Genomic DNA, 105,037 nt, shown 5'->3' with positions numbered 1-105,037 from the left:
AGTGATAGTTAAACACACTGTGCAAATTCAGAAGATGGGGCTGAACGTAATAACAGATTAATCCATACACGCAGGCAATATGGTCAGGAGCCATCGCCCTCCTGACCAGGGAGGTGTTCCCGGCGTTCAGTCGATAGCTGTTCCCCATTTGCAAGGTCTCCCCTCAGCCCTGGTCGATGCTGAGCTTTCCCTTAGTGGTCCTGACCCCCCCCCTTATTGGTCCTGACCCCCAAGTTCCAGCACCGCACGCTGCGCAGGGGCTTCTGTACCTGGGTCTCTTGCCCCTAATGACCCCTTCACCTGGAATGCTGTGCCCTGCCCCTCGATCCCACCTAGTCCGTAAAAACTAACACAGGCCTTTACGTGAAACCTTTCCAGATCATTCTTGCTCACAATCCTGTCACCCTGCTCCGAACTCACAATATCTCCCATCTCTATCACCCACCCGACAACTAACCATCCTGTCCGGGGACAGTTCACCTGTTGCTGACTCATTGGATTTTGTCTTTTCTCCTCACTAGATTTCAAGCTCCTCTGACATGCATTTCTGGGTGTTCTCCCAAACATCTTTGTAATACATTTTATGTAATACAGACGCATAAGTATTTTTGATCAGTGAACCCTCCTATCCCCTAGCCCTTCCCCTTCTAGTGCTATACCGGACACTTGCAGCCTCTTAATACATCCCTGAATCCCGTGGAAAGGTGCCCCCCATAAGTGTTCGGTGGAGAGGTACCTTGGGAGGCAATTCCTTTAAGTCACTTTTGGTATGGAAGGAGTTCTGGAGACAGTGGCACTGAATTCCAATGCTCAAAGTCATCATTACCCCGAAGATGTCCTAGAGCAGAATTAAGTGGGTCCCATCAGCTTTTTAATATTTAAAGTGTGCTTGTGTAAGGAAGAGTGGGGTAAGGTAAAATAGAAAAGAAAGCAATAGAAGATTCAGTGTGGGGTGTGTGCTTATTCTGGTAGTGTTGTGAGGTGGTTACTGAGCTATGGTCTTTCAGTTCAAACCTACCCTCTCCTGCTTTGTGTCGCTGGTGCTGGGACTGTACAAAGCACATTTCTCCCCTGTCGTCTGGCTACGGCGGGGCAGCCCTGGAGGAAGAGCAGGTGCTGGAGGAGAGGGAACGGGTTGCTCACTGCTGTCAGCATCACCCCAGCAATGGCCCTCTAGCCTGGTAGCAGTGTCTCCTGTTTCCAGGCTCTTATTACATGTCCAGAACCAGCCTCACCATGCCTCCTCTCCCCCCACCCCAGGCTTACCAGTATCAGCCAGGCAGCACCCCACTTGGGAAGTCTGGGCCCCAGCCCCTCGGCATCCATACTTGCAGCCACTGCATCCTTGCAGGGTTCTGATAATCCCAACCTCCTCTCCACTCTGATCTCCAGCCCCAAAGGTGGCAGCTGCTTTTTGCACTTAATACGTATGTTTTACTTCTGTGTTCCTTTTTCATTTTTTCAGTCCTCGAACATGGTTAGTCAGTTCCCTATGCTCAATTCTCTCTGTTGAAATCCTTACTCCAGCTTCATGTTTCCTGCCTAAAGAACACTGACAAATTTGGATTGTGAAGTAAAATATATTTCCTACTGTGAACGTCAGTCCAAAAGTTTCAAGAGACTCTACCTTAGTGGAGTGGGAGTTCTTAAATAAACAGGCAGAAGCCCTGCATGCCAAGGGGTCACTCCTAACAGGCAGAGGCACCTGCATTTCAGGTCTGCAAAGAGCAAAGACCCAGTTCTGCCACAGCAGGTGTCCACGTTGGACCCCAGGCCTAGCCCAGCCCCCAAAGCCTCACTGCCGTGAGCCTGCGGTGTTCTCCCAGAGTTTGGCCGGAACCCCAAGCTTCATCTGGAATCTGACCTCACTCAGAATGTGGAAACCCAGCTTTTTAATTTGCTATCCTTCCACCCCTTCTTGGCAAGTGGGAAGAAGCAAAAAGTTAATGATGAAAAAAGCAAAAGGTGATACCAGAGCCCTCATGAGATGAACTGGAATTTGCCAAGTAGAAGGAAAGGATTAAAAAGATAGGTTTGCAGGGTGGCAATTTGGGATCTCTGATGCTGCCTTTTCGTAAAGGTACTAGGAGGCTAATAAACAAGAGAAGGAAGTGAAGAACCATATTCCTATCTTTCTGCCTTACCCAGCCAAGATGAGGCTTCTGCTGTTTTATTTATAAACTATACTTCTGCTTCAGGGCTCCCATTAGAAGTGAAACTTTCTTTAAAGTCCAGAACTATTCTAGGCCAGCCTCACTTAATCGCATATTCCTAATGAAAAGAACTCCTCCACATTTTAGAGATTCATAATATTTCTATGTGTGCCAAAATAAACACAAAACCTCTTGGCAGTATCCTATGGGGATTCTCCTTGCTGGTGATTTTGTATTTCTTTATGCTAATTTAGAAGTATGAACAGAAAAGCCAGGATTCGGGGCTGTTGAGGAGATTTGTAACACCCTGGAGTGTTGTGGGTACGTAACTCAGTGAATGAACACATAGTCCCCTGTGAGAGCTGGAGTAATGGTATTTCGCTGAGTATCGCAGTAAGTCATCATGGAAACTCCACAAGATGCTAACAGGTTAGCAACGCTCCTTTCACGTACCTGTTGTAGGACCTTCCACTTAGTAGAGGGATATGTAACCAGATGTGTGTAACTCGAAAATGTTGGCAAAAGTTACCTCGTTTGTGACAAGCAGAATATCTTCTAGTGACTTGAAAAGCACGTCACCTTCTGATGCAGCCACCGAAGCATGTTATAATGTAGGTGGCGTGTCACAGAGGAAAAGCAGCTTGTGATCAGGTTTTCTATTCTTAGAAGGCAGTGTAGTGCCAAGCAGCCCCAGCCACAAAACTTTTCAAGTCTGAATGAAAAAAGGAGCTCGTGCAGCTGGGATCCCATGTCCCTTCCCATTATAAGAAGATACCAGCCACTCAGGAGGGACCCTCCCATAATCCCTTTGTCCCCGCTACTTTTCTGTGTCCTGTTCTACTTTGACTACAGAATGGAAAGTGATGGGATGGGGGGGGCGGTGAATTCCATTTCCTTTTTTCATTTCTTTTTTCTGCTACATTTTAGGTCTTCTTTGTGATTTATGGGCATAAGTGATACAAAATCATAAATACTGGCTGCATGCATCTTCCCAGAGGGTTACCTCTTCAAGCAAACTGTTCCTCACCCCGTACTCCTTGGTATCCTCTGCTGTGTTCACCACGCTGCCTGCCTCCCTGCTTTCTCAAACCTCACCTCGAATTTGACGTTTCCAGAAAACCCTGAGAGCTGTAATAAGGAATTCTTATACAACCTTATCTCTGACCCTTTTCCCCCCAGCTCGCCAGGAATGTTCTCACTGTCTGAAAGTGAAGTTACAGTGAAACGAAGAAGGACAGCATTAACCTGAGTTCTGTCACGTGTCTTCCTTCTCGATCTGTGCCAGGATTCATGCCTTCATGACAGACAAGCATTTCAGTTTCGTTTTGTTCTGTTTAACATTTGAAACACACATGAAAATTATAGAATTGCATAACAGCCACCACAATGAAAACACCTGGTCCCCACCACATCCTGATCTTGATTTGGATTATTTTTCAGATGCATGTTGTTCACTCTTACTATATACCTCTGAGTTATATAATATTGTTTTACATGTTTTCAAGCTTTATATAAATGCTATTATACTGCACTTTCTTGAAATTGCCTTTTTGTGTTCAGCATTGTGTTTCTGAGGTTGATCCATGTTTACAAATGTAAAGTTAGTCCATTCATTTTAATTGCTGTAACAATATAATACAGTTTGTCCATTTTCTATTGACGGATATTTAGGTTATTACTAACTTTAATGTCTTAGTGCATTCAGGCTGCTGTACCAAAAAACATAGACTGAATGGCTGATAGACAACAGAAACTCATTTCTCACAGTTCTGGGAGCTGGGAGCCAGTAGATTCAGTGTCAGATTGCTAGTCATGCACAGCTGGCTTCCTGCTGTGTGCCGACATGACAGAAGGGGAGAGGGGACTCTCGGGTCCCTTTTAGAAGAGCAATAATCCCATTCACAAGGGCTCCACCTTCATGACCTAATCTGCTCCCAAAGGCCCACCCCTAAATACATACCATTACATTGGTACACAGTTCGGTTCTTGGTCACTTTATAAAAAGGATAGTCTTTCCTCCATTGTCCAATAAAATTTTTCTCACTTTTGGCTAAAACTTCATCAAAATGGCTTTCTCCATCCCTATTTCTACCAACATTCTGCCCAGGATTACTTGAGAAGATTGAGGCTTCCTCTCCAGCTCTCACCAGAATCAGCCCTAATGGTCTAGTCACAGCAATGTTGGCTTTTTACGTCAAAACTCTTCCAGCCTCTACCCATCACCCAGTTCCAAAGCCACTTGCACATTTTTAAGTATTTGTTACAGCAGCCCCTGACTCCTGGTACTTCACTAATACTAAAAATTGTACAGTGAACATTCTTGGATAGTACCTTGTGTGTGTGCACACAAGTTTTTATAGGGCTTATGCCAAGGAGTAGAATAGTAGATAAGAAAGCATGTTCATCTTCAACTTTCCCAGACCTTTCCAACTGTCTTCTAAAGCAGTTGTATCCACTTACCCTCACAAGTGCAAGCCTTCCTACTTACCTATCTTGGAATTATCCAGCATTTTTATTTTTGCTGGTCTGGTAAGTGTGGAAGTATGAAGGTGTACTGGGGTTTGAAATGGGTATCACTGGATGAGTGCTGTCAGTCAGGAATATGGGGCTGCAACCAAGGAAGCAGAGGAAGTCGAATATAAATTACACAATGTATTAGTTATCTATTGCTGTGTAACAAATTACCACGATCTCATGGGCTCGGGACAGCACACATTTATTGTCTCAGTTTCTGTGGGTCAGGAATCCAGGCTCAATTTAGCAGAGTTGTCAACTTCAGGGTGTCCTCCCAAGGCTGCAATCAGGATGTAGGCCAGGGCTAGAGTCTCATCTGGAAGCCTGACTGGGGAAAGACCCTCTTCCAGGCTCACATGGTTGTTGGCAGGATTCAGGTCTTTGCAGGGAGCTGAACTAGGGGCCTTAGTTCCTTGCTGGCTCTCGGCCAGCTCCTCTCTTCAGTTCTCTGCTATCTGAGCCTCTTCGTAGAGCAGCTCATAACGTGCCAACTTGCTTCATCAAAGCCAGCAAAGGTAAGATGTGCTAACAGAATGTAAGTCAGAATCTTTAGTGATCTGTTCATGGAAATGTCATTCTTTGCATATTCTGTTGATTAGAAGCAAGTCATACTTTCCCACCCATACTCAGGGGAAATGTGAATACTAAGAGGTGGGGACCATTACAGGTCATCTTAGGCTCCATTTGCCACAGGCAGGTATAGTAGTTAAGGATACTCATTAGCCTGCCATTACAGACCCAAATAATAGCGGGCTAAACAGGGCTAGACATTTATTTCTTTCATTTAGAAGTCTGGACAGGCAGTACAGAGCTGTTATGGCAGCTCCATAATCATCAGGGACCCATGCTCCTTCTGTCTCATTGATCTGCCATTCACGACACGCAGCTCTTACCTCATGGTACAAGATAGCTGCTCCTGCACTGGCCACTAGGCTGCATTCCAACCACTCAAATCCTTTGCACGTACTGTATAGCCAGAATAACTGGTCTAAAATGCAAAACTAATCATGTCACTCCTCTGGGTGAAAACTGGTCAGTTGCATGTCCAGCCTACAACAGAGTATCCCAAATATAATTTACCATTAAACCCTGTACTCAGTACAAACATCCATTTATATGCACACACACACACATCTATAACTGAAACATAAATTTCATGGAACAAAACTCGCCCTTGCTACATATCATACTCTCTGATACTACCTACTCTATTTCTTTGACTTTTAATTCACAAATGACTAAGGAATATGGGAAAACACTGGGCTACTGAATATAGTCCGGGGTACATATGATATATATAGTGGGGACTGGTGGTGCTTGCTTTTACTAGCTCTAGGCCCTCCGACCTCCTCGTGCTCCCTTACCTCTGTGCCTGTATACCTCCTTCCTTTGCCTGTCACCACCTTCCCCACCCCACTGTCCATCTACCTCCCAGCTCCTCTTGTCCTCCCAGAATCAGCTTACACGTCCCCTCTGGAACCCATTTCCTGGCCCCCAGTCCCCTTCCTGGTGCCTCCCACCAGCATAGCCTTTCTGCTTCCCCACTAAACAATCCGTTCCTTCAAAATGAGAACCATGTCCTCTTGGCTGTTTATCCCAGCTCTTGTATCGTGCTTGACATCAAGTCAAAGCTCAATACATGTTTCTTACATGAATAAAGAAAGGAATGAATGTCATAGAGAAAGAAGTTCCTGCCAACATTTATTGAAAATCTATTGAATGTAGAGTTATGGTGCTGGAAGAGTTATGAAAAAAAATAGTGGAACTTGACAGTGATAAATTTTTTTTAAAAAAGTATAAAATGACCTGTATTTATAAATAAGAAGTGTCTTTACAACAAAGTGCCATCAGATATCTCAGTGACAGTGCACTGAATGATGAAAGCGGGGTTGAAGGAAGTCGTTTCTTTGATCCCTTTCCTTAACTGATTCCTTATTTTCATCTCTTACGAGGGAAACCTCAGACATCTCTCTCCTAACCCGGGTCTACTTTCCAACAGCAAAACCCAGTGTTGAGTAAAAACAGAGCTGTTCAAGTGATTGTGATCAAATACCCACATGCCTAATTCAGGGCCCTCCAAATAGGCCCAGGGGCCCCCTCACACCTGTCAGAATGGCTATCATCAAAAGGAACACAAATAACAAATGTGGGCGAGGATGTGGAGAAAAGGGAGCCCTCGTGCACTGTTGGTGGGAAGGTAAATGGGTGCAGCCACTGTGGGAAACAGTATAGAGATTCCTCAAAAAACTAAGAACAGAACTACCATATGATCCAGCTAGTCCACTTCTGGGTAGTTATCCAAAGAAAAGGAAAACACTAATTACAAAAGACATCTGCACCCCCATGTTCCCTGCAGCATGATTCACAATTGCCTAGACATGGAAACAACCTAAGTGTCCATCAATGGATGAATGAATAAAGAAGATGTGAATACTACTCACCCATCAAAAGGAATGAAATCTTGCCATTCATGACAACATGGATGGACCCTGAAGATATTGTGCCCAGTGAATTAAGTCACACAGAGAAATCCAAATACTGCATGATTTCACTCACATGTGGAATCTAAAACAAAACAAAACAAAACAAAACAAAACAAAACAAAACAAAACAAAACAAAACAGGACCAGGGAGCCCAGATGAGGGAATATGACATGTTACAGGTTTTAAGTGGTGAAGGACACACAGCAGCTGCCTCAGATGCCATGGGGAGCCAGGAAATTCAGACACGCAGCTGGAAGGGACAGGTGAATCCAAAATGCGAATCCACTCCTTTGACCCTGGGAAACCCAGGCTGCTCTGGTCAGTTCTGCAATCCCAGCTGGTAAATGAATCAACCAGGCCAAAAATATATGCAGACTATGTTGGAAAGAATGAAATGTTGTGGGGTAACAACTTATACTTTTCAGATAGTTTTAAATCTCAAGGGCAAGAAAACAGCGTTATAAACAACCTGACCTCTCTCAAACCACTGCTTTTTCCCTCTGCGTAATAACAATAGCAGCAGCTTATATTTGTCCTGAGTTTTATAATCTACAAGAGACCATCCAGGATTTTAATTCATAATAGTACTACTTATTACAAGGGAAAAAAATCAGAAACCTGGATTCTAACATCAACACTGCTAGCTGCTTAGCTGTGTGAACTTGGACGTGTCATTCAGCCTTTCTGAGCTTCATTTCCTCACCTGTAAAAAAAAAAAATGTACATAATGCTACCTTCCCTGTGTGCCTCACAGGGTCCTTTTACGGGGTCAAAGCTGGGGGTTTTTGTAAAAGTGCTTTATAGCTGGGAGGGCAATACATGGGTGTCAGGTCTTAGCAAACTCTTCTAACAAAATGAGAGGAATACTTGTGATATAGTTTTTACTTCTACAGGGCCCTTCACTGCAGCTTTTTGATAATTCTCCAGCATCTTATTGCTTGTATAGCAGCCCTGTTGCTGCCCCCTCTACAGGTATACCAGCGGCTGGCCAGTGAAGCGGGAGGTTCTTTCTTCTAGTGACTTCAGAGAAGTGATCAGCATCACCTGGAGACCTTGAACTCTACAGATGTCTAGGCCCCACACTGTGGCCAATTAAATTTGTTTTTCATTTTTTAGTTTTATTAGGTAGAAATGTTAGTTTGACTGCACATATACAACATATTGCATATAAGTACATATATATAATATACTGCATGTATTTTTTAAAATTTACATATATGCACTATTCATTGTTTCTAAGAACAGTTAAGAGCTTTAGTTTTTTAAATTTACATAGTTATTAAAGGAACAAAGTCAACCACAAAATAAGAATCAACAGAACACAATAATTACAAAGGACAATCAAATGTGCTTGCATATATTCAAGAAATCAGTCATGTAAGTTATAAATAATATGTAGATCATTTGTGTCCTTTTTTTTTTAAGATTCCACATATGAGTGATATCATATGGCATTTCTCCTTCTCTTTATGGATTACTTCATTTAGAATGACAATCTCCATGTCCACCTATGTTGCTGCAAATGGCATTATTTTATTCTTTTTTATGGCTGAGTAGTATTCCATTGCACATATATACCACATCTTCTTTATCCAGTCATCTGTTGATGGACAGCCAATTACAATTTTAATCTGAGGGTAGGAAGGTCCTGGGTATCAGTATTCCCTGAAGTTCTCCAAGTGATTCTGCTTTGCAGCTAGGTTGGGACCCGCTGCTGTGTAGCCTGCGAGTCCATCTATCTGTTCCAGAGACGGAAGCACACAAGCTGTGGGTGTCTGCGGTCGCTTGGGAAAGAGATCCAGGACTTGGACCTTGGACCACAAAGATCCTAAAGTCCCACCATCGCACAGGTAGGCAACATGGGCCATGTGCATGTGGTGGGAAAGGTGCTGAACACACAGGAGACGCCTGAGCCATCAGGGCCCTGCACCTCGTCACTGCTCCTCTGCTAAGATCTGCTTCTCAAGAACATTCCACAGTAACTCCCCTATGTCACAGGGATCTGAAACTTGAACACATCTATTAAACAAGAAATCTCAGATAAGCACGTCTTCTACAAATGGCCAGCCCTATCATTTTTCCCACTGATAATAAGTAAATAATCGTGCATTATTTAATGTTAGCTTCTTCCATTCAATTCCAATGCACTTGCAAATTAACAAGTTCTATGTGTTTCATTTTAGGGTTAACCAAGTAAGCACAAATTTACTTTACAAATGTGATATATTTCATATCTGTTAAAAATATTTAGCTTTTGGTAAAAACATCGGTTTAGTTGTTTGGCTCAAATTTCTTAAAGAAATTTCCATTATTGGAAGAAAATATCCAGCAAAAATCCAGAGTATTACTGCAATTAGACCTTTGACTTTGTGTCTTCATCAGAGATGGATAACACTTCCTCATCTATTCACTTCTGAATTCCCTGCTCATTCCAGAAATGGAGAAACAAAATACGTCAAAGGATTTGATTTTGGGGGCATCCTTAGATCCAGGCACCAGATTTTTAGAAAGGGACATTCCCTTAAAGTGGTCCCGTTAGAAATTATCTTGGGATGACTTATATTGTCTCATAAGATCACTTCTCTCACAAGACTGGAAACAATTTGGTTGGAGTAAATCCCTGTTACAAGACCTGGAGATCTAAATCATGAAGAGGTTTATCTCTCATCTGAGCAGAGTTTATAGACCACAGCGATGGCCTGGAGACAAATGCTCGGGCCTCGGGGACCCCACAAAGGCAGTAATTAGGCAGCATTTTATTGTGAGGCAGTGAGGGTGCCTGGGATAGAGCAAGGCAACTCTCCAGGGCTTAGGAAGGAAATTGGCTTCCTGGAGAGCCAGTAGAAGTCTGGCAACCTAAAAACATGCAAAGAGCTTAGGACCCCCAAGGGAGAATTTCCAGCTACTGAAGTGGAAAAAGATTAAGCATTTGCTAAATCCAAAAAAGAGATTTTTTTTTTAATGAAAAACTCAGCAAAGTGCAGACTGTTGTAGGACATCCTAAAAAAATAATAATAATTAAGATCATACCTATCATACACAGAGTAATCAAATTAGAGACTTTATATATTCTTTACAATGACATAAGAAAAAGGATCTAAAAACAGACTGGACAGATAACGAACTGGTCCTTCTCCAGAGTTTGTCAGAACACAGCACCTTCATTATATAGATGGATCTCACCATCTCTCAGGCATAAACCTTGATGTGGTCTTCAAGATCTTTTCCTCTGGCCTCTAATTACATTTCTGCTTCTTATTCCTCAACATTGCTTACACTTCATAAGCTCCTTATATGAATGAGATGCAGTATACGGGCTGGGGTTAAACTACTGGGCATCAGGTCCAGCTGCCTGGCCCAAGCTCTCTGACCTTGGCAATGACTTCCCTTCTTTGTGCTTTGGTCTCCTTGGCTGTGTAATGGGGATAACAGCCTTAGTGGGTTGTCAGCAGAATTAAAGCAGTTGCTCTATGGAAAAGCACTTGGAAAAGTGTCCAACACATGGTAAGAACTCAATAAATATTTGCTATTATTATCACCACACTTTGTATTTCCTTAGCGCCTATAAAAATATTTCACATCTCTTTAAAATAAAAAAAAAGACACATAGTCTAACAAAGGATCGTTTTCAGATTCTTAGATGTGTTTGCATGGGAAGTCTCAACACACCATTGAATTACACATTTAGCGTGTTATTTTTCTTACTACATACAATCTTAAAGCCCAGGATGTATTCTACTGGGTGGTCCCTGATCTCAACCAGCTGATACTGCATTTAAGAAACAGAATATACACTCATGAAACATTCATTAAAAATCCAAAGCAGTTCATGATTGTGTATAAAGTAAGCAGTTCAGACCATAGTAGCTACAAAAATATGGAAGAGAAGGAATTTGGAGGGAATGAAGCCTTCACTATGCACATAAAGTACAGAGAATAGCATGTAGCCCCCACAGGAGGGACACCAGGGAAGTGAAGGCAAGTAAATGAAACCGGTGCATCTGGGACAGGTGATCTGTATTTGGACTTCAGTGAGACGGGTTGACAAGCTGCTCCAGGGGCAGGCTGCATGGCTGAGGGCTTCAAATGTCAGACTGCAGGGTTTGATTTTGCCCTGAGAATCCCTGAAGTTTTGTTAGTCGGAAGTGGCATAAACACAGTTATATGCAAGGCAGGTTCACGTGGAGAGAGACCAGAAGCCAGGAGAAAGTGGGATGGCTTTTAATAATAATTTAAATAGCAGGTGATGAGGTCTCGGACCAAGGTGGGGACATTGGGAACCAAAAGTAAGTGAGAGTCATGAAAAGCTAACAAAGATTTGTCCCCTCACTCCATTCTCACAGCCAGTGCTCTCTAGACTGTGTGTTCCCCAGGTTTCTGGGGTACCTGAGCTCTGGTGCTTCCTCTCCCTCTTCCTCGGTGCCCAGGACAGAGGCCCCCCCACACCCCCAAGAAATGATTCCAACGTCCTAGTGGGCCCTGTCACCCTTCTGTTGTATCTATGTTCCATATTCATAAGTCACATTTGTGTCTTGCTCTTTCTGAAGGTCACACAGCATTTCCCAATTGTGTAGGATTTTTAAAAACTATTTTTATTGGAATTGGTGAATAATTTAAAATTATTAAGTCATTAGTAAATTATGTAGTCGTTTCAAAGTTTAAAATAGTATACACTTGAGATGGATGCAGTTTCTTGTACCTAAATTATTCCTCAATAAAGCTGATGAGAAAAAAACAGGTCTGATAATGGGGGATACAGAGAGGTGACAATTAAAGCTTGAAGATGACATAAAAAAGCTTAATTTTAGTCACAGGGCATGAGAGCTCGTAGTTTAGAAGATTGTGTCCTTTGTTTTGTGTACGATAATATGTCTCACATTGTATCATGCGATCATCTTTTTACCCAAGATTAACAAAGTGGAATAACCAGAACAACCCACTTCTGTTTCTGTGAGTATCAGGGCCCGAACCTGCAGTCATCTGCTTCCACTTACCACCTCACTGGAGCAGACGCCCAGCCAGGCCATGGAGCGTAGTTTAAAGTTGTGATTAGTCTAGATAACCTCTTAAAACGCCTTTCAACTCAGCAAGTAATGTACGGCTTCGTGTTCTCTGTGCTGCATTTGATGAAGGTGGTGGCGTGCAGAGCGGCTCCACTCAGAGAGCTCTTGCTGGGCGTCAGCATCACCTGGGGGCTTGTGTGAGAGACAGGTTAGAAATGCAGACACTCCATCCCCACCGAACACCCTCCCAGTCAGTGGGGGCCGGGCCCCCAAATCCAGCGACTGTGTTTTACATCAGGAACAGGGAAGGCGCACACACATGCGTGAAAGCCATGGTCCACGCAGCGGGCGGGAAGCGGAAATATACTGAAGGGCCACGTGGCTAAAAAATAAAAAAATGTATGTTGTATAAAATGTTGTATAAATGTTGTATAAAAATATAGAGATTCATGTCATAGATACACATTTTATAGTTATATTAACATATGTGTATGTTTTATAGTTTATAGCTATATATTCTATAGAGATAGAATATTCCTCTATTTTTAAATTTTGGAACTTACTATTTCCAGTTGAATTTTTCACAACACTAATTCACCTTAAGTACTATCTTATGGCAATTTCCAGGAAGGGAAGGGAGAAGGGAAAGAGAGTGGGAAGAGTTCATATATTTTATATATTGTTTTAAGCACTGAGAAATAAATTCTTACCCTCTCCCTAATACTGCAATCACCTGGGGGAGTGAGAGTTCCTTTAGATTAAAAATGGTGTGAACAGGGGTGACTATAAATTGACATTCTTTTCTACATTTTTTAGAGCATACATCTTCCCAAAAGGCTTGGCTTCTTGAGTCTAGTCACAGTACACACTCTCATGTGCCACCCAAGGTGGGAGTCACAGTCGTCCTGCACGCTACATGACAAGCAGCCTGTGTTCCTCCAAAACCAACAGCCACCTCTCACAGTTTGCATATGCTCCGCCCTCCACAAGGGCGCCCAGCTCTGTCACAGCTCAGTGCCTTTGCTCATGACCTTTCTTCTGCCTGGAAGTCCCTCTGGCCAGTTGTCTACCAGGCCAAATCCTTCCCATCCATCGAGCCTTAGCTCAAATTCTCTGTCCTCTGGAAGCACTTCTAGAATTGCCCAGGCAGGTTTAGAGGCCTCTTCTCCTGGAGCTTCATACACACACACACGTGTGCACGCACACAGACACACGCACACACACACATCTTTATACACAAATCCCTTACAGCCATTACACCTCCTCTCATTGCATATACGACACTCAAATCCATCTCTCCATTGGACTAAGTCCCATGAGGACAGGAAAGACATCTCTCCTTTGCGTTCTCAGCAGCTGGCTTATTGCCCAGTAAAAAGAATTGTTTAATGAACTGAACAAATGAATGAACGAATGAATGAATTATATCTAAACAAAGTTCTACAGGAGCAAAGAAATGGGAGTTATAACCCCTGACTAGCCACACAGAGGAGATAGCATTGGGCCTGGATATCAAAGGGCCAATTTGATTTTACCTGGAAGAATAAAGAAGAAAAGAATTACAAACAGAAGAATCAGAGGACAAAGTCATGGTGGGGGGACAAGCCATGGTCTCAGAGAGCAACCAGCAGTCCAGGTGCAGGAGAAGATGGTGCGGAAGAGGAAGGAGGGCCCATCTGAGGGCCAGAATAATGTGCTCAGGAGTTTGGGACTCCCTCTGATGTGACGAAGATTCACGAAGGAATTCTGAACAGGGGGGAGATGCGACTGGACTGGAGAGTGTTTTCGGAGAATAATGCTAGAGACAAGGGAGTTACAGTAAGTAATAGCCTGACAGAGCAGAGCCACAGGGGAACAATGGAAATAAAAGGGATATGAGAAGAGTTTTGGACACAGGGTCAAGTTGACCAGTTGAACATGGGAAGTGTGGAGCGAGTGCAGTAGAAGTTGCCCTAAGCCTTCCCACCCGGCAGCTGAGTGGACGCCGCCCCTATCCCACAGCACCCACTGGCCCGTCTCATCTTCACCAGCAGATCACAGGCTCTGAGAGAACAAGGATCTTAGCATATTCTATCCCACAGCACCCACCAGCCCATCTCATCTTCACCAGCAGATCACAGGCTCTGAGAGAACAAGGATCTTAGCATATTCCTTGTGTCTCCTGCAGCTCCTAACACACAACCTCATCCAGAGGCACTTAGTCAGCATTTGTCAAGAGAATTAACGTTTCCTATAGTCTCCAAATACATAAAAAAGGAAATGAGCACAATACTCATCATGTCTCTTTTTCAAAGAGACTCTGAGTTTTTCTTAAATTTTCAGCATGTTTTTCAACCACATGGGAATTCACAACTGTATCAACCATAGTCTTCAACTTGTACACCCACCAAACTGACCCCGCGGGTCACAGCACAGTCCTCTGAGACAGTGTGGGTGGGGGTGCGACAGGCAAGTGGTTGGTGTTTTCACGTTTTTGGAGGGAGGGTGATGAGTTTCCGTCCTCTGAAAAAGGAATCCAAAACAATAAAAACAGGCTGAATGCCTTCCTCAAGTGGAAGAAAAGAAAGCAAACCCAGCTACAGGTAAATTGAAATCTTCAAATAGACCCATAATGCATCGCCGAGACAGTCTCACGATAATGGCTTTAGTTAGACTGGGGCCACAAATCTTTACACTTCTTCATTCGCCTGGCAGGACTAATGAGATTTTATGGCGGGCAAGCTGTTTATCCCTTGGGTGACATTGGCAAGAACAACTGTCGCTTTATCAATCAAGAGTTTTCTGCATTGCAGCTTCCTTCCCCACAAACGACTGCCTTACCTTAGATCACCACATTTACAACGTGTAAGAACCTCATTTCTTCACGTAAACGCTCCACCCATCCCCTTCTGTTACTTGCATTGAATCATTCCTTTATAGAGTCACATTACTTCATAAAAGTGGCTGGCAGAAGAAATGGATAGAAGCAAAAGAGAAGAAAAGAGTTTCAAAGGGATCTGTGAAGAGATGCAGGGCTGAGAGCCCCACGTGTACAACATTACGTGTGCCCAACAGGCCATTAGGAAGAGAGCGGCAGACAAGCTGCTGCTCCTGAGTACCATCGTTGCCAAACAGGCAGAGGAGGCTTCGCTCCCATCAGCAGGGTCTGGGAATAAGAGGGGGTGACTACCACTCCAATCTGGGACAAGGATTCAGCCCCTCTTTGGAGGTTTACATGTTGCCACAATAGGCTGCAATGTCTTTTTCCAGCACTGGTACACACGCACATATACAAACTCACATACTCGACACTTGCCATCACAGATGCCTATGATGAAATGTCTATTCTCCCTTGGTAACTAGGAAAGGGTCCCCAGTTCTCAGACCAAATTGGTTTGGAGAAATGATCCAGCAAAAGTCAATGAGTAGCTTCCAGTTCTGGGCAAGATGGAGTAGGCACCCTCACTCCACCCTGCTTCTCCCACCAAGGTGTCTCCTGGACAGAATGCAGGGAGCAGCAATCAGGATCAAGCAGGTTGACTGCGGAAGAAAACATGAATTCATGGTACTATCAACTGGCTGAAGATCTACCACTTTTCCCCTCTGGGATTCCCTGGAAGGGACTCAAGGCAGCCTGAAGCCCAGAAGTGGGCATTGGCATGGACAGGGAGAGCTCCAGCAGAAATCCTCTCGTTCAGCCTCAAGGTGTGAGAAAGGCATCTTCTGGCAGTGTCAGTGGCAGCACATAGGTTCCCAACCTCAGGAGTTTCCAGCATGAAATCTAAAACCCGTCCCCATACAGGCAGGGCAAGGAGAGACAGAAGGAAGAGGCAGACGACTCCAGATTGGTAGGTGGCACATGTAATAAGCAAGGGAACTTACATAAGAGGCTCATCTTGAGTGGCCGCAAGACAAATAGATCTCTGCGCCCACCCGCCAGAATCTTAAAAGATTATACAGAGGCCTTAACTGGGTTCAGTCACGTACACTATCCAGATGGTCTCAACAACAGCTTACTCTCTCAAGGCTATGTCCTTGGAACTGCTCCCACTGCAGGAATGGTGGGCAGAATGTATGTTCAGGGGAGGGGAGGAGAGGGGGTGCAGAGCCTCGGACTGCCCAGGTCCAGCTCATGGGTCAGTCGGAGGTCACATTCTCCCCATTACCTCCACCAACAAGCCTGGAAGATGCTGAGGAAGGGGAACTTCCTCTCCAGTTAAAGGAGGGGTGGTCCCAAGAACATGCTTTCTCCTTTCTCTGTGCCCCCACCACTTGGCCCTGGACATGGGGCAAAGTCATAGGAACTGCACAGAATAACAGTGTAAATAAAACCCCAGCTTTCTGGAGGGTCAACCAAAAAGGGGAAACCCCAGGAAACCGGAACAAACCAGGGAGATTATAGAGCGGAAGGAGTTTGGGAAAACAAACCCATGACATTATCTGCTGTTGTCTGCTAAATTTTTGGCTCACCCCCAAGCCATGCATGCTTGAATCTGATCAGAAAGGGCATAACAAAGACTAAGAACTGAACTTACAGATACATCAGCGTCTAGGTCCCAGCCTAACCATGAGATGGTGGACATTCAGGAGAAATCTGAAAGCACTAAAAAGACTGAAAATAGAACTGACAGTGGGACCACAACCCACAGAAACCTGGTCAGAACTTGCAGCCCGAGCCCAATTGCGTCTACTTAAGAAAAAAAAAAAATCAACAGGTTAAGAGCCCAGGCCAAGATGGCAGAGTAGAAGGACCTTGAACTCACCTTGTCTCACAAGCACACCAAAATCACAACTGCCGAACAACCATCAATAAAAAAGACTGGAACCTACCCCCAAAAAATCCGCTACAACTAAAATCGTAAAGAAGGAACCACGAGATGGTAGGAGGGGGGCACTCACAATATAATCAAATCCCCTGCCTCCCGGGTGAATGACCCACAAACTGGAGAATATACTGCAGCGGTTCTCCCACAGGAGTGAGAGTTCCAAGCTCCACATCAGGCTCCTCAGCCTGCAGGTCCAGTATCCAGAAGAGGAGCCCCCAGAGCATTTGGCTTTGAAGGCCAGCAGGGCTTAATTGCAAGAGCCCCACTGGACTGGAGGAAGCAGAGACTTAATCAATGAAAACTGTAATTTGAAAAAATACATGCACCCCAATGTTCATAGCAGCACTATTTACAATAGCCAGGACATGGAAGACATTTATGTCCATTGACAGATGAATGAATAAAGAAGATGTGCCCCCCCCCACACACACAATGGAAAACTACTCGGCCATAAAAAAGAACAAAATAATGCCATTTGCAGCAACACGGATGGACCTAGAGATTATCATACTAAGTGAAGTAAATCAGACAGAAAGACAAATATCATATGATATCACTTATATGTGGAATCTGAAAAAAATGATACAAACAAGGTTATTTACAAAACAGAAATAGACTCATAGACATAGAAAACAAACTATGGTTACCAAAAGGGAAAGGGTGGAGGATAAATTAGGATTTGGGGATTAATATATATACATTACTATATATAAAATAGCCAGCCTACAAAGACCTACTATATAGCACAGAGAACTATACTATCTTATAATAACCTATAATGGAAAGAGAATCTGAAAAAGAATGAATAGATAGATAGATAGATAGATAGATAACCTGAATCACTTTGCTGTACACCAGAAAATAACACAACGTTGTAAATTGACTATACTTCAATTAAAAAAATAAAAATAAAAAAACAATCTCAGCAAACCCCGAACAGAATAAACCCAAGAAACCCATGCCCAGGCACATCACAATTAAACTGCTAAAAACTGCTAAGTAAATAAATAAACGATCATGAAAGCAATCAGAGAAAAACAGCACATTATGTTGGAACAATTAAACAACTGAAATTCTCATCCAAAACAAGTGGAGGAGAGAAGGCAGTTGAACAAGTATTTACCTGCGCAAAGAAAAAATTGTCATCTCAGAATTCCATATTATAAGAAAATATCCTTCAGGAATGAAGGTGAAATCAAAACTTTCTCAGGTGAATGAGAAATAAGAGAATTTTTCAGAAGCAGACTTGCTCTAGAAGAATTGCTAAAGAAAGGTCTTCAGACAAAATCACCCTGTGTGAAAGAAGCCAGACTCAAAAGGTGATGTCCCGTAATGGTTTCATTTATTTGGCACTCTCAAAACGACAAAACTCTGGTGATAGGGGATGATCAGCGGTTGCGAGGTGGCAGGGGTGGGATCAGGCTGTGAGTAAAATGGGATGGAATAGCATGAGAGAGTTTTGGAGGGGTGAGGCTGTAGCATCCTGATTGTGATGGTGGCTGTAAGAATCTCTATATGCAGTAAAACGCACAGAATTCTACAGACACGCACATACGAAGCCAGTAGTGCTACAGGTTAATTATTTAAAAAAAGAAGTCAACAAACAGAGGCGTTACTCCCTAAGAACCTTCTGGTCTTTGAATAATACTTGAGGCTTCACCACCTTCCTTGGACACCTGCTGACGAGGGCAATCAAGGAGGCCACGGCCATGGCTGACGCCAGGCTGTTTCTGCTGCCCTTGAGTGTAGCCCATAGCTGAACTTACCCTCCCCACCTGCCGGCAACCAGTTCAGGGAAAGAGTGTATCACGTGCTTGAACTGGACAATGAATAGGAAGTCAGAAGTCATTATGTGTGACAGCCCCGTAGTTCTACGGAAGTGGTAAAGCTGACCGCCCCTCACCCCTGCCCCCAAACAAGACTCATGAGTATCAGGATTTAGGATCTATATGTCCCCTCCTCGTTGGAGCACCAGCCTGTGGGGGCTCCTTCTTAGCTGCTGCACCCCCGGAAGTGCAGCAGACACCCACCCTCCCCCGCCCCCGCCCTGCAGGCCCTAGAGCCCCTCCCCTACTCTGCTGCTCCAACAACACATAAGGTGTTTCTCTTATAACAGATACCCTTTTGGTCAAAGTAATGCTCTACCTTTTGGGTTAGATGGTTGGTATTAATATTTTTGCCTTTGGCAGACCCACTGGGGGAAGAGGGAATCTGCACGTCTGCAGGGGAAGGACTGAGATCAAAGCAAGGCCTTGGGCACGTGCTGGTGCCGCGGCTCTGCAGGGCTGAAAAGTTGTGTTTCTGTGACTCTCTCCCCCTAAGGCAGGAATTGTGCTTTACTCGAGTTTGTGTCTCCAGAGATGCACACAGTGACAGACAGACGCGCTCACATAAACGTGGGTTGCAAGCTAGGGATGGATGCTTACGTGACCGAATAAACGAACTGCTCGGCTGATACCGGCAAAGTCCTGCAAACACATCAGGTGACTGTGCTCCCCCAACCCTGTCTCTTGCCACCGACTGGAGGTGATGGGAGGTGGTGATCCAGTGGCCTAGAAGGGACGAGGGTCCAATAGAGAGATTCCATCCAGCAAGGGCAAAGTAGGACAATCGGGCCACAGCAGGTAACCCACCATTCTGCCCCAGGGACTGGCATGAGCAGTCTCTCTCTGTGTCGAGCAGAAGGAAGGAAATAAGCAGAAAACGGTCAGTGAGTGAGATGGACTAGGTCAGTGTGCAAACCAAACTATCCTCTAAAGCATTTTCTGTTCCCTGGATGCACCTTCAAAGTACGGCCTGTCTTCAAATATGGTTAAGAGGGAATCTGAGATACCAAAGTTCTCTCTTAGATCCTGCATCGCAAAGGAGAGAATCCAACTCAGCCTCGGCTGCCAAAGTCACTCATGCTGCCCAAGGGCAAGGGCCTCTCCTGCTTCTGCTGGGGGTTCACTGCTCCCCGGGAAGCCCTGAGGAGGGAGTGATCAGTTTACAAGTCAATTTACTCCTGGATGATTTTACCGCTGGATGCTACAGAGGCAGCGTGCTTCGTAAGCTCCCTAAAAGACCTGCTCATTTCACATCTGATGCGCTCCCCCTCCCTCCTCCTCACTGCCCTTTATCTGACGATGTGTGTGTGCGCGCGCACGTCCACGCATGCAGTTTGCTGGCCCTCCACCTCATTATGCCTGGAAAGCTATTTAAATGTGGTGTGCTTAGGGTCCTGCATAGAGGACACATTCTGTTCTACCACAGTGCAGACCACGCGGTGTTATTTTGTTCAGGCTGCCATAACAAAGTACTGCCTACTGGGGGGCTTAAACAACAGAAACGTTTCTCACAGTTCTGGAGACTAGAAGTCTGAGATCAAGGTGCAAGCGGGCTGGGGTCTGGTGAGACCTCTCTTCCTGGCTTGCAAATGGCTGGCTGCCCTTTCCCTGTGTCCTCACGTGGCCTCTCCTCTGTGAGCAGGAAGGGGAGTGCGGGGAGGGGGCTCTGGTGTCCCTTCCTCTTTTATAAGGACATCTATCCTATTGAATTAGGGCCTCACCCTTATGATCTCTTTTAACCTTACCCCCTTAAAGGTCCAAATTCCAAATACAGTCACATGGGGGTTAAGACTTCAATGTATGCATTTCGGGAGACCTAGTTTAGTCCGAAACAGCAGAACGCAAAGCCTGCTTGAGACATTAGATAATTACAAAGTGAGGAAGCTAAAAGTAAAGGTCACGCTGAAGGCAGAACGCCAGCTACTACCTGTGGAAACAAGGAACAGAGCTCACAGGCATAGGTTGTTTTATTTAGATTTTAAATAAGCTCTTCTTTCAGCTAACCTGTGAATGTCTTGTTTACTCACCCTTAGAGGCCATTGAGAAATACACGTCTTCTAACTTTCTCAGCACAAAAAGGGCAAGTTGGGTCGATATTTTCACACAGTACCACTTGTGAGGGGAGGCATGGCTTTAACGTTTAATGCAAAAAGGCAGATAATTCTTTAATGGCTCTGATTTCATCTTTCTGACCTTAATTGGAGAACTTTGCTTAAGAACTAATCATTTTGAGGCAATTAGGGAAATTGCGGTCTTAGAAAACATTAAAGGGTTATTTTCAATTCTGTTAGATATGATCACAATGTCCTGGTTAGGAGAGAAAATGGAGAAACAGAGAAGTACTTAGGGGAGAAAAAGAAGGAAGAGGAGGAGGAAAGAAAGAGGAAAACATGAAGCAAATACAGGAAAATATTGAGAAAGTGGGGGGAAGGGTACATGAGGCTCTTTATATGATGCATCTACTGCTGTGTAAATTTGAAAATTTTTATTAAGTGTTTTTTAAAATTATATCGGTGAACATTTACTGAACATCTAAAATGGGAGTTAAGTGGTTGCCTGCCATCAGGGGTAGATTCAAGCTTTGTGAGACTTGAAGTGCTTACAGTTTGAGAGCCCCCTTTAAGAAAAATCATGAATACAAAATTCCCTTGGACAGGCTTGTCCAGTGAGAGGTCCTGAAATTTGAGTTTCATCAGCTTCATGGTAAATCCACCTCTGTCTGCTATGGGTTTGCTTTGGCTGGCCCAATGATTTTTCCTCTTTAGTCTCCCCCACCCCATTTATTATGAACATTTCAAACAAATAAAAATTAGAGCGATTAAGACAATGATCTCTAGGTACCTGTCATACAATGATGTCAAGTCATCCACAGCCCTGTCCACCCTCTCCACACATACTGTGCTATTCTGAAGCAAATTGTTAGCATCATTTTATCCCTAAAATATTTTAGTATGCATCTCTAAAAGATAAGGACTCTTTCAGAAACACAACTGCCATATCATTACCTAAAAAATAATAATTCTGTAAACAAGTCAGTGTTCAAATTTCTTTCTCTGTCTCAAATTTTTTTTATAGTTTGTTTGAATTAGGAACCCCCCCCAAAAAAGTATATATTGCAACTGATTGATAAATCTCTTAGGCTACTGGTTTGCCCTCCAACTTTTTTTGTATTTTCCTTGCAATTTATTTGTTGAAGAAACTGACTCATTTTGTCCTATAGAGCTGCCCACAGTCCACATCTTCCTAACTGCACTCCTATGGTATCATTTAACATGTTCCCCTATCTCCTTTCTTTCCTGTAGTTTGTAGTTCCGTCTAGAAGCTAGATCAGATGCAAGTTTGATTTTTTGACAGGAATTCTCCCCAGGCAAGTACTTCTATCAGAAGGCACAAGACAAACTGTTTCTGTCAGGTTAGTAGGCATTGCTGGATCATTGCTGAGATCCTTTGTTTTCCCAAGTCTGTTTGGTTTGTATTTAAATGTGAGCTCCTACAACCCAGGGTGCCACTCCTCTTTACCCCAGGCAGGTTCACACTTCACAGTTTCCTTGGCTTGGCTCCCAAGGAGGCCCTGAGTCATTGGGAGGACTGGGGCTGCGCCTGTAGCAGACAAAGATAAACGAGGAGCAGAGCTCGCCCTAAAGGAGTTTATAGCCTGTTTGTCTGTTTGTCGTGAACACATGAAAGTGACAATAAAGAGGTGTCATAAAGTGGTAGACATTGTGCATGCAGTGTTCCCTCTGGGAGTACAGAGGAGACGGAGCCATTGGCTGGGACAGTCAGGCAAGGACTTTGAACCAAACGCTGGCTTCTCTGACTGGGACAGAGTATTGACTGATGTCCCAGGTACAAGTTCGCGTCCCCCCGGGCTTCCTGTTGTACCCGGTCCCTTCCATCCTTCTCCACTGTTTGTGGGGCCAAAAGGTTCCCAGCCAGGTTTCCGGCTCCCTCTCCATTACCTGTCACATGCCACCTTGTGGTACGACCACAAGTTACAGCTTATTTTCCAACCGTAAGGAAGGGGTAAGAGATGGGCCATTATCCGCTGCGGGAGATACAGGAAGAAGAACATTTGCTGCATGTCTACTCGGGCCAGGCAACGAGGGTCATCTCTGTTACGCATTATCTCAGTCACACCTCTCACAGCGCTGAGAGGTCAGCGTCCGGGACAAACGCTACTAGCTCCTTACCCAGTAGCCACGTTTGCCTTCTTTCTTTGTGGCAGAATCCCACTTCCATTCACAGCAGCAAAGTGCCTGCTAACGCGCGCTCACTCAGACACCCTGGCATCCGGGAGTGATCATGTGGGTGGATGCTGACCAGTGGGCTCTCGCTGGAAGTCGGCTGGGGATTTCTGGGACAGTCTGGGGGGCTTCCCTTTGTTCCTTTCCTTGCTTCACCTTCCTGCCTGGAATGGAGAGTTCAGTGGGAGGTCGCGCAGCCCTCCTGTGACTACAAGGAGACCTATGTGAAGACGAAAGCCTCACACTGAGGACCATGCAGCAGGAAGGAAAAAGCAACCCTCCCGATGTCACCAACCCTCCCTCAAATGCCTGCCTCAGGGATGCCTGAGAAGTGTGACAAGAGAAAGCGTTACTTGGTTAGACCACCGTAGTCAGCCTTCTCTACAATACAGCCCAAATGAAATTACTCTGACGGTTGTTATTATTATGCTAATTCTACTTATGTATTAAGATACTGGCATTCAGATCCATTAAGAAACTCAGCCCATCCACACAGCCAGAATAGGGCACAGCTGGTATTCAACACTTACACGCACACCCTGCTCCCCCTGCCCCGCCAAATGCACTAACTTTTTGCAATTCCAGGATACCTGGCACTGGGCAAGCCAGAGGCTCTCTCCCAGCATTTGAAAGCCAGGTGGTTAGGGCACTTTCCCTTCCCCTGGGGTCTCTGCCACTCCCCTCTCCAGTACTTGGCCATCGTGTTCTTCTGCCAGCCAGAGCCTAGGCTTCTGGCAACGAGGACATCGTCCTTTTTTCCCAGGCCAATCTTTCTGAAAATAGGCCAATGGCAGCTACTGGAAAAACCTTCTCCCCTCAAATGCCTCCTCTGCCTGGCTTTTCTACCACATTGCCCAAGTTCCACCACTGGAGCATATTCAGAACATCCCTATGAAAATAGAGCGATCTCACTCAGTAATTCCCTACAAGGTGTTCCACAAAAGCCTAGTCTCAAGGGACGTTACTATGTATTACTGGATTTGCTTAAGACTAAGATGCACAATCTCTCACATTTTAATGTCTCTGAAATCAGGACGCTTGTTATAATAGATGTACCTTATAATCATCATTGACCATTTTTCTCCTTAACAGTTCTGAAATCATAATGTATCTTACAGGCACAGGTGTCTTAGTTTTGGAATATGGCACTTGAAAATAAAAGGGTTCCATGATCAAATGAGTTTGGAGAACTTATTACTAACAAATAAACTAAATTAAATGAAAGTTTTTAATGCAGACCTTCTCAGAGCATTTAACATGCTAAAGTGCATCTCAAGAGATTTGCTCAAATCATTTCGCCATGGAATTCTTCTTTTTTTTTTTTTTTTGGAACACCTTACAGTACTCATGTTATATGGAACACAACTTTCAAAATACTGCATTAAGCCATTATATTCTGGATTAATTGTTCAGATTTGCCAACCAACTGTCCCTTGTAGGAAAATTCTAAGAAAGTTGGTCAGAAAATATGTAAACTGTGAAACTTGCAAGTCTAAAGCACGGCCGTTTAGTGGGAGGGTCAAAGCCCTCACAGAGGCACCGTTCACCTGAGTCAGTCACTAGAAAACATAGCAGATGCCTTTTGGGGGGAATATCGGAAAGTGAGGGGGTGCCACGATGCTAAATTTCATCTACTTGGCTCTTTATTGGCAGTCAAGCCTGCTTGCCCTCATCTGGCCCAAAGAGACAAGAGTGGGTTATAGTCACATCTCCTTAATGCCTGAGGACTGTGTCTGGTCCCCAGAACCTTAGGAGAGCATCCTTGGTCTCAGAGATACACAGAATCTCAATGTGGTCCCTGTATCACTGATATCCCAATGCTGTGATTCGGAAGACCCAAAATATATGTAATTCTGAGTACTTTTAAAATTCCCCAGGTAATTCCAACATGCAGACAAAATTGGGGGCCATAATTTTAAGGAAGGAACTGACTTGATTAGGCAGAGTTTTACCTGTGATAGCTGGTGAAAGGTGTATTTAGCTGTTGCAGGAATCTAAGCCCTAGGCAATCAAGGCAGAAAGGATGGTGGAAATAGAAAATGGGAGATGGAGACAAGAAATTACTTCAGAGAAAGAATCTGCAGGGAGGGGCTTAAAGATAACTCAAATTTTGAAAAGGTTGAAAGACTACTGTACCATGGAAAAGTACAGGGTGGTGACAAGAGGAGTGGGGAGGTCCTGGTTTTTGGAGAGAAGATAACTGTTTGAGTTTATATGTTGAGCTGTAGTTGTTAGAATGATATCTGAGTGGAAATGTCCAGCAGGCAGTTGGAGATGGGGACTGAGTCTTAGAAGGCAGATGATAAACTTTGAAGTCATTTGTACCCAGGCGATGTTTGAAGCCTTAGAAGTTTAAAGATAAGTCTTTTGCACAACGTGATACCGTTCAGGTTACCATGCATCTATAACTGCCGGGAGTCCATGCGAAAGACCTGAAGTTCAAGTTCTCTGCTGCCAACCAGCTATGTGGCCTTGCACAAGATCCTGTACCTTCCAAGCCTCAATTTCCCTAACTGAACAACAGGAACCGCCATACCAACCTCTCTGGGCTATTGTAAACATTAAAGGAGCAAATCCTCGTAAAGTGCCTGGCATAATGCCTGGTGCAAAGAATGACCCTGAGCCTCTCTAGGTCTCTCTGATTCCCCTTGTCCCACCTCATGCAACACCCACGCAGGCCATGACACACGGCCACTTCTCATCAGTGTCAAGAGTGAGTCCGGCAAGAACAAGCAATCAATTTGTATTCACCTCGATGGCATGTGAAGATCAAATCTTGGCAGACCAGTTTAATTTTCTTGGGTGGTTGATAGGCCATGTAGATAAGGGGTAAGTAAGAGATGTAATCTCTCTGTGCTGATGTATGACCTTAGATTCCATCGCCAATGACTTTTCATCAACAAGACAGAGAGAAAAAAGAGAGATTCTTTCCTTTCTTAGGTGCAGACACAGAGCTGCGTAATATCACCCGAAAGGGGGCTTATTGATGACTCAGCCCCAGCCTGGAAGCATCCTGGGTGATCTCACTCATGTCAGAGCTGGAGCCCATGCAGAACGTCTCTATCTTTACCCCGGTGATATAACTGAGAACTTCCTAATTAAGATCACAGATGACTCCAAGTTGTGAAGCATTAGTAAGAAGGTAGGAACAGAAGTCAAAATAGCATTAACTGAACAAAAAAAATAGCTCATAAAGAGGGTGGGCTTCAACAGGAACAAGTGTAACATTTTAAAAAAACCACCTATATAGACAAAAAGGAGGATATACATTGACTAATTCACTGGACCATCAGCTAGCTTCACCCAGCGCTGTAGCCAGGGAAGAAAGGAAGCCCAAGGATGGCTGGGGTGTCTTGGTGCTCCTGACTCATTTAACACGTAACAGGGAAGAAAGAAGGCAGAAGAAAGGGAAGGAGAGAAAGAGCGAGTGTGTGGAAGATTCTAGTAACTGAAATTCTAGTTCACTTACATAGTCAATAGATAATTTACTGAGCAAATAGTGAATGCCAGGCATGGCGTCCACTGGTGAGGATGTAGCGGTGAACAAGGCATTCAGAATCCCGCCCTTGTGGGTTCTTCTTCCTCCACCTGACTACCAAATGTTGAAGGGCTTGTTATCAGTCCTTACCCTTCTTCTCTTTCTATCCGCACACACTCCCTCGGCAATGTCATCTACTACCCAGGCTTTCCAAACCATCCAACTGCATCTGTCAAGAAGTCAGACTTCCATTCCAGACTTGGCTGACCAGTTGTCTACTCATCCTCTCAATGAATCACACACTTGGTCCATGCAAAGTGGACTGTTGAGTGTTCTTTCTCCCTGCCCACACTTTTCCCTCCCCAGTCTTCCCCAACTCCATACACGGCACCAAACAACCAAACAGAGGAGTTGTTCTTGGTTCCTGCATCCCACAACCTGTTGGTTCTAACTCTTTAGAATGAGAATTAGACCCCACAGCTGAATACAGCAAATCCTAATAATCTCACAGTCTAAAGATTACTGCAAACCACTGAGCAGACACCTCCCTCTTTCCTGCTCTGTACTCCCCCTCCCAGCCCCCAAAGATGGCTGCACCAGCCCTCCCAATGGTCAACCCAACAGCAAGACTAGGGAAGGAATGACGTGTTCAGGGTGTATTGCCCTAGGAGCAAGAACTACAGCGTTGATGGGATCAGGTTACTGCCTGCTCCCCGTGGGGAAAGTGAGGAGACTGATTCCGAGGTGATGGGAGGTTCTGAGACAGAAGTCAATAAACTTTCTCTGTGAAAGGCCAGATGATAAATACTGTAGGACTTGCTGGCCATAGAGGGTCAGCTCCATCACAACTACTCAAGAGGACCATTTTAACATAAAAGCAGCCACAGGAGTAACAAATGAGACATACATGAATAAGCAAGGCTGAGTTCTAATAAAGCTATTTATGAACACTAAAATTTGAATTTCACATGCATGTCATGAAATAGTATTCTTCTTTTAATTTTTTTTTTCAGCCACTTCAAAGGTTAAAAAATTCTTAGCTCACTGGCTATATAAAAACAGGCAATGGGCCAAATTTGGCTCCTGGTCCATAGTTTGCCAACCTTTAACCCAAAAGAGTCTTGCAGACACTGGGGAGACTGGTCCCAGTAGACACTTACTGAGCCGCAGGGCTTCCTGCCCATCCCCATCCTGGAGAGGAGTGGAGTGGGGAGTTTGTCCTCTGGAGGCTGAGGACACACAAGGCAAAAGGTCAGGGTCTTCTTAGCTGGGGTTCTGAAGGCAGGACCCTTGATGAAGCAGCCCTGGCCCCCGGAGGAAAAGGACTGGTTTGTTCTTGTAATGCTCTCAGAGGGAAAAAAACAACACTGTATTTTTAAAAACTGTGTTTCCTAAACTCCAGCTCTCTCTGCAGTAAATGTAAACTGTAGCAACATGGTTGCCAGTGATTTATGCAGGTGGGGAGCTTCTGCATGGATTTTTGCAATTTTAGAATTCCCACTATTGGTGGTGTAATTTTTAAAAAATGATTCAGTTGAAAGCAGGTTAAGCACTGACACCAGTTAACAGAATGTCTACTCTGGGATCCTTAAAACTCTGATCAACAACCATCTGTTTTGCAGGTTTTAAGGAGAGCCCAGCCCAGGGGCTTGAGCGGGGAGTGGGTAACCACTCTGAGTTTCCTCTTCTCCATAATTCCAGGGTACCAAAGGAGACAGATGCCCACAGGGAAGGGTGGTTAGAAAGAGTAGCTTTTCTTTCCTCTCCAACAACAGAAATGGTGAAGATTAACTCCCTAAATCCCTGTGTAACACTGAATACCCAGCAAAAGAGGTTTCCTTTGAAATTGCATCTGTCTGCATAAGAGGTCCACAGAGCCTGCATTTTAAAGCCGAAATAATGCTGGTTATTTGAGCTGCTGTTACTGCTGGAAGATTTTTGAAGAGGAAAAAGAAAAAAGGTTCTCAAGATGACAAGGAATTTGTCGGAAAGGACTTGGTACAAACCTGGTGCTGATTTTTTTCCCCCTACAAAAGGGGTGGGTAGAGTTGAGACACTGTCCCCGTCTTCCTAGCCTGCCGTCCCCCAGAAAGACAGACAATTTCAGGTCACAGGTTTCCCTGCATCAGGCGGCCACTGAGTCTCTCTACTGAGTGTCTGTAAGTCAGGACATTTTCTCTCCACCTCCTGAGTTTTCCCTGGTGCCAGAGACTCTGCAGATCCAAATGTGATTGGCAAACTGTGCTGACATCACAGAGAGCAAAATGCAGGGCTGCCCGTTCTTCCTGGGCTGATTTCAAACCACTGCTCCAACAAGAGCCAGCCCAGAGTTTCTGTCCCCCTAGATTAGACTGTCTAACTGATTTCCTTAAACAACACAGGGATAGGTATTATGTAAGATGTTCTGAGATCTTTTTTCTCGCCATCACCTTTTCAGGACCGATTTTACTCCTGCGGTAGGTACACGGCAGAAGGCTGGCGGGTTTGTGAGACTCTTTAATGCTGTGTCATCATCCATCAAAGTGTCCAGATAAATCACTTAACAGGGAGGCAGGAAAGACACAGCTCAGTTGGCCCTGTAACCATCCAGCTGAGAAAGTCTTCACCCCCTCACTCCCTTCTGTCTTGGACAGAATCGTGTGGTTTACATTTGCCAGAAATAGATGTGCAAATATTTTCTCTTGGCTGCACTTCCTTCTCTCTATTGTCGTATCAATAATTATGAAAAGACGAATACAGGAAAAGAGCAGCATCACTTTTTATCATCATCACCGCTCCCCCAGCACCTACCGCAGACCCGCCTCCAGGCCCAGAGGCCCCTTCCCCTCCCCCACCAACTGCACAAGTAGGCATTATTCATCCGCTTTTACAGCTCCGTAAACTAAACTGCAGGAAGTTAAATAACTTGTCTGGGCTCATACTTCTGGTATGAAGTGGAGCCTGGCTTCCAGCCGAGCTGTTGGCCTGCGAGCCCCGCGCTCTCCCCACCCTCGGCAGGGGCTCGGGCTGACCCAGCGTTTCCCGGGACTGTCCCTCCAGCACATTACTCTTCTCTCTACACGAACCTCCTGCCATCTCTTTCCAAGTGGTTACTTTTCATCGTGACCGCCCAACAATGACTTAGAGAAAAATTCCAAACCTGGGGTGTCCCTCCCTCTGACAACTGTTTTCAGTTTGTGTGCTTCCCACGAGGACTTACCGAGGATATTGCTCTAAATGCTAAAACTGTACATCCTTCTTTTGCTCTTAACATTATATCCTGACTCTATTCCCATGTTTCTGCATAATCATTGTAATTGCTAATTTAACAGCTGCATAATATTCCATCAAGTTGATATTCCCCAGTTTCTTAAACCAGTTCTCCGCTGAGTCGTTGATAAGGTTTCCCTACTATGAGTAATGTTACAATAAACTTCTTTCGACTGTATGCCCTTTTTCCTTTCAGTGGGATTTTTCTTTAGGCTAAACTCCCAAAAGTATAATTACCAGACCAAAGGGTTTGAATCTTTTACGTGGGCCCATCTCTCTTACACCCTGCACACATACACACGAGCCCCCACCTTCCTTCCTCAGCTTCCAAGCAGGATGCGGAGGGACAGGCTCCACTCAGGCTTCGTTTCCCTCACAGCAGCCTGGGCGCTGGGCTAGCGTGGCGCTCGCTCACTCAGAGCTGCTGCCAATTTCTGAACCCTTGTGTTGCCCATGCACATACCAGGCCAGAAAGATGAAAAATAATTACTCAGTGCTGGCAAGGGTCTGAAGAATTAGACACACTAGTAAGTTTCACTGAGTATAAAGCAGTAGACCTCTCTGCAAAACAATTTGGCTATACGCAGAAAAAGCTAAAAAAGTGTATTTTTAAAAAATTTAGAAATTTTAAAAAATGGCTTTAAGCCAATCATTCTACTTTAATAATTTAATCCTAAAGGGGGAAAGTCAAGGAGAGGTACAAATATTTACTTACAAACGTACGCATTATAGTATTTCTTATAAGAGCAAGAATAAACAAATTTATATCCAACAAAAAGAGTTAGCTTGAAAAATTGTAACATCTGTATAATGGAGTGCTATACAGCCATTTAAAATTATAATTGTAGACGACATTATATGTTAATGACATACACACAGGTTCATAATATGTTTAATGAAAAAACAAGTCACAAAATAGCACTTATTATACTACCTATTTGTGTGAAATACATAGAGAGACAGAAATAATCATAGAAGTGCTCCAGCTATTAATAGCATTTATATCTGCACAGTGGAATTATCAGTATTTAATGGTCTTGCTTTTTTTTTATACCACAGATATCATTGCTTTTGCAATAAGACATACACAATTAAACTTTATTTGTTAAAATTTATACCCATTTCTAAAGCCTACATGTGCATAGAATGCTTCCCATACTCTATGCAGGTGGGACAGGGACAGAAAGAACCCTCAGCCTCACCCTGTAGAGTCTACGTGTGCTTCCTGGTCCATACCTCCAACCAACCAGCCATAACACAGGTCTAACAGTGACAGCCAAGGAAGTGAGGATGCCTCCACCCCTATAATCGGGGACCTGGACATCTGTCTGTGCAGATGTAAGGAGGGACTCCCTGAGAGTAAGGGTAGCAGGGGATAAATACTGTCTCCCCTCTCTGTATTAATTATCTATCACTGCGTAACAAATTACCCCCAGACTCAGTAGCTTAAAACAACAGACATTTATGTTCTCTCATAGTTTCTGAGGACCAGGAATCTGGGAGTGATCTCACTGAGGGGTTCGGACTCAGGCCTCTCATGAGATTATAGTCAAGCCAGGACTGCAGTCATATGAAGGGTCAACTTCGGCTGGAGGACCCACTCCCCAGGGCACTCAACAGTTGTCAGTGACTTCAGTTCCTCACTAGCTGTTAGCTAGTGGCTTCAGTTCCCTGCCTCATGTACCTCTCCATACACTGTGTCCCTGTAACATGACAGCTGGCTTCCTGCACAAGTGATTCAAGAAAGAGAGAGGGAGAAAGCACTCAATGTGGAAGCTGTAGTGTCTTTTAACATCTAATTGTGGAAATAAACACCAATTGTATCCAATTGGTCACAAAGACCAACTCCCATACAGTGTGGGAGGGGCTGTGCAGGAGTGTGAACCCCAGGAGGCAGGGAGCATGAAGGGTCCTCCTGCAGGCTGCCTCCCACAGTCCCCAACCAAAGTGCTGCATCGCTGAAACCCCCTCAGCAAAAGAACGGGGGACCCAGGAACTTAAAGCCACCCAAAAGAAGTGGAGTTGGGGGACCACGGTTAAAAGTGAATCTACAAAAGCTCTAATAAGTCATTTTTACTTTGATTGAAATAAAACGGCAGACAATACAGTATATAAAGAGCTTATCAAGGACACATTAAATTAGAAGTAGTGGGTACTGCACAATTTCCATTTTATGATGCTTTGCTTACTAGAAACTTTTTCAGGTTTCCTTGCCAACAATTTTCAGAAGATTCTTATAATTGATTTTGGTTAGTTAGATGCAGATACTATGTACACCAAGAAGGCTTTTTCTGTCCAGCCCTTTGTGGAACACGAGTGCCTCTTCCATTGATCTGCTCTGAGTCTTGCTCAGGATATAATCCTAAAGGCACAACTTTAGCCAAATGTAGTTTACTAGTCAGGTACCTGGGGGTGAGAATGATTACAGTCCCTCAAGGCCTAGCGTCGGGTTATCACCCTCACCTACTTCATCCCAAAGTCAGAGCAGGAGGCCTCTCGATTCCCTGCGCTCCTGGGAAGGCTGTGCCCTTGGCCCGCACGGCTCCCCGCACCTGCCCTGAGTCTGCACCACATCAGCCTCTACTGCCAGGTCTTCCTCTTCACCTCCTTCACCTCCTAGCTTCCAACTCACTTTTTAAATTATTGCCAATAAGAATGACTGACAATCTCCTTATACTGTCCCCTGAATTCTGGAAGGCAATCAGAGGTATAAAGTGAAGTGAAAAGTGGAATTTTAGAAAGAATTAGTGTGGCTTTTATTGTTTTCTAGTGACTTGACTGTAAGATTGCTTTGTATCCTTGGGGCTTACAGCAGAGTATTTATGAGACTTGTTAATAAATAATGAATGAATGAATGAATGAAGAGTTAGAGAAGGTTAAAGTTAAGCCAACTACCCATGTTTGGCAAAATAAAAAGTTGACAACTCTGTGATGTCCTTCCAACCCCCACCCTATTAAAAATATATATATTCTGGCCTGTGAAATCATGCAGGCCTCACAGCTGAGGCCAATCATGCCATCATATTGTTTGTATTGTTAGTACCATGACTTTTCTCCTGCCTCTTGGGGTCAGAAGACAAAGTAATGCATATTGACTCTAAGATGACTTCGTTATCAGGATAGCATTAGGAGGCTTGAGCCAAGTAACAAGAGATAGAGAAGAATCTTGTGGATGAGACACAGGATGTATTCAGAAGTAGAAGAAGGGTTGTATTGTGGGGAAAGTTTACCTGCTTACAGATTTGACATAGATTAGGGTAGGTCCAAGGGGCCCAATAGTGGGCTCTCCTATCCTGGTAAATACGGTAACGTCTAGCTAGCCGCGTTTAAACACTGTATTGGTCAGGGCTCTGCCAATGGCCAAGTGACAAAAGCTGAACTCACACTAGCTTAGATTAGGGAGGCAGGGACTCAGAGGCAAGGATCTGAATTCCATCGGAATTCTTTCTCCTCATCCTTGTCTCTGCTTTTCTGTGTGTGAATTTCATTCTCTCCTCCTACAGAGAGCTTTCTTCACCAGCAGTGGACAAAGGAGCCCACCTCACTGGGTTCACAGTCAAATGACTCTGTGACCAGAGAAAGAAGGGTTCTTCCGCTAGGCCCAGCTCAGAATATCCTAGTTTGGGACTTTGTTGGGTGACAAGTCCATCTCTGCCCCAGTCACCAGAGCCAAGAGGCCAGCTGTGTTTCCTTAGACTCTGTAAGTTTCAATTTCCTCATCTGTGAAATAGGGATAACATTAACACCAACCACAAATGGTTGTTGTGAAGATTAAAATAATTTAAATGAGATAATGCATATAAAGTACTAAATTCCATGTGAGGCACATAATAAATGGTCAAAAAGTCTATTGTCTGTTTTGGTCTATTTATTATTAATGCTTTGTGATCTGCTCAGTATGGAGACCAAACCACAGTATCTGGTTCTCTCCTTGTTACCCAAATGGTACAACCTTCTGCTCTTGTCAATTCTCCCCTATTCCTATAGCCAGACTGGAGTCATGTTGCATAATGTACATAAGATACTATAAAATGTAGGAAGGTGTGAGAGGGTCAACAAAAGTCAAGGCTAGAATCATGCAAGTTAGGGCTAAAAAGAACTATTCGATGTGTCAGGCAATAAAACTTGCACCTTTACTTGACTAGATAGAGGCAGAAAATACAAATCAGTGCCTAAGCACATATTATCATGAAATGACGGCAGACTGGATCTGCAGGCTGACAAGCTAGTCTTGGCTATGGTTGATTCGCTCTAAGGCCTCTGTTTCCTCCTTCTGTGAAATGGGGATAATGATCTTCCCTGTCTACTCCCACACTGGGGTGTGGTGAGACTTAATGAGGCACTTTTGGTAAAACGCTTTGAGCTTAGCTAATGAAAGGCTCTGGGCAGTCACTCAACGCTGTAACACGGACCCTTCCCACTCACGTGCGTTTGGAGTAGAGGTTGGTTGGCACGACTTCAGAGAACTGCTAAGAAACACAGATACACTAAACAGTCTTCTTAAAAATGGAGAGTAAATCAAAACAGAAAGTTTGGCCCATTTGCAGCCTTGCCTTAGTGTGACCTCATGCCCAGTCGTGCTGACATCCCTCTTCTCGAGATCAACTGGGCTGACTACCTACCCGTGCCTCATTTTACCTTAACCCTTCTATTTACTCCTCAAGTCAAGCATCGTTTATTCCACTGAGGTGTCATCCTTTCTTCACCACAGATTGAGAGTTACAGTTAGACAATGTGAATTTTGGATGAAACTACCATTGTGTTAACAATATATGAGTTATAAATCACTTATATCTCAGTAAAACTGGGGGGAAACTCTCAATATTGAGGAAAGATAACCGTATGCTGTAGAGCTGCAAACTGAAAACCAGTTATTTTAATTGAAGTCTAGCTGATTTACAATATTGTTAGTTTCAGGTGCACAGCATGGTGATCCAGTATTTTTGCAGATTATATTCCACTATAGGTCATTACAAGATAATGGGTGTTAACTCCCTGTGCTATACAGTATATCCTTGTTGCTTATCTATTTTCTATATAGTAGTTTGTATCTATTAATGCCATACGCCTAATCTGTCCCTCCCCCTTCCCTCTCCTTTGGTAACCACTAGTTTGTTTTCTGTATCTATCTGTGAGTTTGTTTCTGCTTTGCATATACATTCATTTGTATTATTTTTTAGATTCCACAAGTGATATATAGTATTTATCTTTCTCTGACTTATTTCCCTAAGCATAATATTCTCTAGTTCCATTCATGTTGTTGCAAATGGTATTACTTCATTATTTTTATGGCTGAGTAATATTCCATTGTGTATATATACCAAATCTTAATATAATCATTTGCTGATGGACATTTGGTGGCTTCCGTGTCTTGGCTATTGTAAATAGTGCTGCTATGAACACTGGGGTGCATGTATCTTTTCAAATTAGTGTTTTAGAAAAACAGTTTTTCAATAATATACTGAAGTAACAATCAACCCATTAAAAAGTCATTAACCCAGTGGTAGGCCAGAGCCGGCTGATACTGGCTTGTGAGAACTGGCTTAAATTTTTAGGAATTTTTCCGAGCCAGTTGTTAAATATGGTTGTTTTTAAAACTAAACTATATAAGTTTACAATTTAAAAAATTACATTGAAATCAAAGCTAATACATTCTCAAAACTTACCACTTAATAGTAGTTTTACAATTATATATTCTCTTGGGGTTACTGATAGCTAGTGTTTCTGTCTATTGTATCTCTGTGGTGGAAACACTACATATTGCTGTGGTACTCTGCGTTTCTTCCCATCTGCAGGTTCAGTGATGTCCTTTTGGTAGCTTGAAACAGCCACAGTAGGAGAATTTACACCACACAAACTGCGCCGCTACAAATCAGGGCTCCCCCTGCCCCCAAGCGCCACTTGTCAAACATTCACCAACACACCTTGTCTAGACCCATAAGGACACGAGAACAGGAATGGGGACAACTGCAGACCAAAAATATCAACAATATTTTGTACACTGGGAAAACAAGTGAATGAGAGGTAATTAATTGAAAGGAGGAGATACAGCCCAAACCTGAGCCCACAGGGAGGGAAGCCTGGGAGAAGCAAAGCAGCTTGCACAGAACCTTAGAAAGAAACAGAAATCATTTCCCTTGGTGCAGAGCACGGGTGCAGGTGTGCTGGAAACAAATGGATCAAAAACTGATGCAAAGAGCTAGGAGACGGCCCACACCTGTGCAGCCAGGCCTGCCCCTGCCCAGCCCTGGGAGAAAAGGTTGAATCAGAGATCCCCAGAACAGCAGGCACAACTGGGAGCCGGCACGTGATCCACTATGAAATGGGATTAAATGACCGTCTGCACTTTGGACTGTAACACCCCACACTCTCCTCCCCGCTCTTGGCTCCCAGAATGCTGGCAGTGAGGCTTATACCCCACAGGCAGAAGATCAGATGACTCATCTCCAGGAAAGCTGACGAGTACAAGAGAAAAGACTTTCAGAGACTGACCTGGCAGGATCCCCCAGTGAACCACCCAGATCACAGCAGAATCACCAGCACGGAGCCCACTGGCCAATAGGTCTTGCTCAGGCACACATCACCTTTGTGTGAGCGGGAGATCACCAGACACTGGAGGAAAGCTGCTAATACACAGAAAAAGCATTTCCAAAGTCAAGTTCCATACCCAGACAAGCTATCAAGTGCAGCAGTAGAATAAAGACACTTACAAGGTTCCCAAACATTTACCTGCCATGAACCCTTTCTCAGGAATCTACTGGAGGATGTGCTCCAGCAAAACAAAAAATTACCCAAGAAAGGCCATGGGAGCTCCAGGAAATGGGATCCCACATAGGAGAGAAGGAGAGAGAATTCCCAGGATGACGCTGAAGGGAAGCTCTGAGAAGATCACTGCAGTGGGCCAAGAAGGAACCAGCCCCGAGTCTGCAGCAGGAAGACAGATCCAGGAAGATGTGCCCACAGGGAGGAAAACGTGACTGAGAGGTTACCAATGCGTTCATCACGTTGAGGAGAGTCGGGGGATGAATTACTCATAAACACCCCCCAAAACTACACAATTAAATGGACAAGGCAATTATTAACATGGATGGGGAGAGATACACAAGAATAGAAATGTAATTATAGTACACTGTGTACATAGTCAAAACAATGCAAATACTGATCAGTGATTTAATCAGAAATTGTGATGATCCCAAATGTGTAATACTCTAACATGCACAGATTTCTCCCATTTTAACATCTTGAAAATCAGACTGCATCTTGTAGCCAATGTGATAAGAAAGTATTGTTTCATAGTTTAACTGGGAGCACTTTGTTCTTTTGTAGTGACTCATAATACCGGTACATCTTAATGATGGGTGGCACGTGAGATGGGAAGAGAGAGGAGCTCTGTGGGGAAGTGAGGGAGAGGTGGGAACATCTGTGTCTGCGGGGGGGGGGGGGGGAGGGAAGCTAAACCTCATCTTTCACAGCAATAAGTCAGTAGATGACTTCTGAAATTAACAAAGATGCAGCTCTATAAACATGTTATTTAGAATGATTGCTGCAAATACCAGGAGCACAACTAAAATCATAGTGGTGGGCTCTGGGGAGCAGTAACTGGAGGTAAGAATGGGTGGGGCAGGAGGCACTGGGTTGTGATTGCTTTATAAACCTCATAAACACATGAATTTTTAAACTATATACATATATATGAAGTAAAAGTAGTATGTATAGAAATAATAATAAAATGCAGTGCTCTATTTCAAACCTCACCAGAAGAGAAGATTTCAGGTTGGGAGAGAGAAAAGGGAACCTTATGGTCTCCTCTTTCAGGACAAGGAGTCTCATCCGTCCCCGCCCGCCACCCGGGCTGGTTTCAGGAAGGGAGGCTCCTGGAGGAACGTACATCGCCTCACATGCCACATCTTGCCTCCCATCTCAGGAAACTCGGCTGCCTGATTTTTCACTCTCAGGAGACGAGACAGCCGGTCTTCGGGGAAAGTGGAAACCACAGCACATAGGACACATTTGTTCAAATGCTCGTGTTCCCCAGAGCCCTTGAGAATAAGAAAGGAAGCTGGCGGTTTGGCAGGTGTGGAGGCCCCTCCCCGCAGACATCTGCCAGTGGTTCTGGAAGCCCAGACCCCTCCTCTTTACAGGAAGAGCCCTAGATTCCTGATGAGATGAGGCGCCGTTCCGCCAGTGTGTTCCAGCTACACGTCATCCTGCAAGGAGAGGGTGAGAAAACCAGAGCGATTCCTCCTGGTAGAGCAGGAGCTGGCTGCTCCTGGGATGTCAGACCTACGCAAGAGGTCTGGCAGGCCAGGAGGCACCCTGCCGTTCCCCAGGACATCCGGCACTGCCTGACTCTGCACGGGGGGAGCAAACATCTGCAATTCTGCCAGTGAACTGGGCGAGGCCACATGGTGATGCTGGTAGAGTCTGGAATAAGCACTTAGGGGTTTCCAGGCGATGGGAGAGGCGATCAGGACCAGCATAGCAGCTCTTATCCCCAGCCCACCCAACACTCAGCTGCTGCGAACCGCCACAGTCACACCACGTGTTCATGTGGAAACACTTCACAGCTGCAGCTCAGAACCCTCCCCAGGGCTCCCCACACCTCCCACCATCCTGCAGCCAAAGGGGGAACACATGGCTCAGCAGGGGGCCTCCAGGAGCTGGCGCGGAGGCCCCGCCGGGACAGCTCTGATTGGCCGAGCTTGCTTGTTAAATATTTTAAATATCACTGTCTGCAACTAGATCTATCAGTGAGAGGCCCAGGAGCTGGCTCCCTGCAGAAAGCCCTCCACCTTCCTCTCTGCACCTCCTCTCGCCCTGGCCCCACGTCTGGCGGGTGAGAACGCCAGGGAGTGTCTTCTGTAGTAAAAATGTCTTTCTTTCTATGCAAGATGACAAGCCCTTTTCTCATTCCTGGGGGGCCTGATGCTCCAGACCCCCAGGAAATGCTCCTCTGGCCTCTTCCTTCTGCTTCCCTAACTGGTTTATCCTGATGAAATTAGGTTAAAATGGCCAGGGAGAGCGTCCTCAGAGGGGAAAATAGAGTTAGTAGAAGCGAATGTGCAGCCTCAGGGGCTGGTGCCAACTGGAGGAACAGCAGGGCCTGGGTGGTGTGCACAGCCCAGGGGCCTGCTGCTACCCGCAGGTGCTTGTCCTGGCTGCCAGGGCCTCTCTCCCCCCCAACCCCTGCTCTCAGCTGCCCCTCTCTGTTTCCAGCCTGCAGGCGCGGCCCCCCACCCCCAGCCTGCGGAAGGCAAGGTCACAGACCTGAGGGTTTCCTTAAGGATACTCCTGGCTCCTCTTACGCAGCTCTGGGGAGGGGCCTGCTCTTTCTCCAAAGTGGGAACTGTAAGGGCTCTCTCACCCTTGGGCGGAGCAGGCTGGGGTCTCCCAGCAGAGCCAGGGACAGGCCCCAGCGCTCCTGGCTCAGGGAGGGCCCTACCTGAGGGCACCCCACAAATGCCCTCATGGATGTGCACTCTGATCTGAAGACCAGTTCAGTCTGTCTCCTCTGTCTCTGTGTAAATGTTCTCAGTCTGCCAAAATTATAACACTTGGGACAATTTAGCAAATGGTCTTTTCGGTTTTGTTGTTGTTTTACTTGTTTGGCTTTTTGTTTGTTTTTCTGTGAAATCCAAGGCAGGCAGCAGAGTGGGCAGGGTCCACCCACCAAGGACTTAGGAGACCAGCGTAAATCCTGATCTCCCTGACCAAGACCTTCTCTTCCTGAAATGCCCGCCCCTAACGGTTGCGGTGAGCAGTAAATTTAACAGGCTCCATTTGTAAAATGCCTTAAAAAGTGTAAAGGAGCCATGTGAGTTTCAGGGATACTGGCTTTCTCTTCTCTTCCAGCAAACTCGTGAATGTGTGTAGGGAATACTCACGCGGTGAAGTCAGGGCAACACACAGCCTGCCTCTGCTTGCTCAGCCTGACTTCTCCCGGCCCACACCCCACCCGCCGTCCTCCCCTCCCTGGTACCCTGTGCCGCTCTGCTCCCACTGACTGCTCGGGACAGAGCCTCTCCTCTGCCACAGTGTATGGGCTTCAGTGTGTCAAGGATGCCCACGGTCCTGCTACAGCACTGCAGATTCAGGACCAGCTGGGGTGGGTGACCAGATAGCCAGAGTGATGTAGCTCTGGAATAGAGCAGCTGGTTCAAGGGGCCGTAGTATAAGTCTTCAGATGCATGCGTTGTAGGGAAAAGGTGAAGGCATTCTATACAGCTTTGAGAGGTAGAACCAAGCGGGCTTGGTGCTAGGATTTAAGAGGTCAGGGTTTTTTTTCCTAACTATCTTAACCATTTTAAAGCATGCAATTCAGTATTGCTAAGTACATTCACATTGATGTACAACAGATCTCTAGAACTTTTTCATCTTGCAAAACTGAAACTGAATATCCATTAAACATAAATTCCCACTCCCCCAAGCCCTTGGCAACCACTTTTCTACTTTATCTCTATGATGTTCACTATTTTACATACTTCATATGAGTGGAATCATATAATATCTGTTCTGTCATGACTGACCTATTTCACTTAGGAGAGTGTGCTGAAAGTTCAACTATACTGTAGCATGTGACAGGATTTTCTTCCTTTTTAAGGCTGCATAATATTTCATTGTATATACAGACCACACGTATCTATTCATCTTAGTTGCTTCCACCTGTTGGTTATTGTGCATAATGGATAAACATGGATGTGCAATTTATCTCTTCAAAAACCTGCTTTGAATTATTTTGGTATATGCCCAGTAGTGGGACTGCTGGATCATATGGTAGTTAAATTTTCAATGTTTTGAGGAATCTCCATACTGTTTCCCACAGTGGCTGCAATATTTTACATTCTCACCAACAGTGCACAAGAGTTCCAATTTGTCCACATCCTCACCAACACTTGTTATTTTCTTATCTTTTGATAGTGAGCATACTAGTGGATGTGAGGTGGTATCTCACTGCGGTTTTGAATTTGCATTTATCTGATATTAGTGATGTTGAGCATCTTTTCACATGTTTGTTGGCCATTTTTATATCATCTTTGGAGAACTTTCTATTCAAGTATTTGCCCATTTTTAAATCAGGTTATTTGTTCTTTGTTGTTTTTGTTGACTTGTAGAAGTTCCTTATATATTCTAGGTATTAATCCATTATTAGATACATGATTTGCAAATATTCCTTCCCATTCTGTGGGTTGCCTTAACACACTGTTGATTATTTCCTTTGATGAACAGAAGTTTTTAAGTTTAACATAATCCCATTTGTCTATTTTTGCTTTTGTTGCCTGAAGGCATTATCTTTAAAGAAGTTTTTAAAGTGATAATGTACAGGGTAGAAAAATTTCAAAAGAAAAAAAAGAAAAAATACACACACATATAAATATCTATATGTCTACCTATACATATATTCATAAACTAAAACAATTCGCATAAAATTTTCCCTTCCACCCAACACCCAATCTCACAGTTTCCTTTCCCAGAGGCAACCGCAGTTGCCAGTATCTTTCCAGAGAAAACCTAAACATATAGCCATGTGTATCCTTCCTTTCACTTACGTAAATGTCATATGTATTATTGAGCCAACCTCTTTTTCTCACTAGTCAACATAACCAGGGGCAGAAGAAGCAAGGTGAAGACTTTTCCCTGTCAGTGCAAAAGAATGGCTGAATTAACAGCAGCCTGATACTCCATAGAAGAGATATTCTATGATTTGTTTAATCAGCCCCCAGCCATTTGCTGCGATAAATATCTTCGCACACATGTCTTTAAGCCCATGGGGACTGTATCTATAGGAAAAAAATATTAAAAGTGGAAGCGCTGGTCAAAGGTCTGTGCATTTGAAACTTTGATAGATACAGCCACGTAGTGGGTAAATTTTATCCCAAATTAAGACAGAATTTTAGCAACCAAAACTGCCCAAAGTGGTGTGGACTACTATAGGAGCTATGAGGTGTTTTAAGGAAATCAAGACCAGGTTACAAATCAACGTGCCGAGAATGCCACTGGATATGTTCACACGTGGTAAGCTCATTGACCACAAAGTCCCTTCCAGCCCTGATACTGTAGCTTTCTGATAAAAGGAATATCCGGAGAGACTTCACATACTTTGGTCGAATATTGTTCAGTGATAAAGCAAGATGTCAGCTTGATTCTCGCTGAGAGGTCCGTGAAGGACGCCCGTTAATACGATGGGCCCTGGGGTGACGCAATGCTCTAAATTAAGGACATGCTGTGCTTGCACCACGTGGCCCTGGGCAGATGGTTAGAAAGGGTACCTGGAGGCCCGTCTGGTCCTCTCTGTCCATCGTCATTCACCTTGTGCACACCCCAGCTCCACATGTGGAAAAGTGCTCTGTAGCAGATGTGGCCAAACCAGGGGGGGGCTGTTTCTGTGAAGCCCCTGGTCAGGTCCTCAGCAGCAGGGCTATGACATGGTGTGTCGTAATCTGATGTGAGGAGTGTGCTCATTGCTCTTGCTAATTAAAGAACCCAGGCTTCCGGGGTTGGAAGGAAACTTCCATGCCTCGCACCAGCTCATTTAATTTCCAGCCGTTGATTTTTTTTTTTTGAAAGATCTTTCTTATATCTACTGAACTGAGCTGAAATCTGTTCCTCTTTAAAGTCTATATTGGTTTTAGCTCTTCCTTTTAGAGCCGTTACACACACAGTTCTCCCTCTCCCCACCAGCCCTTCAGACACCTGGGAATAGTCATCAGATGCCCACTCAGTCTTCTCCTCTTTGGGTTCAGTCTCCTCAATTCTTTACCCATTTCTTATGTGTCATAGTTTCCAGATGTTCATCACCTTAGTCACTCTTTTTGAACACCTCCCAGGCAGTCGAAGGCCTCTGAAAATGTGCTGCCCTGAACTGAGCCTTGTTTTTTGTGGTCCTTTTGACAGTGGAGTCTAAAACTGGCATGCCAGAGATCTCTTGCTTTGGCCTGTCAAACATGTCTTTCCACTTTTTTGGGTAAAAGCACCCTTATTTTCCATTAGGGAATTACTCTTTCCTTATTCTGAGAAGTTTTGAGGGCACTGCAGTAAAGGTTCTCCCTGCCCCCTCCTGCTAGGGAAGCAGGGGCACAGAGAACCCAGTCTAGGCTATCCAGACTCTGGGTCCTAGGGTTTTGAGCCTTGGAGAGAATGATGTGACAGAAGGAACTGGAGCAGGAAGGCTCTGATGGGGCAGGGGATTCACAGAGTCTGTCCACTCATTCCTGCTAAAGGCTCGTTCCTCTCCTTCCTGAGGCCTAGCTCTTCTGCATCCAACAACTGTTCCATACCTTCCCAGCAAAGCCCTTTTCCAATCAAGTGTGTCAGAGTCTGTCTCAATTGCTTACAACTAAAGAACTCTGACACCGTCAGATTTCCTTGTCCTGCCCCAATCCCAACAGGGGCTCGCTGTGGACCAGATCCACAAGTTATCATCTGTTTCTACTCACAACACTCTGACACCAGTGGGTGGTAGGGTTTTTCCCCACACCAACCAATTCTCCAACTTTCTGGGTGCCCTATAATTCAATTCCATTCTGACACTAACTCTTGAGTTAGCACAGAGCCCTCGGGCTCAGGGCTCAGGCCGACAAAACTGACCCCTCTTCAGAGGCCAACAGCCAGTCCCAGGGCCTCCTGATCAGCAAACAGTAAAGTCAAGGTTCCCACAACTCCCTCTTCAGATTCAATAACTTGCTAGAACAGCTCACAGAACTCAGGGAAACTCTTCACTTACTGGTACTAGTTTATTATGAAGGCTATTCTAACGGGTACAAGTGACCAGTCACATGGAAGAGATGCACAGGGCAAGGTATTAGAGATGGGCCTCTCCGGGTTCCTCTCCCCCACCAGGACCTCAGTGTGTTTACCAACACAGAAGCTCTCTGACCCTATCATTTAGGGGTTTTGATGGAACTTTCATTACTTGAGTATGACTGATCAAATCACTGGCTGCTGGTGATTAACTCAGTCTCCAGCCCCTCTCCCCTCCCTGGAGGTCCAACCTTCTAACCACAGAGCTGGTTCCTCTGGCAACCAGCCCCCAACCTGAAGCTCTCGTCTCTCTGACACCCATCCAAAATTCACTCTATAAGCATAAACTCAGGTTTGGTTGAAAGGGGCTTGTTATGCATAACAAAAGGTGATCCTATATGCCTGTCACTCTGGAAATTCCAAGGGTTCTGGAAGCTCTTGGTGCTAGGAATGGGGATGAAGAGCAAAAGCAGATTTCTCGTTACATCACAGGGTCACACAAGTACTGCCATTAAATCACGGCCCCCAGTTCTCTACCGGGAAGGTTGATTTGGGACAAAAACGCAGCCTTGGAGGGTCATGAGTCTCTCCATCAGAAGATTACTGCCTGCTGATTTGCTGTCTTACCATCAAGATCCATTCACATCCTTGGCAAAAATGTTCGGCAGCTAATTACAGCTGATGTGTATCGAATACTTACTTACTCTGGGCCACCCTTCAAGGCATGCAAATCAGTGTTAATGGAGGTTTCCTAAATGGCCAACAAGCGATGGACCTGAGCTTCAAACCCAAGTCTGAAAGCCCCAAAGCCAGGGATCCTCTTAGCATTGACAGCCCACAAGTGACCTGGGGAGAAGCGGCAGCTTCAACTGTTTTGGAAGAAAAGGCTGGGAGAAGTCCATGGTGCCTGCTTCACAAAGCAGAGGCCCATCTTCATCCACGTGTTCGTGAACAGAGAGGTACAGCTAGACGCTGAAGGCACTGAGTGCTGAGGTGAAGGCTTAAGGCATCGGATTTCCAGCGGGATGGAGAGCTGGGTGGGGAAGGGTCCTCCCACTTAGGCTTCGCTCAGCATCCAGAGCGCTGGACCACACACTGATGCACCCCACATGCATGTGACAGCATCTCACAGCACCCTCTTTCAATTCAGAGGTCCCAAGACACCCCCACTTCCTCAAGATGCCTCCTCACCCCACCTCCTCTCCTCAACTCCCTGTCTTGCTCCAACAGGGACAGCTCTTAGAACAGGGATTGACAACGTAAGAGCTCTGACATGTCCAAAGAAAAGACAAACACTGTGGGAAAACGTAAATTACATTAAGGTAAATTTAGATGTTGCTTTTACTGAAGATTTTTTTTTTCACCCAAATTTGGTAGTTTAAGATCCTAATTTTACAACCCTGGTCATTGAGAGAAACTGATCCCTATCACTTTAAACAGCCTCTTATAGTCACAGCATCTACAGAGCATTTCCTCTTCTTTTTCAACATATCACATTTCTTGGCAGAAAGCACCAGCAGAAAGCACCAAGATTTTTATAATGAGTATAAAATCAAAATTTCACACATTAGATTTTCTCTTGTGGACTATTTCTTCCTGTTAAATCTTGCCTTATTTTAACTTTATTTTAGTCGCTAACATAATTTAAAATTTGATTTCAGCGTTGGTCGTTCATCATTTAGGAATTTGTTGCCAAAGGGCATCTCCTCTTTGCTCTGAATTTAAAGTTCCTAAATGGAAAGCCTCTGCCTGTGTCACAGCTCAGGAGTCTGGCTGCCGTCAGGCAGTGGTCCCCCAGCTCAGATTCTCAGGGCAAACTCCGGAACAGCCTTTCCGCTTTCCTGGTCTCAGTTTCACTTGCTTCTAAGATACTCCGTTTTAAAATGTGTGCTGTGCTCTTGCTTCTGATGTAGAGATTGTGATTGCCCTTAGAAGCCAAGATCAAGTTCAAACTCAAAACACCACTCACTGCAGGAGCCACATGAATCCCTCACTCAACAACCCCATCAGGCCAGGGGGTCCCGGCGGCCTTTGCCACTTTCAGCTGAGTCGCTGGGACCCCCCAGCCTCCTCCTTTCCCCCTGGAAGTGCTTTTCCATCTCTGCTCAGTGACTAACTTCGTCATGAATGTGACCCAGTTTGTTTGGCAAGATGTGATTTTTTTTTTTTTTTAAACTCATGCTGCTTTTTCTGGTCACGACTCTCACAGGCATTTAGCGACTCCCTCTCAGCGTCCGTCTGGCCCTGCTGCTGGGCTGGATTGATGGCTTTCTCCCCAGCTGTTCCCTTCCAGCCTGCTCTCCTCTCCCAGGCAAATCCATATTCCTTTTGCTTTTCTGCAGCATTTCGAAATCTCCAGAGTATCCTTAAAATAGGATAGATAAACACTAATCTCCAAGGGAAGTAGCAAGGCAGAGTCCACAGATTTGTACCAGCTCAATAATCTGCTCAGAAGGCAGCTGGCTGGGGACGCAGGACAACGGTAGTCACCCGTGTGTAAGGCTTTTCATCATTTCCAAAGTACCCCGGACTCACGTGGTTTCATTTAACGCCCGCAATCGCCCTCAGCGCAGGTGTAAATGGCCCTTCCGTTTCACAGACCGGAAAGCAAGAGTCAAAGGGGTGAAGAACCGGTCCACATAGGGAGTAAGAGAGAGGGCCAGCAGCTGAATCTGCCCTTTGAAAAACCGTTGTATAATTTACATTCAATACAATACACAGGTCTTTGGCGCTGTTTGATGAATTTTGACAATCACCTAAAAAGATACAGAGCATTTCCATCACCAAGAAACTGAGCCCACCCCACCCACACAGGGCCCCTTCCCAGGGAGCCCCCACCACTGACCACCGCACCATGGATTAGTTTACCTGGAGCTGTCTTCTGACTCTGAGCTCCGTGTTCCACATTCCGTCTTTTCCTATGATACCACTCTGGGTCTCTGAAATGGAATCAACAGCACCCACCTGGCTGGAATCCATAGACAGGGGACTGTAGGAAGCCAGGCCATAGTCCCAGCTGAAAGAGTAGGTCTGCTGGTGGAGCGGACCTGGAGGCTTGCTACTCGAGGAGTGTAGGGAGCGTAATCCCCAAGCTGCACAAATGCCTTCCCTCTAAAGTCCGCTGTGCCCTCAGGCCTCAACAGTATTTCTACGTACAGAGGGTCACTGAAGGAAAGCTGTTATGAGGTTTTAAAAAGAGGGGTCATAATTCAGCTCTGAGATCAAAAACACCAGACTCCAGTCCACACTTCCAGAACCTCCCCACCCCCGGGAGCTGCCACCGCCATGTCTGGGGCCACCCGTGACAGGCGACACTGAATTTCTACGTGGGATTCGTGGACTTTTCATGACCATCATGCATGTGTAATCAACTGGGAGTTTTGCGACCAGAAGCCTCCATCTTAGGAGAAAAAAAGAAAAGAAAAACCCGAAAGAAGAAATAACAAAAGCCTGTTCGGTTACTTCCAAGGATATACGGTCAATGGAACTAGCCGCTGAGTCACTTCAGGTCGAATTCCTATCAGGCTTTCATTCATGAAGGGGTGCATAATACAATTAACCTTATCTGCTTATCTGTCCACAGTTTTATACTAAACTCCGTGTTCCCTGTAGCAGGTTAACTGGTTCCTGTTGGATCTTGTTTATACACAGTGGCCTGCTGGTAAACGTTTAACAGCTGATTCTCTGGGAGGGGAAAAAAGCCCTGATCTGTAGCATTTGCAGATTGCTGCCAGGCCCTGGCGGTGGGGTCAGGAGGCAGCCTGCGTGCCAGGGCTCCAGCACACTCCAGCGCACAATAACACCTTCAACTGATTTAACACACCATTTCCCCCATAAGCAGCACAGACAAGGGTAGCAGGGGGCGGCTGCTGCCTGGCGCACCAGCAATCTTGAGGGTGAGTGATCTGTGGGTGGCCCTGTCCCCTCCGCCTGCTCTCCCAGGCTCTCCCACAGCAGTTTTCTCTCTCCAGAAGACATATTGTACAGTCAAGAGTTTGCAGGGGATGCCTCTCCTGGGTTGGAATTTCCAAATAAACCTCCAAGTCTTTTTGAAGTGCAGAATAAACATAAGCCAGCACAAGATGAATTCCCACAAATCCTCAGTCCAGAGAATCTGAGTGACCAGCCTCTGCTTTTCATTCTTTGCCTGAATTAATAGCTAGTCTTTAAAAAGTTTTTAGAAAATCCTTAAACATCCAGCTTTCTTGTTTTGCTCCGTTCTTCTCTTTAGACGACCAGTTGCAGAAAAGCACAAGCAGGCACTCGTTTCCTGCTCTGGGATGAGCATCTGCAGGCGTGCAGAGAGGAAAGGGATACAGGAAGAGGCCTAAACAGGAGCCAGGAGCAAGTTCTAAGGTTAAAACCCGTATCAGGAGGCCCCTGCCTGCCATCATAGTCCTCATTTATAAAGCGGTAAGAGTAGGAGAGAAGGTTCCTGGACATTTGCAGGTTCATAAAATGATCTGCGTGGTGGAAAGACTGTTTTCCTTTTTCATAAACGCGTGGTAGGTCAGCCTCGCAGCCCGGCTCCTGCTCCCCAGCACTGACTGCACCCTGCGGTCTCTTAACCACTTTAATTAGCGCTCACTTCTTCCTCCCAGAACTTGACCTGATTCTGCATGACCTTTCCCAGTCTCTCCCCCACCACCTGCCCAGACTCGTCCCTGCTCTCTGCAGTGCACATTTCTTTTACAGGAGCATTGGCATCACGTTTCTAAGCCTTCTGATGACTTTATGTATTTCAAATAATTGTCTCAGCTTCCTATCTCTCCTGTTCAGCCCAGTCTCTTTCATGTCACATGGTCATTAAATTCTTCACATGGGCACTTTGCTGACTGTTACAGAGAGATTCAAAGATATCCAGGAAGAGGTCCCTGCCTTCAGTGACTCTGTAATCTCTGGAGAGGGGATGCTAATAATATCGAAAAAAAAAGAAATGACAGCTTTCTCCCAAATAGTTTCCCTCTATTACGTTAGGCCTCATAATAATCCTTGAAATAGATACTAATGTTATTTTCATTTTACATATGTAACAACTGCAGCTCAGAGAGGTTAAGTAACTTGCCGAAGTCACACAGCTGGTAAATAGTGAATGTAATTACTAGTTGGGTGTTCTAGCCCAAATGACTCCAAAACCTGAGCCCTTACCACCATGCCACATGGTCAGCAGCCAAATAACAGTAATATAAGGAGTAGGGTACTGATGGCAAAAATGAGGCAGGATTTAAGAGCTGGGTGATTTTAGAAGAAGAGATTTTAAAAACCGAAAGGGCGAGAAGAGACCCTTTTCTTTGGGAAGGAGAGGGCTCCCTGGCCTGGGAGGTACTCGGGCAGAGCCTGAAGCCCCTTGTGATGTTCTGGATGAGTGCCAGCACCTGGAAGAGGGCTCTGTCAGTCCTTCAGCTCTTGGGACGATGATTTTGGCAAGTGGCCTATAAGCTGAGCCTGGAAGGCAGGCTTCTTTGTTGGTGTGGATGGAGGGAAGAAGGCAATCAGGGAAGAAAGAATCCAGGGACCAAAGCTCCAGAGCCAGCACACACAGGAGCTGCCTCTCACTTCCACTGGAGTCCCCACAGGCCACAAAGCTCGTCCACTACCTAGGTCGGGACTACACATATAAACACTGTTGCTGTTTGACGTTAGAGAAGCAGTAAGTGTGATCATTTTAAACCAGTTATTCTCAAACCATGCTCCTAAATTATTCCATAAGCTAGACTCAGGAGTTCTACAGGTAAAATTAAATAATTGCAGTTATTACTGATTTCCAGCAGTGGTAGAAGCGTCCAAGTATCCCAAAAGCCCCTTGACCTCAATATATTCATTTCAAATTTGTCTCCTGAATTTTTTTTCAAACTTTGGCAACTTGCTATCCCTGATCTGCCAGTGAACAGTGATACAATAAAACAAATAAATGAACACAGCCAAAAACAATTAGCAGAAAAACACAGAAATAACCAATTAGGCTTGGTGGGACAGCCTGATTTTTCTTCATGGACAGCTGGTAGCAATTTCAGATTGCATACATATATTATAGAGTCATACTTTCCACCTGTAAAATTGTTCTTCGATCATTTAATACACAAAAATGCATCAACATTTCACGGTGTTCTACAAAGAGCACCATGGCTTCAGGTGCCCTCCTTTGCCTTCTTAATATGCCATGTGGCTGAGTGATGATTATATTATTACTGTACTTCAATGTGGATAAAAGTATAGGAATTCCAAGCGGTGGGACTGTACTGTTAGGCTAGTCAGGGGTATTGTGAAGGGCTGGTAGAAAATGGTTCAACTTAGGGATTCAAAATACAGGGAGGGTCCCAAGCCTTCTCTCCTGTATGCCATGTTTCCCCCATAGCAGGGACCCTCCACCCATGACAATGAATCAGAATCACTCCAGGGGGGTTTTCAAAATAGACCCATACTGCCACCTCACTCCCAAGCCTGCCTCTAGCCTCTGCTTGGGAGAATCTCAGAAGCCGGCAAGAGGAGGAGGGCCAAGCACAATGTGAAAAGGCCTCACAGGTGAGTCCCACCCCTTCACTTGCTTAGAACGTTTGCCTCGACCCCAGTGATCAGGGCCGTTAGTGGTGCTTCACCAGTGGTCTAAATGTGCCCGTCTGCAACAATCCCTTTGGCCAGCAGTGGGCGGTGACTCCGTCTCATCCCCAAGCCCACCCTTCTCCTCACCCCTGCGACAGAATCGGCATCAGGACACAATGTCCTGAGCCCAGAAAGAGGCCTGCTGCACCAGGCTGTCCTGAAAAGTCAGGTGGGCTGCAGCATCTCTGCCTACTGGAGCCTGGTCTGCAGCAGGGCCTTGAGCTACTGAGCAACGGATGTGCGGAGCTGAGCCACCCCGCCTCCCGCGGCCGACTCGGCGCGTCTGCTCCCAGCTGAGCCCAGCTCGCCTCTGAGGTTTCGACAATCCGCTACATGCTGATGGTATCAGTGCAGGCTCTGGAACCGCCTCCTGGACCTTCTTCCTAAACACCCATGAGGCACCTCAAACTCAAAATATTCAAGATGGACCTCACCACCCCCTGTTCTAACCCAGCTTCTCTCATAATTTCAAACTCAGTGGGTAGCACCGCCATCCACCTGACTGCCCAGGCTAGAAACCTGGGAGCCATCACTGAATCCTCATTCTCTCTCCCGTAAACTTGACCCATAACTGATCAAACATCAAGACATGCTCATTTTATTTTCCTGGCTTTCCTAGGATCACAGGCCTGCCCCAAGCCCTCAGCATCCCATCTGGATTCACTGCAACAGGTTTCCCAGGCTCAGCCTTTTCCCCTACAAACTGCATCCTCCCTAACACTGTCCGAGGAATCTACTCACAAAGCAGCTCATACATCCAACGACACCATCATTGCTGGACAGCCAATAAAGCCCAGGCTCTCCCATAAATTACACAAGCCCCGACCTCCGCACCTTTATCCCCTACCTCGCCTTGCCTAATATTTTGAGCCCCAACAGCACAAAACTGTTCCTCTCTTGCCTCCCTGTCACTTAAACATGCTACCACCTCCTTTTGCCTGAAGGCTGACACTTAACAGATATTTTCAGCCATCTTTGATCCACCTCCTCCCTCCCAGGGTTTCCCAAATTTCCCATGATCCCCGGGGCTTGCCTCTGGGTTACCCTCTCAATTTATATTGTCTGTTTATGTTTGTCTCTTCTAAGGAACGTGAGCTCCTGGAGGGCAGGGGCTATGCTTTCTACTACCTGTGAGCTGCCAGCCCTAGAGCAGTCACAGAGCAGGACTCCACGGAGGATGAACAGGGGAAGCAAGCTGCAACAGAGAAGCGCTGGCAGCTCCAGCCTTCTGCAAGGAAGGGCCAGAGCCGTGGCCACCCCCAAACCCGTACATGGTTTCTGTTTACTATAAAGGCATCTCCCCTGTTCTCTGAAACACGGGCCTGGGGGAGGGGAGGATGCACACGGCCTTCTCTCATTCTGCCCTGACTGTCCTCCTCGGTCTCTGCACGTGCATGTACAGGAGACATCGGCCAAGACCCAGCACCCCACCAAGCTCTGTTTCCCAGGACTGGAAGTCACCTAAGGTGCTCCGTCACCTCCCTAGATACACACACAGGTCAAGTGTCTCCTCCCTGCCCAGCCCTGCCCCCCACCATGACCTGAGGTGCCTACCACTCGCGTGGCCCAATTCAGCTGCCAGGAGACACCTTCCCATCCGCACACTGACTACAAACGACACCTACCAGGCTTCTGGTTGCCCTTATGGCCTTAGAGAAGAAACTGACCCTTTGAGAAGTAGACAGCACTGTTAGGCCCTTAAAGGACCACCCACGCCTCTTAGCATAGCATCAGAAAGGAGAGACATGGCTTCTGGCAGGGAAATCTGTTCTGTCCCCCCATTCTGATATTTCCTGGGTATTTACCAAGTGCATGGTACTCACCAACCATTTTACAAAAGGCAATTTAACGTAATAGGTGAAGACATGGGCTCCATGGATAGGCCCAGGTTCAAGACCCTGGCCTAGCACTTAATGGTTGTGTTACCTTGGGCAAGTTACTCTCTGTACCTTTCTGGGCCTCAACCTCCCATCTGTAAAATGGGGATGACAGCAGTACTACCCCCATCACAGGACTGCTCTGAGTAAGAAACGAGTTAATGAAAGAACAGTGCCTGGGATGTTGTGAGGGTGACACACAGCTGACGTGTGTGTCTCACCGGCTCCTCACAGTGACCTCACTTTACAGATGAAGAAAGGCTTAGAGGGTGGAGACACAACCCCAGCCAGGGCCCAGCTCCCCCTTCATCCTCAGCACCACAAGGGCTGTGCATGGCCCAGACCCCTCAGCCCTGAAGCCAGTCCTCCATTCCCAAGGGTTAAACTGCGTGTGACGTTGTGTGTCCTCGGACAAATACGGCTTATCTTTTCAGTAGGAAACACACTCTAAGCTAATTCAAAAGTAGGAAATGTCTCCAACCGAAAAACAGTTCTTTTTATGAAAACCAAAGCAAACACACACCCTGGCCAAATGACACCCGACCAAGCCACTCCACTAGCCAGAAAATGCTAGGGCGGCAGAACAAGGGCTTGGGGTCCCCAGTTCTGACTTGATGCCTTCAACAGGCACATCCATGACGCCCCAGGAACATCAGAGACCTGTGCACGCACAGACTGCGGCTGCAGGTGCGGAGCCGGGCCTCCAGCTGCCCAAGGTCGTCTGGCAGGAAGCACGTTGGCGGCCTGGCGGTTTCTGGGGCCACATGAGCTAACGGCCAGGTCCTACTTCTGCAATTACAGCCCCCGGGGAGCACCCCTTCTAGGACAAGGGAAAACTCGGGAAGGAAGAGTGTACTTGAGTGTAGCTTTTGTGGTGACCAACAGCACGGTAAACAGGAGCCTGCAGCCACTGATTAAGGAGGCTCTGGGCCTGCGCGTTCGGCTTTGAAAGATTATAAACACACTGGGCTTGTCAAGCACAGCCAGTTGGTTACAAATCGCGAGCCATCTTTCAGGTGTTGTCGCTTCCCACCTCTTGTTTTGACAGGGTGAGGAAACAGCTTTCAACCCGCCAGCTGTAGCATTCCAGGCACCCAGGGGCCAGAGACGCCCCGCCACCCGGGCTGCTCTGTGTGCTTCCAGGTCACAGGACATGCCGCTGGGATTCGACCTAAAACCTTCCTTCCCCTCCCTGCGTGCTTAGGCATCCACGTGAAGGCTTGGTTCTGACTGCTGTGGGTAGTTACTTCATTAACACTTCTTAGATCCCATTTTTGCACATACCACACAGAATAGAGATAAAGAATTGGCGGGCTGTTACTTTTAAAATGTGGTAGATGCATTTGTGTTTGAGGAGGCTTAAAGATACACTCAAGAATCCACTATTAGAAGTTGTTTTCTTTCAGGAAGAGAACATTATACCTGAAAGATATGTTTGAAGAAAATAACCATGTGGCAGCAATCCACAGTACGCTGGTGCGTTCGTAGCACAATCATGACACCCGCTAACTGGGGGTCTTTACGATTTCAGTCTTTGGTGTGAGATAAATACACACACACACTCTCACACACACACACACATCCCAACAGCAAGCATATTTGCTCTGCAGCTTAAAATCTCAGGCTCAACAATACAAAAGGCACTTGCATCATCTGTCCCAGACTCAGCCAGAGCCTACTTCTTTTGACATGAATTCCCTCACCTTTTGAAATTCACAACAGTAGATATTCCGTTTACCTGGGTTCTTTGTGATTAAACTCAACATTCATCTTAATGGGGTGAAAAATTCTCTTTCAAACTGAGAAAACAGCTTCCCTCCAAGTTGACCCAAATCTGAGAAAAGTGCAATTTGACTGTTGTTGTTTTCATTTCTTTTCCTTAAATGCATCAGCCAGAATTGTTCCTGTTCTTTAAGCCAGTTGGCTGAGCAATATCTGGTCAGAATCCCTTTACAACAGATTTCTTTCTTCTCACTGTATTATTCTTGAACAATTAAAATATTAAATATTTCATAACTTACGGGGTTTGCACTAGGCAGAGTGGCTAAGCCAGGGTTGCCTACGCTTCACGTAGCACTGCCCTTGCCTTAGCAATCCCTCCCACCACTCTGGTCCCTAGAAGGCTGTGTGAGTGAACAGCAAATCCATCACCTGCAGTGACGCCTACTGGGGTGGGGAGAGAAAAAGGCAAAGTCTCCTGCCCCTATTCTGCCCTTATTCACAGTCCCTACTAGTTATGGGATAGAATTTCATCAGAAAAGGTGGGACAATTAAATCAACTCTGGTTCCAAAGGTAACCCACAAGAAATCAGAGTATCCCATGATTTTTGCTGTTGTTGTGTTTAAAGAAAGTGTGGACTAAAGTGTAGACTAAAGCATGACCACTCACCCAGTCACGTGAGCCAGAACCCCGGAGTCACCCATGTCCTCGCTGCTCCGCGTTATGCCTACCTCAGCCAGTCCCTGCGTCCTGTGGACGGACCTCTTGTCAGCCTGGAATCCACTGTGGTCTTGGCTCCTCACCACTGCCTCTGGACTGGTGATCTCAGGGCTGCACTCCTGCCCTCCCCGGCCCTCCAGCCACAGCTGCAACAGTGAGGGTGCCACATGTAAATCCATCCAGCTCTCCTTCCTAGACGGCAGCCCGCTGCTGCCAAAACAGAGTCGCGACACCTCAGCGCAGCGTGCAAACTTGCAGGACCGTGCTTCGGCCGCCCCTCTTCGCCCCTGCGACCGCACACTCACTGTCCTGTGATTAGATGTGTATGTCCACCTCACCCCTTCAATGTGAGATCCTTGAGGGCAGGCACTGTCTCTTTCAGATCTGGGCCACCTGCACCTAACATGGGAAGGGCTCACCTGCTAAAGGAATGTATGCTCTGAAAAATAATTTGTACACCATGCCATATTCCAGACGGATTTGAGATAGCAAATGAGTAAGGTTTACAAATATAGTCTCCACCCACTCAGACCATAAATACACTGCGATGAGCACGTGGGTCTGTGAACACATCAAATAAGCTATGAGGCCAGTGAGCACCTTCAAGGGGCTTCTGCAGAAATCATTAATGACCGCTGCCATTTGACAGACATAATAAGAACTTCATATTAAATCCTTACAAGTCTTTAAGGCAGAGTTTTCTCTTTTTACAGATGAAGAAGTTAAGGCAAAGAAAGGTTAAAAAATGTGTCTGGAGTCACAAAATCAATACGGAGAAAAGATTTGGTCCTGGGACATTGTGTCTCCAAGTCCCAGGCTTGTCCCGCTGTGTCACCCTGCCTCTCTGTTTAAAGCTTGGCTTCTGACCCTCTGAGCGCTGCCAACATTTTCAAACAGTTTGCTTATGTCATGGTCAGCAAAGGCTGTGGGGAACGCTGCAGTGCGGCCTTAAAGGAAGAGGCTGGAACTTACTATGACCAGAGGAAGTATTGCCCGAACCCCGATCACACCTGTCCTCTACCCATAGCCCGCACCTCAGGGCTCATACTTGGGAGAATGAAGCAAACCTCAGAAGAGGCCTTAGAGACACCTTGACCTGAACCAGTGAACAGGCAACCTGACTATTTGTGCTGACTGCCTGACGGGTGCACTGGAAACAGCTGTACGATCTGCAAGCCCCTGGGAGAGAGGGTTCGCTCCAAACCCGTTTGCAACTCACGCGTGGGAGGATATCAGGTCTGCTCGCTAGGAATGGAGCCAGTCTCAGAGACTCTCAAGACAGAGCTGGGCTCCGGTCTCTGGGTGGCAGGGGGAGGGAGGAGCTGGGGAAAGACACAGCGACTTAGATCCCCGTGAGCCGAGTGGGACGGACCCCTAGGTGGGAATGGCCTCAGGCAGACTTCTTGCTGCAGAAATCCTGCTCCCCCCACATAGCTAGTATGTTCAAAGAGCCCACCTCATCGCTGGAAAAGGCAGAGAGAAGACCCCAGCCAGGAGTCAGGCAGATTTCACCAGCAGGGTAAACCCTCAGCCAAGACCCGGCAGCTGCCATAGTGGGGTGACTGAGGCTAGCAGACGGGGGAAGAGAAGGGAGAAGGGAGAAGGGAACTATTACCTATTCAGGGCCCACTCTGTGCCCAGCCCCAGGGTCAGGCCCTGACCCAAAACAAAAAATAGCTTCTAGAGCAGATGCCACTCTTGCCTCACTCAAAACAAGATTTCCTCTGCACTGAAGTCAGTAACACCCTGCCCTGGGGTTTCCAGAAGCAACCTTCCAGGTCAGTTACAGGAACAGCAGCAGCTTATTTCAGGCTCACTCCGTGCTCCGGCACAGGACGCAGTGTGAGCAGTGTAAGCAGCCACCTCCCTCCCTCTCTGGAAGCGCAGAGGCGGCGCTTTGGCCCTTCTCCAGCAAAGGTGACAAAGGCACTAATGTCTAGTCAAAATCCCTAACCTCACGAGTCCTGAGCAGCGTCAGCACAGCTTCCTGGTTCGGCAGCTTTCCCGTCTACAGCAGAGGCAGTGTGGTTTTCGGGCGTGCAGTGGAAGCAGCCGGTGCAGCAACTACCTGCCCAGGCCAGCTTTTGCCGCGTGGCTCCGGGAGTTGGACCTGGACACCTAGTCTGCAGCCTCCTTCTCCAGCACTTGCCACCATTCTGTAACCCGGCAGTTCTCAAAGCGGGGGTGGGGGGGGTATCACTGGACCAGCAGTATCAGCAGCACAGGGAACGTGTTAGAAACGCAAATTCTTGGACCCCCACCCCAGACCTACTGAATCAGAAACTCTGGCAGCATGGCCGGGTAGTCTTGGCTTTAACAAGCCTTCCTTCGATGCATGCTAAAGTTTAAGAACCCGTGCTACAAGCCAATGGCCTCTAATAAATCCATTTGGCTAAAAGAAACTAGAGTGGAGCCTGTTGGCTGCAACTTAACCCTGACTGAATCACAGTCCCTGCCCTTGTGTCGCACATGGGGAAGATAATCAATAAGACAAAACAGCAGGGTGTTCTGGAGAGAACAAAATAGAGGTACTTCACCCAGGCAAGAAGGATGGTGATCTCCCAACTATTTTTATTACATATCCTTCTCAAAATTTTCGAACCTGTACCCGCAATAGTTATACTGATTCCTAAATTATGTATATTCTATTAATAAATCACAAAACACATATAAAGAGAACCTTAACAGGTGAGATTAAAACATGAACATAAACAGAAGTTCTAATGCTTTCGTCCTGCACCCCTATGGATGGCAGGAGAGAAAAGAAAAACAGAATAGAGAAAATCATCAACAAAACCATTCAAGTTTTCCCAGAACAGAAGTGCATGCGATTTCAGAATGAAAGGGTCCACCAAGTACCCAACACAATGGATGACAACAGACCAAGGAACAGCACTGAGAAATTTCTAAACACTGGGGACCACTGGGACCAAAAAAAGATCCTACAGGTTTACATAAAGATAAAATAGGTCAAATACAAGGATCAGGAAACACATTGACTTCAGACTTTTAAGAGCAAAAAGACAATAGACAGAGGGTCCAGTCTGAGGTAAATGGCAAACGGGTCCTCCACCCAGACTATCTGCAGACTGCCCTTATAAAACGTGGACAGAATGACACAGCCACTGTTTAAAGAATCTGAAAAGTAAACAGTAACAGGCAGACTGAGGAAGAAGACCGGAGCCCAAAGGGTCACCAAACCAGCAGTGTATTATTTTTTCCTCTGCAATAATCAGTTTTGACTCAAGTCAGTGTGATAATGATGTCAGCAATAGCCTGGGGTGCTAAATATTATTATTATGATTCAGCAATAAGAAGGAACAAACTAGTGATTCATGCAACAGAATGGATGAGTCTTAGATGCACTTTGCTAAATGAAACAAGCCAGATCCAAAAGACTACTATATGGTTCTTTATTCAACATTCTGGAAAAGACCATACTACAGGGACAGAAAACAGATCAGTAATTGCTAGGGGACAAGGCACAGGGAGGGGCTGACCATGAAAGGGCAGCCCAAGGGAATTTTTGTGATAGAATTATTCTTTATCATAACTGTGGTGGTAGACACACAGATCTAGGCATTTGTCAAAACCCACAGTCCTGTACATCACAAAAAGTGAAACCTGCTATGTATAAATTTAAAAAAAACAAACACACCAGGATGTGGGAGGAGCCCCCCTCCAAATACACACTATAACAAGTTAACCTAAGTGTATCACCAATGAGTAACATAAGCACACTGAAACAGGTGAAGAAAAAGACTTTGGAGCTTTGATAACAGTATTTAACAGGATACTGTAAGGTTTAAGACAAAATGAATTCTACACAAATACCTACTCTGGTCAGTAAATTTGTTTCTCAGAGGGGATGGGCTAGCACTTCTCAAATTACTTTATATGCATACGAGGGTTGAACAACACAGCGAATAACAGTGTAGATCATGAGAGCCAGGTTTCTCACTGTCAGAGAAAAGAAGTTACAAATAGGGAAAAGGGAAGTTTAGAATGAACCCTGTGGTGTTGGGATAGAATCAGAAGTTATCAACAAGAACTTGTGTTCTTTAAGCAGGTACACAGATTGATAGATAAAGAAATAAATTAATATGTGTATGAGCATGGGTTATCAGACAAACATTTCCTAGCCCTGTCCCCAGAGAAGACACCCCAGTAACAGTGAGCATATCTAGCGCCTGTATGTCAGTCTCTAAATACTATGACCCATTAAAGAGAACAAAGGGTCCTTAGAGACGTGGTTGACACAGCTGAGAAAGGGAAAACATAAGATGAGCCTGAGTATCCTGTGGGGTCAGAAAATAAGAAAGTGTTCAAAAAAGGATAGAGGCACAGGATTGAAAGAACACAGGAAACAACCTGAAAGTGTGCCCAACGGCCAATGCTGGAACAATTTAAGGTACAATATAAATGACAATATAGTTAGATTAGAGACCATAGGATACAGTAAATACCTATGAGTCCACACCAATATACATACACACACATTTACATACACACATAGGTACGTACACAGGGGGAGACGAGGCAGCTCTTCCTTACAGAAGAATTCCAGTTAACAAATGTAGAAGAAATGAGGAGAACACAAAATTACCATGAGAACGCCACAGTAATAATCACTGCAGGGAAGGTTCACCAAGGATGCTGCAATTAGTGGGCAGAAGCTTGAGGAGAAACAGGATATTTGCATAATCTAACAGTATCTTCCCCACAAGATGTTTATTAACTAAAAAAGGAAAAATAGTAACTTTAGCCAGTCTCTTAGGCAAGTGAGGAAGGTAGACCACCAGGAACAAGGATTATCAGCATCACGAAGCCCAACATGGTACACGAGAAGGGCACACCCCCCCCATCATCCCCTTGCTAAAAATTCATCATGAGAAACCAACAGACAGACCAACCCAAATGGAGGGACATTCTACAAAGTAATGAATTGGTATTTTTAAATAGTGACAAAATTGTGAACATAAACAGGTAAAGACTGAGGAATTGTCACAGATTGGGAGAAACTGAGCAGAAGTAACATGTAAATGTAAAGTCGGCTCCTGGACTGGATCCTGGGACAGAGGAAGGGCATCAGTGGAAAAACGGATGAACTCCAAATAAACCTGCCATCTAGTTAGCAGTGTTACACCCAAGTCCCCGTCTTGGTTTTGATAACTGGACTTCGATTCTGTCAGATGTGAGCATTAGGGGACGCCGGATGAGAGGTGTATGAAAATCCGCTGTACTATTTTCACTTTTCTGTAAGACTAAAATTATTGCAAAATAAAGTTTTTTTAAGTTCATACTACATTAAAATGTCATCTTACATCCTAAGCTGGCCTGCCACAGCTCACTGCAGAGTCTGTCGGGTAAGGATGTGGACTCAAACCACAGCAGAGCTCAGTCCTGACGGACAGTCTCAGCCAGCGCCCAGGCCAGCAGCCAGGCTGGGCCTCTTGCCCATTTTTCTACATCAGCCAATAGGCTTGGACTTGGACTTCGCTGGACTAGAAAAAGGAAGAGGAAGGGGAAGCAAGCGGCCTCTCGGATGGAGCTGCCTTCCTGTGGCTCTTGTAAGCTGCTTTGGGCTCCGGCTCAGTGGAGCACCACCTCTAAGGAGGCCACCCTTTCACCGTGGCCAAAAGATTACAGAGGGTACAGTGTAGGCTGGATCTGGCCCACCTGCTGATGCCCTTGGAATTTTGAAAACAATCTCCACGTTTACAAATCTGAGCTCACATGTCACACTTGTGGGGAGGTAACTAAGCTGCTACTGGGCGGTAGCAAGACTATTCATGTCCAGAAGCACCTCCACGTACGCAGAGGCCGGTTAAGCCCTGAAAGCTGTCTGAAGAGCGCTGTGTGTCCTTCCAGCTGCCTGTGTGCAGCCCTCAGACCGACCTCCACCGAGGAGGGGTGTTTCAGAACCCAGCCTCTGCTCCTCCTCTCCGCTGCCGTACGTCCTCTCTTGGGCATCTTGCCCCCCCAGCGAATCAGTGTCTTCTACAGTAGAAGTGCATCGACAGAGATACTATCTGCAAGTACTGTAAGAGTCTCCTCAGCAGTTTCATAGCCACCGCCCCACTGCACTTTCAAGTCAGGCAAATTCAACAGGGCCTTGTACAGAGGAAATGGCCATGGCTTGGGGCCAACGTTTCATCACTCTAGCCGCCAAGTCTTCAAACGAACTCCTGGCATGCTGCTGACCCAGGCTGGGGGACGGCGGGTGTGCAGCCTCCAAGCCAGGACCCCTCAGATCCTTTCGTCTGTCACGTGTCCAATCTCCTGTCAACGATTGTTGACTGATGATTGTGACTGTTGACACATTGCACAATTACCCTTGTCCTTTAGAACCTTTCTTAATGTTGAATGACTTGGTCCATAACAACCTTCATGACTTGATCACTGTTTTCCATTTTTAAAAAATTATCTCGTTTGTAATTCATATTAGTAAACCCTTCATGGATATAACATGTCCATGCTATGTCCAAAAATGTTTGTAAAATTCCTCAGGCCCCACACAAGCAGGGCACGCGCACTGCAGGCCACAGTGCTTGTGGCCACGGCCCTGAAGCGGTCAGGGCGGTGAGTGGAGCTTTCTCAGGAGAGCACAGCTTTGCTGTAACCACAGAGAGTGCGTCGGCACCACCCAAGGCGAGAAAGGGGGAGATTCTAAAGCTGAAGCTTGGTACACTACTTCCAGAATCAACAGAGTAGGAGACAGACACAGTTATGTGGCATGTTTGGGCAGAAATCTACTTATCTGTGTAATATGAAAAATAGTCAAAGGTTGGCTTAGAAATTTTCAAAAGGGTTATACTGTTAAGGCATTCATTCTGTGTCAAGCACACGCATTAGCTCACTGAAGTCTGAGAACAATTCCACAACACAGATGTTGTCATTCCCGTATTACAAACATCTTACATTCCCATGTTACCGAACTGAGGCACCGATAGGTAAAGGAACTTGTCCAAAGTCACGTGGCTAATGAGGGGCAACTCTGGGATTCAAACCTGGGCCTCTGACTGCAGAACTCTTAACCATCAAGCTAAACTTTACAGGTAATCCCCTCAGCCTCGGGTTAACCCTGACTGTGGAGAAATGAGCGTACGACCCTTTTCCTCACAACACTCTAGTCCAAGAGGGCTGGTCCCATGAACCCAGTGTTGACTTCAGAACCGTCCCCTTGGGGGCACCTCCCTGTATGAGCTGACCCCACGCCCTGAGAGCCCCCACAGCTAGACGTCGACGGCGCCTTCTGCTGACAGGGCTCAGGAGGCGGCTCCCCACCAGGGTGGTGCTGCCCCCAGGGGGTATTTGGCAACGAAGGGAGATATTTTAGATCGTTACGATCCAGCACAAAATGACAACGGTGCTGAGGTTGAGAAGCCCAAGCTAAAGGAGCAGCAATGCTCATGAGCCCTTGTCCCAGCCGGGTGGGAGGAAGGGACACAGTCAGATGGGCTGGTGGGGGGCGGGAGGGGCTGCCCCTCACACCTGGGCTCCTTCCGTCCAGCTAATTAGTGCATATACGGATTGTCTGACCCGACAGCTTCCTTTCCCCCATAAACAGCATGTTGGCAAGTCTTTCCAAACTCGAAATTCTATCCTGACAAGCTAAGCAAACGATTCAACCAGGCGACTTTCTGCTGTGCGGTGGTAGATCTCGGAGGGAACACACGGGAGACAAAAGTGTAGCAGTGACTGGGTTGCAGGGCCCCTGGCAGGCAAGGCCAGGAAAGAACATGACTGTCAGAGGAAGGGAGGGGGCTTTCAGGCTGGTCAGGAGTCCTTCCTAATTGTTTTAGCAGGGCCGGAGATCGCGCTCTGCAAGAACAGATGGAGGTTATAACCAGACAGCGCTGCAAACGTGGTCGGTCCCATGCTAAAACAAGACGTGTTACAGTCACTTCTTGAGAAGCTGAAGGTCAGGGTTCTGCCAGGAAGGAACCAGCCTGGGGAGTCAGACAGACCTGGTTTTCAGTTCCAGCCTTGACGTGCTCTCACCATGTGACTGTAGCCAGGAAACAAGCTCTCTGAGCCTCCAGGGTCTCTCACCTGCAAGCCAGACTCATTACCAGCCACCTCATCCTAAGGAGTGAAGGGGACGTGTGGACCAGAGCACATGGTGGTGCTGGGCACAGAGCAGCGGAGGTAGAAGGGCGGTGCCCGGCCCTCCCCACCGCCTCTGCACTGGCAGCGTGCAGGAGAGTGTGGCTGGAGAAGGGACCATGCGAGGGGCTGAGTCAGAGCCCAACAGAGGCTTTTTATTAAACGGAATTTACCTTAACAAATCATTCCATGCAAGATGTCCAGATAAACAAGCTTGCCTCAAACAAGTATTTTCGATTCTAGGACCCAAAAATGCCTCCCTGAGATATACTTACTATGCACCTGGGGTCCCCAGAAGTAGATTTAGCATGAAGATAATGAACTTGGAACTTCAGCCTCTCACTTCCAGGCCCCAGTAGAGGCCCCGACAGGGGCCCGAGCCACACAGTCATGGTCATTTACTTTTGTAAACTTGCCACTGGTAAGATGCTATGACTTTAATTGCTTAAGATTGCTGCCTTTTTCTACTCTGACTTCTCTCTGGCCACATTTCTTCTCCTTTTGGGTGATTTTGGAGTGGTCTTGGGCAGTCTGGGTCTGGCTAAGAGAAATCTTAGCTAAAGATACCTTTACCTTGGATTGAGATATATTTATAAATTACAAACTATGTTCATAGTTGTTACTGAAGGTTGTTCTGGAGTAGGGAAGGTTTCCAGGAATATTCCCAGGGCCCACTGTGCCGACTCAGCCAGCACAGAGATGAGAAGGCTCTGATCCAGAGGTCATGTCACAGGATGAGTGTGTCCTGCAGGGTCTGGCACCAGAAGTATTATGGGCGGGGAGGAGAAACAAGATGTGAAATCAACCCAGAAGAGACCAGTCAGAAGCTAGTCTGGAAAAAAGTGTTTCATCATCAAACTCATACAATTGTAGGCACACTTAAAACTGACTATGTGGTCAAAAAGAAAGTTCTCTCCTTTCAAGAATATGAGACCATCAAAGAAGATGCACCCCAAAATACAGGTTAAAAGGATTTTAGAAGTGAATTTTGTGATATTTTAATATCTAATTTTCTCTAAAATTTTCTACTCGCTTTAAAAAGGCCTCCCAAATTGTAAAAGTTTCAGGTCCTACAAAACCTGGATCCTCCCCTTTAGGTCACATGCTTGTATCTTTTTGAAGAGAGCAGAGTGGGGTAAAGGTAAAGAGGGAGACCACTAAACTCCCTAACTACTAAATGTCCTGAAATAATTATATTTCAGTGATTCAGTGAATAGAAAATTGGAAATTTTGTGTATCTGTTCCTTCTGGAAAGAGTTAAATGAAATAAGAATATAAGACTCCAGACTACGTAAGTGGATTTTCTTCTAAGGCTAAGTCCATATTGCACAGTGTTTTGGAAAGTCCTCTATGTATAATGTGAAATAAAACACATGTAGGTTAAAAAAAAAAAAAAAAGTCTTGTCAGTTTCTGCCTGGACCTTTCATCTGGATTTAGCTATCCTTTCTCTCCAGCCAAGATTCTAAACTCTATTCACTCCCCGTATTGTTGCTTCTACACTAAAATCAAACAAACCCAGCTTGACAATTACAGTTTTTGAAAGCACAAAGTAACACTACACAAGTTCCAGAAAGAAAGTGAAAGAACCTCTTTCTAAATTCAAACGACTGAATCAGGAAACACTCAGGTAGGCAGAGTCCTTGCAGTTTCTGTTCTCACCGCAGTAAGATTTAAAGGAGCCACATTCTGGATGCGGGTTTTCATGTTGATAAAAACTTCAGAAGAGCCCGCAGAGTCTCCGTGCCTTTCGCCTCCCCTCCCCCCTCCCAGAACTCCATCTACCCAGAAGCCTGAATTTCACAAGGAAGAAAAATGGGGCTTTCTGCTCCTTTCAGAACGCTGTCCTCCATCTCTGGAGCGCGGGACCCAGCGCCCAGTCCGCCTGCACGTCCCTCTGCTCGGGGCCGGGCAGCTGCAGCCGCCGCTCCTCCCGGTTTGGAGAAAGGAGCTATGCTGGGCGAGTTTGCAAAGTCCTGGAAGCAGAGCAAAACCAGGGAGAATTTGTGGGCTCTTTTCCTTTCCTTGGAAAGCACTTGAGCAAGAGGAAGCCGCCCCACCCACCCTGTATACCTTCTATTGCAGTCCCGGTTGTTTTACAAAAAGAGAGTCCGTGTCTTTAAAACCTTCATTTTCTCCCCAGGAGTAACCATTAGTTAATGATTGCCAGCCGGTTTCTGCCTCGCCGCACCACGTGACCGGGGCACGTGACTTGGAGCCGGCTGTGGTCTGTCCCTGTAGCTGAACAGAAAGATCAAGCTTATTATTGCACGAAGAGCCTGGGGAACTCATCAGGGCAACGTGATTCCCCGGGCGGGTTACACAACACGCGGCCGCGCTTGGCTCCTGGCTCCCGGCGCCCAGCCTCGCTCCGCCGCGGCGCAGGGAGCCGTTTTCTAAGGAACACAGAACAAACCCGGTTTTATGTTTTCCAAAGTGCGAGTCCATCTTCCCTGTGGAAAATGCATGATGATCCTAGAGAACTAAGACACCCAATTTCTCCAAGCCACCTGAGGCCTCTTGCTGGGATAGGGCGAGAGGACTGCGCAGCACACAAATAAAGCAGGAAAAACGAGACCCGAACCCCTTCTCAACTGAAGATTCTGGATTGACTATCTCCCTTCCTCCCTCCCTGGAAAGTCTTCAAAATATGCTCTTCTCTCCTTATAAAAAATGGAAACTAAAAATGACATTTGAAAATTTAAAATTTAAATGACATGTTCATTTCACATTTTTTCCCAAAGATTTCTAGAATCTTAGCAGTTAAATTTTGATTCAGCACATCCTGCAAAGGAGAGAGCAGAAGGATTGGTCTTTTTATAGGAGGGAAGAGTCTGGCATCCCTTTGCAGGTTAGGTGGTAGGTGTGTGTATGCAAATATATGCAGATTTGCCTCCAAAGGGCCCCTTCCACACCCAGGAGGTGAGGTCCTTATTATGCCCATTTTAATGCTGTTCTACCCCCACAACCCTATTCTGAAGAAGCCCTGCAACATTTTGCTTTCTCTTGTCTCTAAGGGTAGTCTTCGGTGACAACTACAGAAGAAAGGTAGGGGAGGGACAGTGACCTTGGTTATCTCCAGACCAAGGCCTTCTCTGAGTAGAACTACAGAGGAGAACCACAGCCTTCACTTGCCCACCAGCACCTGTCCTAGAACACGAGGACAGCCCATTCTCCAGCTCAGGCCAGGTGTCCGCCGTGGATTCACTCACTCCACAGATACTGACGGAATGCCTCCTCTGCCCCACGCTATTCCAGGAGTGGAGGAAGCAAGAGTGAGCATGGAAGACAGATCCCTGCTGCCGGGAGGACAAGTGATCTCTACGAGGCCTGGTCTGGCCAGGAGTCTGGGGTGGGCGTCCCCCATGTGAGACTTGCTTCTGCAGCCCGGCCATTGCTCCAACGACCAGGGGCCCTCCTCTACTGGCCATTAGGGACTAATTTGCCAAGTGATGCTTTGCAAACAAAGATTGCATCTTTGCTGACAGATTTGGTATGATCTTGTTTCTTGGGCACCATCTAAGTCAGCACTGAGGAGTCTTTGCTGGTGTTTCTGATCCTGAGTGGTCAAGAGTCTGCCTCACTGCTGCTGGCAGCGGGGCTGAAAATACAGCAGAGCTTCTTGGAAGGGACCACTCCGGGAGCTGTAATCAAAGCTCTGCATGGAGTTCCAGCCAAGCATCAGCACCTTGGCTTCCCCACAGCCCAGCTTCAGAGGACACCTGAGCAACTCTGACAGGAGCTGCCTGAAAGGCCAGCCCGTCCTGAGAGCCAGGGGCAAGGTCCGGCCTCAGGCAGCCTTCCAAAGGACAGGAAGCCAACACTGCTTGTATTCCTGCATGAGAGATGGGTATTAACCTCCCTACTTTGTCAGGCCTGATGTGGATCAGAGAGTAAAAGTGTGTTCAGAAATTGGCAAAGCTTCAGACATCCTGAATGAGAACTGATGGGGGAACAGGAGGGAGAAACTGAGGGAAATGATCACATTCTTAGTAAAACCTTGATTGGATTCTGATGGACACTCAGTGAATACTCTTTTCTCTAGAACTGCACAGCCAGCCCTCCATATCTGCGGGTTCTGCATCCTCAGGTTCAACCAACTGCAGATCCAAAATATTCACACACACACACACACACAAAATCCAGAAAGTTCCAAAAAGCAAAAGTTGAATTTGCTGCATGTCAGCAACTATTTACATAGCATCTACAACTATTTACATTGTACTGGGCATTATAAGCAATGTAGAGATGACTTAAAGTATGCAGGAGGATGTGTGTAGTTTATGTGCAAATACCATGTTTTTTATATAAGGGAGTATCCACAGGTTTTGGTATTCCCAGGGGTCCTGGAACCAATCCCCTATGGACACTGAGGGGCAACTGTATACACATCAAAGGAAGAGGAAGATGGCAAGCTTAAACAATAGTCAGAAATGCAGGCTCAGTTGTCTGCTGGCTGACGATGGCCTTTTATACAAGAAGCATCACCTCAGAGATGGTCCTTGATATCCACATGTGATAAGCAGTGCAGATGTCAGAACTTAGCCATCCAAATGTGGCCTTTGGCCATCTCCAACCCTGACCTGTGCATCAGAAGAAGGGAGGGCCCGGCTCTGGCCCTGGGAACTCAAGAGTATTTTAAACTAAATGTCTTCCCCCAGCCTATCTCAACAATACTTCCTATAGTCCCCAGTTTTCTGGAGAGGAAGAGTGACTGCCATCTTCCTTCCGCAGACGGGGAACCTAAGGCAGAAACATAGTAATACCCACAGCATCGGCAAGTTCTTGGAAAAATCACAGAATAAAATTCGTATCTTCTCCAGGCTCACCTCTTGCAAATTCCAGTACTACCAAGAGTGTCATAATGGTGCAGCTGCTATAGAAAACAGAATGACAGTTCCTCAAAAAGTTAAACCCAGAATTACTATATCATCCAGCAATTCCACTTCTGGGTATAGACCCACAAGAATTGAAAGCAAGGACTCAAACAGATATTTGCACAACCCATGTTCGTAGCAGAATTATTCACAATAGCAACCCAAGTGTCCACAGACGAATGCATAAACAAAATATGATATATCCATACAATAGAATATTATTCATCCACGAAAAGGGAGGAAACCCTGTCACATACTATAGCATAGATGAACTTTGAGAACATTATGCTATGTGAAATAAGCCAGTCACAAAAGGACAAATACAATTCCACTTACATGAGGTTCCTAGAGTCAAATTCATAGAAACAGAACATAGAATGGTGGTTGCTAGGGGCTGCAGGGAGGGGAAAATGGTGAATTAGTGTTTAACGGGGACAGAGTTTCAGTCTGGGAAAATGAAAAAGTTCTGGAGATAGATCGTGGTGATTCAAAACAATGTGAATGTACTTAATGCCACTGAACTGTACACTCAAAATGTTAAAATGGTAAATTTTATGTAATGTATATTTCACAATAGAAAAAACCAGCATCAAAGTATCACCTAGACATTTTTGGAGTTTTAGGTGATCTCAAATAAGAATTACCCACCATCCAACCCTTCTGATGTCCACGGAGATGAAGTGAAAAAGTGGACACGTAGGCTGTGATGCCATCTCTCTTGTCCCTTAGCCTTGGTTCTGCAGTGCCCACAGTCCAGAGAGGTAAGGACTCCCCCTTCATCAGCCCATGCTCACCCTCACCCAGCCCCTCCAGCCCTGATCTGATCTGCTAGCAAGAGAAACTGTAACACAGAAAAAGGAAGACAAAGGATTAAGGTCCACCTGCCCAACCCCTCCAGCATAAAATGCCATAGATTTAAAATACATTTTCTTACCCACACATCGTAATAGACAGATTTTGCAGAAGGCCATGGGAAATACCTGATGGAGTGTTAGCACAGAAGCTGGACTTCAAGAGATATAAGGGAAGAAGATCTCAGGAAGCACGAGAGAAGAGAGTGTAGACAGCTCATTTTAAGTGTCCTCTGCCTCGGCTTTACGACTTAACATGCAGTAGAATAGTGCAAGTTACCAGAAGCCATAAGCGATATGCTGTACTTCTATAAAGCTTGTACTGAATAATTCTAAGTAAACAGGGTCTTTGGAGCTGCTTGAAAAGAAGGCTAGCCCTCATTTGGAAAACCCACAGGCCTCCTTGGAAGAAGTTAAGCTGGTGGTTAGAATGACCTGGAATTGTTGTGTACACTGACAGCTGACAGTCACCATGAGTACTCGGTCAACCTGCCAGTGGGGCAGGTATGGGAGACTTCTGCTCCAGGCCTCCAGCACACTTGGCCCCTGCTTCCTCCTCCATCAAGTAAGACCTCACATAGGCTGCAAAGTCATTAGGAGAAACTTACGAATGACAAAGCCATCAATAAACTACCTTAAAGTCTCTCACCTCCTGGCCTCATTTGGTTGTCACTGCCACATGCAGGAATACTTACTTAGCTCTGTGCTGGTCATGAACAAATGTTTGATTTACTGGGTGCCAGTATTATTACTGTTATTCTGAATATCCCACAGATACAGCAGTCCTATTTTTCAAGTCCCAAATTAGGAACTTCTAGTGTAAGATTTGTACAGTTTACTCAGGCAGAGTCTGATAGATTATTTCAACCCAAGATGGTTTGGAAAATTCCAGGCTGTGTAGGGCCCACCGATGACAGACACTCTAGCTTAACTATGAAACTTACCCCAGTTCCCATATCCTTGGGGGTGCATAAGGGTCGTGATTCATCCAGCTGACACATTCCTCGTTGTTGCATTCAATTCAATTCATAATCACACATTGATCACCTAAATGCAAAATACTGAGTTGAGTGCTTTGAGAAACAGAGAAATGAAAAAGAAATGGCCGTGTCCCCCAAGAAGCACATGAGGGATGTGCCCAGGGGACTCCGGGAGCTTGGGGAGCTCAGATTCACTGTTGGTCCCCGATAATACCTGACTAGTGCCTCTAAGGCTTTTAATGGCAGTTTAAGGTATTTACACTTGATTAGGAACCAGAAGGTACTAAGTAATCTCCACACAAAACTAGAGGATAAGATGACACAGCTGGAGCCTGGCTGAGGCTCCAACACAGCGAGAGAATGACCATGGTCCAAGCTCAGATTCTCACGCTGCCCAGAGAGACCCGCTTCCCCAGTGCTTCTTGACCTTTTAGGAGCCTTCCTACGAGGTCCAAACAGACCTATCCTTGAACAACTAATTAGTACTAATATGTAAGGAGAGGTTAATCGATTCATGGTTTTCCAAGCCCCTCAGGGGAGGCACTTGGGTTTGATGGTGGAATTTCAGTGCAGTGAGCAGCACGGGAACAGTTTTGAGCCAACAAGCATTTCCGTTCCCTTCATCTCAGGTGCTGAAGGCCCTCTCCTTTGCTTGCATGCACAGTTGCCTCCAAGGGGAAATTCTCCTCCTCCTGGCCCTGCCCCATGCAGCCACCAGCACAGAAGCATCCTTTCAGCCCTTCAGAAATCAGGCAGAGAGCATCGCTGGGAGCAGCAGCAGAGGGAGCACCCCACGGAGCTGGTCTAGCCCTACTCATGAGGCCAAGGTGAGAAACAGCATCACTTCTTCAATATGAGACTCAAGCCTTCTTGAGCTGCTTTCTTCCTGCAATCGTGGCCAAGCTTAAAGCCAATGACATTAGCACCTTCTCAAAAGGGGCCCTTCTGATACCAGCAGAGCTCACAGCATTGAGAAATGGAGAGTGTGGAGAATGTAGAACAAGCCAGCAGGGCAGCAGGGGCTGTGGGCTGGGCAGCGTCTTCAGACATGGCTCTGGGCATTTCTGGCTCAGCTCACTAGGCCTTCTATATTCACTAAGTCATCATCTGACTTGAATTGTTTCCCAAACAGGCTCCTCTGTCAGAAAGAGAGATTCATTCATTCATTCATTCAACAAATACATTGATCCCCTACTATCAGCCAGAATGACACAATGCAGTTTAGTGGGAAAGGTAGCCAGAAGTACCAAGAGGCCTCCTGTGGAGTGTGCAGCCACCGAGGGAAGCCCAGGGTGTTGTGGCCGCACCCGGGGGCATCTCAGTCAGAGGGCTGGGGCAGGGAAAGCTGCTGGCTGGAATATGACTTCCTACTGAAGGACAAGGATAGCTGGAGAGACAAGGTGAAGGAAGGCATCCCAAGATGAAGGATGCACATGGATGAACCAGGCAGAGGCATGAAATGTCCTGGCCCCTCCTTTGCCTCTTTGGAACAGTCCCTAAGTGCTACCTGAGAGGTGGCCATCCTGGGATACAGCCTCAGTAAGGCCACTAAGTAAAACGTAATTCTCAGCTTTTGGGCTGTGCTTTTTTTTTTTCAGTCAATATACCTTAAATTATGACATTGAATTCCCTCTCTCGTAGGTTTGGGCTACCAAGTCAGTCATCCTGGGATCACATCACCCATCCTAGTCTTGTTTCTAAGCCTCACAGTTGAGGCCTAGAGGATGTAGGGAACCCACCCTTGGAATCTTGCTACGTGACCAAGACTTGCCCCTTACCCCATCTGGAGTAAAGGCGCATGGGCCATCTGGTGTGGCTGCAGGGGAGGGAGTAGCAGGTGCTAGAGCTAGAAAGGAGAGTGGGGACCAATTTCAAAGGATCTCCTAGGCCATGCCAACAAGTTGCCATGTGTCTCACAAGCAAAGAACTGTACGTTATCTACGCGTTCCATTTTCAACTTAATGCAGAAATGACATTATAGGCCTGAATACACATTGTTGAAGGTGGCAATTTGCTGGCCATTCTTCTAGCTCCCACAGTAGGACAGTGCCTAGGGAGGTGGGGGGAACAAACTAGTACTAAAACCCAGCAGAAATGAGAGATGGTTGCACATTACCTCATCAGCTTTCAACTAAATTAATGGAAAATGGCTTCTTGTTCCCTTTACTCTGAAAATTTACTGTTAGCTCCCTCATGTACCTGAGGTCGGAATTCCAGGTGGGCAGGTGATAAATACCAGGCTGTGTTCAAGGGCGGAACTAGCTTCTCGTCTCAATTCCAAGATAAATATGTCGTTCCTGCCATGCGCTCAGCTTCCAGAAACACAGCCATGCTTCCGGCAAGGCAATGCCAGAGGCTTGATCAAACTTCAAACGGGTATCAACTGCATCACGTGCAGGAAATGTGTAGGAAAAGAAAAGTGCCTCTAAAAGAAAACCTAAAACATCCCACCTGAATTTATCTTGCAGAGAAAGAAATGAAACAGAGGAAACAGAGGTGATCCCCTGGGGCACCACCCTTGCTCCTCCGCGCTGGAAAGGGAGCGTGCAGGCTTAAGTCCAGCCGTGTCCAAGTCTCCTCTTTGTAAACAGCTTCCATGATTCCAGTTACCAGCATGCCCCCCGAGCAAAAGAGGTAATAGGACATTTAAAAAAAACAAACTGTATCATTATCACATGCTAACATTATTCATGTTTTTTAGATCATGTTTTGGGGGAAAAAAATTAAGGGCAAAGGCCCTAGAGACAGATGGCTCGTTTCAAATTCTCGTAGAGTCTTCCTGCTCCGTGACCTCAGGGAAAGTAACTGACCTCTGCGAGCCTCAGTCTCCTCAGCTGTAAAATACAGGTGATAAGTTGCACCTACCTTAAAAAATTGTGGCAAGGGTTCAATGAGTCATTCCACAGAAAAATTCAGGACTCTAACTGGCACATACTAAATAGCCAATAAACATTAACGCTTATTATGGTTGTGATTATGCCCACCGGGAGTCAGGGTCTCAGGCTCTGTCTGGGACCCACCAGCTTGTTTTGCAAAGAAAGACTCTGCCCTGTTGCTAAAATTTCTGCTCTCCCCTCACCTAGCACCGTAAAATGCATGTTTTTAAGGGCCTAGACAAGAGAGTGAGGATGAGTCAGCTAGCAGACATCAAATTAAAGTCAGTGGCATCTTGTCCATATACGAAAAGCAATGCTTGTACTACAAAATAATATGGATTTTTAAGGAAGAATCATGGCAGGAGAGTCTCCATTCCAAACCTACTTAAATAAAAACAATCAAGCAGAGAAGCAACATACATCACCATTCAAATCCCTAAAGTCACACTTTGCCAAAACTTCTGAATTATTAAGGATGAGACTGATGCTGTCTTTCTATATAAGTACCGCGCACTAACCACTGGAGCTTCCATACTACCTTTCTAAACACAGAAATCCTAGGGAAAATGAACAAAACTTTAAAAAAAAAAACTTACAAAGGGAAACCCAAATCCTTTTACACCTGTCTGTAGCTGCCCAGGCTTGCTTAACATTAAGATACTGTTTAAAAAAAAAAAAAAAAAGAAAAAAAAAGGCCAAATCAGGTTTCACAAACTAACCTGTGTGGCTTATAAAAAGGTAGTAACTTGGTTTGTCGAACAGTTGACGGTCTGATTTCCCATTTAAAATTTTGCAACCCTGAATTATTATAATCTTTCAAATGTAAGGGAAAGTAGAGGCAAAGCCTTGCCCTTAACTTTTTCTGGGCTTTCTTGTGTGCTTGAAGTGGACTCTGATACCTTCAGAATTTGCTCTTGCCTTGAAGCAATAGACAAGTATGTGCTGCTCTGTTCTAAATATGGGAACAGCGAGTACAAATAGAAGATTGAAGATTTGCTTTGAAGCTCGATGTTGCCAATGCTGGAAGCAGGCAGCCAGGCCCTGCACAGTGAGAGCTTCCTGCTTTTAACGGTAACATATTAATTCTGGGCAGTGTCTCGTTAGACCGAAGGTCAAGAATCTGATTTTGACCTTAGTATTAAGAGGAATTCCATGTGAATCCTAAGAGTGACTGAGTGAGTACTGTAATATTACTGCTAATTTATAACGATGATACTGTCCCAAGTTTCTTGTTTTAGTGCTTTTTATCTCCCAAAGGTTTCAAATCACTTCACAGACCAATCATTTCCCCCACTGTTGACCTGTAATCAACTCAGGCACAGAATATTGCTCTATTGTCAAGAATACAGCCACAGTAAGCCTGTTTAAGCATGAACTGAAGAAAGATACCCGCTGAAAATTAAAGTGTAAATTTTCGGTAGGCAGGTTATAATTAGCCACTTGAAATCGAGCCAAGAAATGAAGTTTAATACCCTTCTTCTGTGAAAAGCACCCGGGCAGCTTTCCTGACCATAAACAGACTTCAGGTCGTCACCTCCTCTAACTCAGGGTTTTTCAGCCTCGGCACTATTGACATTTTGAACAGGGTAATTTTCTGCTGTGGGGCGGAGGGGCTGTCTTGTGCACTACAGGATGTTTAGCAGCATCCCTGGCCCACTAAATGCCAGTAGAACACGCACACGCGCACACACACAGAATTGGGACAACTGATTAGGATTCAAAGAAATTTCAATTATGAAATGGATCTTCTATCATAACTTTGATTATGAAATAGGGACCTGAAATTAGTTCCTAGCCCCCCAAAATTAAAGAAAATAGACAACTCTGGATTATCAAATGCACCCTCCCCTGGGTGGCAGGGGATCTCTTCCTGGCATGTAACTTCCCCCAAAGGACTGCTGTGAGTTATTACAGCTAGCACTGCAACATCCAGGCATCCACTGTGCCCAACTACCTCTCAGACTTCCTGGGGTCAGAGTTCCTCTCCCTTCTGGAATCCAGTCTCTGCCAAACTGCATCTAATTGCCCGAAGACACTGTGATAACTCCAGCCACCTCTCTGAACACCACCCATGGCCTGCAGCTTCTCACCCTCCCCACGGCACTCACAAAACCTCCTGGGACCTCAGCTGCAGGAGGGCTCCCTCACTGCCTGGGCCACGTGCCCTCCACACCCCAGATACTGTGGCTTTCAAACTTTCTCATCATATTTTGTATCATGAACCCCCTCCCAGCTCACATCTACAAACACACATTTTGTACTTTGTAAACTTTTTATTCTGAACTAATTTTAGACTTACAGAAAAGTTGCAAAAAAAAAAAAAAAAAACAATAGTACAGAGAATTTCCATATATCCCTGCTAGGATCTGAATGCTGCGTCATCCCCTCCACCAAATTCATTTGTTGAAGCCCCACTACCCAATGTCACAATATTAGGAGGTGAGGCCTAGGCAGGTGATTAGATTATGAGGGTGGAGCCCTCATGAATGAAAGTAGCACCTTAAGAGGCTCTAGATAGCTCCGTGGCCCCAAAGACACAGCGAGAAGGCAGCATCTACCAGGAAGCGTGTTTTCACCACACACAGAATCTGTCTGCACCATGGGGTTTCCAACCTCCAGAATGGTGAGAAATAAATTTCTATTGTTTGTAAGCCACCCAGTCTGTGGCATCTTGTTATTGCAGCCGGAACAGAATAAGACATCCTTATCCAGTTTCCCTGAGTGTTAACACCTTATAAATCCATAGTGCAGTTGCCAAAACTGTCGCCAACAAAGCACACTGGGGTCCCCAGGAAAAACAAGATGGAATCTAGGTGGTAAGATAAGCTCTAACCCCTTCTTTTGTGCTTAGTCTAGTTTCACTTGCCTGTCGGGGACGGTGTGCCGAAGCCTCACACCTGACACTTCCAATTAGAGTTCCCAACTCAGGACCCCTGGGCGGGACACCTCGCCTCAGGCGTTTAAAGCGATGCTGCGCAGGTCACCTGGATTCAAAATGGCCGCTGGCGGGGCGTGTGCAAAGGCTGCTCCCGGCACTGCGGCCTCGTGAGCAGCACAGCTGCGCCTGCGAGGGGCTGGTGAGAACCCCGCCCCCCATGGAGATCCCTAGAAAGCGGCCCCGCCCCCTGGACGGGAGCGAGGAGAGAGTCTACAACAAGCTCACACTTCTCCGCTCTTTGATCAAAGAGTAAAGATTTCCTTGGCTTCTGAGCCGAACTCAGTCTCCTTCTATTGGCTCTAGCGACACTGGGCAGGAGGACCCTTGCTGGGGACTGACTTGGGAGGGTCCGTAACAAAACCAGGAAATTAACATTAACCAAAGCAACTGGCAATTCTGTTAACCAAAGCCTTCAGTTTTCCACTGATGCCCCTTTTCTGTTCCAGGATCCTATCATTTCTCCTCAGTCCCCTGAATCTGTGACAGCGCCTCCGTCTTCTGACTTTTATCATCTTGACGCTTTTGAAGAGTATTGATCCTTTTTTGTTTGTTTTGTTTGTCTGTTTTTGTTTTTTCTTTTTTGTCAAATGTCCCTCAGTTTTGGTTTGTCTGATGTTTTTTCATGATTGCCCTGAGGTTATACATTTTTGGCAAGAATGATCCAGAAATGATGTGTGTCCACACCCTCCTCCCAAAAATACATCAAACAGAAATTTCACAAAACTAACTCAGCTGTGTAAAATACACGCTGGCATTTTCTATTGTTTTAAATGCTGGTTTCACAGCCGTATTGCTTCACAGCCCTCTAATGGGTCAGAAGACACGGCCCTAGGCCATCTGATGTGGGAGCCCTTCTCCTTCCTCTGGTTCTTTCCTGAATCTCTTTCCTTTCCTGGCTTCAGTGGCACTGCGCTGACTGGGTTTTCTTTCTTCCTCTCTGATCAGCTCTTCCCTGTAAGTTTCGGACTTTTTGCCCCAGCCCCACCCTGGTGTCCTAGATAGTGGTGATGGGTGTACAACACTGTGAGGGTCTGTCTGATCATATCTCACCAGAAGTATTTCCTCCGTGAGTTGGCCGACTCCTTCCATTTCGGCTCCACACAGGTGACCCCGTCCCTGCTCTCCCAGCTTGCTTCAGGCTCTGCCTTCCAGCTGCCTCCAGGAATTTCCACGTGGGTGCCCTGCCCTCACACTAAACTCACTAGGACCAAATGACTTTTATTTAGCGCTGTCTCCCTCACAAACTGGATCTTTCACCTGTCAGTGGTATACCCTTTTCCCTACTCGGAAGAAGCCTGGCTTTCAGGGCCTGGCCAGCCGGGTCCTTTATTCTCCACTTCCTAATCCAGGGGTTCTCAAACTTTAGAGAGCACTATAATCACCTAGACGGCTAGTTACAGACGGCTTGCTGGGGCCCGCCCCCAGAGACTGTGATTCGCATGTCTAGGGTATGGCCCTAAATCTGCATTTCTAACGAGTTCCCAGGAGGGGCTGAGGACCACTCTGAGAACCAAGGCTGTAAGCATCCCACGTAGTAATTCCAGACTCATCATGCACTTCCGGAGCTGCAGGGAACCCGCAGCGGGGGTCACTACTGCATCAACCCAACCCAGCCGGGGCAGCTCACCTTAAGCCAGCTTTCCCCGACGTGGAATGCCCCGTCCAGCCCTTTGCCCTCCAACGACTCACATCTCCCCAATTCTGAGGTAACTCGCCTCCGACCAGCAGCCCCAAGACTTTTTTTTTTAAACTTCTTCAGCCTTCACAGAGTTATTTCTCTTAGGACTCGCTGGCAAGGAAAGCGGTGATTACAATTGGAAGATTAGTCCTGCCTCTCCAGCTAGACGAGCTCCCCAGGTCCCAGGGTCTTAGTAAGTTGTTCGCCCTCCGTGCTCACTGAACTTTCTTCTTTCATCGTTATTTCTAATACACCCCGTTTTCACCCTGCACACCCTCCCATACACGCGCAGGTACACACAGGCGCGCGCGCACACACACATACACACACGCGCGCGCAACACGGGTCTGGGGCTCTGCCTGAAGCGAGCGTGGGCGGCTGTTGCCCGAGAGCAAGCTGGCTAGCCCGCGTGAATTGGAAAGAAACCCAGTGATGCCTTGCAAGGACCAGCTGATGCCAGACGGCCGCTCTCCGGAACGTCGGTGCGGGGGACCTGGGTGGCGGGAGACGTAGAGGCGGACCAAGGTAGGGGGACGGTTGGGCTGCCCTAGAAGTGAACAGATGTGTTTGAAAACCTTTCGGAGAACGTCCAAAGAAGCGCTCATGTTGAATCCTTGGAAGGGAAATCAAGAACTGGCTCGCAAAGGAGGAGGGCGTCCGGCGCTGCGCGTCCCCTCCCTGGCTGCCGGGCTCGCGGCCTCCCCGGGCCCAGCCTGCACGGCCGGAGGGCGGGCCCTGCACTGCCGCGGCCGGCCGGCAGGGGTCTCCTTTCTGGCTTCGGAGCCTATTGTGAACTCACCAAATGGAGGCTCCGGGAAGAGGCAGCGCGGCCGGCGCGCAGAGCCGGGCCGCGCGCCGCCGCCACACTTTTTGCGTCCTCACCTTTGAAACACTTGGTGGCTGCGCGGCTCCGGCGGGAGCGGGAGGAGTGACCTTGTCACGTGGGGGAGGAAATGCCTTCCTGGCCTCCCAACCTGCCGGCTCTTGTTCTGGGCCTTTTCTGGCCTGATGAGCGAGGCCAGGGGCGCCGGCTCACCGCTAAAACCCAAGGCCATCGGTCCGTGCAGGACCCTGACCCTGGGAAGTTTTGACCCAGGTTCCTCCTCACTTTCCCAGGGAGCGGTAGGAAAAGGGCTTGCTACCCTGACATATTTGTCCTTCAGGGAAATTCACTTTCCCAACATAAATTGGGTAATGACAGCAGCCGAGGAGGCGCAAGTCGGGCCGCAGCGATCACGCTAGTCTTTTATTTAACAAGTGCTCACTGATCATCTACTGGTGCCAGACACTATACCCCGAGATTCAGTGGTGAGAAAGGACTCAGACCCTGTCCTCACTACCCAGACTGCCAAAGAACTGAGTTTTCAGGTGACCAGAGGGGCTTCTAGTGCCCATTACCTGAACATCCAAGAATCATATGGGGGAAGAAAGTCAGCCCTCAAACAGAAGCGCAGTCTCTGTGATCCGTTACAGTGGGCTCGCGTTAACACTTCAGACCTCTTCACTTTATTTAATGGTAACGTGCAAAAAACCTTTACCCATGGCCGATTCAGGGCTGGGTCCTGCTAGCTGCTCAGATGCAGTGGTGAACAAGATTTGTCCGTATCATGGGGAGCGCACAACCCGGGGGAGGGGGGGCTGAAAAGCTTAAACAAGAAATAGCAGTGTGGCTCAGATCACTATTTGTCTGGGTTTCACTGATTTATCCTGTAGGGTACAAGAGAAATCAGGAGAGAGAGGCCCTGCACACAGCACTGAGTCAGACCCAAAGGCCAGCCCAAGTGATATGGAGTCCCACAGGAAAGCCACCATCTGGTGCTGATGCCCAGGGAAACATAAGTTGTCCTGCATCCCAGGACCAGGAAACAGGGGCATCCCAATTTCTGTTCTTGGATCTGCTCTGGCTTCACTGATGCCATTTCCCTTCAAAATCATTTCCTGGGACACTCCTCAGGAACTAGTACTCAACAACCAAGTATTTTCCTTCCCTTCTCATGAAACTGTGTTTATAATCTGGCTGATGTTGGGAGAGAAAGAAGGTTCATTCTTTATATAGCTTTTATATAGCTCTGTTTTGGTTGTTATTGTTTTACTGTGCTAAAATTATATTTGGGTTTTCTTATTCACTTTTTGAAGTAAGTTTTAGAAGTCCAGACTTCCAGGAAAGACTTTCTTTTCTACTTATTAGGTTAACAGAACACTAGCTGTGGGGTTCCAACCTCCGATGTTTCTAGGCAGCAAAAATCTCATCGCATAGCCAGAGAAACAGTCACAAATTCCCATGACACACTTTCAGGCCATATCTCTGCTCTTGGCCTGCTGCAGGATTGTGGGAGTCGGTCAGTGCTGCAGATACTGGCTGAAGGCTCTTGGAATCCCTCCACACCGATATTTTGTGCCTTTTCCCCCGAGTGAGAAACACAGAGTCCTCTACAAGCACTTTTTTATTTGTTTCAATTTATAAAAATACACAGACCTCTATGTTCTGTGTTCTCTGAGCTCAGGGTTATTACTCAACATTTAGTGCTATTTTCAAAAGAAAGAAAGAAAACTTTGCCTCATTGAAAAAGCACACCAGGGGGAAGGTATATAGCTCAAGTGGTAGCGTGCGTGCTTAGCATGTACAAGGTCCTGGGTTCAATCCCCAGTACCTCCCTTAAAATCAGTGAAGAAATAAACCTAATTACCTTCCCCCTCCAAAAAAAAAGAAAGAAAAAGCACACCATAGTCTTGCTCACACTTTGGTCTGTCTGCCCATACCACGATAACTCCTGACTGACTATCCAAAATGCCCTAGTAGTTACAAACAGATAATTCACTTCCTTTCCCAGCTGTTGAGAGCTAAAATCATTCTCCTTGGGACCAATACCTTGTCTTACCTAGAAAGACACTCAGAAAGCAACATTTATGATTATTTATAAGCTCATCAGGCATGTGAATAAGAAAAGTTAGGTACATTTTGATCGTTCTTAGGATGCTCTCAGAAAATGACAGGATTCCCATGACATCAAAGTCTTTCTCCTCTAAATCTCACATATTCTGTTCCATCTTTCAGAAAATGGGCATCACCATTTCTACAAACTGAATGCCATTATCACATGAAAAACACTGAAAATGCGTTCACATGTCGGTATTTTAAAAATTGATTCGTCTTTTTTTTTGGTATTTTTATTTTGTATTTTATTTATTTAAATTATTTTGGTAGGCTATATTCAAAAATGTTTTAATGAGAAAGAGATGGGCTGATGTGGGACAATCTCCCAAAATTTCGGAATGGAAAAAGTCTTCAGTATTAATGAATTCAACTTCCAAACAATGTCCCTAACAAGTGGCTTCTTCAGTATGTGTGTCCTCAGGTGTGAAGGTATGCTCCCAAAGGCCCACCCTTTCCGACTCAGAGAAACATTTCCTTACCCAGAGCCTGAGATTCTCGAAGTTTCTGTCCTCAGCGTCCACTCGTCCCTCTAGCCTGGCCACATGGGAAAAGCCTCGTCCATGACATAGCTCCTTCAGTATCTGAGAAGCTCTCAGAGGCTTTACTCTTGTAGGTTTGCAGCAGGGCCTCGCTTTCTTCATCAAGTCTGTTAAAAATTGTTCAGTGAGGTGTATCAGGAGCAAGGGACAAAAGATGGAACCAGACAAAGCCCCAGCCCTCCTGAGACCCCTCTTCTATTGAGAAAGACAGAAAACAAACAGTTAAACAAGTAAATGTATAATGTCACATCAGTAAGGATAAAACCACTGAAGGAAAAGCAAGTTCAGAGACTGGGAAGGGGAGTGCTTCTCTGGGAGGTAAGGGACTTTTCATGAGGAGGTGACATCTGAGCAAAGACCTGACTGGACTGTGGGGATGAGCCACATGAATGTGGGGGCGGGGGGGGGGCAGCGAAGTCCCCACAATGAGAGATGTGTGAGGTCTGAGAAACATCAAGGTCAGCGATGCTGAAGTGCAGACAGCAGGGGAGCGGGCAGAAGTGAAGTCTGAGAGGCAGCCAGGAGTCCTGTGGCCTCAATGGGGCCTCACTCTGCAGGATTGTGACAGGATTTCAAGACCCCTTCCATCTTAGTTGCTGTCTTCTCTATTTTTCTGGCTGGTCAAAGTCTCTGTAAAAGGTAGTAACCCAGAATTGCCTCCAATATTCCAGGAGAGGCCTAACTTGCAGAGTAGAGCAGTACCATCCCCTCCTTTATTCTAGACATAATATTCCCATTAATATGATCTGAGACCTCCCATATTGCGCTTTAGGGAGCCACTTATTGAGTTGGCTGTTTCCTTTTGCACATTCCACTCTTAAACCACACTCCTCTCCTGAGTTTCTTCCCCACCTTCACGCTCCTGACCCCTGGCCTAACACCGACTGGTATCATGGAGCTTCAGGAAACATCCTAGAAGCCAAGTGGTGCCTACTCATCACAAGGCCTTTCTAGACACATTTTTGTATTTGCTTCATCCTGGTTCCACTTAAACACGCTAGGTTCCAAACATCCTAGACTTGTTTGGATGGCTTTTGAAGGCCCAATGGTAGGATACTTCCCTATTAAATTCTGACTTATTAGACTTGGCACATTGTTTCAGTTTTTAAAAATATTTTGGGACCCTGGTTCTGGCATCTTAATGTATAAGCTATTCCTCCCATCTTTGCCATCAACAGATTTCCTCAGGATATCATTTATAACAATACTGTACCGAGGGCAGCTGAAGATGGAGTCCTGTGGCAAGTCAACGGAGACCTCCGTCAAAGTTGGAACGGGTCTATTATCAAGACTTTGGGGAAGTGATTGTTCAACCAGCTGTAAATCAGTCCAGTTTGCCCTATACTGACCCCATATCTCTCCACTAATCAACAAAGACACTATAAGAGGTTTTTGTCTAACGTACTGAGATATGCACGTACCACCTTGACCTTCCAGCCCAGCCATGCTGTGAAAGAAGGAAATGAAGTTCTAATGGCACCTCGCAGTTGGTGTTTTCTTTGGCATCTCTCTTTTACCAACGCTGGACATTTCCTCCTCGCCAGAGGCTCACCTAACATCAGACACTGCCACACCTAGAAACTTCCTTCCTTTTTTTTACTATAACTGTACAATGTAGTTTTGTCTTCCTAAGTGCATTATACACGTTACTGAAATGTTGTGAGTCAGTTGTGATCACCTGAATCACATTTTAAGCATCTGATGAACTGTTCATCTCATTAATAAAGCCGTCAATAAGTCCAGTATTTCCAAAATGAAAAATCTATTTGAAATACAAGTATAATACTTTCTAATGTCGATTTTGGTTGATCTCTACTGAGTTTTCTCAGAACATGCCATACCTTTAAACACAATGATAACTGACCAGGGCTACTGTAACTTGAATCACCAGTAAATCCAATACCCCAAATCTTCAGACTCAGTAAAATAAATAGTATTTGTTTTAATTGGCAGCTCATGTGAAGAGAAACAAAAGCAGTTTCCATCTGGTTTTACATTGATCCTGAGTTATTTTCAAGTCATCATCGTTCCCCCTTTGCAAACTAGATCACAAATCTCCACAAGGGCAGGGGTCCCACTTGTTGTGGCCTTTCCTTGTCTCCATGGAGACAGGTATCACACTTGGAACATGCATAACAGGTGCTCAATAAATGTTTCTTGCACAGATAAAATGAGGAATAAATGAATGTCTGTGTACAAAAATAATACTTTATCTATTAATCAAATGATTTTAGTTTTGCACATAGTGATCAAATAGAGACATGATCAGTGCCTTCTAAAAAGGAACTCTGGTGGCAAACATCACCATCTCAGACACAAATGGACAGTAAGATTCTCGATAGCACTTCTCAAACATTTTGGTCTCGGGAACCCTTTACATTCTTAAAAATTGTTGAGAACCCCAAAGAGCTTTTGCTTCTATAGGATATATCCATCAGTCCTTACCATATTAAAATTAAAACAAAATTAAGCATTTATTAATTCATTTAAAAGAAAAGCAGTAAGCCCAAAGTACATCAACATAATGTATGTTTCGTGAAAATACATTTTCCAAAACAAAGGCAAATTAGTGAGAGAAGTGAGATTATTTTTAAATTTCTGCAAATCTCTCGAAAGTCTAGCTTAGTAGACAGCTGGGCTCTCATACCTACTTCTGCATGCAGTCTGTGATCAGATTGCATGGCACGTAACCTCTAGAAAACTCCCCTGTACACCCAGGAGAACGAGTGACAGAGGCAATGTCTCGGTACTATTTTGAAAATAGTCTTGATCTATGGGCTTCCTGAAAGGGTTCTGAGGACCCCAGGAGTCCCTGGACTGTATTTTGAGAACCACCATTCTAGATGTTTCCACTATTCTAGAGTTCTTCTAAATAATATGTTCTTCTAATTAATAATAGCTTAAATAATAATGGCTATTCACTTCATGATACTTGCTTCTTTGCCTTGCGTATTAGAAAGTTCAGGTCAGGAATTAAGAGTCTGCCCCTCCCTGCCGCTGCTCGACTGCAACCTGTCTGCTACTGGGGCTTTCACTTCTTTTTTAGTGTTCATGGGTTTTTGTCATATTTCTTCTGTGTTTTTATTAGAAGTTCCTTCCAATCCTTTCTGGAAGTACGCTGGGTATCTGAAAGGATAGGAATGTGTGCGTGTGTACATATATACACATACACACATATCTATCTACCTATATATATCAACACATACAAATTAAAAATTGACCGTTTATTTCATTTTCAGGATCTACCCCACTAACACACTTCAACAGAATGAAAATATGTATGATCAGCACATAAAAGATTAAGACATCCCTCAGATTGATTGACTGCACTTTCTTAAAGCCCAGAGGACAGGGGCTGAGCTGCAAGGAAACTGCTCTCTAAAAAAGACACTGCTTCTTGATAGAGAATTTGTCACTCAAGAATTTAGGCAAATAATGACTGGGACATTGTGCTGTACACCAGAGATTGACACATTGTAATTGACTGTACTTCAATTAAAAAAAAAAAAGCAGGGAAAAAATAAATAACTAACTAAATGTTTAGGTTTTCAAACCATGCTTGGGAAAAGAATTTAGACATTAATTTGTGAGTTTAAGTGCGTTGGTAGAATTGTAAATTTGTCTTTTTGATATTCAAAGTCTTGAGAGATTCGAATGTGACTATAGTTTGAAATATATTTATAAATGTAATCAACGGTGTAAGTGATGTAATACATTAAAGATTTTAATCTGTGGGGGAAAAAAAGAATTTAGGCAAATAAAGTCTCTATTGTGCTTGAATTGTCCCAGACTTCCACCTGCACCATACCACTTTTCTGTATCAAAAACTAATTCTATGAAAGTCTGTAACAGTCACACTTTGGAAACGTCTGCCCACCCTACTTCCTCTCCCATCTGGGAGAACTGCCCCTCAGTCTGTCCCCGGGCGCCCTACCTGCTGCCACCTCGGTTGGATCAGGTTGTGCACTGCTGCAAGCTGGGCCAGTCCCATTCTCCCTCCCGGGAATGTGGAATTAGACTGATGACGGCCAGTCACCTGGCTAATGCCTTCAGGAGAGATGTAACCTGGTAGCTGCAGCGGGATCATCTCCCACCCAGCCCCGCGCCCACAGAGAAGAAGAAATGAAAGTCGAATTCGGAGAGGGAGAGAGACTGGGGGCACAGACAAAGCTGGAGAAGGGGGCCTGCCTGGGTGCCTGGCAGCCATCTGTCCTTGGACTTGATGAAACCCTGCTTTATGACACATTTCCCGTAAGGCTTAAGCCAGCTCAAGTTGATGACTGCAACCCAAAGGTCTTAAATGAGGCAAAGGCCACGCCAGAACCATCTGTGAGTATTTCTCGACAGCCGGGGCCCTTAAAGGACCCTGGAGAGTGCTGCAGGCCCTAAATACACACCTACTCTCTGAAGGCTTCCATCAGGCAAAAATATCTTTCTATCCAAGGCCAACGAGATTAGGAAATGCCATTTCCTCCAGCTTTCCATCCCCGGAAGGCAAAAGTACTGGAGTTGGCAATTGCCTCTGTGGTTTAGTATTGGCCGAGGGCACACACCCAGTGACTTGAATGACAGAAATCCCCAGATGCCAGGGAGGAGGCTGGCCGTTATGTCTCCAACTACCGGCTGGTTCTCACTCCTCTAAATCAGCGCTCACCAGAGCCCTGACCCTCCATGCTTGGCAGGATGACCCACTTTTAAAAGTGCCAATTTTTAGCAGCTGGAAACAATAAACATAGAGGGAGGGGAAGATGCTGAAAGACTGATTTCTCTTTACCTGTTTGCAAAAGTCGAAAGATGCTCTAGGACTAGTGGGACGGCAAGGATGTCACGCCGCAGCCACGGAAAGCTGATGCAGCTCCCGCCCCGGAGCCGGAGCCGCTGTGTGATGGTCGGGTCATCAACAAGCCTCCCTGGGCCTGGGTTTTCACAGCCTCAGAATGAGGAGGTTGAAGTAGATGGTCTTTAACAGCCCTTTCATCTTCAACTTTCTACCATCTTTGTGAGCTGGAAAGATTTACACAGAACTTCATCTTGATTTTATTACTTGTAGTTCATCTTCTTGTGACGGAGCCAGCGGCAGCCTGTGCGTGGGGAAGTAAGTGGCTCACTCGGGATGATTTAAGAGGCGCTGAAAACCCTGAGTACCTCCCTCACTGTTCTGCCACAGCAAAGGCCCAAAGCTTCCCTGTCCCAGAGCCAGCCCTGGGAGCGACGCATGGTCTGTAGATGGTCTCAGTCAAAAGGCAAACATCTACACTGCCCATGGTTTCTAACGCAGCATCTCAGCCCAGACTTGCCGCCAGATTGCCTTGGAACTGTATCTGGAATGGTCTCCAGCACGATCGCCAGGAACGGTCTGGGGCACAGGGCACCGCAGTAGCAGACATGCCCTGGGAGTGAGGTGCACAGGGGCACCCACAAGTAGCAAAGGGCTCTAAGACCAGATGAGGAAGCTGCTCAGGAGCCAACTACACTGGCTTAGGGCGGTGGGCTGTCTGAGTCATTTAACTCACCTGAGTCTCTTCTCTTCAGGGTACTAGCAGGAAGGAGGTTCCCTGACCACCCTCTGGAGGGGCGGGGGGTCCCTCCTCCATACAAGGAAAGCCTGACCTTAGGCCCCTGTGGGCTGTCATGACGAAAAGACTATGGAAGTTGGCCCACCTGGAGAAAATGGCCCAATTCTGCCTTGGAACAGCTGCCTGGAAACAGAAGCCCCTGCCATTGCAGGGGTTCACGGCTATTCCCATGCAAGCCCGTGGAACCGGCTCCCTTCCTCTCTTGACTGTCTGCCTAATTAGCCGCAGACCCACGAGGGCATCCGTCCACCCCAAAACATAAGGCTTGGGTGTCAGGTTGTACTAAGCCCCTTCTTGGTGGCTTCAGTTCTTAACCTGTAAATATGGAAGAAAGATAACCAGGAGGAGAACTTGCTACTGCTCCTCTGGGGAATTTCATCATCAGTAGGGGTGCTGTATGAGGTTTAGTAATAGATGAGCCATCAGATGGCACACGGAGGTACTACTCTACAGTGCTTCTTAAACAGCAATCCCCCTGCACCGTATTGGACCACATGTAAAACATTATAATTGAAAAGCAGGCTTCCCACTGATTTTCTTAGATGGCTAGGCTTGTCGAATCTTGATCTCATTTTTTGGGTGAGGATTAGGGTGTATTCTGGTGACTTATGAGTGTGTAGACATTAAGTAGAATTAAAGCAGTAATGGAAGCAAAAACAAAATCCTTAGTGGTATCTTGAAATCTTCTGAAGAGAAACTACTAAAGAGCCTAAGAGAACCAGGTGTGTTTTTTATTTGCTGAGGATAAACAGGAAAGGGACACACATTCTTAGAGGACCCCCATGTCCCATTACCATCACCACCCAGGCACCCACCTCCCTCGTCTCCAGAGTCAGTATCTTGTAAAAAAATACCAAAGAGGCTGAGAATCCCAGTTTTCCCAGCGATTCTTCACTGCCCAGCAGAGATTTCTGGGTAGGTTGCAAGAAGTCCCATGAAACCTTCAAGTTTAGCTTGTTTTGCTGGTCTCTCCCTCTTTACTTTTGTATATTTCATTTGTAGAAGAATGGGACTTTGGGGGATTTTAAAAATCCTATTGGATAGTCCAATCATTTTGCACAGAGATACCAGCCTAGGGCCCAGGGAATTTCCCTAACAGGCCACAAAGAGACTTGGGTTCACTGGAGACAACAGCTCCTTAAGCACTCACTCTGGCAAGGGTTTAGGAATTCAGAGATTCCTGCTAATGAAAGGCTTCCTTAACATCCTCGGGGGTGAAGATGCACTGATTATGTCCATTGTGAAATACGAGCCTGAAAGAATTCAGAGCACATACCTACCTGCAAATCTATCTGCTTGTCCTCCAAACAAGGTGTGGGTTCAATCTGTGCTAAGGTGGGACCATCTGTTTTACACCAGCAAACACTAGGTCATAGTATAATATGGGTTTGGAGTCAGAGAGATGTGGGTTTGAGTCCTGGGTCGGCCACTAAGAGCTGTGTGGCCAGGCCAAGTCATTTAGCCTATCCTTGCCTCAGTGTCCTCGAGTGCAAATTGGGAATGATACAGACTTACATGATCTGGATCCACTGGTCTGAAGACGGAAAAGTGAGAAACAAAACTGTGTGGCCATCGTTTCTGGCAGCAGAAGTACCATACACTTTTCTTTTGCCTGGGACTCCGTTGTCCAGGCCACCTTGTCTTTACACGTCCCAGCCCCTGCGTGCACTCCTCATGTGAAACTCCGCCCCAAAGGACCCTCCGTCCCCAGCCCAGCGGAGCCAACTTGCTCCCCCGTTCTCTGGCCTCCCGCTCGCCTCTCTCCCTCTCAGTCCCATTTGGCTCCCACATTTTCTTCTCTTAACACAAGGTATTGCTGCCCTTTAATCCGCGTTCAACTTCAGGGGCAGAACCGCCGAGAAAGTGAGAAGAAAAGCAGCGGGCGCTGCCACCGCCCTTCCGTGAGCGCCGCGCTTGCCGGGCGCCGACGGACCGGGAGCGGCGAGCCGGCGCGGCCCGGGCTCCAGGGCGGCCCGGCCGCTGGAGCTGCCAGCAAACTTTTCCCGTCTGAATTCTTGACCCAGAGCCTGGGAACCACATTCGGCCCAAATCTGTGGGCTACGCCGAAACGAGGGAGCCGCCCGCAGCCCTGGGGGGCCGGGGGAGGGGAGAGAAGAGGAAAGGGATGCAGTGGGAGGAGGTGGAGGAAGGAGGAGGTGGGAGGTGAGAGGAGGCGGGGGAGGAGACGAGCGGGGGAAGTTGGAGAAAGGAGGTAGGAGAAGGGGGGAGGGGCGGAGGCGGGGAAAGGAGGAAGTGGGGGGAGGAGGAGATGGGAGGGAGGGGATGGGGGCAGAGGGAAATGGGGGGAAGGAGGAGATGCGAGGAAGGAGGAGATGCGAGGAAGGAGGAGTGGGAGGAAGAAGATGGGGATGGGAGACCGAGGGGGAAGGGGGGAAGGGAGGTAGGCTGGGTGGGGGAGGGGCGAGGTGGAGGAAGGAGGAAGTGGGGGGTAAGGGGTAGGGGAGGGTGCAGAGCCCTCCGGGCATCCGGAGGACATGCCTGGTAACTCTGCTCTTGGGCAGCAGGCGCGCTTGGGAAGAGGAGGTTGGCACGCGGAGCTTTCCTAAAACAGCACTCCACCCCCACCCAAAAAGCCCCAGTGAAGCCCGCCCCGCCCGGGCCTCGGCGCAGCGGCGGCGGCAGCACGCGGGCTCGGGGCGCGGGGGGCGCTCCCTGTGGCCGCGGCCGCGGCCGCGCAGTCCGGGAACTCGGCTCCGTCAGACTTCCGGGAAAGAGGCGGCGGCTTTTCTTCCCCAAAATCCAGCAGGTTCATTGGATGTGCTTTTGTTTTACAGTGGAAAACTACAGTAAAAAAAAAAAACAACAACAACAACCATTGCGATGAAAATAAGTGAGAGTAGAACCTGCCGGCTTCACTTCCTAGAGGCTTTCTGTTGGGTCTTGAAACTAGGAATCTTTGCGGGTCATCCTTGTAAGTGCCTTTTTCATCCGTTCACACTGGTGCTTGTCCGTCTCTGATGCGTTTAACATCGTTAGACTGCTGACGTGGTGACATTGTGCTAAGTTGATTTGATGATGATTTCTGCTTTGATCGGTTAACATCGCCTCCCTTGATGACACGCCATAGATGCATACACGTTGCAAAAAGAAAGGCGCGGCGGAAGAGGTGTCTTTTTAACCCTGTGGTAAAATACGTATGAAAATACTCCCTAAAGCGCTGCCAGTACCGAGAGAGGGGAGCATTATTCAGGGCGCGTAAGTGTTAAGAACAACAGTAATTCCCTGGCTAGTAAGTAGGCATTATACATAAGTTAACAACCGGTAAATAATAAGGACGAAAACCCTATTAGTTGTTCTAAACTTCCTGGTTTAGAACGTGTATCATTATATCATTTGTAGTAAATCACATTATCAGGTCTGTATGTGCAAGAGAGAATGTCTGCTCTGAAACAGGGCAGCTTTAATGCTTAAGCACCAAGAAGTTCTTAAAAGATCTCCAAATGCAATCAATTAATATAAAGCAGATGCAGTGTGGGGTGCTTACTAAAACTGAAGCTTCTGTCCCCAGAGAATTTACTCCATTTTTCTTTAAGATGAGCTGAACAGCCAGGAAATCATTTAATTTTAAATTGTCCAGTGCCGGTTGAAGATCACTCCAAAACCAGAATGAGGCATCCCTGGGATGGTAAGTTAATAGGAAGGCCCAGTTCAATTTACAAAAATTTGGCCTTCAGGCCGTGTCTCATACACCTACATAAAATCAAAGACAATGTGATGCATGTTTGATTAAACTAAACCAGCAGTAGTGATAGAATATACCTTCATAAAAACAAGATGCACAGACACATTTCACTAAACAGTATCCCAGTTACTCCATGTAGCTTAAGTCCCTGGGAGTTAGCTCCAGACCAGAGGTTGTAGGCTGGAGCCTACCTTGTTTTCCAGACCTGTTTGTTTGCCCTTTGAATTTGTTACCTAGATTTAAAAATCAGGATATTTCACATGGGAAGCTGGACTTTTGGCTTCTCTTTGAAATCTGAGAAGACCTGGCCACCTGGGTGGGACTGTTAACTGGAGCAGAGCAGCAGTGTCAGATGTGACAGTCTGCACCTCCCCTGTTGTCCTCTTAAGGGACTTGTCTGCCCTGTGCATTGAGTTTTCAGCCCCTGACAAACCACTGCACCCAGCATTGGGCTTTTTTATAAGGATTATTCAAGTCATAGGTGGTCTAGACACTCTGTCTACGCCTAATGCATGTATAATTAAAACCTCAAATCTTGATTTCCAGAAATTCATCTTGACAGAGTCACCCAATCAGAAATGGGGGTCTATGTGCATTTCCTAAAGACAGGCACTACAGAACGTCCGGGTTCCCTCTATTCTGCATTTCCCCAAATGCAGCAAGACATAGGGGAGCCTATGGTCTCAGGAATTAAACCTGGTTTGGATTCCCACTCCATACTTGCTGTGCAGTGTTAGGCAACTTATTTACTATCCTTGAGCTTGTTTCTTTAAAAATAGGTATCATAAAACTACCCCTTTGGATTTTTGAGTATTAAGTTATTATATGTGAAAGCATCTTTGCAGTCTTTGGTCCACAGGAACCACCCACAATGCTAATTTCTCATGCCCTTGGGATTTCAGTTACTAACACAGGTACTTGAGAGAGACTTCTTACTAGATCTTTTTACTTGTCTACAAAATCCGACTTTAGTAGAATCCAAACTTTGGTGTGCAGGAGACTTGCCTGTATATTTGCTTACAGTAACTAGTTTCCGGGTCCCTTTCCCAAGATTTTGATACAGGAAGTCCCAAATAGGGCCCCGGGGTTTGACATTTTAACGTTTAATCCTGGGGTACAAATCTCAGCCCTGATTCTGACAGTCCCGGTTCTGGACTGTCCCTGGTCGTTCAAGTCAGTAAGGTGGAGCTGAAGGAAGGAAGGCTGGTCCCAGCCAGCGTGCTGATCCCGCAGGGAGCTCGGATGCCTCCCTGCATCCTTGTTGCCAGCTCATCAGTTGACAGGCATTTATTGAGCACCTGCTAGAAGTGCACTGCGCCAGCACCAGGCACGCAGATGAGGTGGTTCCAGCCCACAGGGAGCTCAGGGAACTAACTTCCAAGGCCAGCCTGGTATTTGGGTCCCAGTTTCCGCCTTTCCTACCACGCATCATTTAATACCATCTCAAATGACAGTATTCCCAGGATGCTCCCTGATGTCATCAGCACCCCCCCAACTCCCCCCCCCCCGCCCCCAAGCACTGGGGATTCCTGTGCCGCACTGCAGTGACTTCTTCATCACCTGAGGACACTTAGCAGACCACTGCTTAGGTGCTCATTAGATATTTGTGGAATTTAATTTCCTTGGACAAATCTGTCTTCTGAAACTTAGTGTATGTTCATTCATTCATCCAATATTTATGAGCCAGGAACTGTTCCAGGAGCTGCGAATACGGCCACGAGCAAATGTAGAATCCCTGCCCACGTGAAACGTGTGCTCCAGTTGGAGACGACAGGCCATATAAACAACCTGCTTGGAACTCTTGTGTCCTCCACTGTTGTCTGCACCCTGACATCTGCTGCGGTCTCGTTTGCTCCGACTGCTCCCTCAGTTCCCTGCCAGGTGGACTTCTTCCCCAGCCCTGGCCTACACAGCCCTTACTCAGCTGCGATTCTGTCTGCGGCCGAAGAGCAAACCGCTTCTCTCATTGCATCCCGAATCAAAGTGTCTGCCTATCTCCTCTAGGCTTTAATCAAGATCAGCCATTTATTTCCAAAGGCCAGAAGCTTCCACAATGAAGGCGACTCGCATGTTCTCTTCTTGCAGAACATTAAGGAGGAGGCTTGATGGAAGCCAAGCGATTCTGCTATCCCATTGTGTGGTTCTGTTATCATATTGCTTTTCTTTTTAAGCTTCTTAGCTATTATGCCAAATATAAAAGTAACTCTGACTACTTTGCATTCATATTCTACAGCTTAATTTGAATAGCCTTTTAATAATTTATCAGTAAAAGATAATCTTACCTTTAGATAAGTGATTTTGCAGGGTACATTTTGCCGCATTATTATGGAGCTCTTTGTATTTTTCTGGATCTAGTACTTGTTATAGAGAGATACAAGTCCAATTTTGTCCTAAAAATGAGAGGATTTCAGTATTCCAAGTATTCTACCAAGTGAGTTAATCTGAAAATTAAAATAAAGAAGTATAATTTTAATTTCTTCTTGAAATAAGCAACTGTTTTTGAAAATGCCCCCAAATGTATTATTTCTAACTCTTTGCATGCATATATTTTTATGTTTGACCTTTATCTACGATCATCTTTGGCTCTCAGTTGCATACATTTTATCATTTCCCAAGTCTAGAAGACTTCCTGTTGAGAAATATGAACTGGGTTAATGGAAACTCTTTGGGAAACAAACTCAGACACCCAGGATTTCCCTTTGTGCTGTGAAATGCAAGATAAGCAATTTGATTTGGACATAATATCAGTCTTTAGTCAGGCAGCTGGGGAATAGGCAGTTAGAATTAAAACATGTTGGACCACTGACAGTCACTCTAGCGAGAGGGCAAGTCGCTGTGCTTCGCACAATTTCAAACTGCTCCGTCAGAACTTAATTTGAGAGTCTGTATACATGCACCACTGAAAGTGGCCATGAATAGATGCATCTACCCATTAGAGCTGTTGGAGTTTTAAAACTCTGATATGATGAGAATTCAGACATCATGATATTAACACACGCTTCAACCAGAACCGAAAGGAAAGAAATTACATGCTCTGTTTCTTTCTGTTCTTTTTTGAAGTGAAGGTTGAGAGAGGAGGTGAGGTGAGGGTGAAAAATATGAATCGGGGCCTATGCAAGCCACGATCATAATTGTGAGAAATCCACTTTTGTTTTTACTGAAATTTGGTGATTGAAATGCCTGGAATACACACCGTAACCCGGGTGTCGTTGCTTTAGGCTAAAGGTGGAGATTGAAGGTGAGGTGCAAAGGGTGCCGATGACATCGCTGAAAGAAACAAAACCAATGCAAATTTCACAGATTAAAAAAAAAGTAGCTTCTCCAACTCTAGGTTGTGCTTGGCTCGCTGCACCTTTTCTCAAGCCTGGGCTTCCATCCTCCTTAATGACACTGTGTGTGCTCCCCACCACCTTTCCAGTGAGATCCTCAACAAGCACGCTGGGGCCCTTGCACCTCCCTTTGGTAACTGGTAATAGGATCTCCCCTGTCCTACAGCTACACATGATTTGCTCACTCTCCTTTTATGATATTATTTTACAAACTGAGCTGTTAAGGTTGTGTTTGAACTTTCTGAATAAGAACTTTAATTAGGGAATCAGAAGGTTTAAGCTTATGCTTTTTGACAACTGAAACCAGTGTCTATAATTTTTCATATCTAAAATATAACTATTACCTGCTTAGCTTTTTTTACTTTCAACTTGTAAAGAAAGTTTTCCTTCTTCTCAAGTTCCCTTTTTTACATCCAGTAGGACCAGCTCTTGGGACTGTCATCAGTAACAGGAAACGCACACACCTCAGGGGGCAATAATAAATCACCAAGTTGCCAAGAAGTCTAGGGATTTTCTTTCTTTGTCTAGTCATTGTCACAGCCAGTGCCTTCTTGAAAGACGTGCTTTCATTTCATTGCCATATTTGGTGACTAAGAGTTTTCTGGTCAATTTAGTAAACTTTTAACTATCTTAGAATTTAATTAGCTCAATAGAGTGGCCAAAGGAACCTCCACATGACCACACATATGGATACATTTGAAATAAATGATGCCTGCTGACCAGGGTGGGTGGGCTGCTCCTCTTGTTAGTCTGGGGGGTGGTTGTGAGTTGTCTTGTTTTTGTTTTGGAGGGTGAGGGTCACTGGTGTGGGCAGGTTTCCAAACTACCTGAGAATCATGACCAGGAAACTCACAGCCGGCTCCAAGAGGACTGTACAGCTGGCTGGACGGGGAGCAGGAAGGAGAAGGGGTTGTTAAAGGCACTAAGATTGTTTCACTTGCAAAGCATAGAGCAGAGCTAGAGAACTGCCGGGTCCCCACAGGAGGGGAGGAACCAGGGAGGCTGCAACCAACTTCCAAGATCCTTTTATTGAATCAGAGAAAATAATGGGTTTCAACCACAGCGGAACTGAAAATGGGGTTCATTTCATTTAGCACCAATCATTTCCATGCGTTGATTAGTAATGTTCACTGGCCTAAGGGTGCGGTACCCAGAGTGCCAGCTTTTGGAAGAAGCTTGTTAAGTCGCCCATTGCACTCCGTTCTCCACCACGTTGTCTGCAGTACAGTCATCTAGGTACAGACGGAAGAGGAGGCCGCCAGATATTTGGGAAGTCACCCAGACACAAGAAAATGTTTAAAATGTCAAGGGGCTATTTTTCTCACAGTTGGGATGGGAGTGGGGCCCATCATGAGGGCACAGACCTGCTCTGTGAAATCCACTTCAAAAGCTGGGGCTGTCTTCAGACAGACCTTTCTCGCTCCCTAATAACCCAACTGTAGATTTATCATGAGAGAACTTCTCTACCAATTTTTCGGAATATATTTTTATTTTCACCTGGTTGGCTTGAGAGTAGTGAGCAAGCAGCAAGTGATTTTCCCCCTTCAGCCAGCTGTCAGCCCTTTAGAGACACAGCCCGAGAGATTTCCAAAATGAGTAAACATCTCCTGCTGTTTAAATAGCCAGCCTTCAAACTGATTCAGAAACCGCCCAGGCAGGTATTCTGGGTCCCCGTGTGATTCTGGACGTGTCGCTGACCTCTCTTCAGGCTTAAGTGAAGTTAATGTTTTTCCCTCCTACCCACTCACAGCGGTGCCTTGGGGATGGAAAAAAAAAAAATGGATGTGGCGAAGTCCAGGGCAGATTTGCTAAATGCCACAGGAAAAATCAGGTTAAAAGCATTTCTCTTTTGTGAAATGCAGCTGCCGTGTGAAGGACCCAGGGCACACAGTCTTCTCAGTTCAGGGACACACACATCCGTGTTTCCAGAACTCAAAACCCGGGGTGAAACGACACAGTGGAAGGTTTTAAGAAAGGGAACAGTGTGTCCTTTTTCCATCTAGGAGGCAAGTCCTCTTCTTGCTGATGTCTCTGGAAAAGTGAATGTGGCCAACATAAAGGTATTTTACTGCTGGTGCTGCTATAAAGAGACCTCAGCGTTCACATCTCGGAAACCTGTCTTCAGATGCAGTTTCACCCCGACAAGTGATCAGGACTGAGCTTTCCTGAAGGAAACTTTGGTTATTGGTTTAATTATAGGCTTTGGGAGGGGACCCTGGCTGCATCTTTGGTCCCTTCTCAACTCTTGCTCCTTCCTTAAGACATGTTCATCCCCCGCGTGGTCTCCTGCCAGCGAGAGACCGCAGACTCAGCGCAGGAACGCCGGTCCCTGCGAAGGGGCCACACACGCCGAATCAGTGTGCAACACGGGGATGTCTAAAGAGCTGTCTTTCCAGCAGCACACGCTCCAGCGCACCTTCCACCACTTACTGGACACATTAATCAGAAGTCAGGCTGTCTGGGATTCCGGCCACAGATGCAAGGCCTTGGTCAGAAGAGTTGTCCAAAATGCCAGCAAGCAAAACTGAAGTGCTCATTTTTTCTTGATGGGAAACACCAGGCTATACACAACCCCACGGAGGCAAGAAACTGGGGAATGGGCTTTGCCGTGGATCCATCCTGAGGAGGTGAGGTGCTGTGGGCCGTGGCCACCTGGTCCAGCAGTGAAAGACAGGACGTCGGCCAGCATTTCGGAAAGAAGTAGTGAGGTGTGGGGGCGCCTTCCCAAGTCACCCCCTTAAGTTTAAGGCTGCCGCTCAGACTTGGGAATGCGCTTCGCACTGGCTCCCGGACGTGGATGGAAGAGTTGGAAGGGCGTTTGGGTTTTTGGCTGGCGGGTTGGTGTTTTGGTCTCGTCATCGTAGCCATCCGGTGTGGTTGACACAACTTTAGAAAGCCCCAGTGCCTGCCCTGGAAACTCTGGAGAACTAGACATTTAATTTGCTTATTATTCTTTCATTAACGTATCTAACAAACTCCACGGAACACTGCGCTTGGTGCTGGAGATACAAGCGGGAGGAGACCCACACCCTGCCTCCGGGAGCCTCCAGCCCGGAGCCTGTTGCGGTTCTGCAGGTGTGGTTCCAGGCAAATCTGCCCCCTGGACCACCCGTTCTGAACACTGGAATCAGAGACAAGTGATTTCTTGAACTCACCAATAACCAGTTCTCGCCAAAAATGCCATCTAGATACAAGAAAGAGATTCCTGTGACCTATTTGCAAAGACTTTGTTTAAAACTACAGTTGGAAAACAAAAGTAAAACAGTGGACTTTTTCAGTCTAAAGTGAGGTGATCTTACTGGGCCCCTGTGTATTTTTATGTAGTGTCAAGGGCAGAGCAAGGAAGGAGGTTAAGGAGAGAACTGCTGGAGCCCCCTGTTCACTGTCTTGGATTCATAATCCCTCTTCTCCACACTGGAGAGGCTTACGAGGCTGACACCCACACGAGGCCAAGGAGGCAAATCCAACTGTAATGGCTTTACACAGTGCAATCAGATAGACTTGTTTTTATAGAGGGAAAAAGCCTTCAGATAATGAGACTGGGCAGAGCCTGGGAAGTAGAGGTGAATGTCCAGTCTTGAAATGACCCCTCTGATCTTTGCCGAGCGCCCTGGGCCAGTCCCCTGATGTCTTTGGGTCGCAGTCTCCCACTTGTAAATGAGGCACTGTGCTCAGTGACACCTGAAGGCCCTTCTCATCTAAACCTTCTGTAATCTCAGCTAAAGGTGGCACCGTGCAGCGTGGTCTGCGATTTTAATTCATTGATTAGGCATTTAATCAATGGCCAAAGCGGCTTCAACGCTCAGATTAGAATAATTATGGCGAAGCTTCAAGGTTAATAATGAACTAAAAGAAATGAGCCATTTCACAACTCTGCTAGAGCTCTCCTTTCCAGCTCTCAACAGGAGAACAAATAAACAGCGATGAATTCATACAGAAGCAAAGATTATTTTTGGCAGTTAGAAAAGTTAGCCACTTCTTTGTTTACACATACGCATTATATACATGCATAGGTGTCTGCATTTATAAATGTGTATATTCATGCTGCCATTTGTCATGAAATGTGACTATTCCCAAATAATAAAGTTATAATTGCTAGTGTTTGTAATACTTACTGAGCACCTACTGTGTGGCCAGCACTGTTAAAGACTTTGTTAATATTATCAATAACTTTTCATTAAATTCTAATGTTTCCACTCTTAACACCCACCCATTTTGATTTCTCAAAATGTGGACGTTTATAAAGTTTATTGCAACCATCTTGTTGAGCAGGCATAACTCTTAAGAGTGTCGAGAAACGGTATTTCATAAAAAGGAGTCCAGTTTGTCTGAACTTTTGAGCATAGCCTCGCTGGAAAGGCATCCATTTGATTATGTTGTGTCTGGGGGTGGGGCTTCTGCCTCTAAATAACTCTTCTTTGGGAGAGAGAGGGAAAACTTTGGAGTACATGGCCAATGGAAAACATTTCCATCTCTTTCGAGATCGGGGGGAAAAAAACACCTTAGTAAGGCTCAAGGAAAAGTTTCCTGGCAATGAGGGTTACATTTGATAAGCTTCTCTGATATTTGAGTCACATCTTCTGGAAACAGGTTATAGAATAAAATTCCACACAATTGAGACAGTTCAGGTGTGGTTCTTTCTGTTGGACCATACAAAATCCACACTCACACTGAAATTTCGCAGGATCGCCAATTTTCCTACTCTTTGGCCTTGCAGCCCTCCCAGAGCAGTGAGGAAGCATTCAGTAGCATAAGGGACGTGTTTCATATTATGATGCTTATAATTCTACATGTTTTCCCCAAATGTACAAATATAAAATGTGCTACGTTCTCCTCATATGCTTGCATATGGAAAACAGAAATAAAAATTGTTTACTTTGGCTGCAACAAATGTCATTCTCTTGCTTAGTGGCTTTTGATATCCTTCAGCCAAACCAAACACGCAGCTTCTCGAGAAACCAGAATCTGTATTTAATACAACGAGTTTCTCACTCCCAGCCTCCCTTCTCCCTCTCTCTTTCTAATGACTCCATTGTTAAATAAGAAATGGATAATGTGAACTTCCCCAGCAGCACCAGTCATATTTGTGGCTGTTTCATAAGTAATTTAGGAAAGCAGCTGAAGCACAAAGAAGCTAAATTATTAATTACAGTATATTTCTCTGCTGGGTATCACGATAATCTTCAGTATTAATGCCCTTCTTACAAGGGTAAGGTTAGGAGACTGAAGTCAGTGGGTTAAACTGATAAACAATTATGAAATGTTTTCAGGTGAATCGTTGATTCTGATTTTATCATCAAACCAAAATAGCACCTCATTTAATGCATGCATGGTCTAAATATTTATCTATGTTGATGTGTTGATCTTAATTGTTCTAATACCTTCTTTAAATGGTTCTCTTTGAGAGTCATACACCCTTTGATTCAGTTCTCCAAAGTCAAGTGCAAGGTTACCCATCACGAATTCAGGGGCTCCTGTGGTGTGGGCCGGACGGCCAGGACCCAGCGGTGTCCCCAGTGATGGAAACCAGTGGTCAGAACCCCACCTCGCCTGAGCTGGTAATTTGGGCAGGTCACAGGTTAACTCAAAAGCTATGATTAGTGGACATGTGTCCGACGTGGCTGTTGTCTGGAAGTCTGTGCATCCGGCAGCCAGAGTAAGTCAGAAGAGACACTGGTTCTAATGTTTCTCTTAAGCCAAACATGAAAGAGTTTAGGCAGAGATCATTAAGCAAATGAAGAAGGACAACAACAAAAGAGCACAGGGCACTCCTCGCCTGGTTCAGACACCACCTCTGTAGGGAAGTGATCACTCCCTGCGGGCCAAGCTCCTGCTTCAGAGTCCAGGGCTTCTACCTACTTTAGCCATTGCGTCCTCCTCATGACCCCCTGCTGCCTCCAAAGCCTGAGAGCCTCTTCCATCCATCCCTGAGCTACTCCGTTTCTTACCTCCCTCAGTACTCGGTTTATAAATCCTGAGCATTACCATTTGCTCTTTTCCCCCTAAATCTGCTTTTCCTCCCCCCTCCTTAAGCCACGCCCACTGCTCCTTTTGCATTCAAGACTATGTTACACAAGGGGGGAAGGTATAGCTCAGTGGTAAAGTGCATATGGAGCATGCACAAGGTCGTGGGTTCAATCCCCAGTACTGCCATTAAAATAAATACTAATTATCTCCACCACCACCCCCACCGGCAAAAAAAGACTATGTTATACAACACTGTAATAAAAGACTATGTTACACAACATTGTAAATCAACTATACTTCAGTAACAATAAAACTCAAAAAGTAAAATTTCAAAAACTGGGTTGGTTTGTGCCTACTCCTCTTGGAAGCATATCTGAGGCTGGGGCATACGGTCCTGAGTGGTCCCTCCGCACTGCTCCGTTCTGGCTGTCTGGCCCCAACCACGGGAGTCCCAGAATTCGTGACTGGCAAGCTTGCACTTGACCTCACAGGGTGAGTACCCACAGTGGGTGGAGGCACACGTGAGTGACTGTTGGTTTGGTGGAAGCTGTTTAGTGCTAAAGTGGCATTGCTTTTCACTATAGAAAAATCTAGTAATATTTTTTCAGCACACAAGAAAGAAAATGCTATCTTGAAGCAAATGGATATATGTTAAGATGATGTAGAGTGCAACAGGAATTACTTTTTACATGATGCTTTGAAATAGAAGTTGAAAAGACAGTGGAGACATGAATGTGACTACTATCTCCCCACAGACGAGGGAGGGGAGCTGGTGTGTGCCCGGAGCTGTGAGTCTACTGCCTTCACACACCCACATGCTAGTGATTTTTGAGTAGGATTAGAAAAGGCAAATTCCATAGCCCCAAAATAGCAGGCACTACTCAACTGATGAATAGGTTAGTCCACAAGACAGCTCCCAACTGCCTGCTGGCCCTACCCCAGTTAAAGGAACTTCCAGAAATAATCCTTCTTCAAATTGGATTATCTATGCAAAAGATTCTTTATTAACAATTTGCATCAGGGTTTGGCACACTATCCATGAGCTAAATCCAGCCCACCTCCGGTTTTGGTAACTAAAATTTTCTGGCAACACAGCCCACCCCATCATTTTTGTATTGTCCATGGCTGCTTCCCACTATAATGACCCAGCTGAGTAGTTGTGACAGAGACTCTGTGGCCCACAAAATAAAAAATGGTCCTTCGGGGGAAAAGTTTGACAATGCTTGACCTACATAATTTAAAGAGAGAGTAGTTCGGTCAAACATGCTTTCTCCAGTGGGAAAGTAATAGGGTTGGATATATTCTTTTCTGAAATAAATGAGGGACCCAGGTCTCCCATCCTTCCCACTTGGGCAGACCTGGGCCTGGAATCTGGCTGGCTAAGGGAGCAGTAATGTCTGGTTACCGAGTAGAGTAACCATCTAGTCCTGGTTTTCTGGGGACTGTCGTGGTTTTAAAACTGAGCCTCATGTTCCAGGCAAACCAGGACAGTTGATCACCCTGACATGTAGTGAATAGCTTGTAGGGTCTGAGGCAGACTGACTTGGGTTCAAGTCCCACTTCTTTGACTTCATGCTGTGCAGCTTGAGTAAATTACTTAATCTCTCTGAACCTCAGTTACCCTATCTATGAATTGGGATTGATTCGCTTTTGAGGAGATATGGTAAGGATTAAAGGGAATTATGCACAGAAGGAGCCTAGGACAGAAGGGGTCCTTACTAAATATTCATTCCCTTCCTACCCTTTAGACCATTAAGGGCTAGTTTTTTTTACTCAATCTTAGCCAAAATTCCTCTTTTCATAAAACTATCAGAAGGGGTAATTCTTTCTTATGCACTCCATTTTCTAATGATGTCATTCCTTTGCCTTTTACAAATAAATGTCCTAATAAACAAATAACTTGTCCTGTAGTGGGGGAAGTAGCCCATACACGTAAAATTGCCTGATTTTCAACTTAACTGTTTTATGTTTTAAACATAAACACTTGCAGATGAGTGGTGGTTGAACTCTGCTCTGTCCAGCTATGGACACATCCCAGGAAGGTTTGCTGCGCCCAGATAAAGTAGTTGGTTATGCTCCAGGTCCACAGACAGATGCTGAACTCCCGGGGAAGGAGGCTCAGGGACTTTTTTCTAATCTAGCATTTGTGCCTCTAATGGAGGATGTTGACAGAGGCTGCGAGCGCTCCCTCTCTCATGATTCATCTGATGGTCACTATGACCGAAGCACTAAGTGGACCAACACGCTCATTAATTTTTTAAAGAGGTTAATAAGACACAGACGGCAGTGTCCAAATCTGATAGCAACTTACATGTCATTAAAGGTCCCCAGGATGAGATCCAAGGGACGAGACAACATTAATCTTATCCCAACTCACAGCATTTTGATTTAAGATCCAGTTGGTTAGCAAATGTGCAGGATGGAATTAAATAATATGTACTCCTGTGGTAGTTTATATTCCCAGTTACACTTAAAATCCTAGTTGGTCCCCAGCAAATTCAATTTCCTTTAACCTGTAGCTATAGGACTTTGAGAAATCAATTATTTTTTTTACTAAATGAATCCAAAACTATCAGCATTTTAATTTAATGCTCAGTTTCTTAGCAAATGTATAAGATCGAATTAAATAATGTGAACTCCTGTGGTAATGTATAACTTAAAAAGTTCCAAATACCTACTCAATCATGGCTGATTCTCAACAAATTCAATTTACTTGAGCCTGTGGCCATGTGATTTTAATAAATCAAATTTTACCAAATTAATTGGTCAAATCAGTCAAAATTTACAAATTCTGTGAGAAAATAAGTCGGTTGATTGGCTGATTTTAATGGCTAATGCAGCAAAATGAGTCAAATTATTAGCTCAGAATACTTACTTTAATAATACTTACTGCTTTAATTTGATTTAAACTATAAGCATCTGTTTGCCTTTTCGATTAGGAAAACACCAAAAAGCACTGGTCTCCAAACTTGGCTGTGCCTTAGAACCATCTGGGGAGTTTTCAAAACTTCCAAAGCCCAGGCCACACCCCAGGTCAATTAAATCAGAATCCTGGTGGGTGAGACTCAGGCTTCAGTCCCTTTGTGAGCTCCCCAGGTGATTGGGAACCACTGACATCAAATAATTAGAGTTCAAAGTTCAAATAATTAGAATGAAGCCATGGTAGTATGTTTTGCATTAAGGTGGAAACCCAAGTTGAAGGAGAAATGAGAATGAGACTTTGTAATAACATAATAGTAATTACTGTAAGCGAGTAATTTATTATATAATTTGTTACTGTTCTGTAAAAGATGATAGCTATGTATTGAGTTCTATCCAAGTGCCAAGCACTGTGCCAGGCATTTTACATGGATTATTTTATTAAATTCCACACATGTCCTCAAAGCCTTATAAAGTCACTGTGATTATTGCGCCCGTTTTATAAATGGGGAAATTGAGGCATAGGAGGTTAAATACTTGCCCAAGGACACACACCTAGCAAGTGGTCAGGTAAGAGCCGGCACAAAGCCGTGCGAATCCAAAGCCTGTGTGTGAACTGTTTTTGAAAAGCAGTGACTTGAAACTCAGTGCTGCTTTAGGTCTTTGGACATCACACTCTTATTTCTCTGGGGTATTGTTTTTTGGGCTTTTTTCCACTTTTCTTTGTTTCTGGACGCAAAGGCCTCTCCAAACAGCACACAAAACCAATTCCTGATGCCCCTGAGAGAGAGGTAGGCCTGGATTTATGCATATAATAGGCAGAGGAGTTAATATTCCGCATTAAGAGCTCCCTCTGTCTCAGGGGAGTTGCTGGCAGACTTAAAGCACTCTCAGGCAGCAGAAAGGAAACCTGAAACAAAACCCCCACCTGGGGGAAAGACATATGTGCTGAAACATCTTTAAAATTTAATTGAAAAAGAGAAAGAATATAATGGAGCTTCCCATTCACCGAAAATCTTGTTATTTCATAAAATCTTCAGTGCTGACCTGTCAACCTGTATGGGCTTGCTTTTAAAGTTTTGGGGGTTTGGGTTTTTTTTTTTTTTTTTCTTTTTTCTTTTTTGGAGGTAGGCCGTCTCGGTAACATGTATTCAATACCAGCCGAATTCTTAACATCAGCTGATAAACATTAACATTTGGGGTTGCATAATGAAAAATAAAACAGAAAGAAGAAAGAGAGATGAAAATACAATATAATGTCATGGTCGTTTACAACAGTTACCTGTGACAATTACAGCTCTGCACACTCATCTCTGAATTGTGTCTTCTCTCGCCTTTTCACATAAAGGCTGAGAGAGGAGCTAAAACTGCCCTGAGAAGCTCCCCCAGGACCGAGGCCGACCGTCAGAGCAGAATCCGGGCCAATCTCAGCAGTTGTGTTTTCTCACGCAGCCCACTTACCTCAGGAGAGCAGTTCTCCTTCCGAGCATCGCCCAGACCCAGCACAGCCCCGGCCGGGAGGAGGGCGGGGGGCTCTGTGCCTGCCCCGCAGCCGCCAGGCCATTGCCAGGATGGGACGGAGCCTGCAGCCCACGGCAGGCCGGGCGCCCGCCACCCTTTCAGGGCACCTGGGCCTTGGAAGGGACCAGAACTCCCCTGCAGCCCCAGGCAGGGCCTCGGAGGGAGCAACCCGCGTCCCGGTGGAGGGCTGGGTCCCGGAGCTCAGTGTTGCCGGGCGGCGTCCTGTTTCCAGGTGGAGCTGCGCACCTGTGGAATGTGCACCCACCTTCCAGAAGGGTGAAAGCGCTGGGCGCCAGCCACGCTCGGCTTCCAGAAGGTCACCTCCCACTTCTGGGGGGAAACAGACCAGGACTGCGCACGAGCCGGAACCCATCCCTAGTCTGACTGTGTAGGAGCAGAGTATGGGGTCCGTTTTAATTTCCTCATAGGCTTCCTTCTTTAAAGACAAATTTTCTATGGTGCTTTCTAAATAATACTCATGTTTTCAAGTTTAGGAGCGTGGCCAGGGGAGAATGTGAGTCTTGTAGCTAGCAGAAAACTCAGGAGAAAAATATTTTAAGGAGATGATGTCAAAAGACTGAACAAATCCCGAAGGAAAGGCCAGGCAGGCACCACGAACACGGAGGTTGCCTGAATCAGCTCTCCCCCGAGGCTCCCGTCCCCCCTCCACGTCGTGCGAAGGAGGCAAAGGTCGGCGCCGGCCCAGCCCCGGGCCGTCCCGGAGACGGTAGCAAGCGCTTAAGGGCACGCGTTCGTTCCCCTTCGCCGGCCCTGCGTCGGCCCGTGTGCGCCAGCACGGAGAAGGGCGGCCGTGGTCTGCGCGGGCGCGCCGGCCTAACCCGGGGAGGGCTCTGCGCGGCTGCCTCGGGGGCCAGGAGGCCCGGCTCCGCGGTGGCAGCAGCTGGCGCGCTTCCCGGCAGCTCCCTGCAGCTGCAGCTGTCCGTGCTATTTGCAGCTCTCCACATCCTGAGAGCTGGAGGCCGGGCCTCTCCTTGGAGCGTGTGAGTAACACACACTGGCAGGCAGCGAGAGGAGTAACTGGGAAAACGGGAGAGCGGTCAGGGCCTTCCTGGATCAGGGAAAGGCCAGGAAGTGGGGAAACAGAGCCCTGCGGGGGCTGAGGAACTTCTGCTGGGGCTGCCCAGGGTGGGTCACGGAACCTCAGCGGCCCCCGCTCCCCGCCAGAGCCCCTGAAACAGGGTGAGCAGCGAGCCCCTAGCCGAGCTGGGAAATGAACCACCTTCCTGCTGGATCTCCCCAGAGGGGCCTTTCCAGACTGTCCACCATGTCCCCCACCTCGGTGACCCGCCTGTTATCACCTTACCCTGAACAGCGTCCAAAACCATCTTTCTTGTGTATTTATTTGTTCACTGTTTGTCTTCCGCATGAACACGTGGGCTCCTGGAAACTCAGGAGGTAGGTGCTGGGTCTGGTGTTTTTTCTCGCTGAGTCTCCTGTGCCAAGCACGGTGCCTGGCACCTTCACAAGTGACTGAATGGCTCCGGAAGGCGGGGCTGCCTACTAAACAGTCAGGGAGCTGTATTTGTCAACTTTCCATCCTGAAGAGGTGTTGTCCTCAGCCTGTGGACAGGAGCTGGATTTATTTGAGGGGTAAGGAAATTCATTCTCCCTGGCTTTGTATCTTTTCCAGCCCACAGTGTAGGATCTGCTAAATATTAGTGGTCTTTACATTTTCTTTATGTGACCTATACCACTTGTCACTGTTTAATGTAATCTTATGTCATTTAAAGAAGGTTAAATTGTGGGGTAACTAGAAAGCAAAAATAATATAATTTTAAGCACGATCATTTAGGGGCAGATTTTCCCCTAA

At 46.0% G+C, this 105,037-nt stretch overlaps 2 long non-coding RNA genes across 14 annotated transcripts; one reads left to right on the top strand and one right to left on the bottom strand.

The window, feature by feature from the left end:
• Nucleotides 1-4,853: 4,853 nt before the first annotated feature.
• On the bottom strand, nucleotides 4,854-104,826 carry LOC105086592 (uncharacterized). 10 transcript variants are annotated; one of them, XR_010383676.1, is made up of 12 exons: nucleotides 103,147-103,957; nucleotides 91,753-91,911; nucleotides 84,966-85,272; nucleotides 80,132-80,298; nucleotides 69,190-69,292; nucleotides 64,591-64,758; nucleotides 54,422-54,556; nucleotides 46,362-46,432; nucleotides 12,146-12,346; nucleotides 7,109-7,232; nucleotides 5,561-5,717; nucleotides 4,854-5,192 (listed from the first exon to the last, which is right to left on the bottom strand). It is a non-coding gene; the product is annotated as an uncharacterized LOC105086592 (long non-coding RNA). The 10 variants fall into 10 exon arrangements; XR_010383677.1 differs by lacking the exons at nucleotides 46,362-46,432; nucleotides 103,147-103,957 and adding an exon at nucleotides 104,531-104,826; XR_010383675.1 differs by lacking the exon at nucleotides 46,362-46,432 and having other exon boundaries at nucleotides 7,109-7,854; nucleotides 103,147-103,965.
• Nucleotides 87,933-91,682, top strand: LOC135322788 (uncharacterized). 4 transcript variants are annotated; one of them, XR_010383685.1, is made up of 3 exons: nucleotides 87,933-87,979; nucleotides 88,563-88,699; nucleotides 91,158-91,682. It is a non-coding gene; the product is annotated as an uncharacterized LOC135322788 (long non-coding RNA). The 4 variants fall into 4 exon arrangements; XR_010383687.1 differs by lacking the exon at nucleotides 87,933-87,979 and adding an exon at nucleotides 88,112-88,168; XR_010383686.1 differs by lacking the exon at nucleotides 87,933-87,979 and adding an exon at nucleotides 89,322-89,413 and having other exon boundaries at nucleotides 88,427-88,983.
• Nucleotides 104,827-105,037: the final 211 nt, after the last annotated feature.

This window comes from Camelus dromedarius, chromosome 13 (genome assembly GCF_036321535.1).
Source record: "Camelus dromedarius isolate mCamDro1 chromosome 13, mCamDro1.pat, whole genome shotgun sequence".
In the NCBI taxonomy this organism is placed as follows: Eukaryota; Metazoa; Chordata; class Mammalia; order Artiodactyla; family Camelidae; genus Camelus; species Camelus dromedarius.
Note: the sequence above shows the minus strand (reverse complement) of the source record. Positions and strands in the feature narration are given on the sequence as shown.